We start from the raw sequence: 144,179 nt of genomic DNA on the forward strand, positions 1-144,179 counted from the left end.
AAATAAGTGTGTTTAGAGTCATTTTAATGCCTGAAATAGAAGCTTCTGAGTAGGAGAAAAAGTCTGTAAAAATGGCAATTTTGGTCACATTGAGTCTTTAAAAAGTAGTTATTCAACATGAGGCACAATCCAAGTGACATTTTGAATCAATTTTTCTACAGTCCCAAAAATCAATTTTCTGATGAAAAACGATGACCCAGGACCTGTTGAACTTTCTCCAGATGGTCAGAAATGTTCTTTTTTTTTATTTTTGATTTTTTGACTGTAAATGACTATTGCATGTGAATTATCACTTTTGGAACACAAATAAGTGTGTTTAAAGTCATTTTAATGCCTGAAATTGGTCGAAATAGAAGCTTCTGAGTAGGAGAAAAAGTCTGTAAAAATGGCAATTTTGGTCACATTGAGGCTTTAAAAAGTAGTTATTCAACATGAGGCACAATCCAAGTGACATTTTGAATCAATTTTTCTACAGTCAAAAAAATCAATTTTCTGATGAAAAACGATGACCCGGGACCCGTCGAACCTTCTCCAGATGGTCAGAAATGGTAATTTTTTAATGTTTAAGTTTTTTGACTTTAAATGACTATTGTATGTGAATTATCACTTTTGGAACTAAAATAAGTGTGTTTAGAGTCGTTTTAATGCCTGAAATTGGTTGTAATAGAAGCTTCTGAGTAGGCGAAAAAGTCTGTAAAAATGGCAATTTTGGTCACATTGAGGCTTTAAAAAGTAGTTATTCAACATGAGGCACAATCCAAGTGACATTTTGAATCAATTTTTCTACAGTCAAAAAAATCAATTTTCTGATGAAAAACGATGACCCGGGACCTGTTGAACTTTCTCCAGATGGTCAGAAATCGTATTTTTTTAATTTTTAATTTTTTGACTGTAAATGACTATTGCATGTGAATTATCACTTTTGGAACAAAAATAAGTGTGTTTAAAGTCATTTTAATGCATGAAATTGGTCGAAATAGAAGCTTCTGAGTAGGAGAAAAGTCTGTAAAAATGGCAATTTTGGTCACATTGAGGCTTTAAAAAGTAGTTATTCAACATGAGGCACAATCCAAGTGACATTTTGAATCAATTTTTCTACAGTCCAAAAAATCAATTTTCTGATGAAAAACGATGACCCGCGACCTGTCGAACCTTCTCCAGATGGTCAGAAATGGTAATTTTTCTGAGTTTAATTTTTTGACTGTAAATGATTATTGCATGTGAATTATCACTTTTGGAACAAAAATAAGTGTGTTTAAAGTCATTTTAATGCCTGAAATTGGTCGAAATAGAAGCTTCTGAGTAGGAGAAAAAGTCTGTAAAAATGGCAATTTTGGTCACATTGAGGCTTTAAAAAGTAGTTATTCAACATGAGGCACAATCCAAGTGACATTTTGAATCAATTTTTCTACAGTCCAAAAAATCAATTTTCTGATGAAAAACGATGACCCGCGACCTGTCGAACCTTCTCCAGATGGTCAGAAATGGTAATGTTTGAATGTTTAAGTTTTTTGACTGTAAATGACTATTGCATGTGAATTATCACTTTTGGAACAAAAATAAGTGTGTTTAAAGTCATTTTAATGCCTGAAATTGGTCGAAATAGAAGTTTCTGAGTAGGAGAAAAAGTCTGTAAAAATGGCAATTTTGGTCACATTGAGGCTTTAAAAAGTAGTTATTCAACATGAGGCACAATCCAAGTGAAATTTTGAATCAATTTTTCTACAGTCAAAAAAATCAATTTTCTGATGAAAAACGATGACCCGGGCCCTGTCGAACTTTCTCCAGATGGTCAGAAATGGTAATTTTTGAATGTTTAATGTTTTTGACTGTAAATGACTATTGCATGTGAATTATCACTTTTGGAACAAAAATAAGTGTGTTTAGAGTCATTTTAATGGCTGAAATTGGTCGCAATAGAAGCTTCTGAGTAGGAGAAAAAGTCTGCAAAAATGGCAATTTTGGTCACATTGAGGCTTTAAAAAGTAGATATTCAACATGAGGCACAATCCAAGTGACATTTTGAATCAATTTTTCTACAGTCAAAAAAATAAATTTTCTGATGAAAAACGATGACCCGGGACCTGTTGAACTTTCTCAAGATGGTCAGAATTGGTATTTTTTTAATTTTTAATTTTTTGACTGTAAATGACTATTGCATGTGAATTATCACTTTTGGAATAAAAATAAGTGTGTTTAAAGTCATTTTAATGCCTGAAATTGGACAAAATAAAAGCTTATGAGTAGGAGAAAAAGTCTGTAAAAATGGCAATTTGGTCACATTGAGGCTTTAAAAAGTAGTTATTCAACATGAGGCACAATCCAAATGACTTTTTGAGTCAATTTTTCTACGGTCCCAAAAATCAATTTTCTGATGAAAAACGATGACCCGTTTCCTGTCGAACCTTCTCCAGATGGTCAGAAATGGTAATTTTTTAGTTTTTAATTTTTTGACTGTAAATGACTATTGCCTGTGAATTATCACTTTTGGAACAAAAATAAGTGTGTTTAGAGTCATTTTAATGCCTGAAATTGGTAGAAATAGAAGCTTCTGAGTAGGAGAAAAAGTCTGTAAAAATGGCAATTTTGTTCACATTGAGGCTTTAAAAAATAGTTATTCAACATGAGGCACAATCCAAATGACATTTTAAGTCAATTTTTCTACAGTCCAAAAAATCAATTTTCTTATGAAAAACGATGACCCGTGACCTGTCGAACCTTCTCCAGATGGTCAGAAATGTAAATTTTTTATTTTTTGACTGTAAATGACTATTGCATGTGAATTATCACTTTTGGAACAAAAATAAGTGTGTTAAGAGTAATTTTAATGCCTGAAATAGAAGCTTCTGAGTAGGAGAAAAAGTCTGTAAAAATGGCAATTTTGGTCACATTGAGTCTTTAAAAAGTAGTTATTCACTATGAGGCACAATCCAAGTGAAATTTTGAATCAATTTTTCTACAGTCCAAAAAATCAATTTTCTGATGAAAAAAGATGACCCGGGACCTGTTGAACTTTCTCCGGGTGGTCAGAAATGTTCTTTTTTTTATTTTTTATTTTTTGACTGTAAATGACTATTGCATGTGAATTATCACTTTTGGAACACAAATAAGTGTGTTTAAAGTCATTTTAATGCCTGAAATTGGTCGAAATAGAAGCTTCTGAGTAGGAGAAAAAGTCTGTAAAAATGGCAATTTTGGTCACATTGAGGCTTTAAAAAGTAGTTATTCAACATGAGGCACAATCCAAATGACATTTTGAGTCAATTTTTCTACAGTCAAAAAAATAAATTTTCTGATGAAAAACGATGACCTGTCGAACCTTCTCCAGATGGTCAGAAATGGTAATTGTTTCATTTTAAATTTTTTGACTGTGAATGACTATTGCATGTGAATTATCACTTTTGGAACAAAAATAAGTGCGTTTAGAGTCATTTTAATGCCTGAAATTGGTCGAAATAGAAGCTTCTGAGTAGGAGAAAAAGCCTGCAAAAATGGCAATTTTGGTCACATTGAGGCTTTAAAAAGTAGTTATTCAACATGAGGCACAATCCAAATGACATTTTGAGTCAATTTTTCTACAGTCAAAAAAATAAATTTTTTCATGAAAGACGATGACATGTCGAACCTTCTCCAGATGGTCAGAAATGGTAATTTTTTAATTTTTAATTTTTTGACTGTAAATGACTATTGCCTGTGAATTATCACTTTTGGAACAAAAATAAGTGTGTTTAGAGTCATTTTAATGCCTGAAATTGGTAGAAATAGAAGCTTCTGAGTAGGAGAAAAAGTCTGTAAAAATGGCAATTTTGGTCACATTGAGGCTTTAAAAAGTAGTTATTCAACATGAGGCACAATCCAAGTGACATCTTGAATCAATTTTTCTACAGTCAAAAAAATCAATTTTCTGATGAAAAACGATGACCCGGGACCTGTCGAACCTTCTCCAGATGGTCAGAAATGTAAATTTTTTAATTTTTAATTTTTTGACTGTAAATGACTATTGCATGTGAATTATCACTTTTGGAACAAAAATGAGTGTGTTTAGAGTCATTTTAATGCCAGAAATTGGTCAAAATAGAAGCCTCTGAGTAGGAGAAAAAGTCTGTAAAAATGGCAATTTTGGTCACATTGAGGCTTTAAAAAGTAGTTATTCAACATGAGGCACAATCCAAGTGACATTTTGAATCAATTTTTCTACAGTCAAAAAAATCAATTTTCTGATGAAAAACGATGACCCGGGACCTGTCGAACCTTCTCCAGATGGTCAGAAATGTAAATTTTTTATTTTTTGACTGTAAATGACTATTGCATGTGAATTATCACTTTTGGAACAAAAATAAGTGTGTTTAGAGTCATTTTAATGCCTGAAATAGAAGCTTCTGAGTAGGAGAAAAAGTCTGTAAAAATGGCAATTTTGGTCACATTGAGTCTTTAAAAAGTAGTTATTCACTATGAGGCACAATCCAAGTGAAATTTTGAATCAATTTTTCTACAGTCCAAAAAATCAATTTTCTGATGAAAAACGATGACCCGGGACCTGTTGAACTTTCTCCGGGTGGTCAGAAATGTTCTTTTTTTTTATTTTTTATTTTTTGACTGTAAATGACTATTGCATGTGAATTATCACTTTTGGAACACAAATACGTGTGTTTAAAGTCATTTTAATGCCTGAAATTGGTCGAAATAGAAGCTTCTGAGTAGGAGAAAAAGTCTGTAAAAATGGCAATTTTGGTCACATTGAGGCTTTAAAAAGTAGTTATTCAACATGAGGCACAATCCAAATGACATTTTGAGTCAATTTTTCTACAGTCAAAAAAATAAATTTTCTGATGAAAAACGATGACCTGTCGAACCTTCTCCAGATGGTCAGAAATGGTAATTGTTTCATTTTAAATTTTTTGACTGTGAATGACTATTGCATGTGAATTATCACTTTTGGAACAAAAATAAGTGCGTTTAGAGTCATTTTAATGCCTGAAATTGGTCGAAATAGAAGCTTCTAAGTAGGAGAAAAAGCCTGCAAAAATGGCAATTTTGGTCACATTGAGGCTTTAAAAAGTAGTCATTCAACATGAGGCACAATCCAAATGACATTTTGAGTCAATTTTTCTACAGTCAAAAAAAAAAATTTTCTGATGAAAAACGATGACCTGTCGAACTTTCTCCAGATTGTCAGAAATGGTAATTTTTTAATGTTGAATTTTTTTACTGTAAATTACTATTGCATGTGAATTATCACTTTTGGAACTAAAATAAGTGTGTTTAGAGTCATTTTAATGCCTGAAATTGGTCGAAATAGAAGCTTCTGAGTAGGAGAAAAAGTCTGTAAAAATGGCAATTTTGTTCACATTGAGGCTTTAAAAAGTAGTGATTCAACATGAGGCACAATCCAAATGACATTTTGAGTCAATTTTTCTACAGTCCAAAAAATCAATTTTCTGATGAAAAACGATGACCCGTAACCTGTCGAACTTTCTCCAGATTGTCAGAAATGGTAATTTTTTAATGTTGCAGTTTTTTGACTGTAAATGAATATTGCATGTGAATTATCACCTTTGGAACTAAAATAAGTGTGTTTAGAGTCATTTTGATGCCTGATATTGGTCAAAATAGAAGCTTCTGAGTAGGAGAAAAAGTCTGTAAAAATGGCAATTTTGGTCACATTGAGGCTTTAAAAAGTAGTTATTCAACATGAAGCACAATCCAAATGACATTTTGAGTCAATTTTTCTACAGTCAAAAAAATACATTTTCTGATGAAAAACGATGACCAGTAGAACCTTCTCCAGATGGTCAGAAATGGTAATTTTGTATTTTTTATTTATTTGACTGTAAATGACTATTGCATGTGAATTATCACTTTTGGAACAAAAATAAGTGTGTTTAGAGTCATTTTAATGTCTGAAATCGGTTGAAATAGAAGCTTCTGAGTAGGAGAAAAAGTCTGCAAAAATGGCAATTTTGGTCACATTGAGGCTTTAAAAAGTAGTTATTTAACATGAGGCACAATCCAAATGAAATTTTGAATCAATTTTTCTACAGTCCAAAAAATCAATTTTCTGATGAAAAACGATGACCCGTGACCTGTCGAACCTTCTCCAGATGGTCAGAAATGGTAGGTTTTTTAATGTTTAATTTTTTGACTGTAAATGACTATTGCATGTGAATTATCACGTTTGGAACAAAAATAAGTGTGTTTAAAGTCATTTTAGCCTGAAATTGGTCAAAATAGAAACTTCTGAGTAGGAGAAAAAGTCTGTAAAAATGGCAATTTTGGTCACATTGAGGCTTTAAAAAGTAGTTATTCAACATGAGGCACAATCCAAGTGACATTTTGAATCAATTTTTCTAACGTCAAAAAAATCAATTTTCTGATGAAAAACGATGACCCGGGACCTGTCGAACCTTCTCCAGATGGTCAGAAATGGTAATTTTTTAATGTTTACGTTTTTTGACTGTAAATGACTATTGTAAGTGAATTATCACTTTTGGAACTAAAATAAGTGTGTTTAGAGCCGTTTTAATGCCTGAAATTGATTGAAATAGAAGCTTCTGAGTAGGCGAAAAAGTCTGTAAAAATGGCAATTTTGGTCACATTGAGGCTTTAAAAAGTAGTTATTCAACATGAGGCACAATCCAAGTGACATTTTGAATCAATTTTTCTACAGTCAAAACAATCAATTTTCTGATGAAAAACGATGACCCGGGACCTGTTGAACTTTCTCCAGATGGTCAGAAATGGTAATTATTTTAAGTTTAATTTTTTATTGTAAATGATTATTGCATGTCAATTATCACTTTTGGAACAAAAATAAGTGTGTTTAGAGTCATTTTAATGCCTGAAATAGAAGCTTCTGAGTAGGAGAAAAAGTCTGTAAAAATGGCAATTTTGGTCACATTGAGTCTTTAAAAAGTAGTTATTCACTATGAGGCACAATCCAAGTGAAATTTTGAATCAATTTTTCTACAGTCCAAAAAATCAATTTTCTGATGAAAAACGATGACCCGGGACCTGTTGAACTTTCTCCGGGTGGTCAGAAATGTTCTTTTTTTTTATTTTTTATTTTTTGACTGTAAATGACTATTGCATGTGAATTATCACTTTTGGAACACAAATACGTGTGTTTAAAGTCATTTTAATGCCTGAAATTGGTCGAAATAGAAGCTTCTGAGTAGGAGAAAAAGTCTGTAAAAATGGCAATTTTGGTCACATTGAGGCTTTAAAAAGTAGTTATTCAACATGAGGCACAATCCAAATGACATTTTGAGTCAATTTTTCTACAGTCAAAAAAATAAATTTTCTGATGAAAAACGATGACCTGTCGAACCTTCTCCAGATGGTCAGAAATGGTAATTGTTTCATTTTAAATTTTTTGACTGTGAATGACTATTGCATGTGAATTATCACTTTTGGAACAAAAATAAGTGCGTTTAGAGTCATTTTAATGCCTGAAATTGGTCGAAATAGAAGCTTCTAAGTAGGAGAAAAAGCCTGCAAAAATGGCAATTTTGGTCACATTGAGGCTTTAAAAAGTAGTCATTCAACATGAGGCACAATCCAAATGACATTTTGAGTCAATTTTTCTACAGTCAAAAAAAAAAATTTTCTGATGAAAAACGATGACCTGTCGAACTTTCTCCAGATTGTCAGAAATGGTAATTTTTTAATGTTGAATTTTTTTACTGTAAATTACTATTGCATGTGAATTATCACTTTTGGAACTAAAATAAGTGTGTTTAGAGTCATTTTAATGCCTGAAATTGGTCGAAATAGAAGCTTCTGAGTAGGAGAAAAAGTCTGTAAAAATGGCAATTTTGTTCACATTGAGGCTTTAAAAAGTAGTGATTCAACATGAGGCACAATCCAAATGACATTTTGAGTCAATTTTTCTACAGTCCAAAAAATCAATTTTCTGATGAAAAACGATGACCCGTAACCTGTCGAACTTTCTCCAGATTGTCAGAAATGGTAATTTTTTAATGTTGCAGTTTTTTGACTGTAAATGAATATTGCATGTGAATTATCACCTTTGGAACTAAAATAAGTGTGTTTAGAGTCATTTTGATGCCTGATATTGGTCAAAATAGAAGCTTCTGAGTAGGAGAAAAAGTCTGTAAAAATGGCAATTTTGGTCACATTGAGGCTTTAAAAAGTAGTTATTCAACATGAAGCACAATCCAAATGACATTTTGAGTCAATTTTTCTACAGTCAAAAAAATACATTTTCTGATGAAAAACGATGACCAGTAGAACCTTCTCCAGATGGTCAGAAATGGTAATTTTGTATTTTTTATTTATTTGACTGTAAATGACTATTGCATGTGAATTATCACTTTTGGAACAAAAATAAGTGTGTTTAGAGTCATTTTAATGTCTGAAATCGGTTGAAATAGAAGCTTCTGAGTAGGAGAAAAAGTCTGCAAAAATGGCAATTTTGGTCACATTGAGGCTTTAAAAAGTAGTTATTTAACATGAGGCACAATCCAAATGAAATTTTGAATCAATTTTTCTACAGTCCAAAAAATCAATTTTCTGATGAAAAACGATGACCCGTGACCTGTCGAACCTTCTCCAGATGGTCAGAAATGGTAGGTTTTTAAATGTTTAATTTTTTGACTGTAAATGACTATTGCATGTGAATTATCACGTTTGGAACAAAAATAAGTGTGTTTAAAGTCATTTTAGCCTGAAATTGGTCAAAATAGAAACTTCTGAGTAGGAGAAAAAGTCTGTAAAAATGGCAATTTTGGTCACATTGAGGCTTTAAAAAGTAGTTATTCAACATGAGGCACAATCCAAGTGACATTTTGAATCAATTTTTCTAACGTCAAAAAAATCAATTTTCTGATGAAAAACGATGACCCGGGACCTGTCGAACCTTCTCCAGATGGTCAGAAATGGTAATTTTTTAATGTTTACGTTTTTTGACTGTAAATGACTATTGTAAGTGAATTATCACTTTTGGAACTAAAATAAGTGTGTTTAGAGCCGTTTTAATGCCTGAAATTGATTGAAATAGAAGCTTCTGAGTAGGCGAAAAAGTCTGTAAAAATGGCAATTTTGGTCACATTGAGGCTTTAAAAAGTAGTTATTCAACATGAGGCACAATCCAAGTGACATTTTGAATCAATTTTTCTACAGTCAAAACAATCAATTTTCTGATGAAAAACGATGACCCGGGACCTGTTGAACTTTCTCCAGATGGTCAGAAATGGTAATTATTTTAAGTTTAATTTTTTATTGTAAATGATTATTGCATGTCAATTATCACTTTTGGAACAAAAATAAGTGTGTTTAGAGTCATTTTAATGCCTGAAATAGAAGCTTCTGAGTAGGAGAAAAAGTCTGTAAAAATGGCAATTTTGGTCACATTGAGTCTTTAAAAAGTAGTTATTCACTATGAGGCACAATCCAAGTGAAATTTTGAATCAATTTTTCTACAGTCCAAAAAATCAATTTTCTGATGAAAAACGATGACCCGGGACCTGTTGAACTTTCTCCGGGTGGTCAGAAATGTTCTTTTTTTTTATTTTTTATTTTTTGACTGTAAATGACTATTGCATGTGAATTATCACTTTTGGAACACAAATACGTGTGTTTAAAGTCATTTTAATGCCTGAAATTGGTCGAAATAGAAGCTTCTGAGTAGGAGAAAAAGTCTGTAAAAATGGCAATTTTGGTCACATTGAGGCTTTAAAAAGTAGTTATTCAACATGAGGCACAATCCAAATGACATTTTGAGTCAATTTTTCTACAGTCAAAAAAATAAATTTTCTGATGAAAAACGATGACCTGTCGAACCTTCTCCAGATGGTCAGAAATGGTAATTGTTTCATTTTAAATTTTTTGACTGTGAATGACTATTGCATGTGAATTATCACTTTTGGAACAAAAATAAGTGCGTTTAGAGTCATTTTAATGCCTGAAATTGGTCGAAATAGAAGCTTCTAAGTAGGAGAAAAAGCCTGCAAAAATGGCAATTTTGGTCACATTGAGGCTTTAAAAAGTAGTCATTCAACATGAGGCACAATCCAAATGACATTTTGAGTCAATTTTTCTACAGTCAAAAAAAAAAATTTTCTGATGAAAAACGATGACCTGTCGAACTTTCTCCAGATTGTCAGAAATGGTAATTTTTTAATGTTGAATTTTTTTACTGTAAATTACTATTGCATGTGAATTATCACTTTTGGAACTAAAATAAGTGTGTTTAGAGTCATTTTAATGCCTGAAATTGGTCGAAATAGAAGCTTCTGAGTAGGAGAAAAAGTCTGTAAAAATGGCAATTTTGTTCACATTGAGGCTTTAAAAAGTAGTGATTCAACATGAGGCACAATCCAAATGACATTTTGAGTCAATTTTTCTACAGTCCAAAAAATCAATTTTCTGATGAAAAACGATGACCCGTAACCTGTCGAACTTTCTCCAGATTGTCAGAAATGGTAATTTTTTAATGTTGCAGTTTTTTGACTGTAAATGAATATTGCATGTGAATTATCACCTTTGGAACTAAAATAAGTGTGTTTAGAGTCATTTTGATGCCTGATATTGGTCAAAATAGAAGCTTCTGAGTAGGAGAAAAAGTCTGTAAAAATGGCAATTTTGGTCACATTGAGGCTTTAAAAAGTAGTTATTCAACATGAAGCACAATCCAAATGACATTTTGAGTCAATTTTTCTACAGTCAAAAAAATACATTTTCTGATGAAAAACGATGACCAGTAGAACCTTCTCCAGATGGTCAGAAATGGTAATTTTGTATTTTTTATTTATTTGACTGTAAATGACTATTGCATGTGAATTATCACTTTTGGAACAAAAATAAGTGTGTTTAGAGTCATTTTAATGTCTGAAATCGGTTGAAATAGAAGCTTCTGAGTAGGAGAAAAAGTCTGCAAAAATGGCAATTTTGGTCACATTGAGGCTTTAAAAAGTAGTTATTTAACATGAGGCACAATCCAAATGAAATTTTGAATCAATTTTTCTACAGTCCAAAAAATCAATTTTCTGATGAAAAACGATGACCCGTGACCTGTCGAACCTTCTCCAGATGGTCAGAAATGGTAGGTTTTTTAATGTTTAATTTTTTGACTGTAAATGACTATTGCATGTGAATTATCACGTTTGGAACAAAAATAAGTGTGTTTAAAGTCATTTTAGCCTGAAATTGGTCAAAATAGAAACTTCTGAGTAGGAGAAAAAGTCTGTAAAAATGGCAATTTTGGTCACATTGAGGCTTTAAAAAGTAGTTATTCAACATGAGGCACAATCCAAGTGACATTTTGAATCAATTTTTCTAACGTCAAAAAAATCAATTTTCTGATGAAAAACGATGACCCGGGACCTGTCGAACCTTCTCCAGATGGTCAGAAATGGTAATTTTTTAATGTTTACGTTTTTTGACTGTAAATGACTATTGTAAGTGAATTATCACTTTTGGAACTAAAATAAGTGTGTTTAGAGCCGTTTTAATGCCTGAAATTGATTGAAATAGAAGCTTCTGAGTAGGCGAAAAAGTCTGTAAAAATGGCAATTTTGGTCACATTGAGGCTTTAAAAAGTAGTTATTCAACATGAGGCACAATCCAAGTGACATTTTGAATCAATTTTTCTACAGTCAAAACAATCAATTTTCTGATGAAAAACGATGACCCGGGACCTGTTGAACTTTCTCCAGATGGTCAGAAATGGTAATTATTTTAAGTTTAATTTTTTATTGTAAATGATTATTGCATGTCAATTATCACTTTTGGAACAAAAATAAGTGTGTTTAGAGTCATTTTAATGCCAGAAATTGGTCAAAATAGAAGCCTCTGAGTAGGAGAAAAAGTCTGTAAAAATGGCAATTTTGGTCACATTGAGGCTTTAATAAGTAGTTATTCAACATGAGGCAAAATCTAAGTGACATTTTGAATCAATTTTTATACAGTCAAAAAAATCAATTTTCTGATGAAAATCGATGACCCGGGACCTGTTGAACTTTCTCCAGATGGTCAGAAATGGTATTTCTTTTAAGTTTAATTTTTTGACTGTAAATGATTATTGCATGTGAATTCTCGCTTTTGGAACAAAAATAAGTGTGTTTAAAGTCATTTTAATGCCTGAAATTGGTCGAAATAGAAGCTTCTGAGTAGGAGAAAAAGTCTGTAAAAATGGCAATTTTGGTCACATTGAGGCTTTAAAAAGTAGTTATTCAACATGAGGCACAATCCAAGTGACATTTTGAATCAATTTTTCTGCAGTCAAAAAAATCAATTTTCTGATGAAAAACGATGACCCGGGACCTGTCGAACCTTCTCCAGATGGTCAGAAATGTACATTTTTTAATTTTTTATTTTTTGACTGTAAATGACTATTGCATGTGAATTATCACTTTTGGAACAAAAATAAGTGTGTTTAGAGTCATTTTAATGCCTGAAAAAGAAGCTTCTGAGTAGGAGAAAAAGTCTGTAAAAATGGCAATTTTGGTCACATTGAGTCTTTAAAAAGTAGTTATTCAACATGAGGCACAATCCAAGTGACATTTTGAATCAATTTTTCTACAGTCCAAAAAATCAATTTTCTGATGAAAAACGATGACCCAGGACCTGTTGAACTTTCTCCAGATGGTCAGAAATGTTCTTTTTTTTTATTTTTTATTTTTTGACTGTAAATGACTATTGCATGTGAATTATCACTTTTGGAACACAAATAAGTGTGTTTAAAGTCATTTTAATGCCTGAAATTGGTCGAAATAGAAGCTTCTGAGTAGGAGAAAAAGTCTGTAAAAATGGCAATTTTGGTCACATTGAGGCTTTAAAAAGTAGTTATTCAACATGAGGCACAATCCAAGTGACATTTTGAATCAATTTTTCTACAGTCCAAAAAATCAATTTTCTGATGAAAAACGATGACCCGCAACCTGTCGAACCTTCTCCAGATGGTCAGAAATGGTAATGTTTGAATGTTTAAATTTTTTGACTGTAAATGACTATTGCATGTGAATTATCACTTTTGGAACAAAAATAAGTGTGTTTAAAGTCATTTTAATGCCTGAAATTGGTCGAAATAGAAGCTTCTGAGTAGGAGAAAAAGTCTGTAAAAATGGCAATTTTGGTCACATTGAGGCTTTAAAAAGTAGTTATTCAACATGAGGCACAATCCAAGTGACATTTTGAATCAATTTTTCTACAGTCCAAAAAATCAATTTTCTGATGAAAAACGATGACCCGGGACCTGTCGAACCTTCTCCAGATGGTCAGAAATGTAAATTTTTTAATTGTTTATTTTTTGACTGTAAATGACTATTGCATGTGAATTATCACTTTTGGAACAAAAATAGGTGTGTTTAGAGTCATTTTAATGCCTGAAATAGAAGCTTCTGAGTAGGAGAAAAAGTCTGTAAAAATGGCAATTTTGGTCACATTGAGTCTTTAAAAAGTAGTTATTCACTATGAGGCACAATCCAAGTGAAATTCTGAATCAATTTTTCTACAGTCAAAAAAATCAATTTTCTGATGAAAAACGATGACCCGGGACCTGTCGAACCTTCTCCAGATGGTCAGAAATGTTAATTTTTTAATTTTTAATTTTTTGACTGTAAATGACTATTGCATGTGAATTATCACTTTTGGAACAAAAATAAGTGTGTTTAAAGTCATTTTAATGCCTGAAATTGGTCGAAATAGAAGCTTCTGAGAAGGAGAAAAAGTCTGTAAAAATGGCAATTTTGGTCACATTGAGGCTTTAATAAGTAGTTATTCAACATGAGGCACAATCTATGTGACATTTTGAATCAATTTTTATACAGTCAAAAAAATCAATTTTCTGATGAAAATCGATGACCCGGGACCTGTTGAACTTTCTCCAGATGGTCAGAAATGGTATTTCTTTTAAGTTTAATTTTTTGACAGTAAATGATTATTGCATGTGAATTATCGCTTTTGGAGGAAAAATAAGTGTGTTTAAAGTCATTTTAATGCCTGGAATTGGTCGCAATAGAAGCTTCTGAGTGGGAGAAAAAGTCTGCAAAAATGGCAATTTTGGTCACATTGAGGCTTTAAAAAGTAGATATTCAACATGAGGCACAATCCAAGTGACATTTTGAATCAATTTTTCTACAGTCAAAAAAATAAATTTTCTGATGAAAAACGATGACCCGGGACCTGTTGAACTTTCTCCAGATGGTCAGAATTGGTATTTTTTTAATTTTTAATTTTTTGACTGTAAATGACTATTGCATGTGAATTATCACTTTTGGAATAAAAATAAGTGTGTTTAACGTCATTTTAATGCCTGAAATTGGACAAAATAGAAGCTTATGAGTAGGAGAAAAAGTCTGTAAAAATGGCAATTTGGTCACATTGAGGCTTTAAAAAGTAGTTATTCAACATGAGGCACAATCCAAATGACTTTTTGAGTCAATTTTTCTACGGTCCCAAAAATCAATTTTCTGATGAAAAAACGATGACCCGTTTCCTGTCGAACCTTGTCCAGATGGTCAGAAATGGTAATTTTTTAATTTTTAATTTTTTGACTGTAAATGACTATTGCCTGTGAATTATCACTTTTGGAACAAAAATAAGTGTGTTTAGAGTCATTTTAATGCCTGAAATTGGTAGAAATAGAAGCTTCTGAGTAGGAGAAAAAGTCTGTAAAAATGGCAATTTTGTTCACATTGAGGCTTTAAAAAATAGTTATTCAGCATGAGGCACAATCCAAATGACATTTTAAGTCAATTTTTCTACAGTCCAAAAAATCAATTTTCCTATGAAAAACGATGACCCGTGACCTGTCGAACTTTCTCCAGATTGTCAGAAATGGTAATTTTTTAATGTTGAATTTTTTTACTGTAAATTACTATTGCATGTGAATTATCACTTTTGGAACTAAAATAAGTGTGTTTAGAGTCATTTTAATGCCTGAAATTGGTCGAAATAGAAGCTTCTGATTAGGAGAAAAAGTCTGTAAAAATGGCAATTTTGTTCACATTGAGGCTTTAAAAAGTAGTTATTCAACATGAGGCACAATCCAAATGACATTTTGAGTCAATTTTTCTACAGTCCAAAAAATCAATTTTCTGATGAAAAACGATGACCCGTAACCTGTCGAACTTTCTCCAGATTGTCAGAAATGGTAATTTTTTAATGTTGCAGTTTTTTGACTGTAAATGAATATTGCATGTGAATTATCACCTTTGGAACTAAAATAAGTGTGTTTAGAGTCATTTTAATGCCTGATATTGGTCAAAATAGAAGCTTCTGAGTAGTAGAAAAAGTCTGTAAAAATGGCAATTTTGGTCACATTGAGGCTTTAAAAAGTAGTTATTCAACATGAAGCACAATCCAAATGACATTTTGAGTCAATTTTTCTACAGTCCAAAAAATCAATTTTCTGATGAAAAACGATGACCCGTGACCTGTTGAACTTTCTCCAGATTGTCAGATATGGTAATTTTTTAATGTTGAATTTGTTGACTGTAAATGACTTTTGCATGTGAATTATCACTTTTGGAACTAAAATAAGTGTGTTTAAAGTCATTTTAATGCCTGAAATTGGTCGAAATAGAATCTTCTGAGTAGGAGTAAAAAGTCTGTAAAAATGGCAATTTTGGTCACAGTGAGGCTTTAAAAAGTAGTTATTCAACATGAGGCACAATCCAAATGACATTTTGAGTCAATTTTTCTACAGTCAAAAAAATAAATTTTCTGATGAAAAACGATGACCTGTCGAACCTTCTCCAGATGGTCAGAAATGGTAATTGTTTCATTTTAAATTTTTTGACTGTGAATGACTATTGCATGTGAATTATCACTTTTGGAACAAAAATAAGTGCGTTTAGAGTCATTTTAATGCCTGAAATTGGTCGAAATAGAAGCTTCTGAGTAGGAGAAAAAGCCTGCAAAAATGGCAATTTTGGTCACATTGAGGGTTTAAAAAGTAGTTATTCAACATGAGGCACAATCCAAATGACATTTTGAGTCAATTTTTCTACAGTCAAAAAAATAAATTTTCTGATGAAAAACGATGACCTGTCGAACCTTCTCCAGATGGTCAGAAATGGTAATTTTGTATTTTTTATTTTTTTGACTGTAAATGACTATTGCATGTGAATTATCACTTTTGGAACAAAAATAAGTGTGTTTAGAGTAATTTTAATGTCTGAAATTGGTTGAAATAGAAGCTTCTGAGTAGGAGAAAAAGTCTGTAAAAATGGCAATTTGGTCACATTGAGGCTTTAAAAAGTAGTTATTCAACATGAGGCACAATCCAAATGACTTTTTGAGTCAATTTTTCTACGGTCCCAAAAATCAATTTTCTGATGAAAAACGATGACCCGTTTCCTGTCGAACCTTCTCCAGATGGTCAGAAATGGTAATTTTTTAATTTTTAATTTTTTGACTGTAAATGGCTATTGCCTGTGAATTATCACTTTTGGAACAAAAATAAGTGTGTTTAGAGTCATTTTAATGCCTGAAATTGGTAGAAATAGAAGCTTCTGAGTAGGAGAAAAAGTCTGTAAAAATGGCAATTTTGTTCACATTGAGGCTTTAAAAAATAGTTATTCAACATGAGGCACAATCCAAATGACATTTTAAGTCAATTTTTCTACAGTCCAAAAAATCAATTTTCTGATGAAAAACGATGACCCGTGACCTGTCGAACTTTCTCCAGATTGTCAGAAATGGTAATTTTTGAATGTTGAATTTTTTTACTGTAAATTACTATTGCATGTGAATTATCACTTTTGGAACTAAAATAAGTGTGTTTAGAGTCATTTTAATGCCTGAAATTGGTCGAAATAGAAGCTTCTGAGTAGGAGAAAAAGTCTGTAAAAATGGCAATTTTGTTCACATTGAGGCTTTAAAAAGTAGTTATTCAACATGAGGCACAATCCAAATGACATTTTGAGTCAATTTTTCTACAGTCCAAAAAAATCAATTTTCTGATGAAAATCGATGACCCGTAACCTGTCGAACTTTCTCCAGATTGTCAGAAATGGTAATTTTTTAATGTTGCAGTTTTTTGACTGTAAATGAATATTGCATGTGAATTATCACCTTTGGAACTAAAATAAGTGTGTTTAGAGTCATTTTAATGCCTGATATTGGTCAAAATAGAAGCTTCTGAGTAGGAGAAAAAGTCTGTAAAAATGGCAATTTTGTTCACATTGAGGCTTTAAAAAGTAGTTATTCAACATGAAGCACAATCCAAATGACATTTTGAGTCAATTTTTCTACAGTCCAAAAAATAAATTTTCTGATGAAAAACGATGACCCGTGACCTGTTGAACTTTCTCCAGATTGTCAGAAATGGTAATTTTTTAATGTTGAATTTTTTGACTGTAAATGACTTTTGCATGTGAATTATCACTTTTGGAACTAAAATAAGTGTGTTTAAAGTCATTTTAATGCCTGAAATTGGTCGAAATAGAACCTTCTGAGTAGGAGTAAAAAGTCTGTAAAAATGGCAATTTTGGTCACATTGAGGCTTTAAAAAGTAGTTATTCAACATGAGGCACAATCCAAATGACATTTTGAGTCAATTTTTCTACAGTCAAAAAAATAAATTTTCTGATGAAAAACGATGACCTGTAGAACCTTCTCCAGATGGTCAGAAATGGTAATTGTTTCATTTAAAATTTTTTGACTGTGAATGACTATTGCATGTGAATTATCACTTTTGGAACAAAAATAATTGCGTTTAGAGTCATTTTAATGCCTGAAATTGGTCGAAATAGAAGCTTCTGAGTAGGAGAAAAAGCCTGCAAAAATGGCAATTTTGGTCACATTGAGGCTTTAAAACGAAGTTATTCAACATGAGGCACAATCCAAATGACATTTTGAGTCAATTTTTCTACAGTCAAAAAAATAAATTTTCTGATGAAAAACGATGACCTGTCGAACCTTCTCCAGATGGTCAGAAATGGTAATTTTGTATTTTTTATTTTTTTGACTGTAAATGACTATTGCATGTGAATTATCACTTTTGGAACAAAAATAAGTGTGTTTAGAGTCATTTTAATGTCTGAAATTGGTTGAAATAGAAGCTTCTGAGTAGGAGAAAAAGTCTGCAAAAATGGCAATTTTGGTCACATTGAGGCTTTAAAAAGTAGTTATTTAACATGAGTCACAATCCAAATGAAATTTTGAATCAATTTTTCTACAGCCCAAAAAATCAATTTTCTGATGAAAAACGATGACCCGTGACCTGTCGAACCTTCTCCAGATGTTCAGAAATGGTAGGTTTTTTTAATGTTTAATTTTTTGACTGTAAATGACTATTGCATGTGAATTATCACGTTTGGAACAAAAATAAGTGTGTTTAAAGTCATTTTAGCCTGAAATTGGTAAAAATAGAAACTTCTGAGTAGGAGAAAAAGTCTGTAAAAATTGCAATTTTGGTCACATTGAGGCTTTAAAAAGTAGTTATTCAACATGAGGCACAATCCACGTGACATTTTGAATCCATTTTTCTACAGTCAAAAAAATCAATTTTCTGATGAAAAACGATGACCTGGGACCTGTCGAACCTTCTCCAGATGGTCAGAAATGGTAATTTTTTAATGTTTAAGTTTTTTGACTTTAAATGACTATTGTATGTGAATTATCACTTTTGGAACTAAAATAAGTGTGTTTAGAGTCGTTTTAATGCCTGAAATTGGTTGAAATAGAAGCTTCTGAGTAGGCGAAAAAGTCTGTAAAAATGGCAATTTTGGTCACATTGAGGCTTTAAAAAGTAGTTATTCAACATGAGGCACAATCCAAGTGACATTTTGAATCAATTTTTCTACAGTCAAAAAAATCAATTTTCTGATGAAAAACGATGACCCGGGACCTGTTGAACTTTCTCCAGATGGTCAGAAATGGTATTTTTTTAATTTTTAATTTTTTGACTGTAAATGAATATTGCATGTGAATTATCACTTTTGGAACAAAAATAAGTGTGTTGAAAGTCATTTTAATGCATGAAATTGGTCGAAATAGAAGCTTCTGAGTAGGAGAAAAAGTCTGTAAAAATGGCAATTTTGGTCATATCGAGGCTTTAAAAAGTAGTTATTCAACATGAGGCACAATCCAAGTGACATTTTGAATCAATTTTTCTACAGTCAAAAAAATCAATTTTCTGATGAAAAACGATGACCCGGGACCTGTCGAACTTTCTCCAGATGGTCAGAAATGGTATTTTTTTAATTTTTAATTTTTTGACTGTAAATGACTATTGCACGTGAATTATCACTTTTGGAATAAAAATAAGTGTGTTTAAAGTCATTTTAATGCCTGAAATTGGACAAAATAGAAGCTTATGAGTAGGAGAAAAAGTCTGTAAAAATGGCAATTTGGTCACATTGAGGCTTTAAAAAGTAGTTATTCAACATGAGGCACAATCCAAATGACTTTTTGAGTCAATTTTTCTACGGTCCCAAAAATCAATTTTCTGATGAAAAAACGATGACCCGTTTCCTGTCGAACCTTGTCCAGATGGTCAGAAATGGTAATTTTTTAATTTTTAATTTTTTGACTGTAAATGACTATTGCCTGTGAATTATCACTTTTGGAACAAAAATAAGTGTGTTTAGAGTCATTTTAATGCCTGAAATTGGTCGAAATAGAAGCTTCTGAGTAGGAGAAAAAGTCTGTAAAAATGGCAATTTTGTTCACATTGAGGCTTTAAAAAGTAGTTATTCAACATGAGGCACAATCCAAATGACATTTTGAGTCAATTTTTCTACAGTCCAAAAAATCAATTTTCTGATGAAAAACGATGACCCGTAACCTGTCGAACTTTCTCCAGATTGTCAGAAATGGTAATTTTTTAATGTTGCAGTTTTTTGACTGTAAATGAATATTGCATGTGAATTATCACCTTTGGAACTAAAATAAGTGTGTTTAGAGTCATTTTAATGCCTGATATTGGTCAAAATAGAAGCTTCTGAGTAGTAGAAAAAGTCTGTAAAAATGGCAATTTTGGTCACATTGAGGCTTTAAAAAGTAGTTATTCAACATGAAGCACAATCCAAATTACATTTTGAGTCAATTTTTCTACAGTCCAAAAAATCAATTTTCTGATGAAAAACGATGACCCGTGACCTGTTGAACTTTCTCCAGATTGTCAGAAATGGTAATTTTTTAATGTTGAATTTGTTGACTGTAAATGACTTTTGCATGTGAATTATCACTTTTGGATCTAAAATAAGTGTGTTTAAAGTCATTTTAATGCCTGAAATTGGTCGAAATAGAATCTTCTGAGTAGGAGTAAAAAGTCTGTAAAAATGGCAATTTTGGTCACATTGAGGCTTTAAAAAGTAGTTATTCAACATGAGGCACAATCCAAATGACATTTTGAGTCAATTTTTCTACAGTCAAAAAAATAAATTTTCTGATGAAAAACGATGACCTGTCGAACCTTCTCCAGATGGTCAGAAATGGTAATTGTTTCATTTTAAATTTTTTGACTGTGAATGACTATTGCATGTGAATTATCACTTTTGGAACAAAAATAAGTGCGTTTAGAGTCATTTTAATGCCTGAAATTGGTCGAAATAGAAGCTTCTGAGTAGGAGAAAAAGCCTGCAAAAATGGCAATTTTGGTCACATTGAGGCTTTAAAAAGTAGTTATTCAACATGAGGCACAATCCAAATGACATTTTGAGTCAATTTTTCTACAGTCAAAAAAATAAATTTTCTGATGAAAAACGATGACCTGTCGAACCTTCTCCAGATGGTCAGAAATGGTAATTTTGTATTTTTTATTTTTTTGACTGTAAATGACTATTGCATGTGAATTATCACTTTTGGAACAAAAATAAGTGTGTTTAGAGTCATTTTAATGTCTGAAATTGGTTGAAATAGAAGCTTCTGAGTAGGAGAAAAAGTCTGTAAAAATGGCAATTTGGTCACATTGAGGCTTTAAAAAGTAGTTATTCAACATGAGGCACAATCCAAATGACTTTTTGAGTCAATTTTTCTACGGTCCCAAAAATCAATTTTCTGATGAAAAACGATGACCCGTTTCCTGTCGAACCTTCTCCAGATGGTCAGAAATGTTAATTTTTAAATTTTTATTTTTTGACTGTAAATGACTGTTGCATGTGAATTATCACTTTTGGAACAAAAATAAGTGTGTTTAAAGTCATTTTAATGCCTGAAATTGGTCGAAATAGAAGCTTCTGAGTAGGAGGAAAAGTCTGTAAAAATGGCAATTTTAGTCACATTGAGGCTTTACAAAGTAGTTATTCAACATGAGGCACAATCCAAGTGACATTTTGAATCAATTTTTCTACAGTCAAAAAAATCAATTTCCTGATGAAAAACGATGACCCGGGACCTGTCGAACTTTCTCCAGATGGTCAGAAATGGTAATTATTTTAAGTTTAATTTTTTTATTGTAAATGATTATTGCATGTGAATTATCACTTTTGGAACAAAAATAAGTGTGTTTAGAGTCATTTTAATGCCAGAAATTGGTCAAAATAGAAGCCTCTGAGTAGGAGAAAAAGTCTGTAAAAATGGCAATTTTGGTCACATTGAGGCTTTAATAAGTAGTTATTCAACATGAGGCACAATCTAAGTGACATTTTGAATCAATTTTTATACAGTCAAAAAAATCAATTTTCTGATGAAAAACGATGACCCGGGACCTGTTGAACTTTCTCCAGATGGTCAGAAATGGTATTTCTTTTAAGTTTAAGTTTTTTGACTGTAAATGACTATTGCATGTGAATTATCACTTTTGGAACAAAAATGAGTGTGTTTAGAGTCATTTTAATGCCAGAAATTGGTCAAAATAGAAGCCTCTGAGTAGGAGAAAAAGTCTGTAAAAATGGCAATTTTGGTCACATTGAGGATTTAAAAAGTAGTTATTCAACATGAGGCACAATCCAAGTGACATTTTGAATCAATTTTTCTACAGTCAAAAAAATCAATTTTCTGATGAAAAACGATGACCCGGGACCTGTCGAACCTTCTCCAGATGGTCAGAAATGTTAATTTTTAAATTTTTATTTTTTGACTGTAAATGACTATTGCATGTGAATTATCACTTTTGGAACAAAAATAAGTGTGTTTAAAGTCATTTTAATGCCTGAAATTGGTCGAAATAGAAGCTTCTTAGTAGGAGAAAAAGTCTGTAAAAATGGCAATTTTGGTCACATTGAGGCTTTAAAAAGTAGTTATTCAACATGAGGCACAATCCAAGTGACATTTTGAATCAAGTTTTTTACAGTCAAAAAAATCAATTTTCTGATGAAAAACAATGACCCGGGACCTGTTGAACTTTCTCCAAATGGTCAGAAATGGTAATTTTTAATGTTTAATTTTTGGACTGTAAATGACTATTGCATGTGAATTATCACTTTTGGAACAAAAATAAGTGTGTTTAGAGTCATTTTAATGCCTGAAATTGGTCGAAATAGAAGCTTCTGAGTAGGAGAAAAGTCTGTAAAAATGGCAATTTTGGTCACATTGAGGCTTTAAAAAGTAGTTATTCAACATGAGGCACAATCCAAGTGACATTTTGAATCAATTTTTCTACAGTCAAAAAAAAAATTTCTGATGAAAAACGATGACCCGTGACCTGTCGAACCTTCTCCAGATGGTCAGAAATGGTAATTTTTTAATGTTTACGTTTTTTGACTGTAAATGACTATTGTGAGTGAATTATCACTTTTGGAACTAAAATAAGTGTGTTTAGAGTCGTTTTAATGCCTGAAATTGATTGAAATAGAAGCTTCTGAGTAGGCGAAAAAGTCTGTAAAAATGGCAATTTTGGTCACATTGAGGCTTTAAAAAGTAGTTATTCAACATGCGGCACAATCCAAGTGACATTTTGAATCAATTTTTCTACAGTCAAAAAAATCAATTTTCTGATGAAAAACGATGACCCGGGACCTGTTGAACTTTCTCCAGATGGTCAGAAATGGTCATTATTTTAAGTTTAATTTTTTTATTGTAAATGATTATTGCATGTCAATTATCACTTTTGGAACTAAAATAAGTGTGTTTAGAGTCATTTTAATGCCTGAAATTGGTCGAAATAGAAGCTTCTGATTAGGAGAAAAAGTCTGTAAAAATGGCAATTTTGTTCACATTGAGGCTTTAAAAAGTAGTTATTCAACATGAGGCACAATCCAAATGACATTTTGAGTCAATTTTTCTACAGTCCAAAAAATCAATTTTCTGATGAAAAACGATGACCCGTAACCTGTCGAACTTTCTCCAGATTGTCAGAAATGGTAATTTTTTAATGTTGCAGTTTTTTGACTGTAAATGAATATTGCATGTGAATTATCACCTTTGGAACTAAAATAAGTGTGTTTAGAGTCATTTTGATGCCTGATATTGGTCAAAATAGAAGCTTCTGAGTAGGAGAAAAAGTCTGTAAAAATGGCAATTTTGGTCACATTGAGGCTTTAAAAAGTAGTTATTCAACATGAAGCACAATTCAAATGACATTTTGAGTCAATTTTTCTACAGTCAAAAAAATACATTTTCTGATGAAAAACGATGACCAGTAGAACCTTCTCCAGATGGTCAGAAATGGTAATTTTGTATTTTTTATTTATTTGACTGTAAATGACTATTGCATGTGAATTATCACTTTTGGAACAAAAATAAGTGTGTTTAGAGTCATTTTAATGTCTGAAATCGGTTGAAATAGAAGCTTCTGAGTAGGAGAAAAAGTCTGCAAAAATGGCAATTTTGGTCACATTGAGGCTTTAAAAAGTAGTTATTTAACATGAGGCACAATCCAAATGAAATTTTGAATCAATTTTTCTACAGTCCAAAAAATCAATTTTCTGATGAAAAACGATGACCCGTGACCTGTCGAACCTTCTCCAGATGGTCAGAAATGGTAGGTTTTTTAATGTTTAATTTTTTGACTGTAAATGACTATTGCATGTGAATTATCACGTTTGGAACAAAAATAAGTGTGTTTAAAGTCATTTTAGCCTGAAATTGGTCAAAATAGAAACTTCTGAGTAGGAGAAAAAGTCTGTAAAAATGGCAATTTTGGTCACATTGAGGCTTTAAAAAGTAGTTATTCAACATGAGGCACAATCCAAGTGACATTTTGAATCAATTTTTCTAACGTCAAAAAAATCAATTTTCTGATGAAAAACGATGACCCGGGACCTGTCGAACCTTCTCCAGATGGTCAGAAATGGTAATTTTTTAATGTTTACGTTTTTTGACTGTAAATGACTATTGTAAGTGAATTATCACTTTTGGAACTAAAATAAGTGTGTTTAGAGCCGTTTTAATGCCTGAAATTGATTGAAATAGAAGCTTCTGAGTAGGCGAAAAAGTCTGTAAAAATGGCAATTTTGGTCACATTGAGGCTTTAAAAAGTAGTTATTCAACATGAGGCACAATCCAAGTGACATTTTGAATCAATTTTTCTACAGTCAAAAAAATCAATTTTCTGATGAAAAACGATGACCCGGGACCTGTTGAACTTTCTCCAGATGGTCAGAAATGGTAATTATTTTAAGTTTAATTTTTTATTGTAAATGATTATTGCATGTCAATTATCACTTTTGGAACAAAAATAAGTGTGTTTAGAGTCATTTTAATGCCAGAAATTGGTCAAAATAGAAGCCTCTGAGTAGGAGAAAAAGTCTGTAAAAATGGCAATTTTGGTCACATTGAGGCTTTAATAAGTAGTTATTCAACATGAGGCAAAATCTAAGTGACATTTTGAATCAATTTTTATACAGTCAAAAAAATCAATTTTCTGATGAAAATCGATGACCCGGGACCTGTTGAACTTTCTCCAGATGGTCAGAAATGGTATTTCTTTTAAGTTAAATTTTTTGACTGTAAATGATTATTGCATGTGAATTCTCGCTTTTGGAACAAAAATAAGTGTGTTTAAAGTCATTTTAATGCCTGAAATTGGTCGAAATAGAAGCTTCTGAGTAGGAGAAAAAGTCTGTAAAAATGGCAATTTTGGTCACATTGAGGCTTTAAAAAGTAGTTATTCAACATGAGGCACAATCCAAGTGACATTTTGAATCAATTTTTCTGCAGTCAAAAAAATCAATTTTCTGATGAAAAACGATGACCCGGGACCTGTCGAACCTTCTCCAGATGGTCAGAAATGTACATTTTTTAATTTTTTATTTTTTGACTGTAAATGACTATTGCATGTGAATTATCACTTTTGGAACAAAAATAAGTGTGTTTAGAGTCATTTTAATGCCTGAAATAGAAGCTTCTGAGTAGGAGAAAAAGTCTGTAAAAATGGCAATTTTGGTCACATTGAGTCTTTAAAAAGTAGTTATTCAACATGAGGCACAATCCAAGTGACATTTTGAATCAATTTTTCTACAGTCCAAAAAATCAATTTTCTGATGAAAAACGATGACCCAGGACCTGTTGAACTTTCTCCAGATGGTCAGAAATGTTCTTTTTTTTTATTTTTTATTTTTTGGCTGTAAATGACTATTGCATGTGAATTATCACTTTTGGAACACAAATAAGTGTGTTTAAAGTCATTTTAATGCCTGAAATTGGTCGAAATAGAAGCTTCTGAGTAGGAGAAAAAGTCTGTAAAAATGGCAATTTTGGTCACATTGAGGCTTTAAAAAGTAGTTATTCAACATGAGGCACAATCCAAGTGACATTTTGAATCAATTTTTCTACAGTCCAAAAAATCAATTTTCTGATGAAAAACGATGACCCGCAACCTGTCGAACCTTCTCCAGATGGTCAGAAATGGTAATGTTTGAATGTTTAAATTTTTTGACTGTAAATGACTATTGCATGTGAATTATCACTTTTGGAACAAAAATAAGTGTGTTTAAAGTCATTTTAATGCCTGAAATTGGTCGAAATAGAAGCTTCTGAGTAGGAGAAAAAGTCTGTAAAAATGGCAATTTTGGTCACATTGAGGCTTTAAAAAGTAGTTATTCAACATGAGGCACAATCCAAGTGACATTTTGAATCAATTTTTCTACAGTCCAAAAAATCAATTTTCTGATGAAAAACGATGACCCGGGACCTGTCGAACCTTCTCCAGATGGTCAGAAATGTAAATTTTTTAATTGTTTATTTTTTGACTGTAAATGACTATTGCATGTGAATTATCACTTTTGGAACAAAAATAGGTGTGTTTAGAGTCATTTTAATGCCTGAAATAGAAGCTTCTGAGTAGGAGAAAAAGTCTGTAAAAATGGCAATTTTGGTCACATTGAGTCTTTAAAAAGTAGTTATTCACTATGAGGCACAATCCAAGTGAAATTTTGAATCAATTTTTCTACAGTCAAAAAAATCAATTTTCTGATGAAAAACGATGACCCGGGACCTGTCGAACCTTCTCCAGATGGTCAGAAATGTTAATTTTTTAATTTTTAATTTTTTGACTGTAAATGACTATTGCATGTGAATTATCACTTTTGGAACAAAAATAAGTGTGTTTAAAGTCATTTTAATGCCTGAAATTGGTCGAAATAGAAGCTTCTGAGAAGGAGAAAAAGTCTGTAAAAATGGCAATTTTGGTCACATTGAGGCTTTAATAAGTAGTTATTCAACATGAGGCACAATCTATGTGACATTTTGAATCAATTTTTATACAGTCAAAAAAATCAATTTTCTGATGAAAATCGATGACCCGGGACCTGTTGAACTTTCTCCAGATGGTCAGAAATGGTATTTCTTTTAAGTTTAATTTTTTGACAGTAAATGATTATTGCATGTGAATTATCGCTTTTGGAGGAAAAATAAGTGTGTTTAAAGTCATTTTAATGCCTGGAATTGGTCGCAATAGAAGCTTCTGAGTGGGAGAAAAAGTCTGCAAAAATGGCAATTTTGGTCACATTGAGGCTTTAAAAAGTAGATATTCAACATGAGGCACAATCCAAGTGACATTTTGAATCAATTTTTCTACAGTCAAAAAAATAAATTTTCTGATGAAAAACGATGACCCGGGACCTGTTGAACTTTCTCCAGATGGTCAGAATTGGTATTTTTTTAATTTTTAATTTTTTGACTGTAAATGACTATTGCATGTGAATTATCACTTTTGGAATAAAAATAAGTGTGTTTAACGTCATTTTAATGCCTGAAATTGGACAAAATAGAAGCTTATGAGTAGGAGAAAAAGTCTGTAAAAATGGCAATTTGGTCACATTGAGGCTTTAAAAAGTAGTTATTCAACATGAGGCACAATCCAAATGACTTTTTGAGTCAATTTTTCTACGGTCCCAAAAATCAATTTTCTGATGAAAAAACGATGACCCGTTTCCTGTCGAACCTTGTCCAGATGGTCAGAAATGGTAATTTTTTAATTTTTAATTTTTTGACTGTAAATGACTATTGCCTGTGAATTATCACTTTTGGAACAAAAATAAGTGTGTTTAGAGTCATTTTAATGCCTGAAATTGGTAGAAATAGAAGCTTCTGAGTAGGAGAAAAAGTCTGTAAAAATGGCAATTTTGTTCACATTGAGGCTTTAAAAAATAGTTATTCAGCATGAGGCACAATCCAAATGACATTTTAAGTCAATTTTTCTACAGTCCAAAAAATCAATTTTCCTATGAAAAACGATGACCCGTGACCTGTCGAACTTTCTCCAGATTGTCAGAAATGGTAATTTTTTAATGTTGAATTTTTTTACTGTAAATTACTATTGCATGTGAATTATCACTTTTGGAACTAAAATAAGTGTGTTTAGAGTCATTTTAATGCCTGAAATTGGTCGAAATAGAAGCTTCTGATTAGGAGAAAAAGTCTGTAAAAATGGCAATTTTGTTCACATTGAGGCTTTAAAAAGTAGTTATTCAACATGAGGCACAATCCAAATGACATTTTGAGTCAATTTTTCTACAGTCCAAAAAATCAATTTTCTGATGAAAAACGATGACCCGTAACCTGTCGAACTTTCTCCAGATTGTCAGAAATGGTAATTTTTTAATGTTGCAGTTTTTTGACTGTAAATGAATATTGCATGTGAATTATCACCTTTGGAACTAAAATAAGTGTGTTTAGAGTCATTTTAATGCCTGATATTGGTCAAAATAGAAGCTTCTGAGTAGTAGAAAAAGTCTGTAAAAATGGCAATTTTGGTCACATTGAGGCTTTAAAAAGTAGTTATTCAACATGAAGCACAATCCAAATGACATTTTGAGTCAATTTTTCTACAGTCCAAAAAATCAATTTTCTGATGAAAAACGATGACCCGTGACCTGTTGAACTTTCTCCAGATTGTCAGATATGGTAATTTTTTAATGTTGAATTTGTTGACTGTAAATGACTTTTGCATGTGAATTATCACTTTTGGAACTAAAATAAGTGTGTTTAAAGTCATTTTAATGCCTGAAATTGGTCGAAATAGAATCTTCTGAGTAGGAGTAAAAAGTCTGTAAAAATGGCAATTTTGGTCACAGTGAGGCTTTAAAAAGTAGTTATTCAACATGAGGCACAATCCAAATGACATTTTGAGTCAATTTTTCTACAGTCAAAAAAATAAATTTTCTGATGAAAAACGATGACCTGTCGAACCTTCTCCAGATGGTCAGAAATGGTAATTGTTTCATTTTAAATTTTTTGACTGTGAATGACTATTGCATGTGAATTATCACTTTTGGAACAAAAATAAGTGCGTTTAGAGTCATTTTAATGCCTGAAATTGGTCGAAATAGAAGCTTCTGAGTAGGAGAAAAAGCCTGCAAAAATGGCAATTTTGGTCACATTGAGGGTTTAAAAAGTAGTTATTCAACATGAGGCACAATCCAAATGACATTTTGAGTCAATTTTTCTACAGTCAAAAAAATAAATTTTCTGATGAAAAACGATGACCTGTCGAACCTTCTCCAGATGGTCAGAAATGGTAATTTTGTATTTTTTATTTTTTTGACTGTAAATGACTATTGCATGTGAATTATCACTTTTGGAACAAAAATAAGTGTGTTTAGAGTAATTTTAATGTCTGAAATTGGTTGAAATAGAAGCTTCTGAGTAGGAGAAAAAGTCTGTAAAAATGGCAATTTGGTCACATTGAGGCTTTAAAAAGTAGTTATTCAACATGAGGCACAATCCAAATGACTTTTTGAGTCAATTTTTCTACGGTCCCAAAAATCAATTTTCTGATGAAAAACGATGACCCGTTTCCTGTCGAACCTTCTCCAGATGGTCAGAAATGGTAATTTTTTAATTTTTAATTTTTTGACTGTAAATGGCTATTGCCTGTGAATTATCACTTTTGGAACAAAAATAAGTGTGTTTAGAGTCATTTTAATGCCTGAAATTGGTAGAAATAGAAGCTTCTGAGTAGGAGAAAAAGTCTGTAAAAATGGCAATTTTGTTCACATTGAGGCTTTAAAAAATAGTTATTCAACATGAGGCACAATCCAAATGACATTTTAAGTCAATTTTTCTACAGTCCAAAAAATCAATTTTCTGATGAAAAACGATGACCCGTGACCTGTCGAACTTTCTCCAGATTGTCAGAAATGGTAATTTTTGAATGTTGAATTTTTTTACTGTAAATTACTATTGCATGTGAATTATCACTTTTGGAACTAAAATAAGTGTGTTTAGAGTCATTTTAATGCCTGAAATTGGTCGAAATAGAAGCTTCTGAGTAGGAGAAAAAGTCTGTAAAAATGGCAATTTTGTTCACATTGAGGCTTTAAAAAGTAGTTATTCAACATGAGGCACAATCCAAATGACATTTTGAGTCAATTTTTCTACAGTCCAAAAAAATCAATTTTCTGATGAAAATCGATGACCCGTAACCTGTCGAACTTTCTCCAGATTGTCAGAAATGGTAATTTTTTAATGTTGCAGTTTTTTGACTGTAAATGAATATTGCATGTGAATTATCACCTTTGGAACTAAAATAAGTGTGTTTAGAGTCATTTTAATGCCTGATATTGGTCAAAATAGAAGCTTCTGAGTAGGAGAAAAAGTCTGTAAAAATGGCAATTTTGTTCACATTGAGGCTTTAAAAAGTAGTTATTCAACATGAAGCACAATCCAAATGACATTTTGAGTCAATTTTTCTACAGTCCAAAAAATAAATTTTCTGATGAAAAACGATGACCCGTGACCTGTTGAACTTTCTCCAGATTGTCAGAAATGGTAATTTTTTAATGTTGAATTTTTTGACTGTAAATGACTTTTGCATGTGAATTATCACTTTTGGAACTAAAATAAGTGTGTTTAAAGTCATTTTAATGCCTGAAATTGGTCGAAATAGAACCTTCTGAGTAGGAGTAAAAAGTCTGTAAAAATGGCAATTTTGGTCACATTGAGGCTTTAAAAAGTAGTTATTCAACATGAGGCACAATCCAAATGACATTTTGAGTCAATTTTTCTACAGTCAAAAAAATAAATTTTCTGATGAAAAACGATGACCTGTAGAACCTTCTCCAGATGGTCAGAAATGGTAATTGTTTCATTTAAAATTTTTTGACTGTGAATGACTATTGCATGTGAATTATCACTTTTGGAACAAAAATAATTGCGTTTAGAGTCATTTTAATGCCTGAAATTGGTCGAAATAGAAGCTTCTGAGTAGGAGAAAAAGCCTGCAAAAATGGCAATTTTGGTCACATTGAGGCTTTAAAACGAAGTTATTCAACATGAGGCACAATCCAAATGACATTTTGAGTCAATTTTTCTACAGTCAAAAAAATAAATTTTCTGATGAAAAACGATGACCTGTCGAACCTTCTCCAGATGGTCAGAAATGGTAATTTTGTATTTTTTATTTTTTTGACTGTAAATGACTATTGCATGTGAATTATCACTTTTGGAACAAAAATAAGTGTGTTTAGAGTCATTTTAATGTCTGAAATTGGTTGAAATAGAAGCTTCTGAGTAGGAGAAAAAGTCTGCAAAAATGGCAATTTTGGTCACATTGAGGCTTTAAAAAGTAGTTATTTAACATGAGTCACAATCCAAATGAAATTTTGAATCAATTTTTCTACAGCCCAAAAAATCAATTTTCTGATGAAAAACGATGACCCGTGACCTGTCGAACCTTCTCCAGATGTTCAGAAATGGTAGGTTTTTTAATGTTTAATTTTTTGACTGTAAATGACTATTGCATGTGAATTATCACGTTTGGAACAAAAATAAGTGTGTTTAAAGTCATTTTAGCCTGAAATTGGTAAAAATAGAAACTTCTGAGTAGGAGAAAAAGTCTGTAAAAATTGCAATTTTGGTCACATTGAGGCTTTAAAAAGTAGTTATTCAACATGAGGCACAATCCACGTGACATTTTGAATCCATTTTTCTACAGTCAAAAAAATCAATTTTCTGATGAAAAACGATGACCTGGGACCTGTCGAACCTTCTCCAGATGGTCAGAAATGGTAATTTTTTAATGTTTAAGTTTTTTGACTTTAAATGACTATTGTATGTGAATTATCACTTTTGGAACTAAAATAAGTGTGTTTAGAGTCGTTTTAATGCCTGAAATTGGTTGAAATAGAAGCTTCTGAGTAGGCGAAAAAGTCTGTAAAAATGGCAATTTTGGTCACATTGAGGCTTTAAAAAGTAGTTATTCAACATGAGGCACAATCCAAGTGACATTTTGAATCAATTTTTCTACAGTCAAAAAAATCAATTTTCTGATGAAAAACGATGACCCGGGACCTGTTGAACTTTCTCCAGATGGTCAGAAATGGTCAATATTTTAAGTTTAATTTTTTTATTGTAAATGATTATTGCATGTCAATTATCACTTTTGGAACAAAAAAAAGTGTGTTTAAAGTCATTTTAATGCATGAAATTGGTCGAAATAGAAGCTTCTGAGTAGGAGAAAAAGTCTGTAAAAATGGCAATTTTGGTCACATTGAGGCTTTAAAAAGTAGTTATTCAACATGAGGCACAATCCAAATGACATTTTGAATCAATTTTTCTACAGTCAAAAAAATCAATTTTCTGATGAAAAACGATGACCCGGGACCTGTCGAACCTTCTCCAGATGGTCAGAAATGGTAATTTTTTAATTTTTAATTTTTTGACTGTAAATGACTATTGCATGTGAATTATCACTTTTGGAACAAAAATAAGTGTGTTTAGAGTCATCTTAATGCCAGAAATTGGTCAAAATAGAAGCCTCTGAGTAGGAGAAAAAGTCTGTAAAAATGGCAATTTTGGTCACATTGAGGCTTTAAAAAGTAGTTATTCAACATGAGGCACAATCCAAGTGACATTTTGAATCAATTTTTCTACAGTCAAAAAAATCTATTTTCTAATGAAAAACGATGACCCGGGACCTGTCGAACCTTCTCCAGATGGTCAGAAATGTACATTTTTTAATTTTTTATTTTTTGACTGTAAATGACTATTGCATGTGAATTATCACTTTTGGAACAAAAATAGGTGTGTTTAGAGTCATTTTAATGCCTGAAATAGAAGCTTCTGAGTAGGAGAAAAAGTCTGTAAAAATGGCAATTTTGGTCACATTGAGTCTTTAAAAAGTAGTTATTCACTTGAGGCACAATCCAAGTGAAATTTTGAATCAATTTTTCTACAGTCAAAAAAATCAATTTTCTAATGAAAAACGATGACCCGGGACCTGTCGAACCTTCTCCAGATGGTCAGAAATGTACATTTTGTAATTGTTTATTTTTTGACTGTAAATGACTATTGCATGTGAATTATCACTTTTGGAACAAAAATAGGTGTGTTTAAAGTCATTTTAATGCCTGAAATAGAAGCTTCTGAGTAGGAGAAAAAGTCTGTAAAAATGGCAATTTTGGTCACATTGAGTCTTTAAAAAGTAGTTATTCAACATGAGGCACAATCCAAGTGACATTTTGAATCAATTTTTCTACAGTCAAAAAAATCAATTTTCTGATGAAAAACGATGACCCGGGACCTGTCGAACCTTCTCCAGATTGTCAGAAATGGTAATTTTTCTGAGTTTAATTTTTTGACTGTAAATGATTATTGCATGTGAATTATCACTTTTGGAACAAAAATACGTGTGTTTAGAGTCATTTTAATGCCTGAAATTGGTCCAAATAGAAGCTTCTGAGTAGGAGAAAAAGTCTGTAAAAATGGCAATTTTGGTCACATTGAGGCTCTAAAAAGTAGTTATTCAACATGAGGCACAATCCAAGTGACATTTTGAATCAATTTTTCTACAGTCAAAAAAATCAATTTTCTGATGAAAAACGATGACCCGGGACCTGTCGAACCTTCTCCAGATGGTCAGAAATGTTAATTTTTTAATTTTTAATTTTTTGACTGTAAATGACTGTTGCATGTGAATTATCACTTTTGGAACAAAAATAAGTGTGTTTAAAGTAATTTTAATGCCTGAAATTGGTCGAAATAGAAGCTTCTGAGTAGGAGGAAAAGTCTGTAAAAATGGCAATTTTGGTCACATTGAGGCTTTAAAAAGTAGTTATTCAACATGAGGCACAATCCAAGTGACATTTTGAATCAATTTTTCTACAGTCAAAAAAATCAATTTTCTGATGAAAAACGATGACCCGGGACCTGTCGAACTTTCTCCAGATGGTCAGAAATGGTAATTTTTGAATGTTTAATGTTTTTGACTGTAAATGACTATTGCATGTGAATTATCACTTTTGGAACAAAAATAAGTGTGTTTAGAGTCATTTTAATGGCTGAAATTGGTCGCAATAGAAGCTTCTGAGTGGGAGAAAAAGTCTGCAAAAATGGCAATTTTGGTCACATTGAGGCTTTAAAAAGTAGATATTCAACATGAGGCACAATCCAAGTGACATTTTGAATCAACTTTTCTACAGTCAAAAAAATAAATTTTCTGATGAAAAACGATGACCCGGGACCTGTTGAACTTTCTCCAGATGGTCAGAATTGGTATTTTTTTAATTTTTAATTTTTTGACTGTAAATGACTATTGCATGTGAATTATCACTTTTGGAATAAAAATAAGTGTGTTTAAAGTCATTTTAATGCCTGAAATTGGACAAAATAGAAGCTTATGAGTAGGAGAAAAAGTCTGTAAAAATGGCAATTTGGTCACATTGAGGCTTTAAAAAGTAGTTATTCAACATGAGGCACAATCCAAATGACTTTTTGAGTCAATTTTTCTACGGTCCCAAAAATCAATTTTCTGATGAAAAAACGATGACCCGTTTCCTGTCGAACCTTGTCCAGATGGTCAGAAATGGTAATTTTTTAATTTTTAATTTTTTGACTGTAAATGACTATTGCCTGTGAATTATCACTTTTGGAACAAAAATAAGTGTGTTTAGAGTCATTTTAATGCCTGAAATAGAAGCTTCTGAGTAGGAGAAAAAGTCTGTAAAAATGGCAATTTTGGTCACATTGAGTCTTAAAAAAGTAGTTATTCAACATGAGGCACAATCCAAGTGACATTTTGAATCAATTTTTCTACAGTCCAAAAAATCAATTTTCTGATGAAAAACGATGACCCAGGACCTGTTGAACTTTCTCCAGATGGTCAGAAATGTTCTTTTTTTTTATTTTTTATTTTTTGGCTGTAAATGACTATTGCATGTGAATTATCACTTTTGGAACACAAATAAGTGTGTTTAAAGTCATTTTAATGCCTGAAATTGGTCGAAATAGAAGCTTCTGAGTAGGAGAAAAAGTCTGTAAAAATGGCAATTTTGGTCACATTGAGGCTTTAAAAAGTAGTTATTCAACATGAGGCACAATCCAAGTGACATTTTGAATCAATTTTTCTACAGTCCAAAAAATCAATTTTCTGATGAAAAACGATGACCCGCAACCTGTCGAACCTTCTCCAGATGGTCAGAAATGGTAATGTTTGAATGTTTAAATTTTTTGACTGTAAATGACTATTGCATGTGAATTATCACTTTTGGAACAAAAATAAGTGTGTTTAAAGTCATTTTAATGCCTGAAATTGGTCGAAATAGAAGCTTCTGAGTAGGAGAAAAAGTCTGTAAAAATGGCAATTTTGGTCACATTGAGGCTTTAAAAAGTAGTTATTCAACATGAGGCACAATCCAAGTGACATTTTGAATCAATTTTTCTACAGTCCAAAAAATCAATTTTCTGATGAAAAACGATGACCCGGGACCTGTCGAACCTTCTCCAGATGGTCAGAAATGTAAATTTTTTAATTGTTTATTTTTTGACTGTAAATGACTATTGCATGTGAATTATCACTTTTGGAACAAAAATAGGTGTGTTTAGAGTCATTTTAATGCCTGAAATAGAAGCTTCTGAGTAGGAGAAAAAGTCTGTAAAAATGGCAATTTTGGTCACATTGAGTCTTTAAAAAGTAGTTATTCACTATGAGGCACAATCCAAGTGAAATTCTGAATCAATTTTTCTACAGTCAAAAAAATCAATTTTCTGATGAAAAACGATGACCCGGGACCTGTCGAACCTTCTCCAGATGGTCAGAAATGTTAATTTTTTAATTTTTAATTTTTTGACTGTAAATGACTATTGCATGTGAATTATCACTTTTGGAACAAAAATAAGTGTGTTTAAAGTCATTTTAATGCCTGAAATTGGTCGAAATAGAAGCTTCTGAGAAGGAGAAAAAGTCTGTAAAAATGGCAATTTTGGTCACATTGAGGCTTTAATAAGTAGTTATTCAACATGAGGCACAATCTATGTGACATTTTGAATCAATTTTTATACAGTCAAAAAAATCAATTTTCTGATGAAAATCGATGACCCGGGACCTGTTGAACTTTCTCCAGATGGTCAGAAATGGTATTTCTTTTAAGTTTAATTTTTTGACAGTAAATGATTATTGCATGTGAATTATCGCTTTTGGAGGAAAAATAAGTGTGTTTAAAGTCATTTTAATGCCTGGAATTGGTCGCAATAGAAGCTTCTGAGTGGGAGAAAAAGTCTGCAAAAATGGCAATTTTGGTCACATTGAGGCTTTAAAAAGTAGATATTCAACATGAGGCACAATCCAAGTGACATTTTGAATCAATTTTTCTACAGTCAAAAAAATAAATTTTCTGATGAAAAACGATGACCCGGGACCTGTTGAACTTTCTCCAGATGGTCAGAATTGGTATTTTTTTAATTTTTAATTTTTTGACTGTAAATGACTATTGCATGTGAATTATCACTTTTGGAATAAAAATAAGTGTGTTTAACGTCATTTTAATGCCTGAAATTGGACAAAATAGAAGCTTATGAGTAGGAGAAAAAGTCTGTAAAAATGGCAATTTGGTCACATTGAGGCTTTAAAAAGTAGTTATTCAACATGAGGCACAATCCAAATGACTTTTTGAGTCAATTTTTCTACGGTCCCAAAAATCAATTTTCTGATGAAAAAACGATGACCCGTTTCCTGTCGAACCTTGTCCAGATGGTCAGAAATGGTAATTTTTTAATTTTTAATTTTTTGACTGTAAATGACTATTGCCTGTGAATTATCACTTTTGGAACAAAAATAAGTGTGTTTAGAGTCATTTTAATGCCTGAAATTGGTAGAAATAGAAGCTTCTGAGTAGGAGAAAAAGTCTGTAAAAATGGCAATTTTGTTCACATTGAGGCTTTAAAAAATAGTTATTCAGCATGAGGCACAATCCAAATGACATTTTAAGTCAATTTTTCTACAGTCCAAAAAATCAATTTTCCTATGAAAAACGATGACCCGTGACCTGTCGAACTTTCTCCAGATTGTCAGAAATGGTAATTTTTTAATGTTGAATTTTTTTACTGTAAATTACTATTGCATGTGAATTATCACTTTTGGAACTAAAATAAGTGTGTTTAGAGTCATTTTAATGCCTGAAATTGGTCGAAATAGAAGCTTCTGATTAGGAGAAAAAGTCTGTAAAAATGGCAATTTTGTTCACATTGAGGCTTTAAAAAGTAGTTATTCAACATGAGGCACAATCCAAATGACATTTTGAGTCAATTTTTCTACAGTCCAAAAAATCAATTTTCTGATGAAAAACGATGACCCGTGACCTGTTGAACTTTCTCCAGATTGTCAGATATGGTAATTTTTTAATGTTGAATTTGTTGACTGTAAATGACTTTTGCATGTGAATTATCACTTTTGGAACTAAAATAAGTGTGTTTAAAGTCATTTTAATGCCTGAAATTGGTCGAAATAGAATCTTCTGAGTAGGAGTAAAAAGTCTGTAAAAATGGCAATTTTGGTCACAGTGAGGCTTTAAAAAGTAGTTATTCAACATGAGGCACAATCCAAATGACATTTTGAGTCAATTTTTCTACAGTCAAAAAAATAAATTTTCTGATGAAAAACGATGACCTGTCGAACCTTCTCCAGATGGTCAGAAATGGTAATTGTTTCATTTTAAATTTTTTGACTGTGAATGACTATTGCATGTGAATTATCACTTTTGGAACAAAAATAAGTGCGTTTAGAGTCATTTTAATGCCTGAAATTGGTCGAAATAGAAGCTTCTGAGTAGGAGAAAAAGCCTGCAAAAATGGCAATTTTGGTCACATTGAGGGTTTAAAAAGTAGTTATTCAACATGAGGCACAATCCAAATGACATTTTGAGTCAATTTTTCTACAGTCAAAAAAATAAATTTTCTGATGAAAAACGATGACCTGTCGAACCTTCTCCAGATGGTCAGAAATGGTAATTTTGTATTTTTTATTTTTTTGACTGTAAATGACTATTGCATGTGAATTATCACTTTTGGAACAAAAATAAGTGTGTTTAGAGTAATTTTAATGTCTGAAATTGGTTGAAATAGAAGCTTCTGAGTAGGAGAAAAAGTCTGTAAAAATGGCAATTTGGTCACATTGAGGCTTTAAAAAGTAGTTATTCAACATGAGGCACAATCCAAATGACTTTTTGAGTCAATTTTTCTACGGTCCCAAAAATCAATTTTCTGATGAAAAACGATGACCCGTTTCCTGTCGAACCTTCTCCAGATGGTCAGAAATGGTAATTTTTTAATTTTTAATTTTTTGACTGTAAATGGCTATTGCCTGTGAATTATCACTTTTGGAACAAAAATAAGTGTGTTTAGAGTCATTTTAATGCCTGAAATTGGTAGAAATAGAAGCTTCTGAGTAGGAGAAAAAGTCTGTAAAAATGGCAATTTTGTTCACATTGAGGCTTTAAAAAATAGTTATTCAACATGAGGCACAATCCAAATGACATTTTAAGTCAATTTTTCTACAGTCCAAAAAATCAATTTTCTGATGAAAAACGATGACCCGTGACCTGTCGAACTTTCTCCAGATTGTCAGAAATGGTAATTTTTGAATGTTGAATTTTTTTACTGTAAATTACTATTGCATGTGAATTATCACTTTTGGAACTAAAATAAGTGTGTTTAGAGTCATTTTAATGCCTGAAATTGGTCGAAATAGAAGCTTCTGAGTAGGAGAAAAAGTCTGTAAAAATGGCAATTTTGTTCACATTGAGGCTTTAAAAAGTAGTTATTCAACATGAGGCACAATCCAAATGACATTTTGAGTCAATTTTTCTACAGTCCAAAAAAATCAATTTTCTGATGAAAATCGATGACCCGTAACCTGTCGAACTTTCTCCAGATTGTCAGAAATGGTAATTTTTTAATGTTGCAGTTTTTTGACTGTAAATGAATATTGCATGTGAATTATCACCTTTGGAACTAAAATAAGTGTGTTTAGAGTCATTTTAATGCCTGATATTGGTCAAAATAGAAGCTTCTGAGTAGGAGAAAAAGTCTGTAAAAATGGCAATTTTGTTCACATTGAGGCTTTAAAAAGTAGTTATTCAACATGAAGCACAATCCAAATGACATTTTGAGTCAATTTTTCTACAGTCCAAAAAATAAATTTTCTGATGAAAAACGATGACCCGTGACCTGTTGAACTTTCTCCAGATTGTCAGAAATGGTAATTTTTTAATGTTGAATTTTTTGACTGTAAATGACTTTTGCATGTGAATTATCACTTTTGGAACTAAAATAAGTGTGTTTAAAGTCATTTTAATGCCTGAAATTGGTCGAAATAGAACCTTCTGAGTAGGAGTAAAAAGTCTGTAAAAATGGCAATTTTGGTCACATTGAGGCTTTAAAAAGTAGTTATTCAACATGAGGCACAATCCAAATGACATTTTGAGTCAATTTTTCTACAGTCAAAAAAATAAATTTTCTGATGAAAAACGATGACCTGTAGAACCTTCTCCAGATGGTCAGAAATGGTAATTGTTTCATTTAAAATTTTTTGACTGTGAATGACTATTGCATGTGAATTATCACTTTTGGAACAAAAATAATTGCGTTTAGAGTCATTTTAATGCCTGAAATTGGTCGAAATAGAAGCTTCTGAGTAGGAGAAAAAGCCTGCAAAAATGGCAATTTTGGTCACATTGAGGCTTTAAAACGAAGTTATTCAACATGAGGCACAATCCAAATGACATTTTGAGTCAATTTTTCTACAGTCAAAAAAATAAATTTTCTGATGAAAAACGATGACCTGTCGAACCTTCTCCAGATGGTCAGAAATGGTAATTTTGTATTTTTTATTTTTTTGACTGTAAATGACTATTGCATGTGAATTATCACTTTTGGAACAAAAATAAGTGTGTTTAGAGTCATTTTAATGTCTGAAATTGGTTGAAATAGAAGCTTCTGAGTAGGAGAAAAAGTCTGCAAAAATGGCAATTTTGGTCACATTGAGGCTTTAAAAAGTAGTTATTTAACATGAGTCACAATCCAAATGAAATTTTGAATCAATTTTTCTACAGCCCAAAAAATCAATTTTCTGATGAAAAACGATGACCCGTGACCTGTCGAACCTTCTCCAGATGTTCAGAAATGGTAGGTTTTTTAATGTTTAATTTTTTGACTGTAAATGACTATTGCATGTGAATTATCACGTTTGGAACAAAAATAAGTGTGTTTAAAGTCATTTTAGCCTGAAATTGGTAAAAATAGAAACTTCTGAGTAGGAGAAAAAGTCTGTAAAAATTGCAATTTTGGTCACATTGAGGCTTTAAAAAGTAGTTATTCAACATGAGGCACAATCCACGTGACATTTTGAATCCATTTTTCTACAGTCAAAAAAATCAATTTTCTGATGAAAAACGATGACCTGGGACCTGTCGAACCTTCTCCAGATGGTCAGAAATGGTAATTTTTTAATGTTTAAGTTTTTTGACTTTAAATGACTATTGTATGTGAATTATCACTTTTGGAACTAAAATAAGTGTGTTTAGAGTCGTTTTAATGCCTGAAATTGGTTGAAATAGAAGCTTCTGAGTAGGCGAAAAAGTCTGTAAAAATGGCAATTTTGGTCACATTGAGGCTTTAAAAAGTAGTTATTCAACATGAGGCACAATCCAAGTGACATTTTGAATCAATTTTTCTACAGTCAAAAAAATCAATTTTCTGATGAAAAACGATGACCCGGGACCTGTTGAACTTTCTCCAGATGGTCAGAAATGGTATTTTTTTAATTTTTAATTTTTTGACTGTAAATGAATATTGCATGTGAATTATCACTTTTGGAACAAAAATAAGTGTGTTGAAAGTCATTTTAATGCATGAAATTGGTCGAAATAGAAGCTTCTGAGTAGGAGAAAAAGTCTGTAAAAATGGCAATTTTGGTCATATCGAGGCTTTAAAAAGTAGTTATTCAACATGAGGCACAATCCAAGTGACATTTTGAATCAATTTTTCTACAGTCAAAAAAATCAATTTTCTGATGAAAAACGATGACCCGGGACCTGTCGAACCTTCTCCAGATGGTCAGAAATGTTAATTTTTTAATTTTTAATTTTTTGACTGTAAATGACTGTTGCATGTGAATTATCACTTTTGGAACAAAAATAAGTGTGTTTAGAGTCATTTTAATGGCTGAAATTGGTCGCAATAGAAGCTTCTGAGTGGGAGAAAAAGTCTGCAAAAATGGCAATTTTGGTCACATTGAGGCTTTAAAAAGTAGATATTCAACATGAGGCACAATCCAAGTGACATTTTGAATCAATTTTTCTACAGTCAAAAAAATAAATTTTCTGATGAAAAACGATGACCCGGGACCTGTTGAACTTTCTCCAGATGGTCAGAATTGGTATTTTTTTAATTTTTAATTTTTTGACTGTAAATGACTATTGCACGTGAATTATCACTTTTGGAATAAAAATAAGTGTGTTTAAAGTCATTTTAATGCCTGAAATTGGACAAAATAGAAGCTTATGAGTAGGAGAAAAAGTCTGTAAAAATGGCAATTTGGTCACATTGAGGCTTTAAAAAGTAGTTATTCAACATGAGGCACAATCCAAATGACTTTTTGAGTCAATTTTTCTACGGTCCCAAAAATCAATTTTCTGATGAAAAAACGATGACCCGTTTCCTGTCGAACCTTGTCCAGATGGTCAGAAATGGTAATTTTTTAATTTTTAATTTTTTGACTGTAAATGACTATTGCCTGTGAATTATCACTTTTGGAACAAAAATAAGTGTGTTTAGAGTCATTTTAATGCCTGAAATTGGTCGAAATAGAAGCTTCTGAGTAGGAGAAAAAGTCTGTAAAAATGGCAATTTTGTTCACATTGAGGCTTTAAAAAGTAGTTATTCAACATGAGGCACAATCCAAATGACATTTTGAGTCAATTTTTCTACAGTCCAAAAAATCAATTTTCTGATGAAAAACGATGACCCGTAACCTGTCGAACTTTCTCCAGATTGTCAGAAATGGTAATTTTTTAATGTTGCAGTTTTTTGACTGTAAATGAATATTGCATGTGAATTATCACCTTTGGAACTAAAATAAGTGTGTTTAGAGTCATTTTAATGCCTGATATTGGTCAAAATAGAAGCTTCTGAGTAGTAGAAAAAGTCTGTAAAAATGGCAATTTTGGTCACATTGAGGCTTTAAAAAGTAGTTATTCAACATGAAGCACAATCCAAATTACATTTTGAGTCAATTTTTCTACAGTCCAAAAAATCAATTTTCTGATGAAAAACGATGACCCGTGACCTGTTGAACTTTCTCCAGATTGTCAGAAATGGTAATTTTTTAATGTTGAATTTGTTGACTGTAAATGACTTTTGCATGTGAATTATCACTTTTGGATCTAAAATAAGTGTGTTTAAAGTCATTTTAATGCCTGAAATTGGTCGAAATAGAAGCTTCTGAGTAGGAGAAAAAGTCTGTAAAAATGGCAATTTGGTCACATTGAGGCTTTAAAAAGTAGTTATTCAACATGAGGCACAATCCAAATGACATTTTGAGTCAATTTTTCTACAGTCAAAAAAATAAATTTTCTGATGAAAAACGATGACCTGTCGAACCTTCTCCAGATGGTCAGAAATGGTAATTTTGTATTTTTTATTTTTTTGACTGTAAATGACTATTGCATGTGAATTATCACTTTTGGAACAAAAATAAGTGTGTTTAGAGTCATTTTAATGTCTGAAATTGGTTGAAATAGAAGCTTCTGAGTAGGAGAAAAAGTCTGTAAAAATGGCAATTTGGTCACATTGAGGCTTTAAAAAGTAGTTATTCAACATGAGGCACAATCCAAATGACTTTTTGAGTCAATTTTTCTACGGTCCCAAAAATCAATTTTCTGATGAAAAACGATGACCCGTTTCCTGTCGAACCTTCTCCAGATGGTCAGAAATGGTAATTTTTTAATTTTTAATTTTTTGACTGTAAATGGCTATTGCCTGTGAATTATCAGTATTGGAACAAAAATAAGTGTGTTTAGAGTCATTTAAATGCCTGAAATTGGTAGAAATAGAAGCTTCTGAGTAGGAGAAAAAGTCTGTAAAAATGGCAATTTTGGTCACATTGAGGCTCTAAAAAGTAGTTATTCAACATGAGGCACAATCCAAGTGACATTTTGAATCAATTTTTCTACAGTCAAAAAAATCAATTTTCTGATGAAAAACGATGACCCGGGACCTGTCGAACCTTCTCCAGATGGTCAGAAATGTTAATTTTTAAATTTTTAATTTTTTGACTGTAAATGACTGTTGCATGTGAATTATCACTTTTGGAACAAAAATAAGTGTGTTTAAAGTCATTTTAATGCCTGAAATTGGTCGAAATAGAAGCTTCTGAGTAGGAGGAAAAGTCTGTAAAAATGGCAATTTTGGTCACATTGAGGCTTTAAAAAGTAGTTATTCAACATGAGGCACAATCCAAGTGACATTTTGAATCAATTTTTCTACAGTCAAAAAAATCAATTTTCTGATGAAAAACGATGACCCGGGACCTGTTGAACTTTCTCCAGATGGTCAGAAATGGTATTTCTTTTAAGTTTAAGTTTTTTGACTGTAAATGACTATTGCATGTGAATTATCACTTTTGGAACAAAAATGAGTGTGTTTAGAGTCATTTTAATGCCAGAAATTGGTCAAAATAGAAGCCTCTGAGTAGGAGAAAAAGTCTGTAAAAATGGCAATTTTGGTCACATTGAGGATTTAAAAAGTAGTTATTCAACATGAGGCACAATCCAAGTGACATTTTGAATCAATTTTTCTACAGTCAAAAAAATCAATTTTCTGATGAAAAACGATCACCCGGGACCTGTCGAACCTTCTCCAGATGGTCAGAAATGTTAATTTTTAAATTTTTATTTTTTGACTGTAAATGACTATTGCATGTGAATTATCACTTTTGGAACAAAAATAAGTGTGTTTAAAGTCATTTTAATGCCTGAAATTGGTCGAAATAGAAGCTTCTTAGTAGGAGAAAAAGTCTGTAAAAATGGCAATTTTGGTCACATTGAGGCTTTAAAAAGTAGTTATTCAACATGAGGCACAATCCAAGTGACATTTTGAATCAAGTTTTTTACAGTCAAAAAAATCAATTTTCTGATGAAAAACAATGACCCGGGACCTGTTGAACTTTCTCCAAATGGTCAGAAATGGTAATTTTTAATGTTTAATTTTTGGACTGTAAATGACTATTGCATGTGAATTATCACTTTTGGAACAAAAATAAGTGTGTTTAGAGTCATTTTAATGCCTGAAATTGGTCGAAATAGAAGCTTCTGAGTAGGAGAAAAGTCTGTAAAAATGGCAATTTTGGTCACATTGAGGCTTTAAAAAGTAGTTATTCAACATGAGGCACAATCCAAGTGACATTTTGAATCAATTTTTCTACAGTCAAAAAAAAAATTTCTGATGAAAAACGATGACCCGTGACCTGTCGAACCTTCTCCAGATGGTCAGAAATGGTAATTTTTTAATGTTTACGTTTTTTGACTGTAAATGACTATTGTGAGTGAATTATCACTTTTGGAACTAAAATAAGTGTGTTTAGAGTCGTTTTAATGCCTGAAATTGATTGAAATAGAAGCTTCTGAGTAGGCGAAAAAGTCTGTAAAAATGGCAATTTTGGTCACATTGAGGCTTTAAAAAGTAGTTATTCAACATGCGGCACAATCCAAGTGACATTTTGAATCAATTTTTCTACAGTCAAAAAAATCAATTTTCTGATGAAAAACGATGACCCGGGACCTGTTGAACTTTCTCCAGATGGTCAGAAATGGTCAATATTTTAAGTTTAATTTTTTTATTGTAAATGATTATTGCATGTCAATTATCACTTTTGGAACAAAAAAAAGTGTGTTTAAAGTCATTTTAATGCATGAAATTGGTCGAAATAGAAGCTTCTGAGTAGGAGAAAAAGTCTGTAAAAATGGCAATTTTGGTCACATTGAGGCTTTAAAAAGTAGTTATTCAACATGAGGCACAATCCAAATGACATTTTGAATCAATTTTTCTACAGTCAAAAAAATCAATTTTCTGATGAAAAACGATGACCCGGGACCTGTCGAACCTTCTCCAGATGGTCAGAAATGGTAATTTTTTAATTTTTAATTTTTTGACTGTAAATGACTATTGCATGTGAATTATCACTTTTGGAACAAAAATAAGTGTGTTTAGAGTCATCTTAATGCCAGAAATTGGTCAAAATAGAAGCCTCTGAGTAGGAGAAAAAGTCTGTAAAAATGGCAATTTTGGTCACATTGAGGCTTTAAAAAGTAGTTATTCAACATGAGGCACAATCCAAGTGACATTTTGAATCAATTTTTCTACAGTCAAAAAAATCTATTTTCTAATGAAAAACGATGACCCGGGACCTGTCGAACCTTCTCCAGATGGTCAGAAATGTACATTTTTTAATTTTTTATTTTTTGACTGTAAATGACTATTGCATGTGAATTATCACTTTTGGAACAAAAATAGGTGTGTTTAGAGTCATTTTAATGCCTGAAATAGAAGCTTCTGAGTAGGAGAAAAAGTCTGTAAAAATGGCAATTTTGGTCACATTGAGTCTTTAAAAAGTAGTTATTCACTTGAGGCACAATCCAAGTGAAATTTTGAATCAATTTTTCTACAGTCAAAAAAATCAATTTTCTAATGAAAAACGATGACCCGGGACCTGTCGAACCTTCTCCAGATGGTCAGAAATGTACATTTTGTAATTGTTTATTTTTTGACTGTAAATGACTATTGCATGTGAATTATCACTTTTGGAACAAAAATAGGTGTGTTTAAAGTCATTTTAATGCCTGAAATAGAAGCTTCTGAGTAGGAGAAAAAGTCTGTAAAAATGGCAATTTTGGTCACATTGAGTCTTTAAAAAGTAGTTATTCAACATGAGGCACAATCCAAGTGACATTTTGAATCAATTTTTCTACAGTCAAAAAAATCAATTTTCTGATGAAAAACGATGACCCGGGACCTGTCGAACCTTCTCCAGATTGTCAGAAATGGTAATTTTTCTGAGTTTAATTTTTTGACTGTAAATGATTATTGCATGTGAATTATCACTTTTGGAACAAAAATACGTGTGTTTAGAGTCATTTTAATGCCTGAAATTGGTCCAAATAGAAGCTTCTGAGTAGGAGAAAAAGTCTGTAAAAATGGCAATTTTGGTCACATTGAGGCTCTAAAAAGTAGTTATTCAACATGAGGCACAATCCAAGTGACATTTTGAATCAATTTTTCTACAGTCAAAAAAATCAATTTTCTGATGAAAAACGATGACCCGGGACCTGTCGAACCTTCTCCAGATGGTCAGAAATGTTAATTTTTTAATTTTTAATTTTTTGACTGTAAATGACTGTTGCATGTGAATTATCACTTTTGGAACAAAAATAAGTGTGTTTAAAGTAATTTTAATGCCTGAAATTGGTCGAAATAGAAGCTTCTGAGTAGGAGGAAAAGTCTGTAAAAATGGCAATTTTGGTCACATTGAGGCTTTAAAAAGTAGTTATTCAACATGAGGCACAATCCAAGTGACATTTTGAATCAATTTTTCTACAGTCAAAAAAATCAATTTTCTGATGAAAAACGATGACCCGGGACCTGTCGAACTTTCTCCAGATGGTCAGAAATGGTAATTTTTGAATGTTTAATGTTTTTGACTGTAAATGACTATTGCATGTGAATTATCACTTTTGGAACAAAAATAAGTGTGTTTAGAGTCATTTTAATGGCTGAAATTGGTCGCAATAGAAGCTTCTGAGTGGGAGAAAAAGTCTGCAAAAATGGCAATTTTGGTCACATTGAGGCTTTAAAAAGTAGATATTCAACATGAGGCACAATCCAAGTGACATTTTGAATCAATTTTTCTACAGTCCAAAAAATCAATTTTCTGATGAAAAACGATGACCCAGGACCTGTTGAACTTTCTCCAGATGGTCAGAAATGTTCTTTTTTTTTATTTTTTATTTTTTGGCTGTAAATGACTATTGCATGTGAATTATCACTTTTGGAACACAAATAAGTGTGTTTAAAGTCATTTTAATGCCTGAAATTGGTCGAAATAGAAGCTTCTGAGTAGGAGAAAAAGTCTGTAAAAATGGCAATTTTGGTCACATTGAGGCTTTAAAAAGTAGTTATTCAACATGAGGCACAATCCAAGTGACATTTTGAATCAATTTTTCTACAGTCCAAAAAATCAATTTTCTGATGAAAAACGATGACCCGCAACCTGTCGAACCTTCTCCAGATGGTCAGAAATGGTAATGTTTGAATGTTTAAATTTTTTGACTGTAAATGACTATTGCATGTGAATTATCACTTTTGGAACAAAAATAAGTGTGTTTAAAGTCATTTTAATGCCTGAAATTGGTCGAAATAGAAGCTTCTGAGTAGGAGAAAAAGTCTGTAAAAATGGCAATTTTGGTCACATTGAGGCTTTAAAAAGTAGTTATTCAACATGAGGCACAATCCAAGTGACATTTTGAATCAATTTTTCTACAGTCCAAAAAATCAATTTTCTGATGAAAAACGATGACCCGGGACCTGTCGAACCTTCTCCAGATGGTCAGAAATGTTAATTTTTTAATTTTTAATTTTTTGACTGTAAATGACTATTGCATGTGAATTATCACTTTTGGAACAAAAATAAGTGTGTTTAAAGTCATTTTAATGCCTGAAATTGGTCGAAATAGAAGCTTCTGAGAAGGAGAAAAAGTCTGTAAAAATGGCAATTTTGGTCACATTGAGGCTTTAAAAAGTAGTTATTCAACATGAGGCACAATCCAAGTGACATTTTGAATCAATTTTTCTACAGTCAAAAAAATCAATTTTCTGATGAAAAACGATGACCCGGGACCTGTCGAACCTTCTGCAGATGGTCAGAAATGTAAATTTTTTATTTTTTTATTTTTTGACTGTAAATGACTATTGCATGTGAATTATCACTTTTGGAACAAAAATAAGTGTGTTTAGAGTCATTTTAATGCCAGAAATTGGTCAAAATAGAAGCCTCTGAGTAGGAGAAAAAGTCTGTAAAAATGGCAATTTTGGTCACATTGAGGCTTTAATAAGTAGTTATTCAACATGAGGCACAATCTATGTGACATTTTGAATCAATTTTTATACAGTCAAAAAAATCAATTTTCTGATGAAAATCGATGACCCGGGACCTGTTGAACTTTCTCCAGATGGTCAGAAATGGTATTTCTTTTAAGTTTAATTTTTTGACTGTAAATGATTATTGCATGTGAATTATCGCTTTTGGAGGAAAAATAAGTGTGTTTAAAGTCATTTTAATGCCTGGAATTGGTCGAAATAGAAGCTTCTGAGTAGGAGAAAAAGTCTGTAAAAATAGCAATTTTGGTCACATTGAGGCTTTAAAAAGTAGTTATTCAACATGAAGCACAATCCAAGTGACATTTTGAATCAATTTTTCTACAGTCAAAAAAATCAATTTTCTGATGAAAAACGATGACCCGTGACCTGTCGAACCTTCTCCAGATGTTCAGAAATGGTAGGTTTTTTAATGTTTAATGTTTTTGACTGTAAATGACTATTGCATGTGAATTATCACTTTTGGAACAAAAATAAGTGTGTTTAGAGTCATTTTAATGGCTGAAATTGGTCGCAATAGAAGCTTCTGAGTGGGAGAAAAAGTCTGCAAAAATGGCAATTTTGGTCACATTGAGGCTTTAAAAAGTAGATATTCAACATGAGGCACAATCCAAGTGACATTTTGAATCAATTTTTCTACAGTCAAAAAAATAAATTTTCTGATGAAAAACGATGACCCGGGACCTGTTGAACTTTCTCCAGATGGTCAGAATTGGTATTTTTTTAATTTTTAATTTTTTGACTGTAAATGACTATTGCATGTGAATTATCACTTTTGGAATAAAAATAAGTGTGTTTAACGTCATTTTAATGCCTGAAATTGGTAGAAATAGAAGCTTATGAGTAGGAGAAAAAGTCTGTAAAAATGGCAATTTTGTTCACATTGAGGCTTTAAAAAATAGTTTTTCAGCATGAGGCACAATCCAAATGACATTTTAAGTCAATTTTTCTACAGTCCAAAAAATCAATTTTCCTATGAAAAACGATGACCCGTGACCTGTCGAACTTTCTCCAGATTGTCAGAAATGGTAATTTTTTAATGTTGAATTTTTTTACTGTAAATTACTATTGCATGTGAATTATCACTTTTGGAACTAAAATAAGTGTGTTTAGAGTCATTTTAATGCCTGAAATTGGTCGAAATAGAAGCTTCTGATTAGGAGAAAAAGTCTGTAAAAATGGCAATTTTGTTCACATTGAGGCTTTAAAAAGTAGTTATTCAACATGAGGCACAATCCAAATGACATTTTGAGTCAATTTTTCTACAGTCCAAAAAATCAATTTTCTGATGAAAAACGATGACCCGTAACCTGTCGAACTTTCTCCAGATTGTCAGAAATGGTAATTTTTTAATGTTGCAGTTTTTTGACTGTAAATGAATATTGCATGTGAATTATCACCTTTGGAACTAAAATAAGTGTGTTTAGAGTCATTGTAATGCCTGATATTGGTCAAAATAGAAGCTTCTGAGTAGTAGAAAAAGTCTGTAAAAATGGCAATTTTGGTCACATTGAGGCTTTAAAAAGTAGTTATTCAACATGAAGCACAATCCAAATGACATTTTGAGTCAATTTTTCTACAGTCCAAAAAATCAATTTTCTGATGAAAAACGATGACCCGTGACCTGTTGAACTTTCTCCAGATTGTCAGATATGGTAATTTTTTAATGTTGAATTTGTTGACTGTAAATGACTTTTGCATGTGAATTATCACTTTTGGAACTAAAATAAGTGTGTTTAAAGTCATTTTACTGCCTGAAATTGGTCGAAATAGAATCTTCTGAGTAGGAGTAAAAAGTCTGTAAAAATGGCAATTTTGGTCACATTGAGGCTTTACAAAGTAGTTATTCAACATGAGGCACAATCCAAATGACATTTTGAGTCAATTTTTCTACAGTCAAAAAAATAAATTTTCTGATGAAAAACGATGACCTGTCGAACCTTCTCCAGATGGTCAGAAATGGTAATTGTTTCATTTTAAATTTTTTGACTGTGAATGACTATTGCATGTGAATTATCACTTTTGGAACAAAAATAAGTGCGTTTAGAGTCATTTTAATGCCTGAAATTGGTCGAAATAGAAACTTCTGAGTAGGAGAAAAAGCCTGCAAAAATGGCAATTTTGGTCACATTGAGGCTTTAAAAAGTAGTTATTCAACATGAGGCACAATCCAAATGACATTTTGAGTCAATTTTTCTACAGTCAAAAAAATAAATTTTCTGATGAAAAACGATGACCTGTCGAACCTTCTCCAGATGGTCAGAAATGGTAATTTTGTATTTTTTATTTTTTTGACTGTAAATGACTATTGCATGTGAATTATCACTTTTGGAACAAAAATAAGTGTGTTTAGAGTCATTTTAATGTCTGAAATTGGTTGAAATAGAAGCTTCTGAGTAGGAGAAAAAGTCTGTAAAAATGGCAATTTGGTCACATTGAGGCTTTAAAAAGTAGTTATTCAACATGAGGCACAATCCAAATGACTTTTTGAGTCAATTTTTCTACGGTCCCAAAAATCAATTTTCTGATGAAAAACGATGACCCGTTTCCTGTCGAACCTTCTCCAGATGGTCAGAAATGGTAATTTTTTAATTTTTAATTTTTTGACTGTAAATGGCTTTTGCCTGTGAATTATCACTTTTGGAACAAAAATAAGTGTGTTTAGAGTCATTTTAATGCCTGAAATTGGTAGAAATAGAAGCTTCTGAGTAGGAGAAAAAGTCTGTAAAATGGCAATTTTGTTCACATTGAGGCTTTAAAAAATAGTTATTCAACATGAGGCACAATCCAAATGACATTTTAAGTCAATTTTTCTACAGTCCAAAAAATCAATTTTCTGATGAAAAACGATGACCCGTGACCTGTCGAACTTTCTCCAGATTGTCAGAAATGGTAATTTTTGAATGTTGAATTTTTTTACTGTAAATTACTATTGCATGTGAATTATCACTTTTGGAACTAAAATAAGTGTGTTTAGAGTCATTTTAATGCCTGAAATTGGTCGAAATAGAAGCTTCTGAGTAGGAGAAAAAGTCTGTAAAAATGGCAATTTTGTTCACATTGAGGCTTTAAAAAGTAGTTATTCAACATGAGGCACAATCCAAATGACATTTTGAGTCAATTTTTCTACAGTCCAAAAAAATCAATTTTCTGATGAAAATCGATGACCCGTAACCTGTCGAACTTTCTCCAGATTGTCAGAAATGGTAATTTTTTAATGTTGCAGTTTTTTGACTGTAAATGAATATTGCATGTGAATTATCACCTTTGGAACTAAAATAAGTGTGTTTAGAGTCATTTTAATGCCTGATATTGGTCAAAATAGAAGCTTCTGAGTAGGAGAAAAAGTCTGTAAAAATGGCAATTTTGTTCACATTGAGGCTTTAAAAAGTAGTTATTCAACATGAAGCACAATCCAAATGACATTTTGAGTCAATTTTTCTACAGTCCAAAAAATAAATTTTCTGATGAAAAACGATGACCCGTGACCTGTTGAACTTTCTCCAGATTGTCAGAAATGGTAATTTTTTAATGTTGAATTTTTTGACTGTAAATGACTTTTGCATGTGAATTATCACTTTTGGAACTAAAATAAGTGTGTTTAAAGTCATTTTAATGCCTGAAATTGGTCGAAATAGAACCTTCTGAGTAGGAGTAAAAAGTCTGTAAAAATGGCAATTTTGGTCACATTGAGGCTTTAAAAAGTAGTTATTCAACATGAGGCACAATCCAAATGACATTTTGAGTCAATTTTTCTACAGTCAAAAAAATAAATTTTCTGATGAAAAACGATGACCTGTAGAACCTTCTCCAGATGGTCAGAAATGGTAATTGTTTCATTTAAAATTTTTTGACTGTGAATGACTATTGCATGTGAATTATCACTTTTGGAACAAAAATAATTGCGTTTAGAGTCATTTTAATGCCTGAAATTGGTCGAAATAGAAGCTTCTGAGTAGGAGAAAAAGCCTGCAAAAATGGCAATTTTGGTCACATTGAGGCTTTAAAAAGTAGTTATTCAACATGAGGCACAATCCAAATGACATTTTGAGTCAATTTTTCTACAGTCAAAAAAATAAATTTTCTGATGAAAAACGATGACCTGTCGAACCTTCTCCAGATGGTCAGAAATGGTAATTTTGTATTTTTTATTTTTTTGACTGTAAATGACTATTGCATGTGAATTATCACTTTTGGAATAAAAATAAGTGTGTTTAGAGTCATTTTAATGTCTGAAATTGGTTGAAATAGAAGCTTCTGAGTAGGAGAAAAAGTCTGTAAAAATGGCAATTTGGTCACATTGAGGCTTTAAAAAGTAGTTATTCAACATGAGGCACAATCCAAATGACTTTTTGAGTCAATTTTTCTACGGTCCCAAAAATCAATTTTCTGATGAAAAACGATGACCCGTTTCCTGTCGAACCTTCTCCAGATGGTCAGAAATGGTAATTTTTTAATTTTTAATTTTTTGACTGTAAATGGCTATTGCCTGTGAATTATCACTTTTGGAACAAAAATAAGTGTGTTTAGAGTCATTTTAATGCCTGAAATTGGTAGAAATAGAAGCTTCTGAATAGGAGAAAAAGTCTGTAAAAATGGCAATTTTGTTCACATTGAGGCTTTAAAAAATAGTTATTCAACATGAGGCACAATCCAAATGACATTTTAAGTCAATTTTTCTACAGTCCAAAAAATCAATTTTCTGATGAAAAACGATGACCCGTGACCTGTCGAACTTTCTCCAGATTGTCAGAAATGGTAATTTTTGAATGTTGAATTTTTTTACTGTAAATTACTATTGCATGTGAATTATCACTTTTGGAACTAAAATAAGTGTGTTTAGAGTCATTTTAATGCCTGAAATTGGTCGAAATAGAAGCTTCTGAGTAGGAGAAAAAGTCTGTAAAAATGGCAATTTTGTTCACATTGAGGCTTTAAAAAGTAGTTATTCAACATGAAGCACAATCCAAATGACATTTTGAGTCAATTTTTCTACAGTCCAAAAAATAAATTTTCTGATGAAAAACGATGACCCGTGACCTGTTGAACTTTCTCCAGATTGTCAGAAATGGTAATTTTTTAATGTTGAATTTTTTGACTGTAAATGACTTTTGCATGTGAATTATCACTTTTGGAACTAAAATAAGTGTGTTTAAAGTCATTTTAATGCCTGAAATTGGTCGAAATAGAACCTTCTGAGTAGGAGTAAAAAGTCTGTAAAAATGGCAATTTTGGTCACATTGAGGCTTTAAAAAGTAGTTATTCAACATGAGGCACAATCCAAATGACATTTTGAGTCAATTTTTCTACAGTCAAAAAAATAAATTTTCTGATGAAAAACGATGACCTGTAGAACCTTCTCCAGATGGTCAGAAATGGTAATTGTTTCATTTAAAATTTTTTGACTGTGAATGACTATTGCATGTGAATTATCACTTTTGGAACAAAAATAATTGCGTTTAGAGTCATTTTAATGCCTGAAATTGGTCGAAATAGAAGCTTCTGAGTAGGAGAAAAAGCCTGCAAAAATGGCAATTTTGGTCACATTGAGGCTTTAAAACGAAGTTATTCAACATGAGGCACAATCCAAATGACATTTTGAGTCAATTTTTCTACAGTCAAAAAAATAAATTTTCTGATGAAAAACGATGACCTGTCGAACCTTCTCCAGATGGTCAGAAATGGTAATTTTGTATTTTTTATTTTTTTGACTGTAAATGACTATTGCATGTGAATTATCACTTTTGGAACAAAAATAAGTGTGTTTAGAGTCATTTTAATGTCTGAAATTGGTTGAAATAGAAGCTTCTGAGTAGGAGAAAAAGTCTGCAAAAATGGCAATTTTGGTCACATTGAGGCTTTAAAAAGTAGTTATTTAACATGAGTCACAATCCAAATGAAATTTTGAATCAATTTTTCTACAGTCCAAAAAATCAATTTTCTGATGAAAAACGATGACCCGTGACCTGTCGAACCTTCTCCAGATGTTCAGAAATGGTAGGTTTTTTAATGTTTAATTTTTTGACTGTAAATGACTATTGCATGTGAATTATCACGTTTGGAACAAAAATAAGTGTGTTTAAAGTCATTTTAGCCTGAAATTGGTCAAAATAGAAACTTCTGAGTAGGAGAAAAAGTCTGTAAAAATTGCAATTTTGGTCACATTGAGGCTTTAAAAAGTAGTTATTCAACATGAGGCACAATCCACGTGACATTTTGAATCAATTTTTCTACAGTCAAAAAAATCAATTTTCTGATGAAAAACGATGACCTGGGACCTGTCGAACCTTCTCCAGATGGTCAGAAATGGTAATTTTTTAATGTTTAAGTTTTTTGACTTTAAATGACTATTGTATGTGAATTATCACTTTTGGAACTAAAATAAGTGTGTTTAGAGTCGTTTTAATGCCTGAAATTGGTTGAAATAGAAGCTTCTGAGTAGGCGAAAAAGTCTGTAAAAATGGCAATTTTGGTCACATTGAGGCTTTAAAAAGTAGTTATTCAACATGAGGCACAATCCAAGTGACATTTTGAATCAATTTTTCTACAGTCAAAAAAATCAATTTTCTGATGAAAAACGATGACCCGGGACCTGTTGAACTTTCTCCAGATGGTCAGAAATGGTATTTTTTTAATTTTTAATTTTTTGACTGTAAATGAATATTGCATGTGAATTATCACTTTAGGAACAAAAATAAGTGTGTTGAAAGTCATTTTAATGCATGAAATTGGTCGAAATAGAAGCTTCTGAGTAGGAGAAAAAGTCTGTAAAAATGGCAATTTTGGTCATATCGAGGCTTTAAAAAGTAGTTATTCAACATGAGGCACAATCCAAGTGACATTTTGAATCAATTTTTCTACAGTCAAAAAAATCAATTTTCTGATGAAAAACGATGACCCGGGACCTGTCGAACCTTCTCCAGATGGTCAGAAATGTTAATTTTTTAATTTTTAATTTTTTGACTGTAAATGACTGTTGCATGTGAATTATCACTTTTGGAACAAAAATAAGTGTGTTTAAAGTCATTTTAATGCCTGAAATTGGTCGAAATAGAAGCTTCTGAGTAGGAGGAAAAGTCTGTAAAAATGGCAATTTTGGTCACATTGAGGCTTTAAAAAGTAGTTATTCAACATGAGGCACAATCCAAGTGACATTTTGAATCAATTTTTCTACAGTCAAAAAAATCAATTTTCTGATGAAAAACGATGACCCGGGACCTGTCGAACTTTCTCCAGATGGTCAGAAATGGTAATTTTTGAATGTTTAATGTTTTTGACTGTAAATGACTATTGCATGTGAATTATCACTTTTGGAACAAAAATAAGTGTGTTTAGAGTCATTTTAATGGCTGAAATTGGTCGCAATAGAAGCTTCTGAGTGGGAGAAAAAGTCTGCAAAAATGGCAATTTTGGTCACATTGAGGCTTTAAAAAGTAGATATTCAACATGAGGCACAATCCAAGTGACATTTTGAATCAATTTTTCTACAGTCAAAAAAATAAATTTTCTGATGAAAAACGATGACCCGGGACCTGTTGAACTTTCTCCAGATGGTCAGAATTGGTATTTTTTTAATTTTTAATTTTTTGACTGTAAATGACTATTGCATGTGAATTATCACTTTTGGAATAAAAATAAGTGTGTTTAAAGTCATTTTAATGCCTGAAATTGGACAAAATAGAAGCTTATGAGTAGGAGAAAAAGTCTGTAAAAATGGCAATTTGGTCACATTGAGGCTTTAAAAAGTAGTTATTCAACATGAGGCACAATCCAAATGACTTTTTGAGTCAATTTTTCTACGGTCCCAAAAATCAATTTTCTGATGAAAAAACGATGACCCGTTTCCTGTCGAACCTTGTCCAGATGGTCAGAAATGGTAATTTTTTAATTTTTAATTTTTTGACTGTAAATGACTATTGCCTGTGAATTATCACTTTTGGAACAAAAATAAGTGTGTTTAGAGTCATTTTAATGCCTGAAATTGGTAGAAATAGAAGCTTCTGAGTAGGAGAAAAAGTCTGTAAAAATGGCAATTTTGTTCACATTGAGGCTTTAAAAAATAGTTATTCAACATGAGGCACAATCCAAATGACATTTTAAGTCAATTTTTCTACAGTCCAAAAAATCAATTTTCCTATGAAAAACGATGACCCGTGACCTGTCGAACTTTCTCCAGATTGTCAGAAATGGTAATTTTTTAATGTTGAATTTTTTTACTGTAAATTACTATTGCATGTGAATTATCACTTTTGGAACTAAAATAAGTGTGTTTAGAGTCATTTTAATGCCTGAAATTGGTCGAAATAGAAGCTTCTGAGTAGGAGAAAAAGTCTGTAAAAATGGCAATTTTGTTCACATTGAGGCTTTAAAAAGTAGTTATTCAACATGAGGCACAATCCAAATGACATTTTGAGTCAATTTTTCTACAGTCCAAAAAATCAATTTTCTGATGAAAAACGATGACCCGTAACCTGTCGAACTTTCTCCAGATTGTCAGAAATGGTAATTTTTTAATGTTGCAGTTTTTTGACTGTAAATGAATATTGCATGTGAATTATCACCTTTGGAACTAAAATAAGTGTGTTTAGAGTCATTTTAATGCCTGATATTGGTCAAAATAGAAGCTTCTGAGTAGTAGAAAAAGTCTGTAAAAATGGCAATTTTGGTCACATTGAGGCTTTAAAAAGTAGTTATTCAACATGAAGCACAATCCAAATTACATTTTGAGTCAATTTTTCTACAGTCCAAAAAATCAATTTTCTGATGAAAAACGATGACCCGTGACCTGTTGAACTTTCTCCAGATTGTCAGAAATGGTAATTTTTTAATGTTGAATTTGTTGACTGTAAATGACTTTTGCATGTGAATTATCACTTTTGGATCTAAAATAAGTGTGTTTAAAGTCATTTTAATGCCTGAAATTGGTCGAAATAGAATCTTCTGAGTAGGAGTAAAAAGTCTGTAAAAATGGCAATTTTGGTCACATTGAGGCTTTAAAAAGTAGTTATTCAACATGAGGCACAATCCAAATGACATTTTGAGTCAATTTTTCTACAGTCAAAAAAATAAATTTTCTGATGAAAAACGATGACCTGTCGAACCTTCTCCAGATGGTCAGAAATGGTAATTGTTTCATTTTAAATTTTTTGACTGTGAATGACTATTGCATGTGAATTATCACTTTTGGAACAAAAATAAGTGCGTTTAGAGTCATTTTAATGCCTGAAATTGGTCGAAATAGAAGCCTCTGAGTAGGAGAAAAAGCCTGCAAAAATGGCAATTTTGGTCACATTGAGGCTTTAAAAAGTAGTTATTCAACATGAGGCACAATCCAAATGACATTTTGAGTCAATTTTTCTACAGTCAAAAAAATAAATTTTCTGATGAAAAACGATGACCTGTCGAACCTTCTCCAGATGGTCAGAAATGGTAATTTTGTATTTTTTATTTTTTTGACTGTAAATGACTATTGCATGTGAATTATCACTTTTGGAACAAAAATAAGTGTGTTTAGAGTCATTTTAATGTCTGAAATTGGTTGAAATAGAAGCTTCTGAGTAGGAGAAAAAGTCTGTAAAAATGGCAATTTGGTCACATTGAGGCTTTAAAAAGTAGTTATTCAACATGAGGCACAATCCAAATGACTTTTTGAGTCAATTTTTCTACGGTCCCAAAAATCAATTTTCTGATGAAAAACGATGACCCGTTTCCTGTCGAACCTTCTCCAGATGGTCAGAAATGGTAATTTTTTAATTTTTAATTTTTTGACTGTAAATGGCTATTGCCTGTGAATTATCAGTATTGGAACAAAAATAAGTGTGTTTAGAGTCATTTTAATGCCTGATATTGGTCAAAATAGAAGCTTCTGAGTAGTAGAAAAAGTCTGTAAAAATGGCAATTTTGGTCACATTGAGGCTTTAAAAAGTAGTTATTCAACATGAAGCACAATCCAAATGACATTTTGAGTCAATTTTTCTACAGTCCAAAAAATCAATTTTCTGATGAAAAACGATGACCCGTGACCTGTTGAACTTTCTCCAGATTGTCAGATATGGTAATTTTTTAATGTTGAATTTGTTGACTGTAAATGACTTTTGCATGTGAATTATCACTTTTGGAACTAAAATAAGTGTGTTTAAAGTCATTTTAATGCCTGAAATTGGTCGAAATAGAATCTTCTGAGTAGGAGTAAAAAGTCTGTAAAAATGGCAATTTTGGTCACATTGAGGCTTTAAAAAGTAGTTATTCAACATGAGGCACAATCCAAATGACATTTTGAGTCAATTTTTCTACAGTCAAAAAAATAAATTTTCTGATGAAAAACGATGACCTGTCGAACCTTCTCCAGATGGTCAGAAATGGTAATTGTTTCATTTTAAATTTTTTGACTGTGAATGACTATTGCATGTGAATTATCACTTTTGGAACAAAAATAAGTGCGTTTAGAGTCATTTTAATGCCTGAAATTGGTCGAAATAGAAGCTTCTGAGTAGGAGAAAAAGCCTGCAAAAATGGCAATTTTGGTCACATTGAGGCTTTAAAAAGTAGTTATTCAACATGAGGCACAATCCAAATGACATTTTGAGTCAATTTTTCTACAGTCAAAAAAATAAATTTTCTGATGAAAAACGATGACCTGTCGAACCTTCTCCAGATGGTCAGAAATGGTAATTTTGTATTTTTTATTTTTTTGACTGTAAATGACTATTGCATGTGAATTATCACTTTTGGAACAAAAATAAGTGTGTTTAGAGTCATTTTAATGTCTGAAATTGGTTGAAATAGAAGCTTCTGAGTAGGAGAAAAAGTCTGTAAAAATGGCAATTTGGTCACATTGAGGCTTTAAAAAGTAGTTATTCAACATGAGGAACAATCCAAATGACTTTTTGAGTCAATTTTTCTACGGTCCCAAAAATCAATTTTCTGATGAAAAACGATGACCCGTTTCCTGTCGAACCTTCTCCAGATGGTCAGAAATGGTAATTTTTTAATTTTTAATTTTTTGACTGTAAATGGCTATTGCCTGTGAATTATCACTTTTGGAACAAAAATAAGTGTGTTTAGAGTCATTTTAATGCCTGAAATTGGTAGAAATAGAAGCTTCTGAGTAGGAGAAAAAGTCTGTAAAAATGGCAATTTTGTTCACATTGAGGCTTTAAAAAATAGTTATTCAACATGAGGCACAATCCAAATGACATTTTAAGTCAATTTTTCTACAGTCCAAAAAATCAATTTTCTGATGAAAAACGATGACCCGTGACCTGTCGAACTTTCTCCAGATTGTCAGAAATGGTAATTTTTGAATGTTGAATTTTTTTACTGTAAATTACTATTGCATGTGAATTATCACTTTTGGAACTAAAATAAGTGTGTTTAGAGTCATTTTAATGCCTGAAATTGGTCGAAATAGAAGCTTCTGAGTAGGAGAAAAAGTCTGTAAAAATGGCAATTTTGTTCACATTGAGGCTTTAAAAAGTAGTTATTCAACATGAGGCACAATCCAAATGACATTTTGAGTCAATTTTTCTACAGTCCAAAAAAATCAATTTTCTGATGAAAATCGATGACCCGTAACCTGTCGAACTTTCTCCAGATTGTCAGAAATGGTAATTTTTTAATGTTGCAGTTTTTTGACTGTAAATGAATATTGCATGTGAATTATCACCTTTGGAACTAAAATAAGTGTGTTTAGAGTCATTTTAATGCCTGATATTGGTCAAAATAGAAGCTTCTGAGTAGGAGAAAAAGTCTGTAAAAATGGCAATTTTGTTCACATTGAGGCTTTAAAAAGTAGTTATTCAACATGAAGCACAATCCAAATGACATTTTGAGTCAATTTTTCTACAGTCCAAAAAATAAATTTTCTGATGAAAAACGATGACCCGTGACCTGTTGAACTTTCTCCAGATTGTCAGAAATGGTAATTTTTTAATGTTGAATTTTTTGACTGTAAATGACTTTTGCATGTGAATTATCACTTTTGGAACTAAAATAAGTGTGTTTAAAGTCATTTTAATGCCTGAAATTGGTCGAAATAGAACCTTCTGAGTAGGAGTAAAAAGTCTGTAAAAATGGCAATTTTGGTCACATTGAGGCTTTAAAAAGTAGTTATTCAACATGAGGCACAATCCAAATGACATTTTGAGTCAATTTTTCTACAGTCAAAAAAATAAATTTTCTGATGAAAAACGATGACCTGTAGAACCTTCTCCAGATGGTCAGAAATGGTAATTGTTTCATTTAAAATTTTTTGACTGTGAATGACTATTGCATGTGAATTATCACTTTTGGAACAAAAATAATTGCGTTTAGAGTCATTTTAATGCCTGAAATTGGTCGAAATAGAAGCTTCTGAGTAGGAGAAAAAGCCTGCAAAAATGGCAATTTTGGTCACATTGAGGCTTTAAAAAGTAGTTATTCAACATGAGGCACAATCCAAATGACATTTTGAGTCAATTTTTCTACAGTCAAAAAAATAAATTTTCTGATGAAAAACGATGACCTGTGGAACCTTCTCCAGATGGTCAGAAATGGTAATTTTGTATTTTTTATTTTTTTGACTGTAAATGACTATTGCATGTGAATTATCACTTTTGGAACAAAAATAAGTGTGTTTAGAGTCATTTTAATGTCTGAAATTGGTTGAAATAGAAGCTTCTGAGTAGGAGAAAAAGTCTGTAAAAATGGCAATTTGGTCACATTGAGGCTTTAAAAAGTAGTTATTCAACATGAGGCACAATCCAAATGACTTTTTGAGTCAATTTTTCTACGGTCCCAAAAATCAATTTTCTGATGAAAAACGATGACCCGTTTCCTGTCGAACCTTCTCCAGATGGTCAGAAATGGTAATTTTTTAATTTTTAATTTTTTGACTGTAAATGGCTATTGCCTGTGAATTATCACTTTTGGAACAAAAATAAGTGTGTTTAGAGTCATTTTAATGCCTGAAATTGGTAGAAATAGAAGCTTCTGAGTAGGAGAAAAAGTCTGTAAAAATGGCAATTTTGTTCACATTGAGGCTTTAAAAAATAGTTATTCAACATGAGGCACAATCCAAATGACATTTTAAGTCAATTTTTCTACAGTCCAAAAAATCAATTTTCTGATGAAAAACGATGACCCGTGACCTGTCGAACTTTCTCCAGATTGTCAGAAATGGTAATTTTTGAATGTTGAATTTTTTTACTGTAAATTACTATTGCATGTTGTTAGACCTGTCAGCCCTTTGGGTGGTCCCTCCTCATCATTATTTATTTTGTCCCACTTTTGCCTCAAACCCAGTTTGAATTTTTCCTTTTTGGGAACCACCAGAGTTTTTTAGTGTTGCTGCAGATTCAGGGAGCCATTTTAGCTACCCCTGAAACTTCTGTCTGAGGGCCTGGAGCACAAAATGGTGGCCACCTGTGACATCACCAGCATCCACTGGAACCTACCAGCACCTTCCAGAACATTCCAGGAGATTCCAGAACTCTGTGACAGTTGGAGACCGTTTAGAATGTTGGGAGGATAAGAGAGGCAGTTGGCAGTTGGAGCTGGCAGTTGGCACCTGACTGGTGAAGAGAGAGGAGCACAACAGTGAAGGAGGAAGGAGTGAAGCAGCAGGGGTGGAAACTTGTGCCTGGAGTGGGGTCCATAAACCCACCCTTGATACTTGTCCCTACTGATGGATCCCAGCCTATAGCCCTGTGTGGCAAGAAGACAGAAAAACTCATCCTAAGGACCTGAACAGCAGGAACAGGCCTTAGAAGCAGAAAGCAGCAAGATCCTGACCTGGAAACTGGTTTCCCTGGAGTCCGGCGTCGAGTAGCCTGAAGACCTGGAGCCCGAGGTGGAGAAGCGGCGCTGACTGAAGTAGCAGACGTCGTACCCGGAGCCGCCTGAGGTCGTGAGAGGGCGCCGACGGAGGTCGTGAGGAATACCAGAGGTCGAGGAGGAAGTGAACCGAGGTCGAGCGAGCGGCGTCATCAGAGGAGTGAAGTCCGCCCTCCGGAGTCGTCGGAGACCGAGGTAGAGGAGCACCGGAGGTCGGGAGTGAGGATCGCACTCCGGAGTCGCCCGGAACCTGTGTGGAGGAGCACCGGAGGTCGGGGGTGAGGATCGCACCCCGGAGTCGCCGGAAGTCGACATCGAGGCCAGGCCGGCTGACGTCATCGGAGCCGAGAGCGCCATCGGACCGGAGCCGCCCGAAGTCGACATCGTGAAGAGACTGCCCGACGCCGTCGAATCGGAGGTCGAGATCGAACCGAGGCCACCGACATCGGACCGGAACCGCCTACCGGCGTCGTCAAAGAACTGACATTGTGCCGAGGCCGCCGAGACCGAACCGGAACCGCCTCACGGCGTCGACACGACTCCAGCGGCGTCGGAACATCAGAAAAAGGGCAGTAAGTGGAGTAGAGGGCGCCTAAGGCCCTGTGGAGACCTGAGAGACTGCTCTAAGGGGCTAGGGAGGTGCTGAAACCAACCTGACTGTGCCTGGGGTGAACTGGGACTAACCTAGAGAGGTTGTGTGGAGAGAGAAAGCCAGGGCACTGGTATTCCCCCCTTTGATCTACCTCAGTTTAGGCCTCAGCCTTGTCCCAGCCAGGGAGTAGCCCCCCTCAAGCCTTCCACCACCCTACAAGCTGTGCCTGGGCCAAATCAGCCCTTAAGAATTGAAGTGTCATCTGATTACATGAGTGTTGCTGTATACTTTTAATTATTTATTGGGGGTACGGTATTTATTGAATTTTTACCTATTTATTGCTGCACTATATTTATAGGTCCACAGGACTTGATGGTGTACAATATTTATTGGTACAGTATTTATTGCCTCAAAGTATTTAATTGTCTGTATATATTGCACTTGTATTTATGCCCTGTTATTTATGATCACCCCTATTTATTTCATCAAACAGCCAATATTTATTTGACCTGCACTAATTGAAACTTGTATATTGTGATTGACCTATTTATTTTTCCAATCAGCAACTAAGAGAAAAAGATAAAGAAAGAATATTTTCATAATTTTTACGGTGTAGAGTCGTTTTTGGAACGGATGCACGCATGGTTATTGTATGGGTATATTGTATGCTTAGCACTGCGCCTGTTTCCTGACCACTCGAGCCAAGCTACCACAGTGTGTTCGGGGAGTCCACCACCACCCCTTCTAGTGTGGGAGTGGGCGTTTCCAACACATGTGAATTATCACTTTTGGAACTAAAATAAGTGTGTTTAGAGTCATTTTAATGCCTGAAATTGGTCGAAATAGAAGCTTCTGAGTAGGAGAAAAAGTCTGTAAAAATGGCAATTTTGTTCACATTGAGGCTTTAAAAAGTAGTTATTCAACATGAGGCACAATCCAAATGACATTTTGAGTCAATTTTTCTACAGTCCAAAAAAATCAATTTTCTGATGAAAATCGATGACCCGTAACCTGTCGAACTTTCTCCAGATTGTCAGAAATGGTAATTTTTTAATGTTGCAGTTTTTTGACTGTAAATGAATATTGCATGTGAATTATCACCTTTGGAACTAAAATAAGTGTGTTTAGAGTCATTTTAATGCCTGATATTGGTCAAAATAGAAGCTTCTGAGTAGGAGAAAAAGTCTGTAAAAATGGCAATTTTGTTCACATTGAGGCTTTAAAAAGTAGTTATTCAACATGAAGCACAATCCAAATGACATTTTGAGTCAATTTTTCTACAGTCCAAAAAATAAATTTTCTGATGAAAAACGATGACCCGTGACCTGTTGAACTTTCTCCAGATTGTCAGAAATGGTAATTTTTTAATGTTGAATTTTTTGACTGTAAATGACTTTTGCATGTGAATTATCACTTTTGGAACTAAAATAAGTGTGTTTAAAGTCATTTTAATGCCTGAAATTGGTCGAAATAGAACCTTCTGAGTAGGAGTAAAAAGTCTGTAAAAATGGCAATTTTGGTCACATTGAGGCTTTAAAAAGTAGTTATTCAACATGAGGCACAATCCAAATGACATTTTGAGTCAATTTTTCTACAGTCAAAAAAATAAATTTTCTGATGAAAAACGATGACCTGTAGAACCTTCTCCAGATGGTCAGAAATGGTAATTGTTTCATTTAAAATTTTTTGACTGTGAATGACTATTGCATGTGAATTATCACTTTTGGAACAAAAATAATTGCGTTTAGAGTCATTTTAATGCCTGAAATTGGTCGAAATAGAAGCTTCTGAGTAGGAGAAAAAGCCTGCAAAAATGGCAATTTTGGTCACATTGAGGCTTTAAAACGAAGTTATTCAACATGAGGCACAATCCAAATGACATTTTGAGTCAATTTTTCTACAGTCAAAAAAATAAATTTTCTGATGAAAAACGATGACCTGTCGAACCTTCTCCAGATGGTCAGAAATGGTAATTTTGTATTTTTTATTTTTTTGACTGTAAATGACTATTGCATGTGAATTATCACTTTTGGAACAAAAATAAGTGTGTTTAGAGTCATTTTAATGTCTGAAATTGGTTGAAATAGAAGCTTCTGAGTAGGAGAAAAAGTCTGCAAAAATGGCAATTTTGGTCACATTGAGGCTTTAAAAAGTAGTTATTTAACATGAGTCACAATCCAAATGAAATTTTGAATCAATTTTTCTACAGTCCAAAAAATCAATTTTCTGATGAAAAACGATGACCCGTGACCTGTCGAACCTTCTCCAGATGTTCAGAAATGGTAGGTTTTTTAATGTTTAATTTTTTGACTGTAAATGACTATTGCATGTGAATTATCACGTTTGGAACAAAAATAAGTGTGTTTAAAGTAATTTTAGCCTGAAATTGGTCAAAATAGAAACTTCTGAGTAGGAGAAAAAGTCTGTAAAAATTGCAATTTTGGTCACATTGAGGCTTTAAAAAGTAGTTATTCAACATGAGGCACAATCCACGTGACATTTTGAATCAATTTTTCTACAGTCAAAAAAATCAATTTTCTGATGAAAAACGATGACCTGGGACCTGTCGAACCTTCTCCAGATGGTCAGAAATGGTAATTTTTTAATGTTTAAGTTTTTTGACTTTAAATGACTATTGTATGTGAATTATCACTTTTGGAACTAAAATAAGTGTGTTTAGAGTCGTTTTAATGCCTGAAATTGGTTGAAATAGAAGCTTCTGAGTAGGCGAAAAAGTCTGTAAAAATGGCAATTTTGGTCACATTGAGGCTTTAAAAAGTAGTTATTCAACATGAGGCACAATCCAAGTGACATTTTGAATCAATTTTTCTACAGTCAAAAAAATCAATTTTCTGATGAAAAACGATGACCCGGGACCTGTTGAACTTTCTCCAGATGGTCAGAAATGGTATTTTTTTAATTTTTAATTTTTTGACTGTAAATGAATATTGCATGTGAATTATCACTTTTGGAACAAAAATAAGTGTGTTGAAAGTCATTTTAATGCATGAAATTGGTCGAAATAGAAGCTTCTGAGTAGGAGAAAAAGTCTGTAAAAATGGCAATTTTGGTCATATCGAGGCTTTAAAAAGTAGTTATTCAACATGAGGCACAATCCAAGTGACATTTTGAATCAATTTTTCTACAGTCAAAAAAATCAATTTTCTGATGAAAAACGATGACCCGGGACCTGTCGAACCTTCTCCAGATGGTCAGAAATGTTAATTTTTTAATTTTTAATTTTTTGACTGTAAATGACTGTTGCATGTGAATTATCACTTTTGGAACAAAAATAAGTGTGTTTAAAGTCATTTTAATGCCTGAAATTGGTCGAAATAGAAGCTTCTGAGTAGGAGGAAAAGTCTGTAAAAATGGCAATTTTGGTCACATTGAGGCTTTAAAAAGTAGTTATTCAACATGAGGCACAATCCAAGTGACATTTTGAATCAATTTTTCTACAGTCAAAAAAATCAATTTTCTGATGAAAAACGATGACCCGGGACCTGTCGAACTTTCTCCAGATGGTCAGAAATGGTAATTTTTGAATGTTTAATGTTTTTGACTGTAAATGACTATTGCATGTGAATTATCACTTTTGGAACAAAAATAAGTGTGTTTAGAGTCATTTTAATGGCTGAAATTGGTCGCAATAGAAGCTTCTGAGTGGGAGAAAAAGTCTGCAAAAATGGCAATTTTGGTCACATTGAGGCTTTAAAAAGTAGATATTCAACATGAGGCACAATCCAAGTGACATTTTGAATCAATTTTTCTACAGTCAAAAAAATAAATTTTCTGATGAAAAACGATGACCCGGGACCTGTTGAACTTTCTCCAGATGGTCAGAATTGGTATTTTTTTAATTTTTAATTTTTTGACTGTAAATGACTATTGCATGTGAATTATCACTTTTGGAATAAAAATAAGTGTGTTTAAAGTCATTTTAATGCCTGAAATTGGACAAAATAGAAGCTTATGAGTAGGAGAAAAAGTCTGTAAAAATGGCAATTTGGTCACATTGAGGCTTTAAAAAGTAGTTATTCAACATGAGGCACAATCCAAATGACTTTTTGAGTCAATTTTTCTACGGTCCCAAAAATCAATTTTCTGATGAAAAAACGATGACCCGTTTCCTGTCGAACCTTGTCCAGATGGTCAGAAATGGTAATTTTTTAATTTTTAATTTTTTGACTGTAAATGACTATTGCCTGTGAATTATCACTTTTGGAACAAAAATAAGTGTGTTTAGAGTCATTTTAATGCCTGAAATTGGTAGAAATAGAAGCTTCTGAGTAGGAGAAAAAGTCTGTAAAAATGGCAATTTTGTTCACATTGAGGCTTTAAAAAATAGTTATTCAACATGAGGCACAATCCAAATGACATTTTAAGTCAATTTTTCTACAGTCCAAAAAATCAATTTTCCTATGAAAAACGATGACCCGTGACCTGTCGAACTTTCTCCAGATTGTCAGAAATGGTAATTTTTTAATGTTGAATTTTTTTACTGTAAATTACTATTGCATGTGAATTATCACTTTTGGAACTAAAATAAGTGTGTTTAGAGTCATTTTAATGCCTGAAATTGGTCGAAATAGAAGCTTCTGAGTAGGAGAAAAAGTCTGTAAAAATGGCAATTTTGTTCACATTGAGGCTTTAAAAAGTAGTTATTCAACATGAGGCACAATCCAAATGACATTTTGAGTCAATTTTTCTACAGTCCAAAAAATCAATTTTCTGATGAAAAACGATGACCCGTAACCTGTCGAACTTTCTCCAGATTGTCAGAAATGGTAATTTTTTAATGTTGCAGTTTTTTGACTGTAAATGAATATTGCATGTGAATTATCACCTTTGGAACTAAAATAAGTGTGTTTAGAGTCATTTTAATGCCTGATATTGGTCAAAATAGAAGCTTCTGAGTAGTAGAAAAAGTCTGTAAAAATGGCAATTTTGGTCACATTGAGGCTTTAAAAAGTAGTTATTCAACATGAAGCACAATCCAAATTACATTTTGAGTCAATTTTTCTACAGTCCAAAAAATCAATTTTCTGATGAAAAACGATGACCCGTGACCTGTTGAACTTTCTCCAGATTGTCAGAAATGGTAATTTTTTAATGTTGAATTTGTTGACTGTAAATGACTTTTGCATGTGAATTATCACTTTTGGATCTAAAATAAGTGTGTTTAAAGTCATTTTAATGCCTGAAATTGGTCGAAATAGAATCTTCTGAGTAGGAGTAAAAAGTCTGTAAAAATGGCAATTTTGGTCACATTGAGGCTTTAAAAAGTAGTTATTCAACATGAGGCACAATCCAAATGACATTTTGAGTCAATTTTTCTACAGTCAAAAAAATAAATTTTCTGATGAAAAACGATGACCTGTCGAACCTTCTCCAGATGGTCAGAAATGGTAATTGTTTCATTTTAAATTTTTTGACTGTGAATGACTATTGCATGTGAATTATCACTTTTGGAACAAAAATAAGTGCGTTTAGAGTCATTTTAATGCCTGAAATTGGTCGAAATAGAAGCTTCTGAGTAGGAGAAAAAGCCTGCAAAAATGGCAATTTTGGTCACATTGAGGCTTTAAAAAGTAGTTATTCAACATGAGGCACAATCCAAATGACATTTTGAGTCAATTTTTCTACAGTCAAAAAAATAAATTTTCTGATGAAAAACGATGACCTGTCGAACCTTCTCCAGATGGTCAGAAATGGTAATTTTGTATTTTTTATTTTTTTGACTGTAAATGACTATTGCATGTGAATTATCACTTTTGGAACAAAAATAAGTGTGTTTAGAGTCATTTTAATGTCTGAAATTGGTTGAAATAGAAGCTTCTGAGTAGGAGAAAAAGTCTGTAAAAATGGCAATTTGGTCACATTGAGGCTTTAAAAAGTAGTTATTCAACATGAGGCACAATCCAAATGACTTTTTGAGTCAATTTTTCTACGGTCCCAAAAATCAATTTTCTGATGAAAAACGATGACCCGTTTCCTGTCGAACCTTCTCCAGATGGTCAGAAATGGTAATTTTTTAATTTTTAATTTTTTGACTGTAAATGGCTATTGCCTGTGAATTATCAGTATTGGAACAAAAATAAGTGTGTTTAGAGTCATTTAAATGCCTGAAATTGGTAGAAATAGAAGCTTCTGAGTAGGAGAAAAAGTCTGTAAAAATGGCAATTTTGGTCACATTGAGGCTCTAAAAAGTAGTTATTCAACATGAGGCACAATCCAAGTGACATTTTGAATCAATTTTTCTACAGTCAAAAAAATCAATTTTCTGATGAAAAACGATGACCCGGGACCTGTCGAACCTTCTCCAGATGGTCAGAAATGTTAATTTTTAAATTTTTAATTTTTTGACTGTAAATGACTGTTGCATGTGAATTATCACTTTTGGAACAAAAATAAGTGTGTTTAAAGTCATTTTAATGCCTGAAATTGGTCGAAATAGAAGCTTCTGAGTAGGAGGAAAAGTCTGTAAAAATGGCAATTTTAGTCACATTGAGGCTTTACAAAGTAGTTATTCAACATGAGGCACAATCCAAGTGACATTTTGAATCAATTTTTCTACAGTCAAAAAAATCAATTTCCTGATGAAAAACGATGACCCGGGACCTGTCGAACTTTCTCCAGATGGTCAGAAATGGTAATTATTTTAAGTTTAATTTTTTTATTGTAAATGATTATTGCATGTGAATTATCACTTTTGGAACAAAAATAAGTGTGTTTAGAGTCATTTTAATGCCAGAAATTGGTCAAAATAGAAGCCTCTGAGTAGGAGAAAAAGTCTGTAAAAATGGCAATTTTGGTCACATTGAGGCTTTAATAAGTAGTTATTCAACATGAGGCACAATCTAAGTGACATTTTGAATCAATTTTTATACAGTCAAAAAAATCAATTTTCTGATGAAAAACGATGACCCGGGACCTGTTGAACTTTCTCCAGATGGTCAGAAATGGTATTTCTTTTAAGTTTAAGTTTTTTGACTGTAAATGACTATTGCATGTGAATTATCACTTTTGGAACAAAAATGAGTGTGTTTAGAGTCATTTTAATGCCAGAAATTGGTCAAAATAGAAGCCTCCGAGTAGGAGAAAAAGTCTGTAAAAATGGCAATTTTGGTCACATTGAGGATTTAAAAAGTAGTTATTCAACATGAGGCACAATCCAAGTGACATTTTGAATCAATTTTTCTACAGTCAAAAAAATCAATTTTCTGATGAAAAACGATGACCCGGGACCTGTCGAACCTTCTCCAGATGGTCAGAAATGTTAATTTTAAAATTTTTATTTTTTGACTGTAAATGACTATTGCATGTGAATTATCACTTTTGGAACAAAAATAAGTGTGTTTAAAGTCATTTTAATGCCTGAAATTGGTCGAAATAGAAGCTTCTTAGTAGGAGAAAAAGTCTGTAAAAATGGCAATTTTGGTCACATTGAGGCTTTAAAAAGTAGTTATTCAACATGAGGCACAATCCAAGTGACATTTTGAATCAAGTTTTTTACAGTCAAAAAAATCAATTTTCTGATGAAAAACAATGACCCGGGACCTGTTGAACTTTCTCCAGATGGTCAGAAATGGTAATTTTTAATGTTTAATTTTTGGACTGTAAATGACTATTGCATGTGAATTTTCACTTTTGGAACAAAAATAAGTGTGTTTAGAGTCATTTTAATGCCTGAAATTGGTCGAAATAGAAGCTTCTGAGTAGGAGAAAAGTCTGTAAAAATGGCAATTTTGGTCACATTGAGGCTTTAAAAAGTAGTTATTCAACATGAGGCACAATCCAAGTGACATTTTGAATAAATTTTTCTACAGGCAAAAAAAAAATTTCTGATGAAAAACGATGACCCGTGACCTGTCGAACCTTCTCCAGATGGTCAGAAATGGTAATTTTTTAATGTTTACGTTTTTTGACTGTAAATGACTATTGTAAGTGAATTATCACTTTTGGAACTAAAATAAGTGTGTTTAGAGTCGTTTTAATGCCTGAAATTGATTGAAATAGAAGCTTCTGAGTAGGCGAAAAAGTCTGTAAAAATGGCAATTTTGGTCACATTGAGGCTTTAAAAAGTAGTTATTCAACATGCGGCACAATCCAAGTGACATTTTGAATCAATTTTTCTACAGTCAAAAAAATCAATTTTCTGATGAAAAACGATGACCCGGGACCTGTTGAACTTTCTCCAGATGGTCAGAAATGGTCATTATTTTAAGTTTAATTTTTTTATTGTAAATGATTATTGCATGTCAATTATCACTTTTGGAACAAAAATAAGTGTGTTTAAAGTCATTTTAATGCATGAAATTGGTCGAAATAGAAGCTTCTGAGTAGGAGAAAAAGTCTGTAAAAATGGCAATTTTGGTCACATTGAGGCTTTAAAAAGTAGTTATTCAACATGAGGCACAATCCAAATGACATTTTGAATCAATTTTTCTACAGTCAAAAAAATCAATTTTCTGATGAAAAACGATGACCCGGGACCTGTCGAACCTTCTCCAGATGGTCAGAAATGGTAATTTTTTAATTTTTAATTTTTTGACTGTAAATGACTATTGCATGTGAATTATCACTTTTGGAACAAAAATAAGTGTGTTTAGAGTCATCTTAATGCCAGAAATTGGTCAAAATAGAAGCCTCTGAGTAGGAGAAAAAGTCTGTAAAAATGGCAATTTTGGTCACATTGAGGCTTTAAAAAGTAGTTATTCAACATGAGGCACAATCCAAGTGACATTTTGAATCAATTTTTCTACAGTCAAAAAAATCAATTTTCTAATGAAAAACGATGACCCGGGACCTGTCGAACCTTCTCCAGATGGTCAGAAATGTACATTTTGTAATTGTTTATTTTTTGACTGTAAATGACTATTGCATGTGAATTATCACTTTTGGAACAAAAATAGGTGTGTTTAGAGTCATTTTAATGCCTGAAATAGAAGCTTCTGAGTAGGAGAAAAAGTCTGTAAAAATGGCAATTTTGGTCACATTGAGTCTTTAAAAAGTAGTTATTCACTTGAGGCACAATCCAAGTGAAATTTTGAATCAATTTTTCTACAGTCCAAAAAATCAATTTTCTGATGAAAAACGATGACCCGGGACCTGTTGAACTGTCTCCGCATTGTCAGAATTTTTTTTTTTTATTATTTTTGATTTTTTGACTGTAAATGACTATTGCATGTGAATTATCACTTTTGGAACACAAATAAGTGTGTTTAAAGTCATTTTAATGCCTGAAATAGAAGCTTCTGAGTAGGAGAAAAAGTCTGTAAAAATGGCAATTTTGGTCACATTGAGTCTTTAAAAAGTAGTTATTCAACATGAGGCACAATCCAAGTGACATTTTGAATCAATTTTTCTACAGTCAAAAAAATCAATTTTCTGATGAAAAACGATGACCCGGGACCTGTCGAACCTTCTCCAGATTGTCAGAAATGGTAATTTTTCTGAGTTTAATTTTTTGACTGTAAATGATTATTGCATGTGAATTATCACTTTTGGAACAAAAATACGTGTGTTTAGAGTCATTTTAATGCCTGAAATTGGTCCAAATAGAAGCTTCTGAGTAGGAGAAAAAGTCTGTAAAAATGGCAATTTTGGTCACATTGAGGCTCTAAAAAGTAGTTATTCAACATGAGGCACAATCCAAGTGACATTTTGAATCAATTTTTCTACAGTCAAAAAAATCAATTTTCTGATGAAAAACGATGACCCGGGACCTGTCGAACCTTCTCCAGATGGTCAGAAATGTTAATTTTTTAATTTTTAATTTTTTGACTGTAAATGACTGTTGCATGTGAATTATCACTTTTGGAACAAAAATAAGTGTGTTTAAAGTAATTTTAATGCCTGAAATTGGTCGAAATAGAAGCTTCTGAGTAGGAGGAAAAGTCTGTAAAAATGGCAATTTTGGTCACATTGAGGCTTTAAAAAGTAGTTATTCAACATGAGGCACAATCCAAGTGACATTTTGAATCAATTTTTCTACAGTCAAAAAAATCAATTTTCTGATGAAAAACGATGACCCGGGACCTGTCGAACTTTCTCCAGATGGTCAGAAATGGTAATTTTTGAATGTTTAATGTTTTTGACTGTAAATGACTATTGCATGTGAATTATCACTTTTGGAACAAAAATAAGTGTGTTTAGAGTCATTTTAATGGCTGAAATTGGTCGCAATAGAAGCTTCTGAGTGGGAGAAAAAGTCTGCAAAAATGGCAATTTTGGTCACATTGAGGCTTTAAAAAGTAGATATTCAACATGAGGCACAATCCAAGTGACATTTTGAATCAACTTTTCTACAGTCAAAAAAATAAATTTTCTGATGAAAAACGATGACCCGGGACCTGTTGAACTTTCTCCAGATGGTCAGAATTGGTATTTTTTTAATTTTTAATTTTTTGACTGTAAATGACTATTGCATGTGAATTATCACTTTTGGAATAAAAATAAGTGTGTTTAAAGTCATTTTAATGCCTGAAATTGGACAAAATAGAAGCTTATGAGTAGGAGAAAAAGTCTGTAAAAATGGCAATTTGGTCACATTGAGGCTTTAAAAAGTAGTTATTCAACATGAGGCACAATCCAAATGAATTTTTGAGTCAATTTTTCTACGGTCCCAAAAATCAATTTTCTGATGAAAAAACGATGACCCGTTTCCTGTCGAACCTTGTCCAGATGGTCAGAAATGGTAATTTTTTAATTTTTAATTTTTTGACTGTAAATGACTATTGCCTGTGAATTATCACTTTTGGAACAAAAATAAGTGTGTTTAGAGTCATTTTAATGCCTGACATTGGTAGAAATAGAAGCTTCTGAGTAGGAGAAAAAGTCTGTAAAAATGGCAATTTTGTTCACATTGAGGCTTTAAAAAATAGTTATTCAGCATGAGGCACAATCCAAATGACATTTTAAGTCAATTTTTCTACAGTCCAAAAAATCTATTTTCCTATGAAAAACGATGACCCGTGACCTGTCGAACTTTCTCCAGATTGTCAGAAATGGTAATTTTTTAATGTTGAATTTTTTTACTGTAAATTACTATTGCATGTGAATTATCACTTTTGGAACTAAAATAAGTGTGTTTAGAGTCATTTTAATGCCTGAAATTGGTCGAAATAGAAGCTTCTGAGTAGGAGAAAAAGTCTGTAAAAATGGCAATTTTGTTCACATTGAGGCTTTAAAAAGTAGTTATTCAACATGAGGCACAATCCAAATGACATTTTGAGTCAATTTTTCTACAGTACAAAAAATCAATTTTCTGATGAAAAACGATGACCCGTAACCTGTCGAACTTTCTCCAGATTGTCAGAAATGGTAATTTTTTAATGTTGCAGTTTTTTGACTGTAAATGAATATTGCATGTGAATTATCACCTTTGGAACTAAAATAAGTGTGTTTAGAGTCATTTTATTGCCTGATATTGGTCAAAATAGAAGCTTCTGAGTAGTAGAAAAAGTCTGTAAAAATGGCAATTTTGGTCACATTGAGGCTTTAAAAAGTAGTTATTCAACATGAAGCACAATCCAAATGACATTTTGAGTCAATTTTTCTACAGTCCAAAAAATCAATTTTCTGATGAAAAACGATGACCCGTGACCTGTTGAACTTTCTCCAGATTGTCAGATATGGTAATTTTTTAATGTTGAATTTGTTGACTGTAAATGACTTTTGCATGTGAATTATCACTTTTGGAACTAAAATAAGTGTGTTTAAAGTCATTTTAATGCCTGAAATTGGTCGAAATAGAATCTTCTGAGTAGGAGTAAAAAGTCTGTAAAAATGGCAATTTTGGTCACATTGAGGCTTTAAAAAGTAGTTATTCAACATGAGGCACAATCCAAATGACATTTTGAGTCAATTTTTCTACAGTCAAAAAAATAAATTTTCTGATGAAAAACGATGACCTGTTGAACCTTCTCCAGATGGTCAGAAATGGTAATTGTTTCATTTTAAATTTTTTGACTGTGAATGACTATTGCATGTGAATTATCACTTTTGGAACAAAAATAAGTGCGTTTAGAGTCATTTTAATGCCTGAAATTGGTCGAAATAGAAGCTTCTGAGTAGGAGAAAAAGTCTGTAAAAATGGCAATTTGGTCACATTGAGGCTTTAAAAAGTAGTTATTCAACATGAGGCACAATCCAAATGACTTTTTGAGTCAATTTTTCTACGGTCCCAAAAATCAATTTTCTGATGAAAAACGATGACCCGTTTCCTGTCGAACCTTCTCCAGATGGTCAGAAATGGTAATTTTTTAATTTTTAATTTTTTGACTGTAAATGGCTATTGCCTGTGAATTATCACTTTTGGAACAAAAATAAGTGTGTTTAGAGTCATTTTAATGCCTGAAATTGGTAGAAATAGAAGCTTCTGAGTAGGAGAAAAAGTCTGTAAAAATGGCAATTTTGTTCACATTGAGGCTTTAAAAAGTAGTTATTCAACATGAGGCACAATCCAAATGACATTTTGAGTCAATTTTTCTACAGTCCAAAAAAATCAATTTTCTGATGAAAATCGATGACCCGTAACCTGTTGAACTTTCTCCAGATTGTCAGAAATGGTAATTTTTTAATGTTGAATTTTTTGACTGTAAATGACTTTTGCATGTGAATTATCACTTTTGGAACTAAAATAAGTGTGTTTAAAGTCATTTTAATGCCTGAAATTGGTCGAAATAGAACCTTCTGAGTAGGAGTAAAAAGTCTGTAAAAATGGCAATTTTGGTCACATTGAGGCTTTAAAAAGTAGTTATTCAACATGAGGCACAATCCAAATGACATTTTGAGTCAATTTTTCTACAGTCAAAAAAATAAATTTTCTGATGAAAAACGATGACCTGTAGAACCTTCTCCAGATGGTCAGAAATGGTAATTGTTTCATTTTAAATTTTTTGACTGTGAATGACTATTGCATGTGAATTATCACTTTTGGAACTAAAATAAGTGTGTTTAGAGTCATTTTAATGCCTGAAATTGGTCGAAATAGAAGCTTCTGAGTAGGAGAAAAAGTCTGTAAAAATGGCAATTTTGTTCACATTGAGGCTTTAAAAAGTAGTTATTCAACATGAGGCACAATCCAAATGACATTTTGAGTCAATTTTTCTACAGTCCAAAAAATCAATTTTCTGATGAAAAACGATGACCCGTAACCTGTCGAACTTTCTCCAGATTGTCAGAAATGGTAATTTTTTAATGTTGCAGTTTTTTGACTGTAAATGAATATTGCATGTGAATTATCACCTTTGGAACTAAAATAAGTGTGTTTAGAGTCATTTTAATGCCTGATATTGGTCAAAATAGAAGCTTCTGAGTAGTAGAAAAAGTCTGTAAAAATGGCAATTTTGGTCACATTGAGGCTTTAAAAAGTAGTTATTCAACATGAAGCACAATCCAAATGACATTTTGAGTCAATTTTTCTACAGTCCAAAAAATCAATTTTCTGATGAAAAACGATGACCCTTGACCTGTTGAACTTTCTCCAGATTGTCAGATATGGTAATTTTTTAATGTTGAATTTGTTGACTGTAAATGACTTTTGCATGTGAATTATCACTTTTGGGACTAAAATAAGTGTGTTTAAAGTCATTTTAATGCCTGAAATTGGTCGAAATAGAATCTTCTGAGTAGGAGTAAAAAGTCTGTAAAAATGACAATTTTGGTCACATTGAGGCTTTAAAAAGTAGTTATTCAACATGAGGCACAATCCAAATGACATTTTGAGTCAATTTTTCTACAGTCAAAAAAATAAATTTTCTGATGAAAAACGATGACCTGTCGAACCTTCTCCAGATGGTCAGAAATGGTAATTGTTTCATTTTAAATTTTTTGACTGTGAATGACTATTGCATGTGAATTATCACTTTTGGAACAAAAATAAGTGCGTTTAGAGTCATTTTAATGCCTGAAATTGGTCGAAATAGAAGCTTCTGAGTAGGAGAAAAAGCCTGCAAAAATGGCAATTTTGGTCACATTGAGGCTTTAAAAAGTAGTTATTCAACATGAGGCACAATCCAAATGACATTTTGAGTCAATTTTTCTACAGTCAAAAAAATAAATTTTCTGATGAAAAACGATGACCTGTCGAACCTTCTCCAGATGGTCAGAAATGGTAATTTTGTATTTTTTATTTTTTTGACTGTAAATGACTATTGCATGTGAATTATCACTTTTGGAACAAAAATAAGTGTGTTTAGAGTCATTTTAATGTCTGAAATTGGTTGAAATAGAAGCTTCTGAGTAGGAGAAAAAGTCTGTAAAAATGGCAATTTGGTCTCATTGAGGCTTTAAAAAGTAGTTATTCAACATGAGGCACAATCCAAATGACTTTTTGAGTCAATTTTTCTACGGTCCCAAAAATCAATTTTCTGATGAAAAACGATGACCCGTTTCCTGTCGAACCTTCTCCAGATGGTCAGAAATGGTAATTTTTTAATTTTTAATTTTTTGACTGTAAATGGCTATTGCCTGTGAATTATCAGTTTTGGAACAAAAATAAGTGTGTTTAGAGTCATTTAAATGCCTGAAATTGGTAGAAATAGAAGCTTCTGAGTAGGAGAAAAAGTCTGTAAAAATGGCAATTTTGGTCACATTGAGGCTCTAAAAAGTAGTTATTCAACATGAGGCACAATCCAAGTGACATTTTGAATCAATTTTTCTACAGTCAAAAAAATCAATTTTCTGATGAAAAACGATGACCCGGGACCTGTCGAACCTTCTCCAGATGGTCAGAAATGTTAATTTTTAAATTTTTAATTTTTTGACTGTAAATGACTGTTGCATGTGAATTATCACTTTTGGAACAAAAATAAGTGTGTTTAAAGTCATTTTAATGCCTGAAATTGGTCGAAATAGAAGCTTCTGAGTAGGAGGAAAAGTCTGTAAAAATGGCAATTTTAGTCACATTGAGGCTTTACAAAGTAGTTATTCAACATGAGGCACAATCCAAGTGACATTTTGAATCAATTTTTCTACAGTCAAAAAAATCAATTTCCTGATGAAAAACGATGACCCGGGACCTGTCGAACTTTCTCCAGATGGTCAGAAATGGTAATTATTTTAAGTTTAATTTTTTTATTGTAAATGATTATTGCATGTGAATTATCACTTTTGGAACAAAAATAAGTGTGTTTAGAGTCATTTTAATGCCAGAAATTGGTCAAAATAGAAGCCTCTGAGTAGGAGAAAAAGTCTGTAAAAATGGCAATTTTGGTCACATTGAGGCTTTAATAAGTAGTTATTCAACATGAGGCACAATCTAAGTGACATTTTGAATCAATTTTTATACAGTCAAAAAAATCAATTTTCTGATGAAAAACGATGACCCGGGACCTGTTGAACTTTCTCCAGATGGTCAGAAATGGTATTTCTTTTAAGTTTAAGTTTTTTGACTGTAAATGACTATTGCATGTGAATTATCACTTTTGGAACAAAAATGAGTGTGTTTAGAGTCATTTTAATGCCAGAAATTGGTCAAAATAGAAGCCTCTGAGTAGGAGAAAAAGTCTGTAAAAATGGCAATTTTGGTCACATTGAGGATTTAAAAAGTAGTTATTCAACATGAGGCACAATCCAAGTGACATTTTGAATCAATTTTTCTACAGTCAAAAAAATCAATTTTCTGATGAAAAACGATGACCCGGGACCTGTCGAACCTTCTCCAGATGGTCAGAAATGTTAATTTTTAAATTTTTATTTTTTGACTGTAAATGACTATTGCATGTGAATTATCACTTTTGGAACAAAAATAAGTGTGTTTAAAGTCATTTTAATGCCTGAAATTGGTCGAAATAGAAGCTTCTTAGTAGGAGAAAAAGTCTGTAAAAATGGCAATTTTGGTCACATTGAGGCTTTAAAAAGTAGTTATTCAACATGAGGCACAATCCAAGTGACATTTTGAATCAAGTTTTTTACAGTCAAAAAAATCAATTTTCTGATGAAAAACAATGACCCGGGACCTGTTGAACTTTCTCCAGATGGTCAGAAATGGTAATTTTTAATGTTTAATTTTTGGACTGTAAATGACTATTGCATGTGAATTATCACTTTTGGAACAAAAATAAGTGTGTTTAGAGTCATTTTAATGCCTGAAATTGGTCAAAATAGAAGCTTCTGAGTAGGAGAAAAGTCTGTAAAAATGGCAATTTTGGTCACATTGAGGCTTTAAAAAGTAGTTATTCAACATGAGGCACAATCCAAGTGACATTTTGAATCAATTTTTCTACAGTCAAAAAAAAAAATTCTGATGAAAAACGATGACCCATGACCTGTCGAACCTTCTCCAGATGGTCAGAAATGGTAATTTTTTAATGTTTACGTTTTTTGACTGTAAATGACTATTGTAAGTGAATTATCACTTTTGGAACTAAAATAAGTGTGTTTAGAGCCGTTTTAATGCCTGAAATTGATTGAAAAAGAAGCTTCTGAGTAGGCGAAAAAGTCTGTAAAAATGGCAATTTTGGTCACATTGAGGCTTTAAAAAGTAGTTATTCAACATGAGGCACAATCCAAGTGACATTTTGAATCAATTTTTCTACAGTCAAAAAAAAAATTTCTGATGAAAAACGATGACCCGTGACCTGTCGAACCTTCTCCAGATGGTCAGAAATGGTAATTTTTTAATGTTTACGTTTTTTGACTGTAAATGACTATTGTAAGTGAATTATCACTTTTGGAACTAAAATAAGTGTGTTTAGAGTCGTTTTAATGCCTGAAATTGATTGAAATAGAAGCTTCTGAGTAGGCGAAAAAGTCTGTAAAAATGGCAATTTTGGTCACATTGAGGCTTTAAAAAGTAGTTATTCAACATGAGGCACAATCCAAGTGACATTTTGAATCAATTTTTCTACAGTCAAAAAAATCAATTTTCTGATGAAAAACGATGACCCGGGACCTGTTGAACTTTCTCCAGATGGTCAGAAATGGTCATTATTTTAAGTTTAATTTTTTTATTGTAAATGATTATTGCATGTCAATTATCACTTTTGGAACAAAAATAAGTGTGTTTAAAGTCATTTTAATGCATGAAATTGGTCGAAATAGAAGCTTCTGAGTAGGAGAAAAAGTCTGTAAAAATGGCAATTTTGGTCACATTGAGGCTTTAAAAAGTAGTTATTCAACATGAGGCACAATCCAAATGACATTTTGAATCAATTTTTCTACAGTCAAAAAAATCAATTTTCTGATGAAAAACGATGACCCGGGACCTGTTGAACCTTCTCCAGATGGTCAGAAATGGTAATTTTTTAATTTTTAATTTTTTGACTGTAAATGACTATTGCATGTGAATTATCACTTTCGGAACAAAAATAAGTGTGTTTAGAGTCATCTTAATGCCAGAAATTGGTCAAAATAGAAGCCTCTGAGTAGGAGAAAAAGTCTGTAAAAATGGCAATTTTGGTCACATTGAGGCTTTAAAAAGTAGTTAATTAACATGAGGCACAATCCAAGTGACATTTTGAATCAATTTTTCTACAGTCAAAAAAATCAATTTTCTAATGAAAAACGATGACCCGGGACCTGTCGAACCTTCTCCAGATGGTCAGAAATGTACATTTTGTAATTGTTTATTTTTTGACTGTAAATGACTATTGCATGTGAATTATCACTTTTGGAACAAAAATAGGTGTGTTTAGAGTCATTTTAATGCCTGAAATAGAAGCTTCTGAGTAGGAGAAAAAGTCTGTAAAAATGGCAATTTTGGTCACATTGAGTCTTTAAAAAGTAGTTATTCACTTGAGGCACAATCCAAGTGAAATTTTGAATCAATTTTTCTACAGTCCAAAAAATCAATTTTCTGATGAAAAACGATGACCCGGGACCTGTTGAACTGTCTCCGCATTGTCAGAATTTTTATTTTTTTTTATTTTTGATTTTTTGACTGTAAATGACTATTGCATGTGAATTATCACTTTTGGAACACAAATAAGTGTGTTTAAAGTCATTTTAATGCCTGAAATAGAAGCTTCTGAGTAGGAGAAAAAGTCTGTAAAAATGGCAATTTTGGTCACATTGAGTCTTTAAAAAGTAGTTATTCAACATGAGGCACAATCCAAGTGACATTTTGAATCAATTTTTCTACAGTCAAAAAAATCAATTTTCTGATGAAAAACGATGACCAGGGACCTGTCGAACCTTCTCCAGATTGTCAGAAATGGTAATTTTTCTGAGTTTAATTTTTTGACTGTAAATGATTATTGCATGTGAATTATCACTTTTGGAACAAAAATACGTGTGTTTAGAGTCATTTTAATGCCTGAAATTGGTCCAAATAGAAGCTTCTGAGTAGGAGAAAAAGTCTGTAAAAATGGCAATTTTGGTCACATTGAGGCTCTAAAAAGTAGTTATTCAACATGAGGCACAATCCAAGTGACATTTTGAATCAATTTTTCTACAGTCAAAAAAATCAATTTTCTGATGAAAAACGATGACCCGGGACCTGTCGAACTTTCTCCAGATGGTCAGAAATGGTAATTTTTGAATGTTTAATGTTTTTGACTGTAAATGACTATTGCATGTGAATTATCACTTTTGGAACAAAAATAAGTGTGTTTAGAGTCATTTTAATGGCTGAAATTGGTCGCAATAGAAGCTTCTGAGTGGGAGAAAAAGTCTGCAAAAATGGCAATTTTGGTCACATTGAGGCTTTAAAAAGTAGATATTCAACATGAGGCACAATCCAAGTGACATTTTGAATCAACTTTTCTACAGTCAAAAAAATAAATTTTCTGATGAAAAACGATGACCCGGGACCTGTTGAACTTTCTCCAGATGGTCAGAATTGGTATTTTTTTAATTTTTAATTTTTTGACTGTAAATGACTATTGCATGTGAATTATCACTTTTGGAATACAAATAAGTGTGTTTAAAGTCATTTTAATGCCTGAAATTGGACAAAATAGAAGCTTATGAGTAGGAGAAAAAGTCTGTAAAAATGGCAATTTGGTCACATTGAGGCTTTAAAAAGTAGTTATTCAACATGAGGCACAATCCAAATGACTTTTTGAGTCAATTTTTCTACGGTCCCAAAAATCTATTTTCTGATGAAAAAACGATGACCCGTTTCCTGTCGAACCTTGTCCAGATGGTCAGAAATGGTAATTTTTTAATTTTTAATTTTTTGACTGTAAATGACTATTGCCTGTGAATTATCACTTTTGGAACAAAAATAAGTGTGTTTAGAGTCATTTTAATGCCTGAAATTGGTAGAAATAGAAGCTTCTGAGAAGGAGAAAAAGTCTGTAAAAATGGCAATTTTGTTCACATTGAGGCTTTAAAAAATAGTTATTCAGCATGAGGCACAATCCAAATGACATTTTAAGTCAATTTTTCTACAGTCCAAAAAATCTATTTTCCTATGAAAAACGATGACCCGTGACCTGTCGAACTTTCTCCAGATTGTCAGAAATGGTAATTTTTTAATGTTGAATTTTTTTACTGTAAATTACTATTGCATGTGAATTATCACTTTTGGAACTAAAATAAGTGTGTTTAGAGTCATTTTAATGCCTGAAATTGGTCGAAATAGAAGCTTCTGAGTAGGAGAAAAAGTCTGTAAAAATGGCAATTTTGTTCACATTGAGGCTTTAAAAAGTAGTTATTCAACATGAGGCACAATCCAAATGACATTTTGAGTCAATTTTTCTACAGTCCAAAAAATCAATTTTCTGATGAAAAACGATGACCCGTAACCTGTCGAACTTTCTCCAGATTGTCAGAAATGGTAATTTTTTAATGTTGCAGTTTTTTGACTGTAAATGAATATTGCATGTGAATTATCACCTTTGGAACTAAAATAAGTGTGTTTAGAGTCATTTTAATGCCTGATATTGGTCGAAATAGAAGCTTCTGAGTAGTAGAAAAAGTCTGTAAAAATGGCAATTTTGGTCACATTGAGGCTTTAAAAAGTAGTTATTCAACATGAAGCACAATCCAAATGACATTTTGAGTCAATTTTTCTACAGTCCAAAAAATCAATTTTCTGATGAAAAACGATGACCCGTGACCTGTTGAACTTTCTCCAGATTGTCAGATATGGTAATTTTTTAATGTTGAATTTGTTGACTGTAAATGACTTTTGCATGTGAATTATCACTTTTGGAACTAAAATAAGTGTGTTTAAAGTCATTTTAATGCCTGAAATTGGTCGAAATAGAATCTTCTGAGTAGGAGTAAAAAGTCTGTAAAAATGGCAATTTTGGTCACATTGAGGCTTTAAAAAGTAGTTATTCAACATGAGGCACAATCCAAATGACATTTTGAGTCAATTTTTCTACAGTCAAAAAAATAAATTTTCTGATGAAAAACGATGACCTGTCGAACCTTCTCCAGATGGTCAGAAATGGTAATTGTTTCATTTTAAATTTTTTGACTGTGAATGACTATTGCATGTGAATTATCACTTTTGGAACAAAAATAAGTGCGTTTAGAGTCATTTTAATGCCTGAAATTGGTCGAAATAGAAGCTTCTGAGTAGGAGAAAAAGTCTGTAAAAATGGCAATTTGGTCACATTGAGGCTTTAAAAAGTAGTTATTCAACATGAGGCACAATCCAAATGACTTTTTGAGTCAATTTTTCTACGGTCCCAAAAATCAATTTTCTGATGAAAAACGATGACCCGTTTCCTGTTGAACCTTCTCCAGATGGTCAGAAATGGTAATTTTTTAATTTTTAATTTTTTGACTGTAAATGGCTATTGCCTGTGAATTATCACTTTTGGAACAAAAATAAGTGTGTTTAGAGTCATTTTAATGCCTGAAATTGGTAGAAATAGAAGCTTCTGAGTAGGAGAAAAAGTCTGTAAAAATGGCAATTTTGTTCACATTGAGGCTTTAAAAAATAGTTATTCAACATGAGGCACAATCCAAATGACATTTTAAGTCAATTTTTCTACAGTCCAAAAAATCAATTTTCTGATGAAAAACGATGACCCGTGACCTGTCGAACTTTCTCCAGATTGTCAGAAATGGTAATTTTTGAATGTTGAATTTTTTTCTGTAAATTACTATTGCATGTGAATTATCACTTTTGGAACTAAAATAAGTGTGTTTAGAGTCATTTTAATGCCTGAAATTGGTCGAAATAGAAGCTTCTGAGTAGGAGAAAAAGTCTGTAAAAATGGCAATTTTGTTCACATTGAGGCTTTAAAAAGTAGTTATTCAACATGAGGCACAATCCAAATGACATTTTGAGTCAATTTTTCTACAGTCCAAAAAAATCAATTTTCTGATGAAAATCGATGACCCGTAACCTGTCGAACTTTCTCCAGATTGTCAGAAATGGTAATTTTTTAATGTTGCAGTTTTTTGACTGTAAATGAATATTGCATGTGAATTATCACCTTTTCAACTAAAATAAGTGTGTTTAGAGTCATTTTAATGCCTGATATTGGTCAAAATAGAAGCTTCTGAGTAGGAGAAAAAGTCTGTAAAAATGGCAATTTTGTTCACATTGAGGCTTTAAAAAGTAGTTATTCAACATGAAGCACAATCCAAATGACATTTTGAGTCAATTTTTCTACAGTCCAAAAAATAAATTTTCTGATGAAAAACGATGACCCGTGACCTGTTGAACTTTCTCCAGATTGTCAGAAATGGTAATTTTTTAATGTTGAATTTTTTGACTGTAAATGACTTTTGCATGTGAATTATCACTTTTGGAACTAAAATAAGTGTGTTTAAAGTCATTTTAATGCCTGAAATTGGTCGAAATAGAACCTTCTGAGTAGGAGTAAAAAGTCTGTAAAAATGGCAATTTTGGTCACATTGAGGCTTTAAAAAGTAGTTATTCAACATGAGGCACAATCCAAATGACATTTTGAGTCAATTTTTCTACAGTCAAAAAAATAAATTTTCTGATGAAAAACGATGACCTGTAGAACCTTCTCCAGATGGTCAGAAATGGTAATTGTTTCATTTTAAATTTTTTGACTGTGAATGACTATTGCATGTGAATTATCACTTTTGGAACAAAAATAATTGCGTTTAGAGTCATTTTAATGCCTGAAATTGGTCGAAATAGAAGCTTCTGAGTAGGAGAAAAAGCCTGCAAAAATGGCAATTTTTGTCACATTGAGGCTTTAAAACGAAGTTATTCAACATGAGGCACAATCCAAATGACATTTTGAGTCAATTTTTCTACAGTCAAAAAAATAAATTTTCTGATGAAAAACGATGACCTGTCGAACCTTCTCCAGATGGTCAGAAATGGTAATTTTGTATTTTTTATTTTTTTGACTGTAAATGACTATTGCATGTGAATTATCACTTTTGGAACAAAAATAAGTGTGTTTAGAGTCATTTTAATGTCTGAAATTGGTTGAAATAGAAGCTTCTGAGTAGGAGAAAAAGTCTGCAAAAATGGCAATTTTGGTCACATTGAGGCTTTAAAAAGTAGTTATTTAACATGAGTCACAATCCAAATGAAATTTTGAATCAATTTTTCTACAGTCCAAAAAATCAATTTTCTGATGAAAAACGATGACCCGTGACCTGTCGAACCTTCTCCAGATGTTCAGAAATGGTAGGTTTTTTAATGTTTAATTTTTTGACTGTAAATGACTATTGCATGTGAATTATCACGTTTGGAACAAAAATAAGTGTGTTTAAAGTCATTTTAGCCTGAAATTGGTCAAAATAGAAACTTCTGAGTAGGAGAAAAAGTCTGTAAAAATTGCAATTTTGGTCACATTGAGGCTTTAAAAAGTAGTTATTCAACATGAGGCACAATCCACGTGACATTTTGAATCAATTTTTCTACAGTCAAAAAAATCAATTTTCTGATGAAAAACGATGACCTGGGACCTGTCGAACCTTCTCCAGATGGTCAGAAATGGTAATTTTTTAATGTTTAAGTTTTTTGACTTTAAATGACTATTGTATGTGAATTATCACTTTTGGAACTAAAATAAGTGTGTTTAGAGTCGTTTTAATGCCTGAAATTGGTTGAAATAGAAGCTTCTGAGTAGGCGAAAAAGTCTGTAAAAATGGCAATTTTGGTCACATTGAGGCTTTAAAAAGTAGTTATTCAACATGAGGCACAATCCAAGTGACATTTTGAATCAATTTTTCTACAGTCAAAAAAATCAATTTTCTGATGAAAAACGATGACCCGGGACCTGTTGAACTTTCTCCAGATGGTCAGAAATGGTATTTTTTTAATTTTTAATTTTTTGACTGTAAATGAATATTGCATGTGAATTATCACTTTTGGAACAAAAATAAGTGTGTTTAAAGTCATTTTAATGCATGAAATTGGTCGAAATAGAAGCTTCTGAGTAGGAGAAAAAGTCTGTAAAAATGGCAATTTTGGTCACATTGAGGCTTTAAAAAGTAGTTATTCAACATGAGGCACAATCCAAATGACATTTTGAGTCAATTTTTCTACAGTCCAAAAAATCAATTTTCTAATGAAAAACGATGACCCGTAACCTGTCGAACTTTCTCCAGATTGTCAGAAATGGTAATTTTTTAATGTTGCAGTTTTTTGACTGTAAATGAATATTGCATGTGAATTATCACCTTTGGAACTAAAATAAGTGTGTTTAGAGTCATTTTAATGCCTGAAATTGGTCGAAATAGAATCTTCTGAGTAGGAGTAAAAAGTCTGTAAAAATGGCAATTTTGGTCACATTGAGGCTTTAAAAAGTAGTTATTCAACATGAGGCACAATCCAAATGACATTTTGAGTCAATTTTTCTACAGTCCAAAAAATCAATTTTCTGATGAAAAACGATGACCCGTAACCTGTCGAACTTTCTCCAGATTGTCAGAAATGGTAATTTTTTAATGTTGCAGTTTTTTGACTGTAAATGAATATTGCATGTGAATTATCACCTTTGGAACTAAAATAAGTGTGTTTAGAGTCATTTTAATGCCTGATATTGGTCGAAATAGAAGCTTCTGAGTAGTAGAAAAAGTCTGTAAAAATGGCAATTTTGGTCACATTGAGGCTTTAAAAAGTAGTTATTCAACATGAAGCACAATCCAAATGACATTTTGAGTCAATTTTTCTACAGTCCAAAAAATCAATTTTCTGATGAAAAACGATGACCCGTGACCTGTTGAACTTTCTCCAGATTGTCAGATATGGTAATTTTTTAATGTTGAATTTGTTGACTGTAAATGACTTTTGCATGTGAATTATCACTTTTGGAACTAAAATAAGTGTGTTTAAAGTCATTTTAATGCCTGAAATTGGTCGAAATAGAATCTTCTGAGTAGGAGTAAAAAGTCTGTAAAAATGGCAATTTTGGTCACATTGAGGCTTTAAAAAGTAGTTATTCAACATGAGGCACAATCCAAATGACATTTTGAGTCAATTTTTCTACAGTCAAAAAAATAAATTTTCTGATGAAAAACGATGACCTGTCGAACCTTCTCCAGATGGTCAGAAATGGTAATTGTTTCATTTTAAATTTTTTGACTGTGAATGACTATTGCATGTGAATTATCACTTTTGGAACAAAAATAAGTGCGTTTAGAGTCATTTTAATGCCTGAAATTGGTCGAAATAGAAGCTTCTGAGTAGGAGAAAAAGTCTGTAAAAATGGCAATTTGGTCACATTGAGGCTTTAAAAAGTAGTTATTCAACATGAGGCACAATCCAAATGACTTTTTGAGTCAATTTTTCTACGGTCCCAAAAATCAATTTTCTGATGAAAAACGATGACCCGTTTCCTGTTGAACCTTCTCCAGATGGTCAGAAATGGTAATTTTTTAATTTTTAATTTTTTGACTGTAAATGGCTATTGCCTGTGAATTATCACTTTTGGAACAAAAATAAGTGTGTTTAGAGTCATTTTAATGCCTGAAATTGGTAGAAATAGAAGCTTCTGAGTAGGAGAAAAAGTCTGTAAAAATGGCAATTTTGTTCACATTGAGGCTTTAAAAAATAGTTATTCAACATGAGGCACAATCCAAATGACATTTTAAGTCAATTTTTCTACAGTCCAAAAAATCAATTTTCTGATGAAAAACGATGACCCGTGACCTGTCGAACTTTCTCCAGATTGTCAGAAATGGTAATTTTTGAATGTTGAATTTTTTTCTGTAAATTACTATTGCATGTGAATTATCACTTTTGGAACTAAAATAAGTGTGTTTAGAGTCATTTTAATGCCTGAAATTGGTCGAAATAGAAGCTTCTGAGTAGGAGAAAAAGTCTGTAAAAATGGCAATTTTGTTCACATTGAGGCTTTAAAAAGTAGTTATTCAACATGAGGCACAATCCAAATGACATTTTGAGTCAATTTTTCTACAGTCCAAAAAAATCAATTTTCTGATGAAAATCGATGACCCGTAACCTGTCGAACTTTCTCCAGATTGTCAGAAATGGTAATTTTTTAATGTTGCAGTTTTTTGACTGTAAATGAATATTGCATGTGAATTATCACCTTTTCAACTAAAATAAGTGTGTTTAGAGTCATTTTAATGCCTGATATTGGTCAAAATAGAAGCTTCTGAGTAGGAGAAAAAGTCTGTAAAAATGGCAATTTTGTTCACATTGAGGCTTTAAAAAGTAGTTATTCAACATGAAGCACAATCCAAATGACATTTTGAGTCAATTTTTCTACAGTCCAAAAAATAAATTTTCTGATGAAAAACGATGACCCGTGACCTGTTGAACTTTCTCCAGATTGTCAGAAATGGTAATTTTTTAATGTTGAATTTTTTGACTGTAAATGACTTTTGCATGTGAATTATCACTTTTGGAACTAAAATAAGTGTGTTTAAAGTCATTTTAATGCCTGAAATTGGTCGAAATAGAACCTTCTGAGTAGGAGTAAAAAGTCTGTAAAAATGGCAATTTTGGTCACATTGAGGCTTTAAAAAGTAGTTATTCAACATGAGGCACAATCCAAATGACATTTTGAGTCAATTTTTCTACAGTCAAAAAAATAAATTTTCTGATGAAAAACGATGACCTGTAGAACCTTCTCCAGATGGTCAGAAATGGTAATTGTTTCATTTTAAATTTTTTGACTGTGAATGACTATTGCATGTGAATTATCACTTTTGGAACAAAAATAATTGCGTTTAGAGTCATTTTAATGCCTGAAATTGGTCGAAATAGAAGCTTCTGAGTAGGAGAAAAAGCCTGCAAAAATGGCAATTTTTGTCACATTGAGGCTTTAAAACGAAGTTATTCAACATGAGGCACAATCCAAATGACATTTTGAGTCAATTTTTCTACAGTCAAAAAAATAAATTTTCTGATGAAAAACGATGACCTGTCGAACCTTCTCCAGATGGTCAGAAATGGTAATTTTGTATTTTTTATTTTTTTGACTGTAAATGACTATTGCATGTGAATTATCACTTTTGGAACAAAAATAAGTGTGTTTAGAGTCATTTTAATGTCTGAAATTGGTTGAAATAGAAGCTTCTGAGTAGGAGAAAAAGTCTGCAAAAATGGCAATTTTGGTCACATTGAGGCTTTAAAAAGTAGTTATTTAACATGAGTCACAATCCAAATGAAATTTTGAATCAATTTTTCTACAGTCCAAAAAATCAATTTTCTGATGAAAAACGATGACCCGTGACCTGTCGAACCTTCTCCAGATGTTCAGAAATGGTAGGTTTTTTAATGTTTAATTTTTTGACTGTAAATGACTATTGCATGTGAATTATCACGTTTGGAACAAAAATAAGTGTGTTTAAAGTCATTTTAGCCTGAAATTGGTCAAAATAGAAACTTCTGAGTAGGAGAAAAAGTCTGTAAAAATTGCAATTTTGGTCACATTGAGGCTTTAAAAAGTAGTTATTCAACATGAGGCACAATCCACGTGACATTTTGAATCAATTTTTCTACAGTCAAAAAAATCAATTTTCTGATGAAAAACGATGACCTGGGACCTGTCGAACCTTCTCCAGATGGTCAGAAATGGTAATTTTTTAATGTTTAAGTTTTTTGACTTTAAATGACTATTGTATGTGAATTATCACTTTTGGAACTAAAATAAGTGTGTTTAGAGTCGTTTTAATGCCTGAAATTGGTTGAAATAGAAGCTTCTGAGTAGGCGAAAAAGTCTGTAAAAATGGCAATTTTGGTCACATTGAGGCTTTAAAAAGTAGTTATTCAACATGAGGCACAATCCAAGTGACATTTTGAATCAATTTTTCTACAGTCAAAAAAATCAATTTTCTGATGAAAAACGATGACCCGGGACCTGTTGAACTTTCTCCAGATGGTCAGAAATGGTATTTTTTTAATTTTTAATTTTTTGACTGTAAATGAATATTGCATGTGAATTATCACTTTTGGAACAAAAATAAGTGTGTTTAAAGTCATTTTAATGCATGAAATTGGTCGAAATAGAAGCTTCTGAGTAGGAGAAAAAGTCTGTAAAAATGGCAATTTTGGTCACATCGAGGCTTTAAAAAGTAGTTATTCAACATGAGGCACAATCCAAGTGACATTTTGAATTAATTTTTCTACAGTCAAAAAAATCAATTTTCTGATGAAAAACAATGACCCGGGACCTGTCGAACCTTCTCCAGATGGTCACAAATGTTAATTTTTTAATTTTTAATTTTTTGACTGTAAATGACTGTTGCATGTGAATTATCACTTTTGGAACAAAAATAAGTGTGTTTAAAGTCATTTTAATGCCTGAAATTGGTCGAAATAGAAGCTTCTGAGTAGGAGGAAAAGTCTGTAAAAATGGCAATTTTGGTCACATTGAGGCTTTAAAAAGTAGTTATTCAACATGAGGCACAATCCAAGTGACATTTTGAATCAATTTTTCTACAGTCAAAAAAATCAATTTTCTGATGAAAAACGATGACCCGGGACCTGTCGAACTTTCTCCAGATGGTCAGAAATGGTAATTTTTGAATGTTTAATGTTTTTGACTGTAAATGACTATTGCATGTGAATTATCACTTTTGGAACAAAAATAAGTGTGTTTAGAGTCATTTTAATGGCTGAAATTGGTCGCAATAGAAGCTTCTGAGTGGGAGAAAAAGTCTGCAAAAATGGCAATTTTGGTCACATTGAGGCTTTAAAAAGTAGATATTCAACATGAGGCACAATCCAAGTGACATTTTGAATCAATTTTTCTACAGTCAAAAAAATAAATTTTCTGATGAAAAACGATGACCCGGGACCTGTTGAACTTTCTCCAGATGGTCAGAATTGGTATTTTTTTAATTTTTAATTTTTTGACTGTAAATGACTATTGCATGTGAATTATCACTTTTGGAATAAAAATAAGTGTGTTTAAAGTCATTTTAATGCCTGAAATTGGACAAAATAGAAGCTTATGAGTAGGAGAAAAAGTCTGTAAAAATGGCAATTTGGTCACATTGAGGCTTTAAAAAGTAGTTATTCAACATGAGGCACAATCCAAATGACTTTTTGAGTCAATTTTTCTACGGTCCCAAAAATCAATTTTCTGATGAAAAAACGATGACCCGTTTCCTGTCGAACCTTGTCCAGATGGTCAGAAATGGTAATTTTTTAATTTTTAATTTTTTGACTGTAAATGACTATTGCCTGTGAATTATCACTTTTGGAACAAAAATAAGTGTGTTTAGAGTCATTTTAATGCCTGAAATTGGTAGAAATAGAAGCTTCTGAGTAGGAGAAAAAGTCTGTAAAAATGGCAATTTTGTTCACATTGAGGCTTTAAAAAATAGTTATTCAACATGAGGCACAATCCAAATGACATTTTAAGTCAATTTTTCTACAGTCCAAAAAATCAATTTTCCTATGAAAAACGATGACCCGTGACCTGTCGAACTTTCTCCAGATTGTCAGAAATGGTAATTTTTTAATGTTGAATTTTTTTACTGTAAATTACTATTGCATGTGAATTATCACTTTTGGAACTAAAATAAGTGTGTTTAGAGTCATTTTAATGCCTGAAATTGGTCGAAATAGAAGCTTCTGAGTAGGAGAAAAAGTCTGTAAAAATGGCAATTTTGTTCACATTGAGGCTTTAAAAAGTAGTTATTCAACATGAGGCACAATCCAAATGACATTTTGAGTCAATTTTTCTACAGTCCAAAAAATCAATTTTCTGATGAAAAACGATGACCCGTAACCTGTCGAACTTTCTCCAGATTGTCAGAAATGGTAATTTTTTAATGTTGCAGTTTTTTGACTGTAAATGAATATTGCATGTGAATTATCACCTTTGGAACTAAAATAAGTGTGTTTAGAGTCATTTTAATGCCTGAAATTGGTCGAAATAGAATCTTCTGAGTAGGAGTAAAAAGTCTGTAAAAATGGCAATTTTGGTCACATTGAGGCTTTAAAAAGTAGTTATTCAACATGAGGCACAATCCAAATGACATTTTGAGTCAATTTTTCTACAGTCAAAAAAATAAATTTTCTGATGAAAAACGATGACCTGTCGAACCTTCTCCAGATGGTCAGAAATGGTAATTGTTTCATTTAAAATTTTTTGACTGTGAATGACTATTGCATGTGAATTATCACTTTTGGAACAAAAATAAGTGCGTTTAGAGTCATTTTAATGCCTGAAATTGGTCGAAATAGAAGCTTCTGAGTAGGAGAAAAGGCCTGCAAAAATGGCAATTTTGGTCACATTGAGGCTTTAAAAAGTAGTTATTCAACATGAGGCACAATCCAAATGACATTTTGAGTCAATTTTTCTACAGTCAAAAAAATTAATTTTCTGATGAAAAACGATGACCTGTCGAACCTTCTCCAGATGGTCAGAAATGGTAATTTTGTATTTTTTATTTTTTTGACTGTAAATGACTATTGCATGTGAATTATCACTTTTGGAACAAAAATAAGTGTGTTTAGAGTCATTTTAATGTCTGAAATTGGTTGAAATAGAAGCTTCTGAGTAGGAGAAAAAGTCTGTAAAAATGGCAATTTGGTCACATTGAGGCTTTAAAAAGTAGTTATTCAACATGAGGCACAATCCAAATGACTTTTTGAGTCAATTTTTCTACGGTCCCAAAAATCAATTTTCTGATGAAAAACGATGACCCGTTTCCTGTCGAACCTTCTCCAGATGGTCAGAAATGGTAATTTTTTAATTTTTAATTTTTTGACTGTAAATGGCTATTGCCTGTGAATTATCAGTTTTGGAACAAAAATAAGTGTGTTTAGAGTCATTTTAATGCCTGAAATTGGTAGAAATAGAAGCTTCTGAGTAGGAGAAAAAGTCTGTAAAAATGGCAATTTTGTTCACATTGAGGCTTTAAAAAATAGTTATTCAACATGAGGCACAATCCAAATGACATTTTAAGTCAATTTTTCTACAGTCCAAAAAATCAATTTTCTGATGAAAAACGATGACCCGTGACCTGTCGAACTTTCTCCAGATTGTCAGAAATGGTAATTTTTGAATGTTGAATTTTTTTACTGTAAATTACTATTGCATGTGAATTATCACTTTTGGAACTAAAATAAGTGTGTTTAGAGTCATTTTAATGCCTGAAATTGGTCGAAATAGAAGCTTCTGAGTAGGAGAAAAAGTCTGTAAAAATGGCAATTTTGTTCACATTGAGGCTTTAAAAAGTAGTTATTCAACATGAGGCACAATCCAAATGACATTTTGAGTCAATTTTTCTACAGTCCAAAAAAATCAATTTTCTGATGAAAATCGATGACCCGTAACCTGTCGAACTTTCTCCAGATTGTCAGAAATGGTAATTTTTTAATGTTGCAGTTTTTTGACTGTAAATGAATATTGCATGTGAATTATCACCTTTGGAACTAAAATAAGTGTGTTTAGAGTCATTTTAATGCCTGATATTGGTCAAAATAGAAGCTTCTGAGTAGGAGAAAAAGTCTGTAAAAATGGCAATTTTGTTCACATTGAGGCTTTAAAAAGTAGTTATTCAACATGAAGCACAATCCAAATGACATTTTGAGTCAATTTTTCTACAGTCCAAAAAATAAATTTTCTGATGAAAAACGATGACCCGTGACCTGTTGAACTTTCTCCAGATTGTCAGAAATGGTAATTTTTTAATGTTGAATTTTTTGACTGTAAATGACTTTTGCATGTGAATTATCACTTTTGGAACTAAAATAAGTGTGTTTAAAGTCATTTTAATGCCTGAAATTGGTCGAAATAGAACCTTCTGAGTAGGAGTAAAAAGTCTGTAAAAATGGCAATTTTGGTCACATTGAGGCTTTAAAAAGTAGTTATTCAACATGAGGCACAATCCAAATGACATTTTGAGTCAATTTTTCTACAGTCAAAAAAATAAATTTTCTGATGAAAAACGATGACCTGTAGAACCTTCTCCAGATGGTCAGAAATGGTAATTGTTTCATTTTAAATTTTTTGACTGTGAATGACTATTGCATGTGAATTATCACTTTTGGAACAAAAATAAGTGCGTTTAGAGTCATTTTAATGCCTGAAATTGGTCGAAATAGAAGCTTCTGAGTAGGAGAAAAAGCCTGCAAAAATGGCAATTTTGGTCACATTGAGGCTTTAAAACGAAGTTATTCAACATGAGGCACAATCCAAATGACATTTTGAGTCAATTTTTCTACAGTCCAAAAAATAAATTTTCTGATGAAAAACGATGACCCGTGACCTGTTGAACTTTCTCCAGATTGTCAGAAATGGTAATTTTTTAATGTTGAATTTTTTGACTGTAAATCACTTTTGCATGTGAATTATCACTTTTGGAACTAAAATAAGTGTGTTTAAAGTCATTTTAATGCCTGAAATTGGTCGAAATAGAACCTTCTGAGTAGGAGTAAAAAGTCTGTAAAAATGGCAATTTTGGTCACATTGAGGCTTTAAAAAGTAGTTATTCAACATGAGGCACAATCCAAATGACATTTTGAGTCAATTTTTCTACAGTCAAAAAAATAAATTTTCTGATGAAAAACGATGACCTGTAGAACCTTCTCCAGATGGTCAGAAATGGTAATTGTTTCATTTTAAATTTTTTGACTGTGAATGACTATTGCATGTGAATTATCACTTTTGGAACAAAAATAAGTGCGTTTAGAGTCATTTTAATGCCTGAAATTGGTCGAAATAGAAGCTTCTGAGTAGGAGAAAAAGTCTGCAAAAATGGCAATTTTGGTCACATTGAGGCTTTAAAAAGTAGTTATTTAACATGAGTCACAATCCAAATGAAATTTTGAATCAATTTTTCTACAATCCAAAAAATCAATTTTCTGATGAAAAACGATGACCCGTGACCTGTCGAACCTTCTCCAGATGTTCAGAAATGGTAGGTTTTTTAATGTTTAATTTTTTGACTGTAAATGACTATTGCATGTGAATTATCACGTTTGGAACAAAAATAAGTGTGTTTAAAGTCATTTTAGCCTGAAATTGGTCAAAATAGAAACTTCTGAGTAGGAGAAAAAGTCTGTGAAAATTGCAATTTTGGTCACATTGAGGCTTTAAAAAGTAGTTATTCAACATGAGGCACAATCCAAGTGACATTTTGAATCAATTTTTCTACAGTCAAAAAAATCAATTTTCTGATGAAAAACGATGACCCGGGACCTGTTGAACTTTCTCCAGATGGTCAGAAATGGTATTTTTTTAATTTTTAATTTTTTGACTGTAAATGAATATTGCATGTGAATTATCACTTTTGGAACAAAAATAAGTGTGTTGAAAGTCATTTTAATGCATGAAATTGGTCGAAATAGAAGCTTCTGAGAAGGAGAAAAAGTCTGTAAAAATGGCAATTTTGGTCACATCGAGGCTTTAAAAAGTAGTTATTCAACATGAGGCACAATCCAAGTGACATTTTGAATCAATTTTTCTACAGTCAAAAAAATCAATTTTCTGATGAAAAACGATGACCCGGGACCTGTCGAACCTTCTCCAGATGGTCAGAAATGTTAATTTTTTAATTTTTAATTTTTTGACTGTAAATGACTGTTGCATGTGAATTATCACTTTTGGAACAAAAATAAGTGTGTTTAGAGTCATTTTAATGCCTGAAATTGGTCGAAATAGAAGCTTTTGAGTAGGAGAAAAAGTCTGTAAAAATGGCAATTTTGGTCACATTGAGGCTTTAAAAAGTAGTTATTCAACATGAGGCACAATCCAAATGACATTTTGAGTCAATTTTTCTACAGTCAAAAAAATTAATTTTCTGATGAAAAACGATGACCTGTCGAACCTTCTCCAGATGGTCAGAAATGGTAATTTTGTATTTTTTATTTTTTTGACTGTAAATGACTATTGCATGTGAATTATCACTTTTGGAACAAAAATAAGTGTGTTTAGAGTCATTTTAATGTCTGAAATTGGTTGAAATAGAAGCTTCTGAGTAGGAGAAAAAGTCTGTAAAAATGGCAATTTTGTTCACATTGAGGCTTTAAAAAGTAGTTATTCAACATGAAGCACAATCCAAATGACATTTTGAGTCAATTTTTCTACGGTCCCAAAAATCAATTTTCTGATGAAAAACGATGACCCGTTTCCTGTCGAACCTTCTCCAGATGGTCAGAAATGGTAATTTTTTAATTTTTAATTTTTTGACTGTAAATGGCTATTGCCTGTGAATTATCAGTTTTGGAACAAAAATAAGTGTGTTTAGAGTCATTTTAATGCCTGAAATTGGTAGAAATAGAAGCTTCTGAGTAGGAGAAAAAGTCTGTAAAAATGGCAATTTTGTTCACATTGAGGCTTTAAAAAATAGTTATTCAACATGAGGCACAATCCAAATGACATTTTAAGTCAATTTTTCTACAGTCCAAAAAATCAATTTTCTGATGAAAAACGATGACCCGTGACCTGTCGAACTTTCTCCAGATTGTCAGAAATGGTAATTTTTGAATGTTGAATTTTTTTACTGTAAATTACTATTGCATGTGAATTATCACTTTTGGAACTAAAATAAGTGTGTTTAGAGTCATTTTAATGCCCGAAATTGGTCGAAATAGAAGCTTCTGAGTAGGAGAAAAAGTCTGTAAAAATGGCAATTTTGTTCACATTGAGGCTTTAAAAAGTAGTTATTCAACATGAGGCACAATCCAAATGACATTTTGAGTCAATTTTTCTACAGTCCAAAAAAATCAATTTTCTGATGAAAATCGATGACCCGTAACCTGTCGAACTTTCTCCAGATTGTCAGAAATGGTAATTTTTTAATGTTGCAGTTTTTTGACTGTAAATGAATATTGCATGTGAATTATCACCTTTGGAACTAAAATAAGTGTGTTTAGAGTCATTTTAATGCCTGATATTGGTCAAAATAGAAGCTTCTGAGTAGGAGAAAAAGTCTGTAAAAATGGCAATTTTGTTCACATTGAGGCTTTAAAAAGTAGTTATTCAACATGAAGCACAATCCAAATGACATTTTGAGTCAATTTTTCTACAGTCCAAAAAATAAATTTTCTGATGAAAAACGATGACCCGTGACCTGTTGAACTTTCTCCAGATTGTCAGAAATGGTAATTTTTTAATGTTGAATTTTTTGACTGTAAATGACTTTTGCATGTGAATTATCACTTTTGGAACTAAAATAAGTGTGTTTAAAGTCATTTTAATGCCTGAAATTGGTCGAAATAGAACCTTCTGAGTAGGAGTAAAAAGTCTGTAAAAATGGCAATTTTGGTCACATTGAGGCTTTAAAAAGTAGTTATTCAACATGAGGCACAATCCAAATGACATTTTGAGTCAATTTTTCTACAGTCAAAAAAATAAATTTTCTGATGAAAAACGATGACCTGTAGAACCTTCTCCAGATGGTCAGAAATGGTAATTGTTTCATTTTAAATTTTTTGACTGTGAATGACTATTGCATGTGAATTATCACTTTTGGAACAAAAATAAGTGCGTTTAGAGTCATTTTAATGCCTGAAATTGGTCGAAATAGAAGCTTCTGAGTAGGAGAAAAAGCCTGCAAAAATGGCAATTTTGGTCACATTGAGGCTTTAAAACGAAGTTATTCAACATGAGGCACAATCCAAATGACATTTTGAGTCAATTTTTCTACAGTCAAAAAAATAAATTTTCTGATGAAAAACGATGACCTGTCGAACCTTCTCCAGATGGTCAGAAATGGTAATTTTGTATTTTTTATTTTTTTGACTGTAAATGACTATTGCATGTGAATTATCACTTTTGGAACAAAAATAAGTGTGTTTAGAGTCATTTTAATGTCTGAAATTGGTTGAAATAGAAGCTTCTGAGTAGGAGAAAAAGTCTGCAAAAATGGCAATTTTGGTCACATTGAGGCTTTAAAAAGTAGTTATTTAACATGAGTCACAATCCAAATGAAATTTTGAATCAATTTTTCTACAGTCCAAAAAATCAATTTTCTGATGAAAAACGATGACCCGTGACCTGTCGAACCTTCTCCAGATGTTCAGAAATGGTAGGTTTTTTAATGTTTAATTTTTTGACTGTAAATGACTATTGCATGTGAATTATCACGTTTGGAACAAAAATAAGTGTGTTTAAAGTCATTTTAGCCTGAAATTGGTCAAAATAGAAACTTCTGAGTAGGAGAAAAAGTCTGTAAAAATTGCAATTTTGGTCACATTGAGGCTTTAAAAAGTAGTTATTCAACATGAGGCACAATCCACGTGACATTTTGAATCAATTTTTCTACAGTCAAAAAATCAATTTTCTGATGAAAAACGATGACCTGGGACCTGTCGAACCTTCTCCAGATGGTCAGAAATGGTAATTTTTTAATGTTTAAGTTTTTTGACTTTAAATGACTATTGTATGTGAATTATCACTTTTGGAACTAAAATAAGTGTGTTTAGAGTCGTTTTAATGCCTGAAATTGGTTGAAATAGAAGCTTCTGAGTAGGCGAAAAAGTCTGTAAAAATGCAATTTTGGTCACATTGAGGCTTTAAAAAGTAGTTATTCAACATGAGGCACAATCCAAGTGACATTTTGAATCAATTTTTCTACAGTCAAAAAAATCAATTTTCTGATGAAAAACGATGACCCGGGACCTGTTGAACTTTCTCCAGATGGTCAGAAATGGTATTTTTTTAATTTTTAATTTTTTGACTGTAAATGAATATTGCATGTGAATTATCACTTTTGGAACAAAAATAAGTGTGTTGAAAGTCATTTTAATGCATGAAATTGGTCGAAATAGAAGCTTCTGAGTAGGAGAAAAAGTCTGTAAAAATGGCAATTTTGGTCACATCGAGGCTTTAAAAAGTAGTTATTCAACATGAGGCACAATCCAAGTGACATTTTGAATCAATTTTTCTACAGTCAAAAAAATCAATTTTCTGATGAAAAACGATGACCCGGGACCTGTCGAACCTTCTCCAGATGGTCAGAAATGTTAATTTTTTAATTTTTAATTTTTTGACTGTAAATGACTGTTGCATGTGAATTATCACTTTTGGAACAAAAATAAGTGTGTTTAAAGTCATTTTAATGCCTGAAATTGGTCGAAATAGAAGCTTCTGAGTAGGAGGAAAAGTCTGTAAAAATGGCAATTTTGGTCACATTGAGGCTTTAAAAAGTAGTTATTCAACATGAGGCACAATCCAAGTGACATTTTGAATCAATTTTTCTACAGTCAAAAAAATCAATTTTCTGATGAAAAACGATGACCCGGGACCTGTCGAACTTTCTCCAGATGGTCAGAAATGGTAATTATTTTAAGTTTAATTTTTTTATTGTAAATGATTATTGCATGTGAATTATCACTTTTGGAACAAAAATAAGTGTGTTTAGAGTCATTTTAGTGCCAGAAATTGGTCAAAATAGAAGCCTCTGAGTAGGAGAAAAAGTCTGTAAAAATGGCAATTTTGGTCACATTGAGGCTTTAATAAGTAGTTATTCAACATGAGGCACAATCTAAGTGACATTTTGAATCAATTTTTATACAGTCAAAAAAATTCAAATTTCTGATGAAAAACGATGACCCGGTGCCTGTTGAACTTTCTCCAGATGGTCAGAAATGGTATTTCTTTTAAGTTTAAGTTTTTTGACTGTAAATGACTATTGCATGTGAATTATCACTTTTGGAACAAAAATGAGTGTGTTTAGAGTCATTTTAATGCCAGAAATTGGTCAAAATAGAAGCCTCTGAGTAGGAGAAAAAGTCTGTAAAAATGGCAATTTTGGTCACATTGAGGCTTTAAAAAGTAGTTATTCAACATGAGGCACAATCCAAGTGACATTTTGAATCAATTTTTCTACAGTCAAAAAGATCAATTTTCTGATGACCTGTCGAACCTTCTCCAGATGGTCAGAAATGGTAATTTTTCTAAGTTTAATTTTTTGACTGTAAATGATTATTGCATGTGAATTATCACTTTTGGAACAAAAATAAGTGTGTTTAGAGTCATTTTAATGCCTGAAATTGGTCGAAATAGAAGCTTTTGAGTAGGAGAAAAAGTCTGTAAAAATGGCAATTTTGGTCACATTGAGGCTCTAAAAAGTAGTTATTCAACATGAGGCACAATCCAAGTGACATTTTGAATCAATTTTTCTACAGTCAAAAAAAAAATTTCTGATGAAAAACGATGACCCATGACCTGTCGAACCTTCTCCAGATGGTCAGAAATGGTAATTTTTTAATGTTTACGTTTTTTGACTGTAAATGACTATTGTAAGTGAATTATCACTTTTGGAACTAAAATAAGTGTGTTTAGAGCCGTTTTAATGCCTGAAATTGATTGAAAAAGAAGCTTCTGAGTAGGCGAAAAAGTCTGTAAAAATGGCAATTTTGGTCACATTGAGGCTTTAAAAAGTAGTTATTCAACATGAGGCACAATCCAAGTGACATTTTGAATCAATTTTTCTACAGTCAAAAAAAAATATTTCTGATGAAAAACGATGACCTGGGACCTGTCGAACCTTCTCCAGATGGTCAGAAATGGTAATTTTTTAATGTTTAAGTTTTTTGACTTTAAATGACTATTGTATGTGAATTATCACTTTTGGAACTAAAATAAGTGTGTTTAGAGTCGTTTTAATGCCTGAAATTGGTTGAAATAGAAGCTTCTGAGTAGGCGAAAAAGTCTGTAAAAATGCAATTTTGGTCACATTGAGGCTTTAAAAAGTAGTTATTCAACATGAGGCACAATCCAAGTGACATTTTGAATCAATTTTTCTACAGTCAAAAAAATCAATTTTCTGATGAAAAACGATGACCCGGGACCTGTTGAACTTTCTCCAGATGGTCAGAAATGGTATTTTTTTAATTTTTAATTTTTTGACTGTAAATGAATATTGCATGTGAATTATCACTTTTGGAACAAAAATAAGTGTGTTGAAAGTCATTTTAATGCATGAAATTGGTCGAAATAGAAGCTTCTGAGTAGGAGAAAAAGTCTGTAAAAATGGCAATTTTGGTCACATCGAGGCTTTAAAAAGTAGTTATTCAACATGAGGCACAATCCAAGTGACATTTTGAATCAATTTTTCTACAGTCAAAAAAATCAATTTTCTGATGAAAAACGATGACCCGGGACCTGTCGAACCTTCTCCAGATGGTCAGAAATGTTAATTTTTTAATTTTTAATTTTTTGACTGTAAATGACTGTTGCATGTGAATTATCACTTTTGGAACAAAAATAAGTGTGTTTAAAGTCATTTTAATGCCTGAAATTGGTCGAAATAGAAGCTTCTGAGTAGGAGGAAAAGTCTGTAAAAATGGCAATTTTGGTCACATTGAGGCTTTAAAAAGTAGTTATTCAACTTGAGGCACAATCCAAGTGACATTTTGAATCAATTTTTCTACAGTCAAAAAAATCAATTTTCTGATGAAAAACGATGACCCGGGACCTGTCGAACTTTCTCCAGATGGTCAGAAATGGTAATTATTTTAAGTTTAATTTTTTTATTGTAAATGATTATTGCATGTGAATTATCACTTTTGGAACAAAAATAAGTGTGTTTAGAGTCATTTTAATGCCAGAAGTTGGTCAAAATAGAAGCCTCTGAGTAGGAGAAAAAGTCTGTAAAAATGGCAATTTTGGTCACATTGAGGCTTTAATAAGTAGTTATTCAACATGAGGCACAATCTAAGTGACATTTTGAATCAATTTTTATACAGTCAAAAAAATTCAATTTTCTGATGAAAAACGATGACCCGGGACCTGTTGAACTTTCTCCAGATGGTCAGAAATGGTATTTCTTTTAAGTTTAAGTTTTTTGACTGTAAATGACTATTGCATGTGAATTATCACTTTTGGAACAAAAATGAGTGTGTTTAGAGTCATTTTAATGCCAGAAATTGGTCAAAATAGAAGCCTCTGAGTAGGAGAAAAAGTCTGTAAAAATGGCAATTTTGGTCACATTGAGGCTTTAAAAAGTAGTTATTCAACATGAGGCACAATCCAAGTGACATTTTGAATCAATTTTTCTACAGTCAAAAAAATCAATTTTCTGATGACCTGTCGAACCTTCTCCAGATGGTCAGAAATGGTAATTTTTCTAAGTTTAATTTTTTGACTGTAAATGATTATTGCATGTGAATTATCACTTTTGGAACAAAAATAAGTGTGTTTAGAGTCATTTTAATGCCTGAAATTGGTCGAAATAGAAGCTTTTGAGTAGGAGAAAAAGTCTGTAAAAATGGCAATTTTGGTCACATTGAGGCTCTAAAAAGTAGTTATTAAACATGAGGCACAATCCAAGTGACATTTTGAATCAATTTTTCTACAGTCAAAAAAAATCAATTTTCTGATGAAAAACGATGACCCGGGACCTGTCGAACCTTCTCCAGATGGTCAGAAATGTTAATTTTTAAATTTTTATTTTTTGACTGTAAATGACTATTGCAAGTGAATTATCACTTTTGGGACCAAAATAAGTGTGTTTAAAGTCATTTTAATGCCTGAAATTGGTCGAAATAGAAGCTTCTTAGTAGGAGAAAAAGTCTGTAAAAATGGCAATTTTGGTCACATTGAGGCTTTAAAAAGTAGTTATTCAACATGAGGCACAATCCAAGTGACATTTTGAATCAATTTTTCTACAGTCAAAAAAAAAATTTCTGATGAAAAACGATGACCCATGACCTGTCGAACCTTCTCCAGATGGTCAGAAATGGTAATTTTTTAATGTTTACGTTTTTTGACTGTAAATGACTATTGTAAGTGAATTATCACTTTTGGAACTAAAATAAGTGTGTTTAGAGCCGTTTTAATGCCTGAAATTGATTGAAAAAGAAGCTTCTGAGTAGGCGAAAAAGTCTGTAAAAATGGCAATTTTGGTCACATTGAGGCTTTAAAAAGTAGTTATTCAACATGAGGCACAATCCAAGTGACATTTTGAATCAATTTTTCTACAGTCAAAAAAAAATATTTCTGATGAAAAACGATGACCCGTGACCTGTCGAACCTTCTCCAGATGGTCAGAAATGGTAATTTTTTAATGATTACGTTTTTTGACTGTAAATGACTATTGTAAGTGAATTATCACTTTTGGAACTAAAATAAGTGTGTTTAGAGTCGTTTTAATGCCTGAAATTGATTGAAATAGAAGCTTCTGAGTAGGCGAAAAAGTCTGTAAAAATGGCAATTTTGGTCACATTGAGGCTTTAAAAAGTAGTTATTCAACATGAGGCACAATCCAAGTGACATTTTGAATCAATTTTTCTACAGTCAAAAAAATCAATTTTCTGATGAAAAACGATGACCCGGGACCTGTTGAACTTTCTCCAGATGGTCAGAAATGGTCATTATTTTAAGTTTAATTTTTTTATTGTAAATGATTATTGCATGTCAATTATCACTTTTGGAACAAAAATAAGTGTGTTTAAAGTCATTTTAATGCATGAAATTGGTCGAAATAGAAGCTTCTGAGTAGGAGAAAAAGTCTGTAAAAATGGCAATTTTGTTCACATTGAGGCTTTAAAAAGTAGTTATTCAACATGAGGCACAATCCAAATGACATTTTGAATCAATTTTTCTACAGTCAAAAAAATCAATTTTCTGATGAAAAACGATGACCCGGGACCTGTTGAACTTTCTCCAGATGGTCAGAAATGGTCATTATTTTAAGTTTAATTTTTTTATTGTAAATGATTATTGCATGTCAATTATCACTTTTGGAACAAAAATAAGTGTGTTTAAAGTCATTTTAATGCATGAAATTGGTCGAAAAAGAAGCTTCTGAGTAGGAGAAAAAGTCTGTAAAAATGGCAATTTTGGTCACATTGAGGCTTTAAAAAGTAGTTATTCAACATGAGGCACAATCCAAATGACATTTTGAATCAATTTTTCTACAGTCAAAAAAATCAATTTTCTGATGAAAAACGATGACCCGGGACCCGTCGAACCTTCTCCAGATTGTCAGAAATGGTAATTTTTTAATTTTTAATTTTTTGACTGTAAATGACTATTGCATGTGAATTATCACTTTTGGAACAAAAATAAGTGTGTTTAGAGTCATCTTAATGCCAGAAATTGGTCAAAATAGAAGCCTCTGAGTAGGAGAAAAAGTCTGTAAAAATGGCAATTTTGGTCACATTGAGGCTTTAAAAAGTAGTTATTCAACATGAGGCACAATCCAAGTGACATTTTGAATCAATTTTTCTACAGTCAAAAAAATCAATTTTCTAATGAAAAACGATGACCCGGGACCTGTCGAACCTTCTCCAGATGGTCAGATATGTAAATTTTTTAATTGTTTATTTTTTTACTGTAAATGACTATTGCATGTGAATTATCACTTTTGGAACAAAAATAGGTGTGTTTAGAGTCATTTTAATGCCTGAAATAGAAGCTTCTGAGTAGGAGAAAAAGTCTGTAAAAATGGCAATTTTGGTCACATTGAGTCTTTAAAAAGTAGTTATTCACTTGAGGCACAATCCAAGTGAAATTTTGAATCAATTTTTCTACAGTCCAAAAAATCAATTTTCTGATGAAAAACGATGACCCGGGACCTGTTGAACTGTCTCCGGATTGTCAGAATTTTTATTTTTTTTTATTTTTGATTTTTTGACTGTAAATGACTATTGCATGTGAATTATCACTTTTGGAACACAAATAAGTGTGTTTAAAGTCATTTTAATGCCTGAAATTGGTCGAAATAGAAGCTTCTGAGTAGGAGAAAAAGTCTGTAAAAATGGCAATTTTGGTCACATTGAGGCTCTAAAAAGTAGTTATTCAACATGAGGCACAATCCAAGTGACATTTTGAATCAATTTTTCTACAGTCAAAAAAATCAATTTTCTGATGAAAAACGATGACCCGGGACCTGTCGAACCTTCTCCAGATGGTCAGAAATGTTAATTTTTTAATTTTTAATTTTTTGACTGTAAATGACTATTGCATGTGAATTATCACTTTTGGAACAAAAATAAGTGTGTTTAAAGTCATTTTAATGCCTGAAATAGGTCGAAATAGAAGCTTCTGAGTAGGAGAAAAAGTCTGTAAAAATGGCAATTTTGGTCACATTGAGGCTTTAAAAAGTAGTTATTCAACATGAGGCACAATCCAAGTGACATTTTGAATCAATTTTTCTACAGTCAAAAAAATCAATTTTCTAATGAAAAACGATGACCCGGGACCTGTCGAACCTTCTCCAGATGGTCAGATATGTAAATTTTTTAATTGTTTATTTTTTTACTGTAAATGACTATTGCATGTGAATTATCACTTTTGGAACAAAAATAGGTGTGTTTAGAGTCATTTTAATGCCTGAAATAGAAGCTTCTGAGTAGGAGAAAAAGTCTGTAAAAATGGCAATTTTGGTCACATTGAGTCTTTAAAAAGTAGTTATTCACTTGAGGCACAATCCAAGTGAAATTTTGAATCAATTTTTCTACAGTCCAAAAAATCAATTTTCTGATGAAAAACGATGACCCGGGACCTGTTGAACTGTCTCCGGATTGTCAGAATTTTTATTTTTTTTTATTTTTGATTTTTTGACTGTAAATGACTATTGCATGTGAATTATCACTTTTGGAACACAAATAAGTGTGTTTAAAGTCATTTTAATGCCTGAAATTGGTCGAAATAGAAGCTTCTGAGTAGGAGAAAAAGTCTGTAAAAATGGCAATTTTGGTCACATTGAGGCTCTAAAAAGTAGTTATTCAACATGAGGCACAATCCAAGTGACATTTTGAATCAATTTTTCTACAGTCAAAAAAATCAATTTTCTGATGAAAAACGATGACCCGGGACCTGTCGAACCTTCTCCAGATGGTCAGAAATGTTAATTTTTTAATTTTTAATTTTTTGACTGTAAATGACTATTGCATGTGAATTATCACTTTTGGAACAAAAATAAGTGTGTTTAAAGTCATTTTAATGCCTGAAATAGGTCGAAATAGAAGCTTCTGAGTAGGAGAAAAAGTCTGTAAAAATGGCAATTTTGGTCACATTGAGGCTTTAAAAAGTAGTTATTCAACATGAGGCACAATCCAAGTGACATTTTGAATCAATTTTTCTACAGTCAAAAAAATCAATTTTCTGATGAAAAACGATGACCCGGGACATGTCGAACCTTCTCCAGATGGTCAGAAATGTAAATTTTTTAATTTTTTATTTTTTGACTGTAAATGACTATTGCATGTGAATTATCACTTTTGGAACAAAAATAGGTGTGTTTAGAGTCATTTTAATGCCTGAAATAGAAGCTTCTGAGTAGGAGAAAAAGTCTGTAAAAATGGCAATTTTGGTCACATTGAGTCTTTAAAAAGTAGTTATTCAACATGAGGCACAATCCAAGTGACATTTTGAATCAATTTTTCTACAGTCAAAAAAAACAATTTTCTGATGAAAAACGATGACCCGGGACCTGTCGAACCTTCTCCAGATTGTCAGAAATGGTAATTTTTCTGAGTTTAATTTTTTTACTGTAAATGATTATTGCATGTGAATTATCACTTTTGGAACAAAAATAAGTGTGTTTAGAGTCATTTTAATGCCTGAAATTGGTCCAAATAGAAGCTTCTGAGTAGGAGAAAAAGTCTGTAAAAATGGCAATTTTGGTCACATTGAGGCTCTAAAAAGTAGTTATTCAACATGAGGCACAATCCAAGTGACATTTTGAATCAATTTTTCTACAGTCAAAAAAATCAATTTTCTGATGAAAAACGATGACCCGGGACCTGTCGAACCTTCTCCAGATGGTCAGAAATGTTAATTTTTTAATTTTTAATTTTTTGACTGTAAATGACTGTTGCATGTGAATTATCACTTTTGGAACAAAAATAAGTGTGTTTAAAGTCATTTTAATGCCTGAAATTGGTCGAAATAGAAGCTTCTGAGTAGGAGGAAAAGTCTGTAAAAATGGCAATTTTGGTCACATTGAGGCTTTAAAAAGTAGTTATTCAACATGAGGCACAATCCAAGTGACATTTTGAATCAATTTTTCTACAGTCAAAAAAATCAATTTTCTGATGAAAAACGATGACCCGGGACCTGTCGAACTTTCTCCAGATGGTCAGAAATGGTAATTATTTTAAGTTTAATTTTTTTATTGTAAATGATTATTGCATGTGAATTATCACTTTTGGAACAAAAATAAGTGTGTTTAGAGTCATTTTAATGCCAGAAATTGGTCAAAATAGAAGCCTCTGAGTAGGAGAAAAAGTCTGTAAAAATGGCAATTTTGGTCACATTGAGACTTTAATAAGTAGTTATTCAACATGAGGCACAATCTAAGTGACATTTTGAATCAATTTTTATACAGTCAAAAAAATTCAATTTTCTGATGAAAAACGATGACCCGGGACCTGTTGAACTTTCTCCAGATGGTCAGAAATGGTATTTCTTTTAAGTTTAAGTTTTTTGACTGTAAATGACTATTGCATGTGAATTATCACTTTTGGAACAAAAATAAGTGTGTTTAGAGTCATCTTAATGCCAGAAATTGGTCAAAATAGAAGCATCTGAGTAGGAGAAAAAGTCTGTAAAAATGGCAATTTTGGTCACATTGAGGCTTTAAAAAGTAGTTATTCAACATGAGGCACAATCCAAGTGACATTTTGAATCAATTTTTCTACAGTCAAAAAAATCAATTTTCTAATGAAAAACGATGACCCGGGACCTGTCGAACCTTCTCCAGATGGTCAGAAATGTACATTTTTTAATTGTTTATTTTTTGACTGTAAATGACTATTGCATGTGAATTATCACTTTTGGAACAAAAATAGGTGTGTTTAGAGTCATTTTAATGCCTGAAATAGAAGCTTCTGAGTAGGAGAAAAAGTCTGTAAAAATGGCAATTTTGGTCACATTGAGGCTTTAAAAAGTAGTTATTCAACATGAGGCACAATCCAAATGACATTTTGAGTCAATTTTTCTACAGTCAAAAAAATAAATTTTCTGATGAAAAACGATGACCTGTCGAACCTTCTCCAGATGGTCAGAAATGGTAATTTTGTATTTTTTATTTTTTTGACTGTAAATGACTATTGCAAGTGAATTATCACTTTTGGAATACAAATAAGTGTGTTTAGAGTCATTTTAATGTCTGAAATTGGTTGAAATAGAAGCTTCTGAGTAGGAGAAAAAGTCTGTAAAAATGGCAATTTGGTCACATTGAGGCTTTAAAAAGTAGTTATTCAACATGAGGCACAATCCAAATGACTTTTTGAGTCAATTTTTCTACGGTCCCAAAAATCAATTTTCTGATGAAAAACGATGACCCGTTTCCTGTCGAACCTTCTCCAGATGGTCAGAAATGGTAATTTTTTAATTTTTAATTTTTTGACTGTAAATGACTATTGCCTGTGAATTATCACTTTTGGAACAAAAATAAGTGTGTTTAGAGTCATTTTAATGCCTGAAATTGGTAGAAATAGAAGCTTCTGAGTAGGAGAAAAAGTCTGTAAAAATGGCAATTTTGTTCACATTGAGGCTTTAAAAAATAGTTATTCAACATGAGGCACAATCCAAATGACATTTTAAGTCAATTTTTCTACAGTCCAAAAAATCAATTTTCTGATGAAAAACGATGACCCGTGACCTGTCGAACTTTCTCCAGATTGTCAGAAATGGTAATTTTTGAATGTTGAATTTTTTTATTGTAAATTACTATTGCATGTGAATTATCACTTTTGGAACTAAAATAAGTGTGTTTAGAGTCATTTTAATGCCTGAAATTGGTCGAAATAGAAGCTTCTGAGTAGGAGAAAAAGTCTGTAAAAATGGCAATTTTGGTCACATTGAGGCTTTAAAAAGTAGTTATTCAACATGAGGCACAATCCAAGTGACATTTTGAATCAATTTTTCTACAGTCAAAAAAATCAATTTTCTAATGAAAAACGATGACCCGGGACCTGTCGAACCTTCTCCAGATGGTCAGAAATGTACATTTTTTAATTGTTTATTTTTTGACTGTAAATGACTATTGCATGTGAATTATCACTTTTGGAACAAAAATAGGTGTGTTTAGAGTCATTTTAATGCCTGAAATAGAAGCTTCTGAGTAGGAGAAAAAGTCTGTAAAAATGGCAATTTTGGTCACATTGAGGCTTTAAAAAGTAGTTATTCAACATGAGGCACAATCCAAATGACATTTTGAGTCAATTTTTCTACAGTCAAAAAAATAAATTTTCTGATGAAAAACGATGACCTGTCGAACCTTCTCCAGATGGTCAGAAATGGTAATTTTGTATTTTTTATTTTTTTGACTGTAAATGACTATTGCAAGTGAATTATCACTTTTGGAATACAAATAAGTGTGTTTAGAGTCATTTTAATGTCTGAAATTGGTTGAAATAGAAGCTTCTGAGTAGGAGAAAAAGTCTGTAAAAATGGCAATTTGGTCACATTGAGGCTTTAAAAAGTAGTTATTCAACATGAGGCACAATCCAAATGACTTTTTGAGTCAATTTTTCTACGGTCCCAAAAATCAATTTTCTGATGAAAAACGATGACCCGTTTCCTGTCGAACCTTCTCCAGATGGTCAGAAATGGTAATTTTTTAATTTTTAATTTTTTGACTGTAAATGACTATTGCCTGTGAATTATCACTTTTGGAACAAAAATAAGTGTGTTTAGAGTCATTTTAATGCCTGAAATTGGTAGAAATAGAAGCTTCTGAGTAGGAGAAAAAGTCTGTAAAAATGGCAATTTTGTTCACATTGAGGCTTTAAAAAATAGTTATTCAACATGAGGCACAATCCAAATGACATTTTAAGTCAATTTTTCTACAGTCCAAAAAATCAATTTTCTGATGAAAAACGATGACCCGTGACCTGTCGAACTTTCTCCAGATTGTCAGAAATGGTAATTTTTGAATGTTGAATTTTTTTATTGTAAATTACTATTGCATGTGAATTATCACTTTTGGAACTAAAATAAGTGTGTTTAGAGTCATTTTAATGCCTGAAATTGGTCGAAATAGAAGCTTCTGAGTAGGAGAAAAAGTCTGTAAAAATGGCAATTTTGTTCACATTGAGGCTTTAAAAAGTAGTTATTCAACATGAGGCAAAATCCAAATGACATTTTGAGTCAATTTTTCTACAGTCCAAAAAAATCAATTTTCTTATGAAAATCGATGACCCGTAACCTGTCGAACTTTCTCCAGATTGTCAGAAATGGTAATTTTTTAATGTTGCAGTTTTTTGACTGTAAATGAATATTGCATGTGAATTATCACCTTTGGAACTAAAATAAGTGTGTTTAGAGTCATTTTAATGCCTGATATTGGTCAAAATAGAAGCTTCTGAGTAGGAGAAAAAGTCTGTAAAAATGGCAATTTTGGTCACATTGAGGCTTTAAAAAGTAGTTATTCAACATGAAGCACAATCCAAATGACATTTTGAGTCACTTTTTCTACAGTCCAAAAAATAAATTTTCTGATGAAAAACGATGACCCGTGACCTGTTGAACTTTCTCCAGATTGTCAGAAATGGTAATTTTTTAATGTTGAATTTTTTGACTGTAAATGACTTTTGCATGTGAATTATCACTTTTGGAACTAAAATAAGTGTGTTGAAAGTCATTTTAATGCCTGAAATTGGTCGAAATAGAACCTTCTGAGTAGGAGTAAAAAGTCTGTAAAAATGGCAATTTTGGTCACATTGAGGCTTTAAAAAGTAGTTATTCAACATGAGGCACAATCCAAATGACATTTTGAGTCAATTTTTCTACAGTCAAAAAAATAAATTTTCTGATGAAAAACGATGACCTGTAGAACCTTCTCCAGATGGTCAGAAATGGTAATTTTGTATTTTTTATTTTTTTGACTGTAAATGACTATTGCATGTGAATTATCACTTTTGGAACAAAAATAAGTGTGTTTAGAGTCATTTTAATGTCTGAAATTGGTTGAAATAGAAGCTTCTGAGTAGGAGAAAAAGTCTGCAAAAATGGCAATTTTGGTCACATTGAGGCTTTAAAAAGTAGTTATTTAACATGAGTCACAATCCAAATGAAATTTTGAATCAATTTTTCTACAGTCCAAAAAATCAATTTTCTGATGAAAAACGATGACCCGTGACCTGTCGAACCTTCTCCAGATGTTCAGAAATGGTAGGTTTTTTAATGTTTAATTTTTTGACTGTAAATGACTATTGCATGTGAATTGTCACGTTTGGAACAAAAATAAGTGTGTTTAAAGTCATTTTAGCCTGAAATTGGTCAAAATAGAAACTTCTGAGTAGGAGAAAAAGTCTGTAAAAATGGCAATTTTGGTCACATTGAGGCTTTAAAAAGTAGTTATTCAACATGAGGCACAATCCACGTGACATTTTGAATCAATTTTTCTACAGTCAAAAAAATCAATTTTCTGATGAAAAACGATGACCCGGGACCTGTCGAACCTTCTCCAGATGGTCAGAAATGGTAATTTTTTAATGTTTAAGTTTTTTGACTTTAAATGACTATTGTATGTGAATTATCACTTTTGGAACTAAAATAAGTGTGTTTAGAGTCGTTTTAATGCCTGAAATTGGTTGAAATAGAAGCTTCTGAGTAGGTGAAAAAGTCTGGAAAAATGGCAATTTTGGTCACATTGAGGCTTTAAAAAGTAGTTATTCAACATGAGGCACAATCCAAGTGACATTTTGAATCAATTTTTCTACAGTCAAAAAAATCAATTTTCTGATGAAAACCGATGACCCGGGACCTGTTGAACTTTCTCCAGATGGTCAGAAATGGTATTTTTTTAATTTTTAATTTTTTGACTGTAAATGAATATTGCATGTGAATTAACACTTTTGGAACAAAAATAAGTGTGTTTAGAGTCATTTTAATGCCTGAAATTGGTCGAAATAGAAGCTTCTGAGTAGGAGAAAAAGTCTGTAAAAATGGCAATTTTGGTCACATTGAGGCTCTAAAAAGTAGTTATTCAACATGAGGCACAATCCAAGTGACATTTTGAATCAATTTTTCTACAGTCAAAAAAATCAATTTTCTGATGAAAAACGATGACCCGGGACCTGTCGAACCTTCTCCAGATGGTCAGAAATGTTAATTTTTTAATTTTTAATTTTTTGACTGTAAATGACTATTGCATGTGAATAATCACTTTTGGAACAAAAATAAGTGTGTTTAAAGTCATTTTAATGCCTGAAATAGGTCGGAATAGAAGCTTCTGAGTAGGAGAAAAAGTCTGTAAAAATGGCAATTTTGGTCACATTGAGGCTTTAAAAAGTAGTTATTCAACATGATAGTTATTCAACATGAGGCACAATCCAAGTGACATTTTGAATCAATTTTTCTACAGTCAAAAAAATCAATTTTCTGATGAAAAACGATGACCCGGGACATGTCGAACCTTCTCCAGATGGTCAGAAATGTAAATTTTTTATTTTTTTATTTTTTGACTGTAAATGACTATTGCATGTGAATTATCACTTTTGGAACAAAAATAGGTGTGTTTAGAGTCATTTTAATGCCTGAAATAGAAGCTTCTGAGTAGGAGAAAAAGTCTGTAAAAATGGCAATTTTGGTCACATTGAGGCTTTAAAAAGTAGTTATTCAACATGAGGCACAATCCAAATGACATTTTGAGTCAATTTTTCTACAGTCAAAAAAATAAATTTTCTGATGAAAAACGATGACCTGTCGAACCTTCTCCAGATGGTCAGAAATGGTAATTTTGTATTTTTTATTTTTTTGACTGTAAATGACTATTGCAAGTGAATTATCACTTTTGGAATACAAATAAGTGTGTTTAGAGTCATTTTAATGTCTGAAATTGGTTGAAATAGAAGCTTCTGAGTAGGAGAAAAAGTCTGTAAAAATGGCAATTTGGTCACATTGAGGCTTTAAAAAGTAGTTATTCAACATGAGGCACAATCCAAATGACTTTTTGAGTCAATTTTTCTACGGTCCCAAAAATCAATTTTCTGATGAAAAACGATGACCCGTTTCCTGTCGAACCTTCTCCAGATGGTCAGAAATGGTAATTTTTTAATTTTTAATTTTTTGACTGTAAATGACTATTGCCTGTGAATTCTCACTTTTGGAACAAAAATAAGTGTGTTTAGAGTCATTTTAATGCCTGAAATTGGTAGAAATAGAAGCTTCTGAGTAGGAGAAAAAGTCTGTAAAAATGGCAATTTTGTTCACATTGAGGCTTTAAAAAATAGTTATTCAACATGAGGAACAATCCAAATGACATTTTAAGTCAATTTTTCTACAGTCCAAAAAATCAATTTTCTGATGAAAAACGATGACCCGTGACCTGTCGAACTTTCTCCAGATTGTCAGAAATGGTAATTTTTGAATGTTGAATTTTTTTATTGTAAATTACTATTGCATGTGAATTATCACTTTTGGAACTAAAATAAGTGTGTTTAGAGTCATTTTAATGCCTGAAATTGGTCGAAATAGAAGCTTCTGAGTAGGAGAAAAAGTCTGTAAAAATGGCAATTTTGTTCACATTGAGGCTTTAAAAAGTAGTTATTCAACATGAGGCAAAATCCAAATGACATTTTGAGTCAATTTTTCTACAGTCCAAAAAAATCAATTTTCTTATGAAAATCGATGACCCGTAACCTGTCGAACTTTCTCCAGATTGTCAGAAATGGTAATTTTTTAATGTTGCAGTTTTTTGACTGTAAATGAATATTGCATGTGAATTATCACCTTTGGAACTAAAATAAGTGTGTTTAGAGTCATTTTAATGCCTGATATTGGTCAAAATAGAAGCTTCTGAGTAGGAGAAAAAGTCTGTAAAAATGGCAATTTTGGTCACATTGAGGCTTTAAAAAGTAGTTATTCAACATGAAGCACAATCCAAATGACATTTTGAGTCAATTTTTCTACAGTCCAAAAAATAAATTTTCTGATGAAAAACGATGACCCGTGACCTGTTGAACTTTCTCCAGATTGTCAGAAATGGTAATTTTTTAATGTTGAATTTTTTGACTGTAAATGACTTTTGCATGTGAATTATCACTTTTGGAACTAAAATAAGTGTGTTTAAAGTCATTTTAATGCCTGAAATTGGTCGAAATAGAACCTTCTGAGTAGGAGTAAAAAGTCTGTAAAAATGGCAATTTTGGTCACATTGAGGCTTTAAAAAGTAGTTATTCAACATGAGGCACAATCCAAATGACATTTTGAGTCAATTTTTCTACAGTCAAAAAAATAAATTTTCTGATGAAAAACGATGACCTGTAGAACCTTCTCCAGATGGTCAGAAATGGTAATTTTGTATTTTTTATTTTTTTGATTGTAAATGACTATTGCATGTGAATTATCACTTTTGGAACAAAAATAAGTGTGTTTAGAGTCATTTTAATGTCTGAAATTGGTTGAAATAGAAGCTTCTGAGTAGGAGAAAAAGTCTGCAAAAATGGCAATTTTGGTCACATTGAGGCTTTAAAAAGTAGTTATTTAACATGAGTCACAATCCAAATGAAATTTTGAATCAATTTTTCTACAGTCCCAAAAATCAATTGTCTGATGAAAAACGATGACCCGTGACCTGTCGAACCTTCTCCAGATGTTCAGAAATGGTAGGTTTTTTAATGTTTAATTTTTTGACTGTAAATGACTATTGCATGTGAATTGTCACGTTTGGAACAAAAATAAGTGTGTTTAAAGTCATTTTAGCCTGAAATTGGTCAAAATAGAAACTTCTGAGTAGGAGAAAAAGTCTGTAAAAATGGCAATTTTGGTCACATTGAGGCTTTAAAAAGTAGTTATTCAACATGAGGCACAATCCACGTGACATTTTGAATCAATTTTTCTACAGTCAAAAAAATCAATTTTCTGATGAAAAACGATGACCCGGGACCTGTCGAACCTTCTCCAGATGGTCAGAAATGGTAATTTTTTAATGTTTAAGTTTTTTGACTTTAAATGACTATTGTATGTGAATTATCACTTTTGGAACTAAAATAAGTGTGTTTAGAGTCGTTTTAATGCCTGAAATTGGTTGAAATAGAAGCTTCTGAGTAGGTGAAAAAGTCTGGAAAAATGGCAATTTTGGTCACATTGAGGCTTTAAAAAGTAGTTATTCAACATGAGGCACAATCCAAGTGACATTTTGAATCAATTTTTCTACAGTCAAAAAAATCAATTTTCTGATGAAAAACGATGACCCGGGACCTGTTGAACTTTCTCCAGATGGTCAGAAATGGTATTTTTTTAATTTTTAATTTTTTGACTGTAAATGAATATTGCATGTGAATTAACACTTTTGGAACAAAAATAAGTGTGTTTAGAGTCATTTTAATGCCTGAAATAGAAGCTTCTGAGTAGGAGAAAAAGTCTGTAAAAATGGCATTTTGGTCACATTGAGTCTTTAAAAAGTAATTATTCACTATGAGGCACAATCCAAGTGAAATTTTGAATCAATTTTTCTACAGTCCAAAAAATCAATTTTCTGATGAAAAACGATGACCCGTGACCTGTCGAACCTTCTCCAGATGGTCAGAAATGTTAATTTTTTAATTTTTAATTTTTTGACTGTAAATGACTGTTGCATGTGAATTATCACTTTTGGAACAAAAATAAGTGTGTTTAAAGTCATTTTAATGCCTGAAATTGGTCGAAATAGAAGCTTCTGAGTAGGAGGAAAAGTCTGTAAAAATGGCAATTTTGGTCACATTGAGGCTTTAAAAAGTAGTTATTCAACATGAGGCACAATCCAAGTGACATTTTGAATCAATTTTTCTACAGTCAAAAAAAATCAATTTTCTGATGAAAAACGATGACCCGGGACCTGTCGAACTTTCTCCAGATGGTCAGAAATGGTAATTATTTTAAGTTTAATTTTTTTATTGTAAATGATTATTGCATGTGAATTATCACTTTTGGAACAAAAATAAGTGTGTTTAGAGTCATTTTAATGCCAGAAATTGGTCAAAATAGAAGCCTCTGAGTAGGAGAAAAAGTCTGTAAAAATGGCAATTTTGGTCACATTGAGGCTTTAATAAGTAGTTATTCAACATGAGGCACAATCTAAGTGACATTTTGAATCAATTTTTATACAGTCAAAAAAATCAATTTTCTGATGAAAAACGATGACCCGGGACCTGTTGAACTTTCTCCAGATGGTCAGAAATGGTATTTCTTTTAAGTTTAAGTTTTTTGACTGTAAATGACTATTGCATGTGAATTATCACTTTTGGAACAAAAATGAGTGTGTTTAGAGTCATTTAAATGCCAGAAATTGGTCAAAATAGAAGCCTCTGAGTAGGAGAAAAAGTCTGTAAAAATGGCAATTTTGGTCACATTGAGGCTTTAAAAAGTAGTTATTCAACATGAGGCACAATCCAAGTGACATTTTGAATCCATTTTTCTACAGTCAAAAAATTCAATTTTCTGATGACCTGTCGAACCTTCTCCAGATGGTCAGAAATGTTAATTTTTAAATTTTTATTTTTTGACTGTAAATGACTATTGCATGTGAATTATCACTTTTGGAACAAAAATAAGTGTGTTTAAAGTCATTTTAATGCCTGAAATTGGTCGAAATAGAAGCTTCTTAGTAGGAGAAAAAGTCTGTAAAAATGGCAATTTTGGTCACATTGAGGCTTTAAAAAGTATTTATTCAACATGAGGCACAATCCAAGTGACATTTTGAATCAATTTTTCTACAGTCAAAAAAAAATTTCTGATGAAAAACGATGACCCGTGACCTGTCGAACCTTCTCCAGATGGTCAGAAATGGTAATTTTTTAATGTTTACGTTTTTTGACTGTAAATGACTATTGTAAGTGAATTATCACTTTTGGAACTAAAATAAGTGTGTTTAGAGCCGTTTTAATGCCTGAAATTGATTGAAAAAGAAGCTTCTGAGTAGGCGAAAAAGTCTGTAAAAATGGCAATTTTGGTCACATTGAGGCTTTAAAAAGTAGTTATTCAACATGAGGCACAATCCAAGTGACATTTTGAATCAATTTTTCTACAGTCAAAAAAAAAATTTCTGATGAAAAACGATGACCCGTGACCTGTCGAACCTTCTCCAGATGGTCAGAAATGGTAATTTTTTAATGTTTACGTTTTTTGACTGTAAATGACTATTGTAAGTGAATTATCACTTTTGGAACTAAAATAAGTGTGTTTAGTGTCGTTTTAATGCCTGAAATTGATTGAAATAGAAGCTTCTGAGTAGGCGAAAAAGTCTGTAAAAATGGCAATTTTGGTCACATTGAGGCTTTAAAAAGTAGTTATTCAACATGAGGCACAATCCAAGTGACATTTTGAATCAATTTTTCTACAGTCAAAAAAATCAATTTTCTGATGAAAAACGATGACCCGGGACCTGTTGAACTTTCTCCAGATGGTCAGAAATGGTCATTATTTTAAGTTTAATTTTTTTATTGTAAATGATTATTGCATGTCAATTATCACTTTTGGAACAAAAATAAGTGTGTTTAAAGTCATTTTAATGCATGAAATTGGTCGAAATAGAAGCTTCTGAGTAGGAGAAAAAGTCTGTAAAAATGGCAATTTTGGTCACATTGAGGCTTTAAAAAGTAGTTATTCAACATGAGGCACAATCCAAATGACATTTTGAATCAATTTTTCTACAGTCAAAAAAATCAATTTTCTGATGAAAAACGATGACCCGGGACCCGTCGAACCTTCTCCAGATGGTCAGAAATGGTAATTTTTTAATTTTTAATTTTTTGACTGTAAATGACTATTGCATGTGAATTATCACTTTTGGAACAAAAATAAGTGTGTTTAGAGTCATCTTAATGCCAGAAATTGGTCAAAATAGAAGCCTCTGAGTAGGAGATAAAGTCTGTAAAAATGGCAATTTTGGTCACATTGAGGCTTTAAAAAGTAGTTATTCAACATGAGGCACAATCCAAGTGACATTTTGAATCAATTTTTCTACAGTCAAAAAAATCAATTTTCTAATGAAAAACGATGACCCGGGACCTGTCGAACCTTCTCCAGATGGTCAGAAATGTACATTTTTTAATTGTTTATTTTTTTACTGTAAATGACTATTGCATGTGAATTATCACTTTTGGAACAAAAATAGGTGTGTTTAGAGTCATTTTAATGCCTGAAATAGAAGCTTCTGAGTAGGAGAAAAAGTCTGTAAAAATGGCAATTTTGGTCACATTGAGTCTTTAAAAAGTAGTTATTCACTTGAGGCACAATCCAAGTGAAATTTTGAATCAATTTTTCTACAGTCCAAAAAATCAATTTTCTGATGAAAAACGATGACCCGGGACCAGTTGAACTGTCTCCGGATTGTCAGAATTTTTATTTTTTTTTATTTTTGATATTTTGACTGTAAATGACTATTGCATGTGAATTATCACTTTTGGAACACAAATAAGTGTGTTTAAAGTCATTTTAATGCCTGAAATTGGTCGAAATAGAAGCTTCTGAGTAGGAGAAAAAGTCTGTAAAAATGGCAATTTTGGTCACATTGAGGCTCTAAAAAGTAGTTATTCAACATGAGGCACAATCCAAGTGACATTTTGAATCAATTTTTCTACAGTCAAAAAAATCAATTTTCTGATGAAAAACGATGACCCGGGACCTGTCGAACCTTCTCCAGATGGTCAGAAATGTTAATTTTTTAATTTTTAATTTTTTGACTGTAAATGACTATTGCATGTGAATTATCACTTTTGGAACAAAAATAAGTGTGTTTAAAGTCATTTTAATGCCTGAAATAGGTCGAAATAGAAGCTTCTGAGTAGGAGAAAAAGTCTGTAAAAATGGCAATTTTGGTCACATTGAGGCTTTAAAAAGTAGTTATTCAACATGAGGCACAATCCAAGTGACATTTTGAATCAATTTTTCTACAGTCAAAAAAATCAATTTTCTGATGAAAAACGATGACCCGGGACATGTCGAACCTTCTCCAGATGGTCAGAAATGTAAATTTTTTAATTGTTTATTTTTTTACTGTAAATGACTATTGCATGTGAATTATCACTTTTGGAACAAAAATAGGTGTGTTTAGAGTCATTTTAATGCCTGAAATAGAAGCTTCTGAGTAGGAGAAAAAGTCTGTAAAAATGGCAATTTTGGTCACATTGAGTCTTTAAAAAGTAGTTATTCACTTGAGGCACAATCCAAGTGAAATTTTGAATCAATTTTTCTACAGTCCAAAAAATCAATTTTCTGATGAAAAACGATGACCCGGGACCAGTTGAACTGTCTCCGGATTGTCAGAATTTTTATTTTTTTTTATTTTTGATTTTTTGACTGTAAATGACTATTGCATGTGAATTATCACTTTTGGAACACAAATAAGTGTGTTTAAAGTCATTTTAATGCCTGAAATTGGTCGAAATAGAAGCTTCTGAGTAGGAGAAAAAGTCTGTAAAAATGGCAATTTTGGTCACATTGAGGCTCTAAAAAGTAGTTATTCAACATGAGGCACAATCCAAGTGACATTTTGAATCAATTTTTCTACAGTCAAAAAAATCAATTTTCTGATGAAAAACGATGACCCGGGACCTGTCGAACCTTCTCCAGATGGTCAGAAATGTTAATTTTTTAATTTTTAATTTTTTGACTGTAAATGACTATTGCATGTGAATTATCACTTTTGGAACAAAAATAAGTGTGTTTAAAGTCATTTTAATGCCTGAAATAGGTCGAAATAGAAGCTTCTGAGTAGGAGAAAAAGTCTGTAAAAATGGCAATTTTGGTCACATTGAGGCTTTAAAAAGTAGTTATTCAACATGAGGCACAATCCAAGTGACATTTTGAATCAATTTTTCTACAGTCAAAAAAATCAATTTTCTGATGAAAAACGATGACCCGGGACATGTCGAACCTTCTCCAGATGGTCAGAAATGTAAATTTTTTAATTTTTTATTTTTTGACTGTAAATGACTGTTGCATGTGAATTATCACTTTTGGAACAAAAATAAGTGTGTTTAAAGTCATTTTAATGCCTGAAATTGGTCGAAATAGAAGCTTCTGAGTAGGAGGAAAAGTCTGTAAAAATGGCAATTTTGGTCACATTGAGGCTTTAAAAAGTAGTTATTCAACATGAGGCACAATCCAAGTGACATTTTGAATCAATTTTTCTACAGTCAAAAAAATCAATTTTCTGATGAAAAACGATGACCCGGGACCTGTCGAACTTTCTCCAGATGGTCAGAAATGGTAATTATTTTAAGTTTAATTTTTTTATTGTAAATGATTATTGCATGTGAATTATCACTTTTGGAACAAAAATAAGTGTGTTTAGAGTCATTTTAATGCCAGAAATTGGTCAAAATAGAAGCCTCTGAGTAGGAGAAAAAGTCTGTAAAAATGGCAATTTTGGTCACATTGAGGCTTTAATAAGTAGTTATTCAACATGAGGCACAATCTAAGTGACATTTTGAATCAATTTTTATACAGTCAAAAAAATTCAATTTTCTGATGAAAAACGATGACCCGGGACCTGTTGAACTTTCTCCAGATGGTCAGAAATGGTATTTCTTTTAAGTTTAAGTTTTTTGACTGTAAATGACTATTGCATGTGAATTATCACTTTTGGAACAAAAATGAGTGTGTTTAGAGTCATTTTAATGCCAGAAATTGGTCAAAATAGAAGCCTCTGAGTAGGAGAAAAAGTCTGTAAAAATGGCAATTTTGGTCACATTGAGGCTTTAAAAAGTAGTTATTCAACATGAGGCACAATCCAAGTGACATTTTGAATCAATTTTTCTACAGTCAAAAAAATCAATTTTCTGATGACCTGTCGAACCTTCTCCAGATGGTCAGAAATGGTAATTTTTCTAAGTTTAATTTTTTGACTGTAAATGATTATTGCATGTGAATTATCACTTTTGGAACAAAAATAAGTGTGTTTAGAGTCATTTTAATGCCTGAAATTGGTCGAAATAGAAGCTTTTGAGTAGGAGAAAAAGTCTGTAAAAATGGCAATTTTGGTCACATTGAGGCTCTAAAAAGTAGTTATTCAACATGAGGCACAATCCAAGTGACATTTTGAATCAATTTTTCTACAGTAAAAAAAAATCAATTTTCTGATGAAAAACGATGACCCGGGACCTGTCGAACCTTCTCCAGATGGTCAGAAATGTTAATTTTTAAATTTTTATTTTTTGACTGTAAATGACTATTGCAAGTGAATTATCACTTTTGGGACAAAAATAAGTGTGTTTAAAGTCATTTTAATGCCTGAAATTGGTCGAAATAGAAGCTTCTTAGTAGGAGAAAAAGTCTGTAAAAATGGCAATTTTGGTCACATTGAGGCTTTAAAAAGTAGTTATTCAACATGAGGCACAATCCAAGTGACATTTTGAATCAATTTTTCTACAGTCAAAAAAAAAATTTCTGATGAAAAACGATGACCCATGACCTGTCGAACCTTCTCCAGATGGTCAGAAATGGTAATTTTTTAATGTTTACGTTTTTTGACTGTAAATGACTATTGTAAGTGAATTATCACTTTTGGAACTAAAATAAGTGTGTTTAGAGCCGTTTTAATGCCTGAAATTGATTGAAAAAGAAGCTTCTGAGTAGGCGAAAAAGTCTGTAAAAATGGCAATTTTGGTCACATTGAGGCTTTAAAAAGTAGTTAGTCAACATGAGGCACAATCCAAGTGACATTTTGAATCAATTTTTCTACAGTCAAAAAAAAATATTTCTGATGAAAAACGATGACCCGTGACCTGTCGAACCTTCTCCAGATGGTCAGAAATGGTAATTTTTTAATGATTACGTTTTTTGACTGTAAATGACTATTGTAAGTGAATTATCACTTTTGGAACTAAAATAAGTGTGTTTAGAGTCGTTTTAATGCCTGAAATTGATTGAAATAGAAGCTTCTGAGTAGGCGAAAAAGTCTGTAAAAATGGCAATTTTGGTCACATTGAGGCTTTAAAAAGTAGTTATTCAACATGAGGCACAATCCAAGTGACATTTTGAATCAATTTTTCTACAGTCAAAAAAATCAATTTTCTGATGAAAAACGATGACCCGGGACCTGTTGAACTTTCTCCAGATGGTCAGAAATGGTCATTATTTTAAGTTTAATTTTTTTATTGTAAATGATTATTGCATGTCAATTATCACTTTTGGAACAAAAATAAGTGTGTTTAAAGTCATTTTAATGCATGAAATTGGTCGAAATAGAAGCTTCTGAGTAGGAGAAAAAGTCTGTAAAAATGGCAATTTTGTTCACATTGAGGCTTTAAAAAGTAGTTATTCAACATGAGGCACAATCCAAGTGACATTTTGAATCAATTTTTCTACAGTCAAAAAAATCAATTTTCTGATGAAAAACGATGACCCGGGACCTGTCGAACTTTCTCCAGATGGTCAGAAATGGTCATTATTTTAAGTTTAATTTTTTTATTGTAAATGATTATTGCATGTGAATTATCACTTTTGGAACAAAAATAAGTGTGTTTAGAGTCATTTTAATGCCAGAAATTGGTCAAAATAGAAGCCTCTGAGTAGGAGAAAAAGTCTGTAAAAATGGCAATTTTGGTCACATTGAGGCTTTAATAAGTAGTTATTCAACATGAGGCACAATCTAAGTGACATTTTGAATCAATTTTTATACAGTCAAAAAAATTCAATTTTCTGATGAAAAACGATGACCCGGGACCTGTTGAACTTTCTCCAGATGGTCAGAAATGGTATTTCTTTTAAGTTTAAGTTTTTTGACTGTAAATGACTATTGCATGTGAATTATCACTTTTGGAACAAAAATGAGTGTGTTTAGAGTCATTTTAATGCCAGAAATTGGTCAAAATAGAAGCCTCTGAGTAGGAGAAAAAGTCTGTAAAAATGGCAATTTTGGTCACATTGAGGCTTTAAAAAGTAGTTATTCAACATGAGGCACAATCCAAGTGACATTTTGAATCAATTTTTCTACAGTCAAAAAAATCAATTTTCTGATGACCTGTCGAACCTTCTCCAGATGGTCAGAAATGGTAATTTTTCTAAGTTTAATTTTTTGACTGTAAATGATTATTGCATGTGAATTATCACTTTTGGAACAAAAATAAGTGTGTTTAGAGTCATTTTAATGCCTGAAATTGGTCGAAATAGAAGCTTTTGAGTAGGAGAAAAAGTCTGTAAAAATGGCAATTTTGGTCACATTGAGGCTCTAAAAAGTAGTTATTCAACATGAGGCACAATCCAAGTGACATTTTGAATCAATTTTTCTACAGTCAAAAAAAATCAATTTTCTGATGAAAAACGATGACCCGGGACCTGTCGAACCTTCTCCAGATGGTCAGAAATGTTAATTTTTAAATTTTTATTTTTTGACTGTAAATGACTATTGCAAGTGAATTATCACTTTTGGGACAAAAATAAGTGTGTTTAAAGTCATTTTAATGCCTGAAATTGGTCGAAATAGAAGCTTCTTAGTAGGAGAAAAAGTCTGTAAAAATGGCAATTTTGGTCACATTGAGGCTTTAAAAAGTAGTTATTCAACATGAGGCACAATCCAAGTGACATTTTGAATCAATTTTTCTACAGTCAAAAAAAAAATTTCAGATGAAAAACGATGACCCATGACCTGTCGAACCTTCTCCAGATGGTCAGAAATGGTAATTTTTTAATGTTTACGTTTTTTGACTGTAAATGACTATTGTAAGTGAATTATCACTTTTGGAACTAAAATAAGTGTGTTTAGAGCCGTTTTAATGCCTGAAATTGATTGAAAAAGAAGCTTCTGAGTAGGCGAAAAAGTCTGTAAAAATGGCAATTTTGGTCACATTGAGGCTTTAAAAAGTAGTTATTCAACATGAGGCACAATCCAAGTGACATTTTGAATCAATTTTTCTACAGTCAAAAAAAAATATTTCTGATGAAAAACGATGACCCGTGACCTGTCGAACCTTCTCCAGATGGTCAGAAATGGTAATTTTTTAATGATTACGTTTTTTGACTGTAAATGACTATTGTAAGTGAATTATCACTTTTGGAACTAAAATAAGTGTGTTTAGAGTCGTTTTAATGCCTGAAATTGATTGAAATAGAAGCTTCTGAGTAGGCGAAAAAGTCTGTAAAAATGGCAATTTTGGTCACATTGAGGCTTTAAAAAGTAGTTATTCAACATGAGGCACAATCCAAGTGACATTTTGAATCAATTTTTCTACAGTCAAAAAAATCAATTTTCTGATGAAAAACGATGACCCGGGACCTGTTGAACTTTCTCCAGATGGTCAGAAATGGTCATTATTTTAAGTTTAATTTTTTTATTGTAAATGATTATTGCATGTCAATTATCACTTTTGGAACAAAAATAAGTGTGTTTAAAGTCATTTTAATGCATGAAATTGGTCGAAATAGAAGCTTCTGAGTAGGAGAAAAAGTCTGTAAAAATGGCAATTTTGTTCACATTGAGGCTTTAAAAAGTAGTTATTCAACATGAGGCACAATCCAAATGACATTTTGAATCAATTTTTCTACAGTCAAAAAAATCAATTTTCTGATGAAAAACGATGACCCGGGACCTGTTGAACTTTCTCCAGATGGTCAGAAATGGTCATTATTTTAAGTTTAATTTTTTTATTGTAAATGATTATTGCATGTCAATTATCACTTTTGGAACAAAAATAAGTGTGTTTAAAGTCATTTTAATGCATGAAATTGGTCGAAAAAGAAGCTTCTGAGTAGGAGAAAAAGTCTGTAAAAATGGCAATTTTGGTCACATTGAGGCTTTAAAAAGTAGTTATTCAACATGAGGCACAATCCAAATGACATTTTGAATCAATTTTTCTACAGTCAAAAAAATCAATTTTCTGATGAAAAACGATGACCCGGGACCCGTCGAACCTTCTCCAGATTGTCAGAAATGGTAATTTTTTAATTTTTAATTTTTTGACTGTAAATGACTATTGCATGTGAATTATCACTTTTGGAACAAAAATAAGTGTGTTTAGAGTCATCTTAATGCCAGAAATTGGTCAAAATAGAAGCCTCTGAGTAGGAGAAAAAGTCTGTAAAAATGGCAATTTTGGTCACATTGAGGCTTTAAAAAGTAGTTATTCAACATGAGGCACAATCCAAGTGACATTTTGAATCAATTTTTCTACAGTCAAAAAAATCAATTTTCTAATGAAAAACGATGACCCGGGACCTGTCGAACCTTCTCCAGATGGTCAGATATGTAAATTTTTTAATTGTTTATTTTTTTACTGTAAATGACTATTGCATGTGAATTATCACTTTTGGAACAAAAATAGGTGTGTTTAGAGTCATTTTAATGCCTGAAATAGAAGCTTCTGAGTAGGAGAAAAAGTCTGTAAAAATGGCAATTTTGGTCACATTGAGTCTTTAAAAAGTAGTTATTCACTTGAGGCACAATCCAAGTGAAATTTTGAATCAATTTTTCTACAGTCCAAAAAATCAATTTTCTGATGAAAAACGATGACCCGGGACCTGTTGAACTGTCTCCGGATTGTCAGAATTTTTATTTTTTTTTATTTTTGATTTTTTGACTGTAAATGACTATTGCATGTGAATTATCACTTTTGGAACACAAATAAGTGTGTTTAAAGTCATTTTAATGCCTGAAATTGGTCGAAATAGAAGCTTCTGAGTAGGAGAAAAAGTCTGTAAAAATGGCAATTTTGGTCACATTGAGGCTCTAAAAAGTAGTTATTCAACATGAGGCACAATCCAAGTGACATTTTGAATCAATTTTTCTACAGTCAAAAAAATCAATTTTCTGATGAAAAACGATGACCCGGGACCTGTCGAACCTTCTCCAGATGGTCAGAAATGTTAATTTTTTAATTTTTAATTTTTTGACTGTAAATGACTATTGCATGTGAATTATCACTTTTGGAACAAAAATAAGTGTGTTTAAAGTCATTTTAATGCCTGAAATAGGTCGAAATAGAAGCTTCTGAGTAGGAGAAAAAGTCTGTAAAAATGGCAATTTTGGTCACATTGAGGCTTTAAAAAGTAGTTATTCAACATGAGGCACAATCCAAGTGACATTTTGAATCAATTTTTCTACAGTCAAAAAAATCAATTTTCTGATGAAAAACGATGACCCGGGACATGTCGAACCTTCTCCAGATGGTCAGAAATGTAAATTTTTTAATTTTTTATTTTTTGACTGTAAATGACTGTTGCATGTGAATTATCACTTTTGGAACAAAAATAAGTGTGTTTAAAGTCATTTTAATGCCTGAAATTGGTCGAAATAGAAGCTTCTGAGTAGGAGGAAAAGTCTGTAAAAATGGCAATTTTGGTCACATTGAGGCTTTAAAAAGTAGTTATTCAACATGAGGCACAATCCAAGTGACATTTTGAATCAATTTTTCTACAGTCAAAAAAATCAATTTTCTGATGAAAAACGATGACCCGGGACCTGTCGAACTTTCTCCAGATGGTCAGAAATGGTAATTATTTTAAGTTTAATTTTTTTATTGTAAATGATTATTGCATGTGAATTATCACTTTTGGAACAAAAATAAGTGTGTTTAGAGTCATTTTAATGCCAGAAATTGGTCAAAATAGAAGCCTCTGAGTAGGAGAAAAAGTCTGTAAAAATGGCAATTTTGGTCACATTGAGGCTTTAATAAGTAGTTATTCAACATGAGGCACAATCTAAGTGACATTTTGAATCAATTTTTATACAGTCAAAAAAATTCAATTTTCTGATGAAAAACGATGACCCGGGACCTGTTGAACTTTCTCCAGATGGTCAGAAATGGTATTTCTTTTAAGTTTAAGTTTTTTGACTGTAAATGACTATTGCATGTGAATTATCACTTTTGGAACAAAAATGAGTGTGTTTAGAGTCATTTTAATGCCAGAAATTGGTCAAAATAGAAGCCTCTGAGTAGGAGAAAAAGTCTGTAAAAATGGCAATTTTGGTCACATTGAGGCTTTAAAAAGTAGTTATTCAACATGAGGCACAATCCAAGTGACATTTTGAATCAATTTTTCTACAGTCAAAAAAATCAATTTTCTGATGACCTGTCGAACCTTCTCCAGATGGTCAGAAATGGTAATTTTTCTAAGTTTAATTTTTTGACTGTAAATGATTATTGCATGTGAATTATCACTTTTGGAACAAAAATAAGTGTGTTTAGAGTCATTTTAATGCCTGAAATTGGTCGAAATAGAAGCTTTTGAGTAGGAGAAAAAGTCTGTAAAAATGGCAATTTTGGTCACATTGAGGCTCTAAAAAGTAGTTATTCAACATGAGGCACAATCCAAGTGACATTTTGAATCAATTTTTCTACAGTCAAAAAAAATCAATTTTCTGATGAAAAACGATGACCCGGGACCTGTCGAACCTTCTCCAGATGGTCAGAAATGTTAATTTTTAAATTTTTATTTTTTGACTGTAAATGACTATTGCAAGTGAATTATCACTTTTGGGACAAAAATAAGTGTGTTTAAAGTCATTTTAATGCCTGAAATTGGTCGAAATAGAAGCTTCTTAGTAGGAGAAAAAGTCTGTAAAAATGGCAATTTTGGTCACATTGAGGCTTTAAAAAGTAGTTATTCAACATGAGGCACAATCCAAGTGACATTTTGAATCAATTTTTCTACAGTCAAAAAAAAAATTTCTGATGAAAAACGATGACCCATGACCTGTCGAACCTTCTCCAGATGGTCAGAAATGGTAATTTTTTAATGTTTACGTTTTTTGACTGTAAATGACTATTGTAAGTGAATTATCACTTTTGGAACTAAAATAAGTGTGTTTAGAGCCGTTTTAATGCCTGAAATTGATTGAAAAAGAAGCTTCTGAGTAGGCGAAAAAGTCTGTAAAAATGGCAATTTTGGTCACATTGAGGCTTTAAAAAGTAGTTATTCAACATGAGGCACAATCCAAGTGACATTTTGAATCAATTTTTCTACAGTCAAAAAAAAATATTTCTGATGAAAAACGATGACCCGTGACCTGTCGAACCTTCTCCAGATGGTCAGAAATGGTAATTTTTTAATGATTACGTTTTTTGACTGTAAATGACTATTGTAAGTGAATTATCACTTTTGGAACTAAAATAAGTGTGTTTAGAGTCGTTTTAATGCCTGAAATTGATTGAAATAGAAGCTTCTGAGTAGGCGAAAAAGTCTGTAAAAATGGCAATTTTGGTCACATTGAGGCTTTAAAAAGTAGTTATTCAACATGAGGCACAATCCAAGTGACATTTTGAATCAATTTTTCTACAGTCAAAAAAATCAATTTTCTGATGAAAAACGATGACCCGGGACCTGTTGAACTTTCTCCAGATGGTCAGAAATGGTCATTATTTTAAGTTTAATTTTTTTTATTGTAAATGATTATTGCATGTCAATTATCACTTTTGGAACAAAAATAAGTGTGTTTAAAGTCATTTTAATGCATGAAATTGGTCGAAATAGAAGCTTCTGAGTAGGAGAAAAAGTCTGTAAAAATGGCAATTTTGTTCACATTGAGGCTTTAAAAAGTAGTTATTCAACATGAGGCACAATCCAAATGACATTTTGAATCAATTTTTCTACAGTCAAAAAAATCAATTTTCTGATGAAAAACGATGACCCGGGACCTGTTGAACTGTCTCCGGATTGTCAGAATTTTTATTTTTTTTTATTTTTGATTTTTTGACTGTAAATGACTATTGCATGTGAATTATCACTTTTGGAACACAAATAAGTGTGTTTAAAGTCATTTTAATGCCTGAAATTGGTCGAAATAGAAGCTTCTGAGTAGGAGAAAAAGTCTGTAAAAATGGCAATTTTGGTCACATTGAGGCTCTAAAAAGTAGTTATTCAACATGAGGCACAATCCAAGTGACATTTTGAATCAATTTTTCTACAGTCAATAAAATCAATTTTCTGATGAAAAACGATGACCCGGGACCTGTCGAACCTTCTCCAGATGGTCAGAAATGTTAATTTTTTAATTTTTAATTTTTTGACTGTAAATGACTATTGCATGTGAATTATCACTTTTGGAACAAAAATAAGTGTGTTTAAAGTCATTTTAATGCCTGAAATAGGTCGAAATAGAAGCTTCTGAGTAGGAGAAAAAGTCTGTAAAAATGGTAATTTTGGTCACATTGAGGCTTTAAAAAGTAGTTATTCAACATGAGGCACAATCCAAGTGACATTTTGAATCAATTTTTCTACAGTCAAAAAAATCAATTTTCTGATGAAAAACGATGACCCGGGACATGTCGAACCTTCTCCAGATGGTCAGAAATGTAAATTTTTTAATTTTTTATTTTTTGACTGTAAATGACTATTGCATGTGAATTATCACTTTTGGAACAAAAATAGGTGTGTTTAGAGTCATTTTAATGCCTGAAATAGAAGCTTCTGAGTAGGAGAAAAAGTCTGTAAAAATGGCAATTTTGGTCACATTGAGTCTTTAAAAAGTAGTTATTCAACATGAGGCACAATCCAAGTGACATTTTGAATCAATTTTTCTACAGTCAAAAAAATCAATTTTCTGATGAAAAACGATGACCCGGGACCTGTCGAACCTTCTCCAGATTGTCAGAAATGGTAATTTTTCTGAGTTTAATTTTTTGACTGTAAATGATTATTGCATGTGAATTATCACTTTTGGAACAAAAATAAGTGTGTTTAGAGTCATTTTAATGCCTGAAATTGGTCCAAATAGAAGCTTCTGAGTAGGAGAAAAAGTCTGTAAAAATGGCAATTTTGGTCACATTGAGGCTCTAAAAAGTAGTTATTCAACATGAGGCACAATCCAAGTGACATTTTGAATCAATTTTTCTACAGTCAAAAAAATCAATTTTCTGATGAAAAACGATGACCCGGGACCTGTCGAACCTTCTCCAGATGGTCAGAAATGTTAATTTTTTAATTTTTAATTTTTTGACTGTAAATGACTGTTGCATGTGAATTATCACTTTTGGAACAAAAATAAGTGTGTTTAAAGTCATTTTAATGCCTGAAATTGGTCGAAATAGAAGCTTCTGAGTAGGAGGAAAAGTCTGTAAAAATGGCAATTTTGGTCACATTGAGGCTTTAAAAAGTAGTTATTCAACATGAGGCACAATCCAAGTGACATTTTGAATCAATTTTTCTACAGTCAAAAAAATCAATTTTCTGATGAAAAACGATGACCCGGGACCTGTCGAACTTTCTCCAGATGGTCAGAAATGGTAATTATTTTAAGTTTAATTTTTTTATTGTAAATGATTATTGCATGTGAATTATCACTTTTGGAACAAAAATAAGTGTGTTTAGAGTCATTTTAATGCCAGAAATTGGTCAAAATAGAAGCCTCTGAGTAGGAGAAAAAGTCTGTAAAAATGGCAATTTTGGTCACATTGAGACTTTAATAAGTAGTTATTCAACATGAGGCACAATCTAAGTGACATTTTGAATCAATTTTTATACAGTCAAAAAAATTCAATTTTCTGATGAAAAACGATGACCCGGGACCTGTTGAACTTTCTCCAGATGGTCAGAAATGGTATTTCTTTTAAGTTTAAGTTTTTTGACTGTAAATGACTATTGCATGTGAATTATCACTTTTGGAACAAAAATAAGTGTGTTTAGAGTCATCTTAATGCCTGAAATTGGTCAAAATAGAAGCATCTGAGTAGGAGAAAAAGTCTGTAAAAATGGCAATTTTGGTCACATTGAGGCTTTAAAAAGTAGTTATTCAACATGAGGCACAATCCAAGTGACATTTTGAATCAATTTTTCTACAGTCAAAAAAATCAATTTTCTAATGAAAAACGATGACCCGGGACCTGTCGAACCTTCTCCAGATGGTCAGATATGTAAATTTTTTAATTGTTTATTTTTTTACTGTAAATGACTATTGCATGTGAATTATCACTTTTGGAACAAAAATAGGTGTGTTTAGAGTCATTTTAATGCCTGAAATAGAAGCTTCTGAGTAGGAGAAAAAGTCTGTAAAAATGGCAATTTTGGTCACATTGAGTCTTTAAAAAGTAGTTATTCACTTGAGGCACAATCCAAGTGAAATTTTGAATCAATTTTTCTACAGTCCAAAAAATCAATTTTCTGATGAAAAACGATGACCCGGGACCTGTTGAACTGTCTCCGGATTGTCAGAATTTTTATTTTTTTTTATTTTTGATTTTTTGACTGTAAATGACTATTGCATGTGAATTATCACTTTTGGAACACAAATAAGTGTGTTTAAAGTCATTTTAATGCCTGAAATTGGTCGAAATAGAAGCTTCTGAGTAGGAGAAAAAGTCTGTAAAAATGGCAATTTTGGTCACATTGAGGCTCTAAAAAGTAGTTATTCAACATGAGGCACAATCCAAGTGACATTTTGAATCAATTTTTCTACAGTCAAAAAAATCAATTTTCTGATGAAAAACGATGACCCGGGACCTGTCGAACCTTCTCCAGATGGTCAGAAATGTTAATTTTTTAATTTTTAATTTTTTGACTGTAAATGACTATTGCATGTGAATTATCACTTTTGGAACAAAAATAAGTGTGTTTAAAGTCATTTTAATGCCTGAAATAGGTCGAAATAGAAGCTTCTGAGTAGGAGAAAAAGTCTGTAAAAATGGCAATTTTTGTCACATTGAGGCTTTAAAAAGTAGTTATTCAACATGAGGCACAATCCAAGTGACATTTTGAATCAATTTTTCTACAGTCAAAAAAATCAATTTTCTGATGAAAAACGATGACCCGGGACATGTCGAACCTTCTCCAGATGGTCAGAAATGTAAATTTTTTAATTTTTTATTTTTTGACTGTAAATGACTATTGCATGTGAATTATCACTTTTGGAACAAAAATAGGTGTGTTTAGAGTCATTTTAATGCCTGAAATAGAAGCTTCTGAGTAGGAGAAAAAGTCTGTAAAAATGGCAATTTTGGTCACATTGAGTCTTTAAAAAGTAGTTATTCAACATGAGGCACAATCCAAGTGACATTTTGAATCAATTTTTCTACAGTCAAAAAAATCAATTTTCTGATGAAAAACGATGACCCGGGACCTGTCGAACCTTCTCCAGATTGTCAGAAATGGTAATTTTTCTGAGTTTAATTTTTTGACTGTAAATGATTATTGCATGTGAATTATCACTTTTGGAACAAAAATAAGTGTGTTTAGAGTCATTTTAATGCCTGAAATTGGTCCAAATAGAAGCTTCTGAGTAGGAGAAAAAGTCTGTAAAAATGGCAATTTTGGTCACATTGAGGCTCTAAAAAGTAGTTATTCAACATGAGGCACAATCCAAGTGACATTTTGAATCAATTTTTCTACAGTCAAAAAAATCAATTTTCTGATGAAAAACGATGACCCGGGACCTGTCGAACCTTCTCCAGATGGTCAGAAATGTTAATTTTTTAATTTTTAATTTTTTGACTGTAAATGACTGTTGCATGTGAATTATCACTTTTGGAACAAAAATAAGTGTGTTTAAAGTCATTTTAATGCCTGAAATTGGTCGAAATAGAAGCTTCTGAGTAGGAGGAAAAGTCTGTAAAAATGGCAATTTTGGTCACATTGAGGCTTTAAAAAGTAGTTATTCAACATGAGGCACAATCCAAGTGACATTTTGAATCAATTTTTCTACAGTCAAAAAAATCAATTTTCTGATGAAAAACGATGACCCGGGACCTGTCGAACTTTCTCCAGATGGTCAGAAATGGTAATTATTTTAAGTTTAATTTTTTTATTGTAAATGATTATTGCATGTGAATTATCACTTTTGGAACAAAAATAAGTGTGTTTAGAGTCATTTTAATGCCAGAAATTGGTCAAAATAGAAGCCTCTGAGTAGGAGAAAAAGTCTGTAAAAATGGCAATTTTGGTCACATTGAGACTTTAATAAGTAGTTATTCAACATGAGGCACAATCTAAGTGACATTTTGAATCAATTTTTATACAGTCAAAAAAATTCAATTTTCTGATGAAAAACGATGACCCGGGACCTGTTGAACTTTCTCCAGATGGTCAGAAATGGTATTTCTTTTAAGTTTAAGTTTTTTGACTGTAAATGACTATTGCATGTGAATTATCACTTTTGGAACAAAAATAAGTGTGTTTAGAGTCATCTTAATGCCAGAAATTGGTCAAAATAGAAGCATCTGAGTAGGAGAAAAAGTCTGTAAAAATGGCAATTTTGGTCACATTGAGTCTTTAAAAAGTAGTTATTCAACATGAGGCACAATCCAAGTGACATTTTGAATCAATTTTTCTACAGTCAAAAAAATCAATTTTCTAATGAAAAACGATGACCCGGGACCTGTCGAACCTTCTCCAGATGGTCAGAAATGTACATTTTTTAATTGTTTATTTTTTGACTGTAAATGACTATTGCATGTGAATTATCACTTTTGGAACAAAAATAGGTGTGTTTAGAGTCATTTTAATGCCTGAAATAGAAGCTTCTGAGTAGGAGAAAAAGTCTGTAAAAATGGCAATTTTGGTCACATTGAGGCTTTAAAAAGTAGTTATTCACTTGAGGCACAATCCAAGTGAAATTTTGAATCAATTTTTCTACAGTCCAAAAAATCAATTTTCTGATGAAAAACGATGACCCGGGACCTGTTGAACTGTCTCCGGATTGTCAGAATTTTTATTTTTTTTTATTTTTGATTTTTTGACTGTAAATGACTATTGCATGTGAATTATCACTTTTGGAACACAAATAAGTGTGTTTAAAGTCATTTTAATGCCTGAAATTGGTCGAAATAGAAGCTTCTGAGTAGGAGAAAAAGTCTGTAAAAATGGCAATTTTGGTCACATTGAGGCTCTAAAAAGTAGTTATTCAACATGAGGCACAATCCAAGTGACATTTTGAATCAATTTTTCTACAGTCAAAAAAATCAATTTTCTGATGAAAAACGATGACCCGGGACCTGTCGAACCTTCTCCAGATGGTCAGAAATGTTAATTTTTTAATTTTTAATTTTTTGACTGTAAATGACTATTGCATGTGAATAATCACTTTTGGAACAAAAATAAGTGTGTTTAAAGTCATTTTAATGCCTGAAATAGGTCGAAATAGAAGCTTCTGAGTAGGAGAAAAAGTCTGTAAAAATGGCAATTTTGGTCACATTGAGGCTTTAAAAAGTAGTTATTCAACATGATAGTTATTCAACATGAGGCACAATCCAAGTGACATTTTGAATCAATTTTTCTACAGTCAAAAAAATCAATTTTCTGATGAAAAACGATGACCCGGGACATGTCGAACCTTCTCCAGATGGTCAGAAATGTAAATTTTTTAATTTTTTATTTTTTGACTGTAAATGACTATTGCATGTGAATTATCACTTTTGGAACAAAAATAGGTGTGTTTAGAGTCATTTTAATGCCTGAAATAGAAGCTTCTGAGTAGGAGAAAAAGTCTGTAAAAATGGCAATTTTGGTCACATTGAGGCTTTAAAAAGTAGTTATTCAACATGAGGCACAATCCAAATGACATTTTGAGTCAATTTTTCTACAGTCAAAAAAATAAATTTTCTGATGAAAAACGATGACCTGTCGAACCTTCTCCAGATGGTCAGAAATGGTAATTTTGTATTTTTTATTTTTTTGACTGTAAATGACTATTGCAAGTGAATTATCACTTTTGGAATACAAATAAGTGTGTTTAGAGTCATTTTAATGTCTGAAATTGGTTGAAATAGAAGCTTCTGAGTAGGAGAAAAAGTCTGTAAAAATGGCAATTTGGTCACATTGAGGCTTTAAAAAGTAGTTATTCAACATGAGGCACAATCCAAATGACTTTTTGAGTCAATTTTTCTACGGTCCCAAAAATCAATTTTCTGATGAAAAACGATGACCCGTTTCCTGTCGAACCTTCTCCAGATGGTCAGAAATGGTAATTTTTTAATTTTTAATTTTTTGACTGTAAATGACTATTGCCTGTGAATTATCACTTTTGGAACAAAAATAAGTGTGTTTAGAGTCATTTTAATGCCTGAAATTGGTAGAAATAGAAGCTTCTGAGTAGGAGAAAAAGTCTGTAAAAATGGCAATTTTGTTCACATTGAGGCTTTAAAAAATAGTTATTCAACATGAGGCACAATCCAAATGACATTTTAAGTCAATTTTTCTACAGTCCAAAAAATCAATTTTCTGATGAAAAACGATGACCCGTGACCTGTCGAACTTTCTCCAGATTGTCAGAAATGGTAATTTTTGAATGTTGAATTTTTTTATTGTAAATTACTATTGCATGTGAATTATCACTTTTGGAACTAAAATAAGTGTGTTTAGAGTCATTTTAATGCCTGAAATTGGTCGAAATAGAAGCTTCTGAGTAGGAGAAAAAGTCTGTAAAAATGGCAATTTTGTTCACATTGAGGCTTTAAAAAGTAGTTATTCAACATGAGGCAAAATCCAAATGACATTTTGAGTCAATTTTTCTACAGTCCAAAAAAATCAATTTTCTTATGAAAATCGATGACCCGTAACCTGTCGAACTTTCTCCAGATTGTCAGAAATGGTAATTTTTTAATGTTGCAGTTTTTTGACTGTAAATGAATATTGCATGTGAATTATCACCTTTGGAACTAAAATAAGTGTGTTTAGAGTCATTTTAATGCCTGATATTGGTCAAAATAGAAGCTTCTGAGTAGGAGAAAAAGTCTGTAAAAATGGCAATTTTGGTCACATTGAGGCTTTAAAAAGTAGTTATTCAACATGAAGCACAATCCAAATGACATTTTGAGTCAATTTTTCTACAGTCCAAAAAATAAATTTTCTGATGAAAAACGATGACCCGTGACCTGTTGAACTTTCTCCAGATTGTCAGAAATGGTAATTTTTTAATGTTGAATTTTTTGACTGTAAATGACTTTTGCATGTGAATTATCACTTTTGGAACTAAAATAAGCGTGTTGAAAGTCATTTTAATGCCTGAAATTGGTCGAAATAGAACCTTCTGAGTAGGAGTAAAAAGTCTGTAAAAATGGCAATTTTGGTCACATTGAGGCTTTAAAAAGTAGTTATTCAACATGAGGCACAATCCAAATGACATTTTGAGTCAATTTTTCTACAGTCAAAAAAATAAATTTTCTGATGAAAAACGATGACCTGTAGAACCTTCTCCAGATGGTCAGAAATGGTAATTTTGTATTTTTTATTTTTTTGACTGTAAATGACTATTGCATGTGAATTATCACTTTTGGAACAAAAATAAGTGTGTTTAGAGTCATTTTAATGTCTGAAATTGGTTGAAATAGAAGCTTCTGAGTAGGAGAAAAAGTCTGCAAAAATGGCAATTTTGGTCACATTGAGGCTTTAAAAAGTAGTTATTTAACATGAGTCACAATCCAAATGAAATTTTGAATCAATTTTTCTACAGTCCAAAAAATCAATTTTCTGATGAAAAACGATGACCCGTGACCTGTCGAACCTTCTCCAGATGTTCAGAAATGGTAGGTTTTTTAATGTTTAATTTTTTGACTGTAAATGACTATTGCATGTGAATTGTCACGTTTGGAATAAAAATAAGTGTGTTTAAAGTCATTTTAGCCTGAAATTGGTCAAAATAGAAACTTCTGAGTAGGAGAAAAAGTCTGTAAAAATGGCAATTTTGGTCACATTGAGGCTTTAAAAAGTAGTTATTCAACATGAGGCACAATCCACGTGACATTTTGAATCAATTTTTCTACAGTCAAAAAAATCAATTTTCTGATGAAAAACGATGACCCGGGACCTGTCGAACCTTCTCCAGATGGTCAGAAATGGTAATTTTTTAATGTTTAAGTTTTTTGACTTTAAATGACTATTGTATGTGAATTATCACTTTTGGAACTAAAATAAGTGTGTTTAGAGTCGTTTTAATGCCTGAAATTGGTTGAAATAGAAGCTTCTGAGTAGGTGAAAAAGTCTGGAAAAATGGCAATTTTGGTCACATTGAGGCTTTAAAAAGTAGTTATTCAACATGAGGCACAATCCAAGTGACATTTTGAATCAATTTTTCTACAGTCAAAAAAATCAATTTTCTGATGAAAACCGATGACCCGGGACCTGTTGAACTTTCTCCAGATGGTCAGAAATGGTATTTTTTTAATTTTTAATTTTTTGACTGTAAATGAATATTGCATGTGAATTAACACTTTTGGAACAAAAATAAGTGTGTTTAGAGTCATTTTAATGCCTGAAATTGGTCGAAATAGAAGCTTCTGAGTAGGAGAAAAAGTCTGTAAAAATGGCAATTTTGGTCACATTGAGGCTCTAAAAAGTAGTTATTCAACATGAGGCACAATCCAAGTGACATTTTGAATCAATTTTTCTACAGTCAAAAAAATCAATTTTCTGATGAAAAACGATGACCCGGGACCTGTCGAACCTTCTCCAGATGGTCAGAAATGTTAATTTTTTAATTTTTAATTTTTTGACTGTAAATGACTATTGCATGTGAATAATCACTTTTGGAACAAAAATAAGTGTGTTTAAAGTCATTTTAATGCCTGAAATAGGTCGAAATAGAAGCTTCTGAGTAGGAGAAAAAGTCTGTAAAAATGGCAATTTTGGTCACATTGAGGCTTTAAAAAGTAGTTATTCAACATGATAGTTATTCAACATGAGGCACAATCCAAGTGACATTTTGAATCAATTTTTCTACAGTCAAAAAAATCAATTTTCTGATGAAAAACGATGACCCGGGACATGTCGAACCTTCTCCAGATGGTCAGAAATGTAAATTTTTTAATTTTTTAGTTTTTTGACTGTAAATGACTATTGCATGTGAATTATCACTTTTGGAACAAAAATAGGTGTGTTTAGAGTCATTTTAATGCCTGAAATAGAAGCTTCTGAGTAGGAGAAAAAGTCTGTAAAAATGGCAATTTTGGTCACATTGAGGCTTTAAAAAGTAGTTATTCAACATGAGGCACAATCCAAATGACATTTTGAGTCAATTTTTCTACAGTCAAAAAAATAAATTTTCTGATGAAAAACGATGACCTGTCGAACCTTCTCCAGATGGTCAGAAATGGTAATTTTGTATTTTTTATTTTTTTGACTGTAAATGACTATTGCAAGTGAATTATCACTTTTGGAATACAAATAAGTGTGTTTAGAGTCATTTTAATGTCTGAAATTGGTTGAAATAGAAGCTTCTGAGTAGGAGAAAAAGTCTGTAAAAATGGCAATTTGGTCACATTGAGGCTTTAAAAAGTAGTTATTCAACATGAGGCACAATCCAAATGACTTTTTGAGTCAATTTTTCTACGGTCCCAAAAATCAATTTTCTGATGAAAAACGATGACCCGTTTCCTGTCGAACCTTCTCCAGATGGTCAGAAATGGTAATTTTTTAATTTTTAATTTTTTGACTGTAAATGACTATTGCCTGTGAATTATCACTTTTGGAACAAAAATAAGTGTGTTTAGAGTCATTTTAATGCCTGAAATTGGTAGAAATAGAAGCTTCTGAGTAGGAGAAAAAGTCTGTAAAAATGGCAATTTTGTTCACATTGAGGCTTTAAAAAATAGTTATTCAACATGAGGAACAATCCAAATGACATTTTAAGTCAATTTTTCTACAGTCCAAAAAATCAATTTTCTGATGAAAAACGATGACCCGTGACCTGTCGAACTTTCTCCAGATTGTCAGAAATGGTAATTTTTGAATGTTGAATTTTTTTATTGTAAATTACTATTGCATGTGAATTATCACTTTTGGAACTAAAATAAGTGTGTTTAGAGTCATTTTAATGCCTGAAATTGGTCGAAATAGAAGCTTCTGAGTAGGAGAAAAAGTCTGTAAAAATGGCAATTTTGTTCACATTGAGGCTTTAAAAAGTAGTTATTCAACATGAGGCAAAATCCAAATGACATTTTGAGTCAATTTTTCTACAGTCCAAAAAAATCAATTTTCTTATGAAAATCGATGACCCGTAACCTGTCGAACTTTCTCCAGATTGTCAGAAATGGTAATTTTTTAATGTTGCAGTTTTTTGACTGTAAATGAATATTGCATGTGAATTATCACCTTTGGAACTAAAATAAGTGTGTTTAGAGTCATTTTAATGCCTGATATTGGTCAAAATAGAAGCTTCTGAGTAGGAGAAAAAGTCTGTAAAAATGGCAATTTTGGTCACATTGAGGCTTTAAAAAGTAGTTATTCAACATGAAGCACAATCCAAATGACATTTTGAGTCAATTTTTCTACAGTCCAAAAAATAAATTTTCTGATGAAAAACGATGACCCGTGACCTGTTGAACTTTCTCCAGATTGTCAGAAATGGTAATTTTTTAATGTTGAATTTTTTGACTGTAAATGACTTTTGCATGTGAATTATCACTTTTGGAACTAAAATAAGTGTGTTGAAAGTCATTTTAATGCCTGAAATTGGTCGAAATAGAACCTTCTGAGTAGGAGTAAAAAGTCTGTAAAAATGGCAATTTTGGTCACATTGAGGCTTTAAAAAGTAGTTATTCAACATGAGGCACAATCCAAATGACATTTTGAGTCAATTTTTCTACAGTCAAAAAAATAAATTTTCTGATGAAAAACGATGACCTGTAGAACCTTCTCCAGATGGTCAGAAATGGTAATTTTGTATTTTTTATTTTTTTGACTGTAAATGACTATTGCATGTGAATTATCACTTTTGGAACAAAAATAAGTGTGTTTAGAGTCATTTTAATGTCTGAAATTGGTTGAAATAGAAGCTTCTGAGTAGGAGAAAAAGTCTGCAAAAATGGCAATTTTGGTCACATTGAGGCTTTAAAAAGTAGTTATTTAACATGAGTCACAATCCAAATGAAATTTTGAATCAATTTTTCTACAGTCCAAAAAATCAATTTTCTGATGAAAAACGATGACCCGTGACCTGTCGAACCTTCTCCAGATGTTCAGAAATGGTAGGTTTTTTAATGTTTAATTTTTTGACTGTAAATGACTATTGCATGTGAATTGTCACGTTTGGAACAAAAATAAGTGTGTTTAAAGTCATTTTAGCCTGAAATTGGTCAAAATAGAAACTTCTGAGTAGGAGAAAAAGTCTGTAAAAATGGCAATTTTGGTCACATTGAGGCTTTAAAAAGTAGTTATTCAACATGAGGCACAATCCACGTGACATTTTGAATCAATTTTTCTACAGTCAAAAAAATCAATTTTCTGATGAAAAACGATGACCCGGGACCTGTCGAACCTTCTCCAGATGGTCAGAAATGGTAATTTTTTAATGTTTAAGTTTTTTGACTTTAAATGACTATTGTATGTGAATTATCACTTTTGGAACTAAAATAAGTGTGTTTAGAGTCGTTTTAATGCCTGAAATTGGTTGAAATAGAAGCTTCTGAGTAGGTGAAAAAGTCTGGAAAAATGGCAATTTTGGTCACATTGAGGCTTTAAAAAGTAGTTATTCAACATGAGGCACAATCCAAGTGACATTTTGAATCAATTTTTCTACAGTCAAAAAAATCAATTTTCTGATGAAAACCGATGACCCGGGACCTGTTGAACTTTCTCCAGATGGTCAGAAATGGTATTTTTTTAATTTTTAATTTTTTGACTGTAAATGAATATTGCATGTGAATTAACACTTTTGGAACAAAAATAAGTGTGTTTAGAGTCATTTTAATGCCTGAAATTGGTCGAAATAGAAGCTTCTGAGTAGGAGAAAAAGTCTGTAAAAATGGCAATTTTGGTCACATTGAGGCTCTAAAAAGTAGTTATTCAACATGAGGCACAATCCAAGTGACATTTTGAATCAATTTTTCTACAGTCAAAAAAATCAATTTTCTGATGAAAAACGATGACCCGGGACCTGTCGAACCTTCTCCAGATGGTCAGAAATGTTAATTTTTTAATTTTTAATTTTTTGACTGTAAATGACTATTGCATGTGAATAATCACTTTTGGAACAAAAATAAGTGTGTTTAAAGTCATTTTAATGCCTGAAATAGGTCGAAATAGAAGCTTCTGAGTAGGAGAAAAAGTCTGTAAAAATGGCAATTTTGGTCACATTGAGGCTTTAAAAAGTAGTTATTCAACATGATAGTTATTCAACATGAGGCACAATCCAAGTGACATTTTGAATCAATTTTTCTACAGTCAAAAAAATCAATTTTCTGATGAAAAACGATGACCCGGGACATGTCGAACCTTCTCCAGATGGTCAGAAATGTAAATTTTTTAATTTTTTAGTTTTTTGACTGTAAATGACTATTGCATGTGAATTATCACTTTTGGAACAAAAATAGGTGTGTTTAGAGTCATTTTAATGCCTGAAATAGAAGCTTCTGAGTAGGAGAAAAAGTCTGTAAAAATGGCAATTTTGGTCACATTGAGGCTTTAAAAAGTAGTTATTCAACATGAGGCACAATCCAAATGACATTTTGAGTCAATTTTTCTACAGTCAAAAAAATAAATTTTCTGATGAAAAACGATGACCTGTCGAACCTTCTCCAGATGGTCAGAAATGGTAATTTTGTATTTTTTATTTTTTTGACTGTAAATGACTATTGCAAGTGAATTATCACTTTTGGAATACAAATAAGTGTGTTTAGAGTCATTTTAATGTCTGAAATTGGTTGAAATAGAAGCTTCTGAGTAGGAGAAAAAGTCTGTAAAAATGGCAATTTGGTCACATTGAGGCTTTAAAAAGTAGTTATTCAACATGAGGCACAATCCAAATGACTTTTTGAGTCAATTTTTCTACGGTCCCAAAAATCAATTTTCTGATGAAAAACGATGACCCGTTTCCTGTCGAACCTTCTCCAGATGGTCAGAAATGGTAATTTTTTAATTTTTAATTTTTTGACTGTAAATGACTATTGCCTGTGAATTATCACTTTTGGAACAAAAATAAGTGTGTTTAGAGTCATTTTAATGCCTGAAATTGGTAGAAATAGAAGCTTCTGAGTAGGAGAAAAAGTCTGTAAAAATGGCAATTTTGTTCACATTGAGGCTTTAAAAAATAGTTATTCAACATGAGGAACAATCCAAATGACATTTTAAGTCAATTTTTCTACAGTCCAAAAAATCAATTTTCTGATGAAAAACGATGACCCGTGACCTGTCGAACTTTCTCCAGATTGTCAGAAATGGTAATTTTTGAATGTTGAATTTTTTTATTGTAAATTACTATTGCATGTGAATTATCACTTTTGGAACTAAAATAAGTGTGTTTAGAGTCATTTTAATGCCTGAAATTGGTCGAAATAGAAGCTTCTGAGTAGGAGAAAAAGTCTGTAAAAATGGCAATTTTGTTCACATTGAGGCTTTAAAAAGTAGTTATTCAACATGAGGCAAAATCCAAATGACATTTTGAGTCAATTTTTCTACAGTCCAAAAAAATCAATTTTCTTATGAAAATCGATGACCCGTAACCTGTCGAACTTTCTCCAGATTGTCAGAAATGGTAATTTTTTAATGTTGCAGTTTTTTGACTGTAAATGAATATTGCATGTGAATTATCACCTTTGGAACTAAAATAAGTGTGTTTAGAGTCATTTTAATGCCTGATATTGGTCAAAATAGAAGCTTCTGAGTAGGAGAAAAAGTCTGTAAAAATGGCAATTTTGGTCACATTGAGGCTTTAAAAAGTAGTTATTCAACATGAAGCACAATCCAAATGACATTTTGAGTCAATTTTTCTACAGTCCAAAAAATAAATTTTCTGATGAAAAACGATGACCCGTGACCTGTTGAACTTTCTCCAGATTGTCAGAAATGGTAATTTTTTAATGTTGAATTTTTTGACTGTAAATGACTTTTGCATGTGAATTATCACTTTTGGAACTAAAATAAGTGTGTTTAAAGTCATTTTAATGCCTGAAATTGGTCGAAATAGAACCTTCTGAGTAGGAGTAAAAAGTCTGTAAAAATGGCAATTTTGGTCACATTGAGGCTTTAAAAAGTAGTTATTCAACATGAGGCACAATCCAAATGACATTTTGAGTCAATTTTTCTACAGTCAAAAAAATAAATTTTCTGATGAAAAACGATGACCTGTAGAACCTTCTCCAGATGGTCAGAAATGGTAATTTTGTATTTTTTATTTTTTTGATTGTAAATGACTATTGCATGTGAATTATCACTTTTGGAACAAAAATAAGTGTGTTTAGAGTCATTTTAATGTCTGAAATTGGTTGAAATAGAAGCTTCTGAGTAGGAGAAAAAGTCTGCAAAAATGGCAATTTTGGTCACATTGAGGCTTTAAAAAGTAGTTATTTAACATGAGTCACAATCCAAATGAAATTTTGAATCAATTTTTCTACAGTCCAAAAAATCAATTTTCTGATGAAAAACGATGACCCGTGACCTGTCGAACCTTCTCCAGATGTTCAGAAATGGTAGGTTTTTTAATGTTTAATTTTTTGACTGTAAATGACTATTGCATGTGAATTGTCACGTTTGGAACAAAAATAAGTGTGTTTAAAGTCATTTTAGCCTGAAATTGGTCAAAATAGAAACTTCTGAGTAGGAGAAAAAGTCTGTAAAAATGGCAATTTTGGTCACATTGAGGCTTTAAAAAGTAGTTATTCAACATGAGGCACAATCCACGTGACATTTTGAATCAATTTTTCTACAGTCAAAAAAATCAATTTTCTGATGAAAAACGATGACCCGGGACCTGTCGAACCTTCTCCAGATGGTCAGAAATGGTAATTTTTTAATGTTTAAGTTTTTTGACTTTAAATGACTATTGTATGTGAATTATCACTTTTGGAACTAAAATAAGTGTGTTTAGAGTCGTTTTAATGCCTGAAATTGGTTGAAATAGAAGCTTCTGAGTAGGTGAAAAAGTCTGGAAAAATGGCAATTTTGGTCACATTGAGGCTCTAAAAAGTAGTTATTCAACATGAGGCACAATCCAAGTGACATTTTGAATCAATTTTTCTACAGTCAAAAAAATCAATTTTCTGATGAAAAACGATGACCCGGGACCTGTCGAACCTTCTCCAGATGGTCAGAAATGTTAATTTTTTAATTTTTAATTTTTTGACTGTAAATGACTGTTGCATGTGAATTATCACTTTTGGAACAAAAATAAGTGTGTTTAAAGTCATTTTAATGCCTGAAATTGGTCGAAATAGAAGCTTCTGAGTAGGAGGAAAAGTCTGTAAAAATGGCAATTTTGGTCACATTGAGGCTTTAAAAAGTAGTTATTCAACATGAGGCACAATCCAAGTGACATTTTGAATCAATTTTTCTACAGTCAAAAAAATTCAATTTTCTGATGAAAAACGATGACCCGGGACCTGTCGAACTTTCTCCAGATGGTCAGAAATGGTAATTATTTTAAGTTTAATTTTTTTATTGTAAATGATTATTGCATGTGAATTATCACTTTTGGAACAAAAATAAGTGTGTTTAGAGTCATTTTAATGCCAGAAATTGGTCAAAATAGAAGCCTCTGAGTAGGAGAAAAAGTCTGTAAAAATGGCAATTTTGGTCACATTGAGGCTTTAATAAGTAGTTATTCAACATGAGGCACAATCTAAGTGACATTTTGAATCAATTTTTATACAGTCAAAAAAATCAATTTTCTGATGAAAAACGATGACCCGGGACCTGTTGAACTTTCTCCAGATGGTCAGAAATGGTATTTCTTTTAAGTTTAAGTTTTTTGACTGTAAATGACTATTGCATGTGAATTATCACTTTTGGAACAAAAATGAGTGTGTTTAGAGTCATTTAAATGCCAGAAATTGGTCAAAATAGAAGCCTCTGAGTAGGAGAAAAAGTCTGTAAAAATGGCAATTTTGGTCACATTGAGGCTTTAAAAAGTAGTTATTCAACATGAGGCACAATCCAAGTGACATTTTGAATCCATTTTTCTACAGTCAAAAAAATCAATTTTCTGATGACCTGTCGAACCTTCTCCAGATGGTCAGAAATGTTAATTTTTAAATTTTTATTTTTTGACTGTAAATGACTATTGCATGTGAATTATCACTTTTGGAACAAAAATAAGTGTGTTTAAAGTCATTTTA

The sequence above is a fragment of the Triturus cristatus genome, chromosome 11, assembly GCF_964204655.1.
Source record: "Triturus cristatus chromosome 11, aTriCri1.1, whole genome shotgun sequence".
Taxonomy (NCBI): domain Eukaryota; kingdom Metazoa; phylum Chordata; class Amphibia; order Caudata; family Salamandridae; genus Triturus; species Triturus cristatus.